Genomic DNA, 109,390 nt, shown 5'->3' with positions numbered 1-109,390 from the left:
ACGCTTTAGGAAATACTCTGATTTGGATTTCTCTAATTTTTTTTCCTAAAATTTGAGCTCGTGCTCTGTGATCATGGTTCTAAATTTAACTTGATCAGGAATTTGTTGATTTTTTTAAAAAATGCAATGAGCTTGATGATAGATTTCGAAATGATGACGTTCAGTGCTTGTTCTGTTGATTTATGAAAGATTCGCCGGCGATTATAGCGCAATGCTCGGCTCTGTTTGCTTGCAACAAACTTGCAGGATACCAACACATGCATTGAAACTCGGTTGGGACTTTATAGCAACTGAGATTGAGATTGCGTGCTTTCAGACTTTGATCTCTGTTTTTTGGAGTCTCTGACTTTGAATTGGACATTAAAAAAAAAAAAAAAACAAACAAACAAACAAACAAACAAAAAATGATCCATATAGGTTTTACTAGTTTGTGATGATTTTTTTTTGCTTCAGGATCTGAAATCTGAAAGTTATATACACCGATTAGATTTTAACACTTGAAGAATCACATTTGCTTGTATTTCAAAGATTGCTTCAATTCTTTTTCTAAATAGCTGATTCACAATTTTAAGGTGGTACGGAAGAAAAGGTCTCTGACTTTCTGCATTTCTGATGGCGAGAAAAGCCGCTCAGCACAGCCCGGAAAGGAGACTTCAGTAACTATAGCTTCTGCTTCTTCCTGCGTGTCCAATGACTCTACATCCAGCACCATTTCCAGCGCAGGAAGCCAAGGCATCGCCAGAATGGGTAAGCGGGAGAGAATGAAAGCGGTGACCGAGGTGTTGAAACCGAAGAAGAAGCCGCAGGGGTCGACTCACATTCGCCGCCGTGCAGAGGCTATCATTAACATCTTGTCTTATGGCACTGCTTCTGAAGTCAGGATCCGCCAGCTGCTGGGTGATAGCCCTGACACCAGCAAAGCCTTGAGAATGTGACTTCTCTATCTTTCTTTCACTTTTTGAGTTAATCAATAGTATTGAACCATGGAACGAAACGATTTTCGTTTTCTCCTTTTGAATTTTTTACTGATCAAGAAATTGGTCTTATCGTAGAGAGATACTTGCTTTATACCATAAGAAATTGCGACTTCTGACTGAATCAAATAAATGCAGGTTGCTGAAGTTACAACAGGTGACAAGATCTGGGGCAGGAGGACAAAAAGATCCCTATATTTACACGGTAATTACTATATTCAGCAATCATTTTTTACCATGACTCTCATAAACATGCAACTTACTTCTAGATTAAATATTACACACAACACACGCATATATGATTATTGTACTTGTTTAAACCCATCACACAAGATCTAATCTTTTTTGCGAGTTATTATAATAACGGGATTTACCTAGTACATACATTCGTATAGTGGTTGCAGGTCCCAATCACTTAAAAAAAAATTATATATATGTGTTTGCATTATTATTATTATTATTATTATTATTATTGCATGCATTTACATCTTGTATAATAAAGCTAATCTATCAAGGGCATCAACTCTTTAACGTTGGGGAGCAATGAAACTTAACTGGGTATTACTTAAAGCAATGGAAGGATTGATTAAGGAATGCACTGGCAGCACTGCATTGCGAATTGCATTAGTGTCCATCTTTCTCTATTTCCAGTTTGAAGTTTATCTGGACTAAAACGGAAAAATCCAAACTCTTATCCTTAGTCTTTCTCTTTTTGGGTGCAGATAGCATGAGAATTTAGGCTGCTCAAAGCACAGAAACCAATTCAGTGACCCATCAAGAAGAGGAATTTTTAATTACATAGACACGCATATAAATGTATAATCCCACTAGCTAATGTATAATGGGTGGATCAATTATTATTCTCTTCAAGTATTAAGATTTGAACATGTAGTCGTGTAATTGTAAATCTATCTGGTATGAATATGCTAGGATCAATGACTAAAATGTGTAGAATGGGGTGAGAAATTGCCAAAATGTGTGTTGATTTTTTTTTTTTTGACAAAAATATGCAAAACTCTATTACCAGTTGCGTTTTTGAAGGTATTTAATCCGTATTTTTTTTTTTCGTTAAATACTTAAAACGCAACTACCAGTTGCGTTTTTCGTATTGTCCCAGATGCGTTTTCATCTTACGTATTGAATACGTTAAAACACAATTGGGAGATGCGTTTCACGTATTATACTTGAAAATACGTAAAACGCAAGACCAAAATGTGTTGTGTTTATCGGCGTATTTCGCCGGAGAAATTTACAAAAAAACGCAAGACCGAATTGCGTTATTTGAATAAAATGTTAAAACGCTAAAACCACTTGCGTTTTATTGGCGGTTCCGGCGCCGGTAGTTCGTTTTGTGTACTGTTCATCGGCTATTTAAGTATACTTAAAAAGACAAATATTAATAGAATGTGGTGTTGCACAGTTGGTTCATCATGGTGATTGCGAAAAAAGTCCTTGCACAATTAATGCGACTTGCGTTTTGTGGTTCTCGCCGTCCTTCAAATTCGCCCGAGACGGCCGGTACAAAAAAAAGTCAAAAACGCAACTTAGTTTTGCGTTTTACGTATAATACGTAAAACGCAAAAGTAAGTTGCGTTTTGGGGGATACCGTATGCGTTGGAAAACGCAAGAGCGTAATGCGTTTTACGTATATGAATATGTAAACGCAACTACCTCTTGCGTTTTACAGAAATACACGAAAAAAAAAATATACACCAAAAACGCAACTCCCAAAGGAATTTTACATATTGTTGTCAAAAAAAAAAAAAAAAATACGACACATATTGGAAATTTGGGCTTGTTGACCGCACATTCTAGTCATTGATCCTCTAGCATTAGATTTGGAACCGGCTAAAGGTGACACAATAAAATATCCAGCAAACCATCTCTTGTCAAATGAAGACTAGAGCCATGAGGTGGCCATGAAGAAACCAACAAAGTTGTTAAATTTACTATCTGATCAAGAAGCCATAGATGATAAAACTAACCACTTTGATCATCTGGATCTGTAAAAAGAGCATGGCGAACGAACTCAAGCTCTTCTGTCAAAACATTCTCCTTGGGAGAATATCCTTTTACATTCTCCTTTAGCAAGCGAATCAGAAGAGCACTGTCAAAAGTCATTTGAACAAAAATTAGGATAAGAAATCCTTTTTGGGGAGAGGTTGACACATAAATATTTATTTAACAGCCTCCAGGAGAAAATTTTTTAAACAGCATCTAAGAATCAAACTGCTGCATTTTGATGGGATGCTAAATACGGATCTTGATGTATATAATGTTATCAGTATCAAATACATTGTGTTATTTGGGGAAGAGAATCGGATTGACTTTTGCCAAATTAACAAAAACGTCCCTTATTTAGACGGTCAACTAATCAGATAATAAATAGATTAAAATTGTTCTTGTGTCTATAAATTGACAACATTTTTTTTTATAAAAGATTAAAATTATCCATGCTATTATAAGCCTAGGATAAAAAAGAGAATTTAAAAAAATATGTAAAAATTTAATTGTTCAAATTTGTTTCTCGAGAAATATATTTTAAATTTTGTTGTGGCGTGCATTATAGTTAGCTAGACTTTGGCCCGTACAAAATTGGCCTATAGGTTAATTTTGGCTTATTTAATCACTATTAATTTTTTGATTTAGTTAAAATATCAATATAAGTGTTTGGTTAATTAGCTTTTTACAACTCCAAAATACTAAAAATTCAAAAAACTACTCCAAACAACTATTTCAATTAGCTTTTTTAGAAAAGAAATTATACCAAACAAATATCAGCTAACAACTAATTTATCAAACACTTTTCTACAACAGCTAATGTTATCAACAAGTTATACCATCTAATTAACACAATCAGCTAATAGCTAACAGCTATCAATAACAGCCATTTACCAAACATGGCCTTTATATTCTACTTTCCCCCTCGTGCTCCTAAAGTCATGCCCAAACGCGGCGTCTTGAATACTTCTAATTTCTAAATTAATAGGTGTATCCCATTCGAATGGGTCAGATTTTTAACTTGATAATTATAAAATTTTAAATTTATTTTCACTATAAACAATTTTGTTAGACTTCTCAGTTTGAGCAAGTTAACTATAAATAATCTAAGCTGATTAATTTTAATGTGATCTTTTGCCAGTTAGAGTCACAATGTGAGCTCTATCCATAATACATATGTTGCGATTGTGAGTTTTCTCTTAATTTTTTCTTTTAACTTCTAAATTAATTAAAATATGTATTAACGTTTAACGATTGGTACTTGGGCATAAGGATGTGCGTAGGACGGGTTCGGACGGCTCGAGTTCACAGATGGTCATCCTGAGCGGATATCGGATACACTATTTAAGCTCTTATCATTTTTTTTTTTTACTTAAAACCATGGATATACAGTTGATTTAATCCGCTGATATCCGTTAAAACCGTCGGATAATTCGATTTTGTTTCTTTAATTAAAATAACCAATTTGACATTTTTTAGAAGAAACATACAAACTTACAAACTAAAATATCATAAGCTATTACAAACTTACATTCATATAACTTAAGTACTTAACTACTTCAGTAGTTAGACACTTAACAGTCGAGACCTTGTGGTCTAATGGCATTAAATGATCAAAGTTGAATTCTTAGATGAGAGGTTAGGGGTTTGAGTCTTAGTAGAGGTGGTAAAAAGTTATATTCTAATAGAGTTATGTGCCAAGTCACAGAGGCATTTACCAAAACTTACTGGAGTTGATGTGTATAATTGCACTTTTTAAAAGTCCATGGGCCTAATTGATTTATCAATCATGTTCTGTGAACCATATTTTGTCTACTGTAAAATAATGTACATTCAGTATAAAAATAATGTACATTCAGTATAATAAAAATCTATTTTTTGTTATGGTCCACATAACATGGTCCACACAATAATTTTTCTTGATTCATCGTGTAATGTTTAGATGCCTATTTGACTATTTTTCATATATTTTATATCTAAATTTGTCACAAACGGCCAACACTAACAAATGGACCTAGTCATTAGTAATTTATAAAGGTAAATGTTACATACTCCAAAATTACTACTTCCTATTAGTTATTTATAAATTTATTATCATGAATTACTAATGAATTAAAAAAAAAAATCCCGATACTATCTTGTAAAAAATCATGATTGTTTTTAAAAAAATCATACTCATAAAAAATATTATGGTCAAACAACATAATTATAACTCTTTCGGATGGAGTTCAAACTCTAATGGGAGAAAGTATGTATGTGCTCAATCCATTAATTATTAGTGTGCTTATTTTTAAAAAAATTTTAGTGTTATTATAAATTAAATTTTTACATTTATAATCCCCTTCATTAGTACTTTATGTATATACATACTCTACTTTATGTATATAAATAATTTACTTTTAGTATATTAAAAATAAAAAAATATATTTTATTTATAGTTTACAAAAATTTATAGACCATAGTCTATAGCATAATGATGAGAAGTAATGATCCAAGGCCTTTTTATTTTTTATAGTCATAAACATATACACAGCCCCAAATTATATAAAAAAGTGGCCTAATTAATTATCCATGGACATTTCTTGTGCTAAGCCCAATTTATTATCCATCGGCCCACGTATAAATATCCAAAGCCTAACCTTTGTTCGGACTTCGGACAGGCAGACCACACTGTACGCTCTCATCTCTCTCTAAACTATCTAAAATCTCCTCCGATTCCTTCCCATTCCTTCCCTTCGCCGGCTTTAAATTTCAAAATCTCCGACGAATTAAATTTTGCTGTATCTTTGTGGTTTTCAGGCGAGTGCTTTCCGCTCCAATGATGACGAGGATGACTCATCTGATGATGATTTTTGTGATGATGAAGAGTTGCAATCAGCCATTGATGAGGCGGATCCTTTTGTTTTCTTTGTTGATTCTGTCAAAGGTATGCCTGCCTATTTCATCCTTTTGGGTTAATTAGTTTTTGCTATACTGTGTGATAAAATGTTTTGACCTTGTCCTTTGCTGAAAAACTAAAACCGCAGCAGGTTTCCTTTTATTTGGTTCAAGTACTATTAATAGGTATATGATTTCAAGTGTGCTCTTTAGTTTAAAAAGGATTTTCAAGTGTGCTCTTTAGTTTAAAAATGATTTTTCAAGTGTACTCTTTAGTTTAAAAATCATTTTCAAATGTGCTCTAGTTTAAAAATAATTTTCAATTGTGCTCTTTAGTTTAAAAATAATTTTCAAGTGTGCTCTTTAGTTTAAAAATGATTGTATATCCGTGATGCTGGTTTTTGTGAGGACAATATTGGTGCTGGTTGGATCGGCAGACAAGGGATAGCATTGGCTTTACATTCTGTGGCTGATGTGCTTGGAACCAAAGATCTTCCTGTTGTTATGACTATCCTAATATCACGAACGCTGGTAATCTTTTATTTTGTTGTTATATACAAGGTTTACATGTTTGCTATGGAGTTGGCATCTTAATGTGCTCCTTCCTGTTGAACGGGCTATGTATTATAATTACATGCTTTAAGCTTGTTCTTTATGCTTACCGCGCTCTCTCTCTCTTTGAAATACTATGAGAAATGTGGTTGATTCATTTAAGTTTATAGGTGTCAATATTCTTTTGTAGGCTTACTTCATTTACTTCATTTATTTTTTGCCCTAAAAAGAATCTCTTCATTTGTATACCAAATTTTCTAATATTTAATAATTATAGCAGAGAAATTCTTCCAAGAATTATTATATGTAAGGAACTAAGTATAATCTATTAATTATACATAAAGATTGTTTTTATTATTGCTGTTGTCGTTTTTGGAATCTGTTTCGCATTATTACAAGCATTGGTAACAAGTATTAAGAATGCAAGATTGTTGAGCTTTGATTGCATGGTTATGTGAATTTCCTTTATTATCTGCAGGGTCTTATAATTGGATCTGCTAAATTAAGAGAGAAAGCAGCTTTGGGCCGTGGTGGGTTAATTGAAGTGTCAAGTGAGCAAGCATTAAAGGAGTTTTTCATTCCAATCACAGGGTATGAGCTGTTACTATAGTTCTACACATTGCTAGTTTTGACCAGAGACTATTAAAAGGATTGCAACCAACAAAATAAGCTATACGTAGACATTACGTTGCCTATTTATGGTATGCAGTGAACTATGCCCTTTATTAGTGCATCAACTATAAAATAGTCCTCTAATTGTCTGAACTTTTGGCTCACCAGTGTAAGGCCATTCTAGATTGCTTGTTCATGAATTGTTATTTGGTGTAGGCTGTTGATCCGTATAATAGGGGACAACCGGACAGGTTCCCATGGCAAGTTAAAAGTGAAATTCTCTCAACTTTGAGCATCATAATACAGAAGAAGGGTGGGTTGGCCTCCCCAGCTTCAAACAACATTTGATAAGTGTTTCCAGGATAATACAAGGTTAGCTTTTAATTCTTATGGTTTTTTGGTTCTTTTTTAGACTCGTATATTTTGTTAGGTTCGGTACTACGATGTATATTCCTAGCTCATGCTATGCAAGTTGTTTGCAGGACTGTTCGATCAAGTGCTGCTCTTGCCCTTGGTAAACTAAGTGCACTCACAACTAGGCTTGATCCTTTGGTTTTGGTGATCTTTTATCTGCTTTACAGGTGGCATACTTCATCTTGTGTTTTTTTTTTCTTCTCTTTTCTTTGGTTTTAACCTTCATAATCTAATATTGTGGTGATATGGGCAGCAGTATTCAGATGTTGGAATTCATGATGCTATTTTGACTGCTTTGAAAGGAGTGATTAAACATGCTGGCAAAAGTGTGAGCTCTGCTTCTAGAACACGTCTAGTAACATAGTTTCTCTCATTAAAAATAAAAATACTAGGTGGTTCGTGGTTGTTTTTTTTTTTTTTTTTTTTTTTTTTTTTTTTTTTAAAGAAGAAAGGAAATACTTCAAAATAATATACTGTTCCAGACGGCGGGCAAAACAGAAAAGCTTCTCTTTTTCGCTAAATGCCAGACTGAATCAACCCAGTCTTTTCTCTTGGATCCAGTGGTTCTATCAAAATGGTAATTTCAAGCAGTGCCATTTGGGTGTTCTCTTGATTCATTTTTCTGGCGAATTGGTTGATGGTTTGGTTTGGGCTTGAAATGGGCAGATTTGATTCATTCTGCTTAAAAACTGGCAAGCATAGACTCGTTTGGCCAAGTATTACACCCCCCTCGTGGAATCCGAGAAGCACAAAGTCGAAAACATGTTCTTGCTATGATATCTTGATACATTTGTGTCATTAACGCTGACTTTTAACATTCGATCTGGTTCTGGAGGTTCAGCGGTTGGTCGTGAATAGAGACCCCAAATTCACCAACTTTGTGGAGCTGAGAGTGTTAGAACTTTTTTTTTTTTTCACAAATCGTTCTATTGCCTCATGTGAAACTTTTCATGCAATGATAAGATCTGTGCTGTGTTTTCTATTCCTTTCAAAGTTAAGAGGCCATTGATTCCTTAAACTGTACTGCCAAAGATGCTCTGATTGAATACTGACTCTGTTGATTGTGGTTAAGAGCGGAATGTGAAGGGGGAAATAGTTAATTGTTTCTCACCTGCTAGTTCTCTTCCACAGTTCTACTAACTAATCCAAGAAGGAGATGAGATAAAATATACTGTTAATCCCCGAGGGTGTCGTTTTGAAGACACTTTTACAGACTATGAGAGTGAATTCTTTGGTCCTGCGGGATTGTAATGGCGTGTAGTTGATGTTTTACTTGTCAGTTCCAAGCACACAAGATAATCTACAGGCAGCTGGGTTATTTTTCTCGCTCTGTGTTGATATGACGGACAACGAGTTGGCTTATTTGGAGTGCATCCACTTGTTTGTGGAGATACTGGATCACTTCTTTAGTAATGTCTGCGAGTTAGATTTGGTTTTTAACTTTCACAAGGTATGATTTGTCAGTCTTTCTCATTGTGAATCTCTGTATTTTATTTTACTTCTAGTGTATTTACCTTGTGTATGCTGCATTGTTTTCCTATGAAGGTATATCTAATCTTAGATGAATTCGTTCTCGCTGGGGAGCTCCAAGAAACAAGTAAGAAGGTGAGAGTAATCGCAAGAAGAAGGATTTTTCTCGCGCCTTATCCTTGTTCTGGTGAAATGTACTTTGCATAGATTTTGCAGAAAAAAATGGATGTTTGATTTCTTCTGGAACTGCAGGCTATCATAGAGAGGTTGAATGAATTGGAGAAGTTAGAGTAAAGATTGATGATCCATGATGGCCAACCTTCATCCATATTCCAAAGTATGCACCTTTTTCATTTGCTCCCCTTTGATCTTTCTGAACATTTAGGATTATGCCTGCTTCTGTTTGAGACTTTGAATCTCTAGAATTTCTTTCGATTTTACGCGTAAAGAAGATGGATTGAGTGTTCATGTCATAGGATTGAAGAAGACATTGTGATTGCTGGGTCATTTCCTCCCCCTATTCATGATTCAGTTTGCTTCTGAACTTTAGATAGAGAGTGCTTTCATGTGAGAGTGCTTTATATCCAGTGCCTTCAATGCTCATGCTTTGGGAGCTTTAGCAGAGGTTGCTGGACCTGGTCTTGATGCCCCCATTGGTACCATCCTTCCTGCTTTACTCACTGCAATGGGCTATACTGATATGGTAGGAGCCTAATTTTTATGCCATAATGCCATTTACTTGGTTTCGTCTTTCACATCATTTAAATTTGAGTCATTGCTTAAGTTGATTTGTGTTTTTTTTTCATTGCATAATTTGCATGTGTCATGCTTTCACCTTGAAAATATCGGAGGTTCAAAGTCTCGCCAAGAAAGCAGCAGAAACTGTTGTCACTGTAATTGAAGAGGAAGGTATCAAGTCTTCGCTGTCGGGGCTTCTCAAAGGAGTTGGAGATATTCAGGCATGATTTATTGTTTTGAATAATGATAATGTGACTTTCTTTTCTTTGTTTTGCATTTTTAGCTAACACTATTTGAGTTTTATTCTTTTCAGGATTCAGTCAGACAAAGTTCTGCATACTTTATTGGATATTTATTCAAAACCAGTGATCTATATCTTGTTGTTGAGGCTCCAAATGTGATATCCATCCTGATTATTTTACTAAGTGATTCAGATTCAGCTACCGTGAAGGTTATTTTGATTCATTGTATGACATTTATACAATGCACTTCAATGTACTAGTTTATCTTACCATGCTCTTTTACAGGTTGCTTGGGAAGCATTGTCTAGTGTGATAAGTTCAGTTCCTGAAGAAGTTCTTCCTTCATATATAAAGTTGGTTCGTGATGTATAGAAACATGCCGGGAGGACCAGTTCTAATACCTGGTTTTTGCCTCTGGAAAGCTCTTCAACCTGTGCTTCCTATTTTCCTCCAGGTATTCCTGCTTATCTTTTGTTTGTGAACTTAATGTTTACATTGAAAGAATCTCTTCATTTGTATACCAAATTTTCTAATATTTAATAATTATCGCAGAGAAATCCTTCCAAGAATTATTATATGTAAGAAACTAAGTATAATCTATTAATCATACATAAAGATTGTTTTTATTATTGCTGTTGTCGTTTTTGGAATCTGTTTCACATTATTACAAGCATTGGCCACAAGTATTAAGAATGCAACATTGTTGAGCTTTGATTGCATGGTTATGTGAATTTCCTTTATTATCTGTAGGGTCTTACAAGTGGATCTGCTGAATTAAGAAAGCAATCCGCTTTGGGCCTTGCAGATCTTAGCATATTCCATGAAGTTGATTGGAATCGAATTGTAGTGGATGAAGCAGACACCATAAAATCCTGGAGAACTATGAGTGCTAGGGCTGCATTCACATTGTCTGCACATTGCAGGTGGTGTCTCACTGGTACTCCACTTCAGGTATGTTTCCTCATCAAAGTCCCCATTTATCATATTTCCTAAAAAGATGAGGCTTTCATAGGACCGTCTCATTTGAGAATGTGATACTTTTTAGACTGTTCTCGAAATCTGGTTTATGTTAATGATGTCCTCACTAATTGCTGCAGAATAATTTGCCAGATCTTTACAGCCTTCTGTGTTTCTTGCATGTTGAGCCATGGTGCAATTGGGCATGGTATGTCTTATATATTACTATAACTGTATATATACATGCTAATAAGTTTAACTGAACTAGATTATTTAAATGTTTGCTATCTTTTAGGTGGAATAAGTTAATACAGAGACCTTATGAGAATGGTGATCAGAGAGCATTGAAACTGATCAAGGCAATTCTTAGGCCATTAATGCTTAGGAGAACAAAGGAAACGAAGGACAAGGAAGGGAGGTAGTTCATTGTCTCGTTTTCTTGAAAACTCAAAGTTTACTTGAGAGGCAAAGCCTTGAATTAGGCCAATTCTTATCCTGCCACCAACTTACATCCAAGTCATTGAGTGTGAACAGTCGGAAGCAGAGCGCGATTTCTATGATGCCCTCTACAAGAAATGTAAAGTAAGATTTGCAGCCCCAGCAAGTAACAGCATTTTCAAGGGTTCTTTCAGATTATTCAGACATGTGGTTCGAAATCTGATATGCATTTTTGGGACTGGGAACTAACAGTTTCTTGTCGATGAACCAGGTCCAGAAGCTGCAAAGGCAAGGAAGCTAAAGATGAGGTTGAGATGGATGGATTTCAAAGTGATGATGATGACGATGAGTCTGATAGAGAAATGGCAGATGATGATGAGGATGGAGATGAAGCTATGATCAGAGGATAAGCAGAAAGGTTAGTATGCATTTTTATGTCTTGCATTTCATTTGTGGACATTAATTTCTGAATCTAATACATGTTGAAAATCTCTATTTCAGATTTATGTTCGAGAACGAGCAGCCCCATTTATTTCAATGGCAGAAATGATGAGGAAGTTTGAATCTAGTACAAGTCAGATGTCAATTCCACACATGAATTGTTCCATGTCACATGTAAATACAAATAACTTGCTTAAAAGTTTTATTGTTTTTCTAGTACGTTTTCTTTAAAAATTTGAACTATTTTTCAGGATGGATTCTGCCCTTGATGTCATTGCCATCAATGACACCGGAGGTGTCAAGCAGGCCTCACACCTTCTCAAATATGACTCCACGCTTGGCATCTTCGACGCCGACGTCAATCCCGTCGGCGACAATGCCATCTCCGTCGACGGCAAGGTCATCAATATCCCGCAATCCCATCAACATCCCGGCAAGGTAATATTTAATCATATTTTATTATTTTAATTTCTATGCAGTGTTTTCTTCAATCCAGTTGACATTATATTTGAATATAATATTCTTTATATAACTGATCAGGTTGAAGTGAAGGCTATGTGGGAGGTTGACAGGTAAATCACCTTCTGTCAATAATGCTGTTGGTTTAATGAATCTGAACTTCTTTGTGGTGATCATGGTAATAATGGTAGTAATCTTAGATGTTTACTGTATACAACCATTGTCTGTTATTGAAAATATAGTCTACAAGTGTGAACATTCCTGTGGCTACTTAACAGTTAGGGAGCAAGTCTTAAATGTGTGGTCCTGCATACATACGTCATTGCATAGCATATAATATTTTAGGGCTGTTAACAAGTAGTAGAATGTTGATGTTCTTTTACTTTTGGGATGTAGGATTTTTGTCTCCAATTTTCGTGCATTCTTCTTTTTTGGTTTGCATTTGAAAATATAGTCATACGAGTGTGAACATTTGTTAAGTGTTTGCAGAGTAATACAAGGTTAAGGTTAGATTCTAATACTTATGGTTTTTCGGTTCATCTTGAGACTTGTTTATTATGTTTGGTTCGGTACTACGATGTATAATCCTATCTCATGCTATGCAAGTTGTTTGCAGGACTGTTCGATCTAGTGCTCTTGCCCTTGGTAAACTAAGTGCACTCACAACTAGGATTGATCCTTTGGTTGGTGATCTTTTATCTGCTTTGCAGGTGACGTACTTCATCTTATGTTTCTTTTTTTGTTTCTTTTCTTTGGTTTTAACTTTCAAAATCTAATATTGTGGTGATATGCGCAGCAGGCTTCAGATATTGGAATTGGTGAGGCTATTTTGACCGCTTTGAAAGGAGTGATCAAACATGCTGCCAAAAGTGTGAGCAGTGCTTCTAGAACACTTGTAGTTACATAGTTTCTCTCTATCATTCAAATAAAAAAAAAGTACTCTGTGTTTGTGGGCTTCTTTTCCTGTGAAATTACTTCTAAATTTGTTTCTTATTGACAGATTGTTGATGCTCTTTACTATAACCCTTCATTTACGCTGAGCATACTGCAAAAGCTTGGTGTTGCTACAGAGATCTTCAATCTTTGGTTCCATATGCTACAACAAACTAAAAAAAGTGGAGCTCGGGCTAATTCTAAAAGGTAGCAATATGTTGGTCTTGTAGTTCTTGTGGAGAGATGTAAAAGGCATAAGAAAAACAAAGCTAAGAGAAGTGGTGGTTTCTAATTCTTGCCATGTTGGTATTGCAGGGAGCATGAGAAGAAGGTTTGCTGCTTGGGCTTGACGTCATTGCTGAGTCTTCCTGCTGATCAAATGCATGCAGCTGCCTTTGAGGGCATTTTTTTAAGGCCATTCTTGACCTCCTTGTATGCAAGCAAGGAGCAACTTGCTGGTAAGTAACCATTTTATTTTATTTTTTTTATTCTATGTTTTTCCCATACTGGTTTTTCTATTTGTTTCATTTGCACTTTAGATGGTATATTCTGATTATTCTCTTAATGTTTGATATCATTTTCTACCTTCTATATCTTCAGAAGCTGCAAAGGGAGAGGAAGCTGAAGATGAGGCTGAGATGGATGGATTTCGAAGTGATGACGATGACGATGAGTCTGATAGAGAAATGGCAGATGATGACAAGGATGGAGATGAAGCTGACAGCCTAAAGCTCCAAAAGTTGGCAGCAAAGGTAACAGAATTAAGAGACAGATTGTATCATACCCATCTAAGCATCTTGTTCCTGCTTGTTTTCTGTTCATTTCCTTTGTGAAATTAACATCCATCTCTATATGCTGTAACTTTGTGGTTTTCAGGGTGGGTGGGTCTGTTATCTGAATTTCCTGCCTGTTCTTGATTATTTTGTGTCCTAAATTCTTTTCTGCCCATCTGTTTTTCCCCACATTTTTGGGTTCTTTTTCCTTTGTCATTTTTAAAATGATTTTCAGAGTTATTTTTTTTAACATTTACATTCTTGATATGATTTTTCTGAGGTTTGTTCAGTCTTATCTTTAATATTTTAACTCAGCATGGACATAAATTATAATTCTATGAGCAGTATACTATTGAGGAAAAGGTGATTGAAGAGCTTATAAGAATCTTGCACTTGATGCTTTGGTTATCCAGCAAGGAAGGCTGGCAGAGCAAAAGGTAAGGTTTCTCTCTTGGTTTTGCTATTTTTGATATATAGCTGTAATCCGTAATAACTAATTTGGATCCTTGGCTTGACTCAGTGCAGCTGTAAGGATGAGCTACTGCAGATGGTGAGATTTGGTGCTGAGATGGTTTTCAGTTCCAAGGATAGCACAATCACAGATGATGATATAGATAGGATCATTGCTGAAGGAGAAGAGGCTACAGCTGAACTTAATGTCAAGATGAAGAAGTTTACAGAAGATGCCCCCCCCCCCCCCCCCCCCCCCCCCCCCCCCCCCCCTCTAGGGTATTCTAGATCTCATTTTATGCAGCTGCTGATATTTTTGACTTTAATGATGAAAAGGTTAGTTGGTCTATGATCTTTTGTTTTTTTGAGGTTCTTTTTCTGATGCGGCCATTTCTGATATTTACTTGTTGCCGATGAAGAATGATAATAAGGTTGATTTTAAGAAGATTGAGCAAAAGCGCAAGTATGCTAATTGCCAGCTGACTAATAACATTATCTTTAAGAAGATTTCAAAATTTTCCTTCTTCCTCTTTTCGCCTTTCTCCTCATTTCATAATCTACTACTCTAACTCTATTTTTCTTTTCCTTTTCGTTCTAATATAACATTTATCAATTTCTTTCTTTTTATTCTATCCCCCCTTTCTCTCATCTTAATTTTCTTCTTCTCTTTCCCATCTTCCTTATTCGTTTCTCTCTTTCTTTCCTTCTTTTTCCTGCATGTTCTCCATCCTTTCTCACAAACCCACTCTAATTCCCATCCCTTCTCGTTTTTTCTTTGTTGACCTTCTCACTCTCTCTCAAGAACTGACTCACGACGGGGAAGCCAATTTGGTATGTTTTGCTCCATCTGCATAGTATTCTACTATTGTTTTGGGGGTTATGATTCTTATTACATTTTGCTAACTTCTCAGGGATCTGGTGACAAGCAGTCGGCTGCTCACGGTTCTATTTCTGCTGTAATATCAGTTCTCAAGGATCCTGTAAGAAGCTGTCCTCACTTCAAGGTTTGCTCCACTCTGTGAATATCAACTTCGTTTATACTATTTGGTTTGCCTCAATTAAGTTTCATTGACAAAGCCAACTTAGTTTCACTGACTTCTGAGATTATTTAACGGGAGCATGCACCCCTCAGCCACCAAAAATAACTTCTCAGTTAACAGCCCAACAAACCGATGCTAAGAAGCACCAGACAGCTAAAGAAAGTAGCAAGTATGATCAGGAACCCCTATGCATTGAAGTCAGCAACCCAATCACAAGTGATAAGCATTTAATCCAGCTAGTGCATGAAGGTAGATATCTTTCTTTTACTTCCCATATTTGTCTTGTTTTGTTCTATATCTCTTTATTTTCGTGAGCTGGAATCTGTGTAATATGTTTCTTATCAATTATTGATTCACAGGAATGCAAATATTAAAATTACATCTGAAGCTCCAAATTTTGCTCAAGAAAATCAAGCTATAAAGAGGCAAAAACTTGAAGAGGGGAAAGCTAGACAGGTGGGTCATTTATTGACTAAAATTTTTTACCTTATTAAGTGTATCATTTCTCACATATTTTTAATCTGATCTCCTCAATTTGTTCTCACTTTTGCTTGGATTCTTAGCATCAAACCCCAAGAAGGTAGATATCTTTCTTTTACTTCCCATAGTTGCATTGTTTTGTTCTATACCTCTTTATTTTGGTGAGTTGAAATCTGTGTAATATGTTTCATATCAATTATTGATTCACAGGAACGCAAATATTAAAATTACATCTGAAACTCCAAATTTTGCTCAAGAAAATCAAGCTATAAAGAGGCAAAAACTTGAAGAGGGGAAAGGTAGACAGGTGGGTCATTTATTGACTAAAATTTTTTACCTTGTTAGGTGTTCTATTTTCCACATATTTTTAATCTGATCTCCTCAATTTGTTCTAACTTTTGCTTAGATCCTTAGCATCGAACCCCAAACTTTGCTCCATAAAACAAGACCTGGGAAATCTACCAGCGACTTGTACACTTCAACTGCTAAAACACGTACAGAAGACAGAAAGGTTAATATGCACTTTTAAGTCTTGCATTTCATTTATGGACATTAATTTTCTGAATTTAATACATGGTGAAAATCTCTATTTCATATTTATGTTCGTGAACCAGCAGCCCCATTTATTTCAATGGCAGAAATGATGAAGAAGTTCGAATCTAGTACAAGGGAGATGTCAATGCCATGCATGAATTGTTCCAGGTCACATGTAACTTGCTTAAAAGTTTTATTATTTTTCTAGTATGTTTTCTTTAAAAATTTGAACTATTTTTCAGGATGGTATGGCTAGATCAGTGCAGAGGAAGCCTAAGATTGCACTGACAAGGCCTAAGGAACCTGAACTTGAAACAGCTCAACGTTACTGTCCAGTAAAACTTAAGAGCTCAGCTGTGAGTTGGAAGAAGAAATGATGGCAAAAATTCCCAAGTTCAAGGCTCGCCGTTTAAATTAGAAGGTGCCTCCACTTTAAGTGACCGCATTATTTTCCTGAGTTTATACATCTTGCCTTAGTTTAGGAGACTGCTTTATTATTCATGTGCCTCTTTGTTTACTCCATGTGTTAATTTCCCTTTTGTTGAAAGTGTTCTTTATTGCAGCTTGGAAACCTTTCCCTTCTCCCTCGGATCCATTTCAGCTTATCCCGATAATGGATGTTGCCGTCGATGGGAAGAAAACTCTGGCTGGTATTCACGGATTGACAGCGTGCGTTTTCTTTCTTATGTTTTATTTTGGTCTTTTTCTCCCTCCCTCTGCGTGCTTGTATATAATATGTTATAGAGTTTTTCCCTGCTAAAGTCTCCTATTTTCTTTTTAGCAGCTACGTTGACGTCTACTGAAAATCAATGCCAAGATATTCCATTCATATAATTCAACAGTGTTCTGCAATAGGTATTAATAATCTCATCCTTCCTTATCTTTCAATCTCTTATTCGTGTTGTTATTTTTATGCTTTCTACCCCTTTTCCTCATCTACACTCCCTTCTCATTTGTACGTGTTTATCTTTCTCATGGTGTGAGGTGTTATTCTTGCTTGCAGTGGAGTATTCTCCATCGATAATTGGAAGGGATGTTTCCATGGCATTTTCAGGGAATTCATTCTTTTCACACAAATGGTATAACCAGCCTGTCACAGTATGTGAAGCCACTATTACTAACTGATTTTTTTAAAATGCTTTTTATTGGAGAGATGGTTAATTTATTAATTTCAGCTTTGTGTTTGCCTTTGTGAATTTGTCTCTGTTCTTTTATGCTTTGATATAAATCTTGAATGCCTGTATATATAGGATTTCAATATTGGTCTGATTCTTAAATCTGTAATATGGGTGGAATTTGCATAATAAGCCTTAACTTTTTAGCCATGTATAAGGATTGTTGATAGGAAGAAGAGACTCCTGACGGGGAAGCCAATTTGGCTTGTTTTGCTCCATCTGCATTGTATTCTACTGTTGTTTTCGGGGTTATGATTCTGATTACATTTCGCTAATTTCTCAGGGATTTGGTGACAAGCAGTCAGCTGATTTAGATTTGATATTGTTCCTTTTCTTTCTTATGTTTAATTTTGATTTTTTTTCCCTTCACTCTGTGTGCTTGTATATAATATGTTATGGAGTTTTTCTCTGCTAAAGTCTCTTGTTTTCTTTGTAGCGGCTATGTTGACCAACGGCTACTGAAAATATCAATTGCAACCTTGGTGGTGGCTTCGTCTCTTCTCACTATGGATCTGGTATTTACTGCTTTAGATTTGAGAGTGTGCCTTTTCTTTCTTATGTTTAATTTTGATCTTTTTTTCCCTTCACTCTGTGCGCTTGTATATAATATGTTATGGAATTTTTCTCTACTTAAGTCTCCTGTTTACTTTGTAGTGGCTATGTTGACCAACGGCTACTGAAAATATCAGTTGCAACCTGGGTGGTGGTTTCGTCTCTTCTCTCTATGGATCTGGTATTCACTGATTGAGATTTGAGAGTGTGCCTTTTCTTTGTTATTGAGATTGTTATGGAGTTTTTCTCTACTAAAGTCTCCTGTTTTCCTAACTGATTTATTTGAAAAGCTTTTTAATGGAGAGACGGTTATTTTATTAATTTCAGCTTTGTGTTGTCTCTTCTGTTCTTTTATGCTTTGAAATAAATCTTGAATGCCTGTATATATAGGATTTCACAATTGGTCTGATTCTGAATTCTATAATATGGGCACCAATGCACTGGAATTTGCATAATAAGCCATAACTTTTGAGCCATGTTGTTGATAGGAAGAAGTTACTCCTGACGGGGAAGCCTAACGAACAGATGCTAATTGTTAAGAAACACCAGACAGCTAAACAATAGCAAGTATGATCTCAAACCCCTCTGCATTGAAGTCAAAATCTGAATCAAAAGTGAAAAGCATTAATCCAGCTAGTGCAAGAAGGTAGATATCTCTCTTTTAGTTTCCATATTTGTCTAGTTTTGTTCTATATCTCTTTATCTTTTGTGCTGGAATCTGTGTAATATGTTTCTTATCAATTATTGATTCACAGGAATACATATGAAAATTACATCTGAAATTTCAAATTCTGCTCAAGAAAATCAAGCTATAAAGAGGCAAAAACTTGAAGAGGGGAAAGCTAAACAGGTGAGTCATTTATTGACTAAAAATTTTTACCTTATTAAGTGTATCATTTTTCACATATTTTTATTATGATCTCCTCAATTTGTTCTCACTTTTTCTGATGTCTTTAACATCAAACCCCAAACTTTGCTCCATAAAACAAGACCTGGGAAATCTACCAGCAACTTGTACACTTCAACTGCTAAAACACGTACAGAAGACAGAAAGGTTAGTATGCATTTTTATGTCTTGCACATTTCATTTATGGACATTAATTTCTGAATCTAAAACGTGGTGAAAATTTTCTATTTCAGATTTGTGTTCGTGAACCAGCAGCCCCATTTATTTCAATGGCAGAAATGATAAAGAAGTTCAAATCTAGTACAAGGGAGATGTCAATGCCATGCTTGAATTGTTCCATGTCACATATAAATACAAATAACTTGCTTAAAAGTTCTATTAATTTTCTAGTACATTTTCTTTAAAAATTTAAACTATTTTTCAGGATGGTATGGCTGGAATCAGTGCAGAGGAATCCTAAGCTTACACTGACAAGGCCCAAGGAACCTGAACTAGAAACAGCTCAACGTTACCGTCCAGTAAAACTTAAGAGCTCAGCTGAGTTGGAATAAGAAATGATGGCAAAATTCCCCAAGTTTAAGGCTCGCCCTCTAAATAAGAAGGTACCTCCATTTTGAGCTATTTTCCTGAGTGTATACATATATTGCCTTAGTTTAAGAATCTGCTTTAGTATTCATGTGCTTTTTGTTTATTCCATGTCTTAATTTCACTTTTGTTTAGAGTGTTCTTTATTGCCGCTTCGAAACCTTTCCCTTCTCCCTCAGAACCTTTTCAGCTTATTCCATCTCTTATTCCGTCTTGTTATTTTTTTCTGCTTTTTATCCCTCATACTTCCCTTCTCATCTGTGCGTGTTTATCTTTCTCTTTTTTCCTTTTTTCTTCATTGTTTGTTTTATTCGTTGTCTTCTACTTCAAAATTTTCATTATTCCTCATTTCGCCTTTCTCCTCATTTCATAATCTACTACTCTAACTCTCTTTTTCTTCTCCTTTTCGTTCTAATATTTATCATGTTCTTTCTTTTTATTCTATCCCCCCTTTTTTTGTTCTTAATTTTCTTCTCTTTCCCATCTTCCTTAATCGTTTCTCTCTTTCTTTCCTTTTTTTTTTTTCCTTCATGTTCTCCATCCTTTCTTACTCTCACCCACTCTAATTCCCATCCCTTCTCGTTTTTTCTTTGTTGACCTTCTCCCTCTCTTTCTATCTTTGTCTATATATATATATATATATATATATATATATATATATATATATATATATATCCTTCTCCATCCTTTCCTAAAATAATTCTCATACTTCTTTTCCCTTCCTCTCATGTTCTCATAATTTTTATAATTCTCTCTTTCTATTATTATCCTCGTCACCTTTCTTTATCTTCTTTTAGGTCATTCCTTAATTGTTATCTATTCATCCTTTTCATCCCTATTTTTTCCTTCCACCTATCTTCCCATTCCATTTTTCTTTATCTACACTTTCTTCTTCTCATCTTTCTCTTTTTTATTATGCATTATTCTCTATGTCTTCCTTCTTTTTTCTTCTTTTCCTTATATTTTTTCTTCTTTTTGTTTTCCCCTTCTATTTTTACACCTTTTCCCCTTTTATATTAATTTTTATCCTCTCCTTCTTTCCCATTCTCCAAAGTCTCTTCGTCTTTTTATTAATCCTCCCTTTCCTTCTCTCCTTCCATCTCTTATTTGCCTTGTTATTTTTCAGCTTTCTACCTCTTGTCCAAATCTAAATTCCCTTATAGTTGTGCATGTTTATCTTTCTCATAGTGTGAGGTATTATTTTTCTCCATCTTGTCCCCGTATTCATTCTCTTTCTTCATTTGTCTTCATGTTCTTCATCCTTTCTTAAAATAATTCTCATACTTTTTTTCCCTTCATTACTCTTATAATAATTCTTTTTATTATTATTCTCATCCTCCTTTATCTTCTTTTTGTTCATTCTTTATTAATCTTCCCATCTTTTTCATCATTTCACCCCTATTTTTCTTCCTTCCACCTATCTTCCATTTCATTCTTCCATTTCATTCTTCTTTGTCTACTACTATTTTTTCTTCTTCTTTTTCTCTTTTTCACCTATCTTTCTCTCCATTTTGACACTCATTCTTCATTTTCCATATTCCTTCAACTTCTCTTTTTATGTCTTTTTCTTCCTATATTTCTTATTGCTCTTTCTCCTCGTTTTTTTTAACCTACTGCTGCTCTCTTTTTCTTCTCCTCCTTGTCCTTGTATTAATTTTCTTTCTTACTTCTTTATCTTCTTCCTTTTCTTCTTCTTCTTCTCTTTCTCATCTTCCTCTCATTTTCTTCTTTTTTTCCCTTCTTTTTCTTTCATGTTCTCCATCCTTTCCTAAAATAATTCTCATACTTCTTTTCCCTTCCTCTCATGTTCTCATAATTTTTGTAATTCTCTCTTTCTATTATTATCTCCGTCACCTTTCTTTATCTTCTTTTAGTTCATTCCTTAATTGTTATCTATTCATCCTTTTAATCCCTATTTTTATCTTCCACCTATCTTCCCATTTCATTTTTCTTTATCTACACTTTCTTCTTCTCATCTTTCTCTTTTTTATTAGGCATTATTCTCTATGTCTTCCTTGTTTTTTCTTCTTTTCCTTATATTTTTTCTTCTTTTTGTTTTCCCCTTCTATTTTTCCACCTTTTCTCCTTTTATCTTTAATTTTTATCCTCTCCTTTCCTTCCTATTCTCCAAAGTCTCTTCGTCTTTTTATTAATCTTCCCTTTCCTTCTCCTTCCATCTCTTATTTGTCTTGTTATTTTTCAGCTTTCTACCTCTTGTCCTCATCCAAATTCCCTTCTAGTTGTGCATGTTTATCTTTCTGGTGTGAGGTATTATTTTTCTCCATCTTGTCCCCGTGTTCATTCTTTATTAATCTTCCCATCTTTTTCATCATTTCACCCCTATTTTTCTTCCTTCCACCTATCTTCCATTTCATTCTTCTTTGTTTACTGCTTTTTTTTCTTCTCCTTTTTCTCTTTTTCACCTATCTTTCTCTCCATTTTGACACTCATTCTTCATTTTCCATATTCCTTCAACTTCTCTTTTTCTGTCTTTTTCTTCTTATTTTTCTTATTGCTCTTTCTCCTCGTTTTTTTAACCTACTGCTGCACTCTTTTTCTTCTCCTCCTTGTCCTTGTATTAATTTTCTTTTCTTACTTCTTTATCTTCTTCCTTTTCTTCTTCTTCTCTTTCTCATCTTCCTCTCATTTTCTTCTTTTTTCCCCTTCTTTTTCTTTCATGTTCTCCATCTTTACCTAAAATAATTCTCATACTTCTTTTCCCTTCCTCTCATGTTCTCATAATTTTTATAATTCTCTCTTTCTATTATTATCCTCGCCACCTTTCTCTATCTTCTTTTAGTTCATTCCTTAATTGTTATCTATTCATCCTTTTCATCCCTATTTTTTCCTTCCATCTATCTTCCCATTTCATTTTTCTTTATCTACACTTTCTTCTTCTCATCTTTCTCTTTTTTATTAGGCATTATTCTCTATGTCTTCCTTCTTTTTTCTTCTTTTTTCCTTATATTTTTTCTTCTTTTTGTTTTCCCTTCTATTTTTCCACCTTTTCCCCTTTTATCTTTAATTTTTATCCTCTTCTTCCCTTCTCATTCTCCAAAGTCTCTTCGTCTTTTTATTAATCTTTCCTTTCTTTCTCCTTCCATTTCTTATTTGTCTTGTTATTTTTCAGCTTTCTACCTCTTGTCCTCATCCAAATTCCCTTCTAGTTGTGCATGTTTATCTTTCTCATGGTGTGAGAGGGGTATTATTTTTCTCCATCTTGTCCCCGTATTCATTCTCTTTCTTCTTTTGTCTTCATGTTCTCCATCCTTTCTTAAAATAATTCTCATACTTTTTTCCCTACATTACTCTTATAATTCTTTTTATTATTATTCTCATCCTCCTTTATCTTCTTTTAGTTCATTCTTTATTAATCTTTTCATCTTTTTCATCATTTCACCCCTGTTTTTCTTTCGTCCACCTATCTTCCATTTCATTCTTCTTGTCTACTACTATTTTTTCTTCTCCTTTTTTCTCTTTTTCGTTCACATTATTGTATATCCTGACTCTTTCTTAATCTTCTCATCTTCTTCATCATTTCACCCCTATTTTTCTTCCTTCCACCTATCTTCCATTTCATTCTTCTTGTCTACTGCTATTTTTTCTTCTCCTTTTTCACTTTTTCGTTCACATTATTGTATATCCTGACTCTTTCTTAATCTTCTCATCTTCTTCATCATTTCACCCCTATTTTTCTTCCTTCCACCTATCTTCCATTTCATTCTTCTTTATCTACTACTATTTTTTCTTCTCCTTTTTTCTCTTTTTCGTTCACATTATTGTATATCCTAACTCTTTCGTATTTTCTTCCTATTTTTTCTTCTTTTCCTTTTCCCCTCTTATTATTCTATATATATTTGATCTTTGATTTTTTTCACCACTTTTCCTTCTCATTCTCCAAATTTTCTTAACTCAAATCATCTTCGTCTTTTTATTTCTCTTCCCCTTCCTTCTCCTTCCATCTCTTATTCCGTCCTGTTATTTTTTTGCTTTTATCTCTCATCTAACTTCTCTTCTCATTTGTGCGTGTTTATCTCTCTTTTCATTTTGACCCTCGTTTCTCTTTCTCTCATTTTTTTTTCTTTTTCTTCATCGTCTCACTTTTCATTATCTTTTACTTCAAAATTTTAATTATTCCTCTTTTCACCTCTCTACCCATTTCTCTTTTTCTTTTCCTTTTTGTTCTAATACATCATATTGTTTCTTTTTATTTTACCCTCCCTTTCTCTCTTCTTAATTTTTATCATCTCTTTTCCTTCTTATTGTCCAAACTCATTTTCTCACTCTCTCGTCTTTTTTTTTTTTCTCTTTCCTTCCTTTCTCCTTTTATCCTCATCCTTTTGCTTTCTCTCTCTTATCCTCATCCACCTTTTTATTTTTCTTCTCTTTATTCTTTTCATTAAAGTGTAATTTTTATCATTTTCTACGTTTTGACCCTTGTTCTTCATTTTTCATATTCCTTTATCTTCTCTTTTCTCCTTTTCTACTGCTACTCTTTTTTTCTTCTCTTTCTTGTTCTCATATTTATTCTCTTTTTTCTTATTATATCCCACCTTTCTCTTCTTCCTTTTCTTCTTATTCTCTTTCTCATCTCACTCACATTTTCTCTCTAATTTTCTTCATTTTTCCCTTCATTTAGTTCATTCCTTATTGTTATCTACTCATCCTTTTCATCATTTCACCCATATTTTTCCTTTTGCCTCCCATTTCATTCTTCTTTATTTCTTTATCATTCCTCTGGATGAGTGCTTTTTGATTCATGAATTTGGACTTCTCTGTGGTAGGTCATGGTAATAACGATAGTAATCTTCGATGTTTACTGTATACAACTATTGTCTGTTGTTTGAATTTCATTGCCTGCCTGTTCTTGATTATTTTGTGTCCTAAATTCTTTTCTGTCCATTTGGTTTTTCCCACATTTTTGGTTTTTTTTTTTAGTTTTTAATATGTTTTTTTGTGTGTTTTTAAGTGTTCTTTATAGTTTTTAAAAATGATTTTCACCGTTTTGAAGTGTTATTTTTAATTTTTAAAATATTTTTCAGTAATGAATTTGAATTAATGCTTTTGGTAGTAATCTTTGATGTTTAGTGTATACCAACCATTCTCTGTTATTGAAAATATAGTCTACGAGTGAACATTCTTGTGACTACTTACCAACTTAATGGTAGTAATCTTTGATTTTCAGTGGTTTGAAGTATTCTTTTTAGTTTTAAAATGCTTTTCAAGTCTTCTTTTTAGATTTAAAAATTATTTTCAAGTGTTCTTTAATTTTAAAAATGATTTTCATGTGTTCTTTAGTTTATAAAAATGATTATATAGTTTTCTCTTTTGTTTAAAAATGATTCTCAATTTTAAAAAAGGATACACCCGAATATGTGCCTAAAGTTGTTGACATTCTTGCTCAATTCTTTGGAGCATGTAATTTTTCTGTTTCATAACCTATGAATTATTGCTTGCCTAAAGTTGTTGACATTCTTGCTCAATTCCTTAGACTTTAGTTGAAAATGTGGAGCGCGATGCTGTACAGAAGGCTCTTATCATAGAGCTGAGAGCAGTTTGTAATATGTAAATCATTCCGTGAGGTGGTTGTGGAGCGGTGGCCAAACCTAGATTTGAGGTTTAGGAGGCGGGCTTGGGTAGGTTTTTAACATATGTAAAAGTCTTCTCCTTCAATAAATACCCAATCACCTTTTTGTGTTTTGGTGTCTGTTCTTTTGTCCAACTCGTGTCAGTGACCTGATAGATACAAGACATATTTAGTGTTTGGCCATTCGCAGAACTTTAATTTTGTGTACCACATTATTTATTTTCCCTCCATTGTAGGGGAAATCTGCATCTTATGTTCTCCACCCCCCCCCCCCACCCCCCCCCCCCCCCCACCCCCCAATCCAAAGCAAAGGAGAAAAATGGCGGCTGAGGTATTCAAGTTCTTAACTTTTTTCCTTTTTTTGCTTTCCTTTTCCCCTATCACCTATAATAGGTTAGATTCTAAAAACACAGCAGATGTGGGAGGGCCTTATACAGAAGACTAATGATGGAGGCTTGGATGTTATTGATACCTATGTGTTCTGCAACCTCCATGAACCTTCACCTGGCAATGTATTACCATAGTTTTCTTGCATATTTTTGTGCTTTTGTTAGTTCTTCATTTCCACCTTTGCCTGAACTAATGTGGTTTATTTTCTTCTTTTTTTTTTTTAGTCTGATTTTGTGTGAGAAATGATTTAGTTAAATTCATAAAGCTAATCCTGTGGGTTATGTGCAAGTTTATATGCAACAAACTGTTCTTTTTTTGTTCTTCTTTAGCCTAACTGATGGCTTTTCCAGAAATATTTGAAGTTTTATGAAAAATATCTTTTGGTCAAAATATGTGTGTTTGTGCATTGACTCCATTGAAATGTTCTGACAAAAGGCTATTCTTTGTTTTGACTTTTTAGAACAGATAAATAATTGCAACGGATTTTATTGCGATTATTTCACCCCAATCAAAATAACAAACCCACATTATGGACCGAGGCATGGAGTGGCTGGTAATTCCTCTATATACCGTTGAGTACTAATGTTTTCACATTTCTGGTATCTTAAGTGAAGTCACTTTCCTCGGAGGCCCAATTCACCATCGACCAGTTGAAGATTTGGCCTTTGAAGTTGCCCAATTCATCCAAAAAGGAGGTTCCTTTGTGAATTATTACATGGTCAGTGACATTTATTAAAGTTTGTCCATTTATTATCTCACTGACCTGTAATAGAATTAGCTCCCTAAAGATGTTAGGCACTGTGTTTGAGAAAATTGTGAATTAATCCTGAACGATAAATTTGGTACAACAATGAATTTTTCTCTGCTACTGTTCTTTACAGAATGAGGACCTTATTCCTGAAATTGCTAACATGTTCTGTTTTCCTTTCTCTCGATAGTATCATGGAGGAACCAATTTTGGAAGTACGGCGGGAGGCCCTTTCCTGACTACCAGCTATGATTATGATGCTCCTATTGATGAATACGGTAAGAGTACTGAGATAATTCCTCTAAGCTTATTTCTTTGAATGCTTGTTTCTATTTGTCACTTTCGATTTTCCATTTTAACTAATCACATTTTCTTCCTTGGTAAATAGGTTTTGCTTAGCCAGCCAAAGTTATGACCATTTGATGGAACTTCATAAGGCGATTAAGTTAAGTGAGAGAGCTTTAGTTAATGCAGATCCGACTGTTACGCCGTTTGAAAACTATGAACAGGTCATTTCTATTTCCAAGTGATTCCTGAGAAAGTGTTGGCTATATGGTAATATGCTTTTTGTCATCAAGTCACCATCTGCACCTACCACCACCACCCCCCCCCCCCCCCCCCCCGTTGCTGGAAAGATGGCACGATAAAATGTTAGCTCTATTTTTTTGCTTCAGCTGTCTATCAAAGAAAAGTTTCTGCTGGGGAACCCTCAGCCAAATTGGTCTGACTTTTGACTTGATAACCACAAGGTTACAAATTCAATTCTTAGCAGGAGCGGCCTGTATTGGCCTTCTTGGTTTGAGTTGGTTAGCTATGGTCAACTTAGACTGGTTTACCCTCAGGCAGTAGTTGCGTGTTTCCCTCGTCACTTTAAAAAAAAAATAAAGTTTCTGCTGATGTAGAGTTAACATGTGTTTTATTCACGTGTTCTAGGCACATGTATTTTATTCGATGTCTGGTGGCTGTGCGTCTTTTCTCGCAAATTTCCATTTGAATTCACCTGCCAGTCTGCCACAGTGACATTCAATCAGAGGCACTATGAACTGCCACCTTGGTCAATTTGTATTCTTTCAGATTGCAAAACTGCTGTCTTTAATTGTTGGCCTTTACTAGGGCTGCAAATGAGCCGAGCGGCTCGCGAGCGGTTAGCGAGCCGCTCGGTCAAAGCTCGGATCGCGCCCGGTCAATTCAAGCACGAGCCGGCTCGTTAGGCAAACGAGCCGAGCTCGAGCTCATATGTTATATGCTCGCGGCTCGTCGAGTTGGCTCGCGAGCCGAGCCATAATTAAATAAATAATATAATATAATATAATATAATATATTAATATATCAAACCCTAAAACAAAAATCCCTAAATTATTCAATTCTCTCGCAGTATAGCCTCTCCGCCGGTCCGCCCTCTCGCTTCTCGCTTCTCTCTAGAGTCGCCGACAAACTCGCCGGCTTCCTCTCGCAGCCACCGCCGGCGACGTTGCAGCTGAACCCAAGTCCACCGCTGCCGCTAGCTCTCAGCTCTCTGCCTCTCTGGACACCCTCAGGCGCGGCTCTCGTGACAGCTGCTTCCGGTTCCCTCTCGCAGCCTCCGACGACGGTCAGGTGACGCAGCAGCCAAGCACCACTCCGCCGCCTCCGACGACGGTCCGGCACTCCGGCAGCTCCTTCTACCACTGTAAGGTAATTAATTTTTTTTAAAAAAAAAAAAAAAATATGATATCTATGTTGCTGAGTTAGCTACAAGAGGCATCAAGAGACTGTTAGAGTGTAATGTGTTTGTGTTGAGTGTTGACTGGTTATTTTGGATTTGGAGTTTATGTATTGTGTTTCTGAGTTATCATTTTATTTTGAATTTGGACTTTAGGCATTGGTTATCTTTGTATGTACTAATCTGTTTGTGAGTTTTGTTGGAGTGTTTATGTAATGTGATTACTGATTACCTTTCTAATTAATCAAAATTAAAGCCTTCCTTGGTAGTGATGCAAAGCAAACAGATGACAGTGGGTTTTGTGTCAGATTCACCTCATCATCATTCTTGAGAGCTGACAAAAAGAAGCTAGTACTAGTATATATAGTAGTATGTTTCTGCTCTATTTTGTGCCTATTAGAGTATGTTTCTGTTTTGTGCCTATTTTGTGCCTATTAGAATATGTTTCTGCTCTATTTTGTGCCTATTAGAGTGCAATTAAGAAAACAGATGAAAGCCTTCCTAAAGTTATGTAGTAGTTTATGAATTTACCAATTTTCCTAAAGTTATGCACTACTTTAAACATGATTTAGAGCCTATGTTTAGAATAGATGTTAATTGTATGTACATTTTGAATTGTCTTTTGTTCACTCACATTCCTTTTATGTTTCATTAATCTTTAAATAGATGTTAATTGCAATTAAAATCCTAACTAAATTTCAAATTAATTAAACAAGTTATTGATTTTATTATTGTTTTCCATTAGTTAATGTCTACCGAGAATTTATCTATCCCGCAAAATCTACCTACTTCAATCAGTATGGTTGGTGAAAGTAATGAAGTGCGACAAACTGAAGGAATTGACTTAGATTTAGGTGATCATGATACACCCCAAAATGAAGATGTAGAACAACAATAAGATTTTCAAACAAACAAGAGGAAAAAAACCTCAAGTGTGTGGGTTGATTTTGAAGTGATCAATGTAGATGGAATAAAGAAGGTAAAGTGCAATCATTGTCATCATCACTTTGCATTGACTAAAACTGGAACGACAACTAGCTACAAGAGGCATCAAGAGAAATGTGTTAAGAGAAAGACAAACTTACAGGTAACTATTTAATTCTCATTAGCTTAAATGTTAGCTAGATGGAAATAAATTTATTGTAATTGACTAATTGTATTGGTTTTGCAGGTGGTTGATCAACAAACTAAGTTGAATTTTTTGCCTAGTGATGGAGTTTCATCTTCTCTTCCGCCATTACATCATGGGAAGTTTGACATGGGAGTAATGAGAGAGTCTGCGGCTCATTGGATCATGATGCATGAGCACCCATTTAACATTTTGGAAGAAGTAGGATTTAACATCATGATGAAACGAGGAATGCCAGAGTGGAGAAAGATTAGTAGAAGCACAAACAAATCAGACTGTTTGAAGGTTTATCAGCTTGAAAAGAAAAAGTTGAAGCACAATCTTGAATCCGTTAGCAAAGTAAGTTTGACAACGGATTGTTGGAAATCAAAAAACCAAAAGATTGAGTACATGGTTGTGACCGGCCATTGGATTGATTCTAGTTGGAAATTACAGAAGAGAGTTTTAAGCTTTATCAATATTCCACCACCGAGGGGAGGTCTGCAAATATGTGATGCTACTATATTTAGGTGCATGAATGATTGGGGAATTGAAAAGAAGGTTTTTACAATTATGGTTGATAATGCTACTAGTAATGATTCTGCAATTCGGTACATGAAGGATACACTTCAAAGATCAAGAAGTTTGGTATGTGGAGGTCGTTTATTTCATGTTCGATGTTGTGCACACATCTTGAACTTGTGTGTTCAAGATGGATTAGAAGAGATTCGACATGTCATTAGGGATGTTAGGGATAGTGTCGAATATGTGAATCGATCGGAGGCAAGGCGTATACAGTTTGCAGATTGTGTGCAGCAATTACAGTTGAAAGATAGAAAATTGATCCGTGATTGTAAAACAAGATGGAATTCGACTTTTGAGATGCTTAGTTGTGCACTCAAGTTTAAAGAAGCTTTTAAGATGTTAAATGATCGTGATCCATTTTTCGACAGTTGTCCATTAGAAGATGATTGGGTTAAAGTTACCAAGGTTTGCTCTATTTTAGAGGCTTTCTGGACAGCTACTCACATTATTTCAGGTTTGTTTCTTTTAACTTGTTTCTTCAAATTTGTTTTAGATTGTGACTTGTGAGTATCTGAATTCAAATTTGTTTCAGGTTGTGAGTACCCTACTTCAAATTTATTTCTTCAAGAAGTTCAGAAAATCAAAGCAGCCTTGGATAGTCATGCAAATGATGAGGATTCCTTCATTAAGGATTTGGTTGGGAAAATGAAAATGAAGTTTGATAAATATTGGGGTGAGTGTAATCTGTTGATGGCTATAGGTGCTGTTTTTGATCCAAGAAAGAAGATGCTTGCTGTTGAGTTTTGTTTTCCTAGACTGTATTCTGATATTGAAGCTAAGGAAAACATTTCAAAAATGAAAGAGATCATCAATACTCTTTATGAAGAGTATGTTGCTGAAGCAATGAACAAAGACATTTCTAAAAATTTAGGTTCTTCTACAACTTTTGGGAGCCAAGTAAGCCGTCAAAGTTCTACATACGATTGGGATGATTTTGATGATTATTGTGCTCAAGTTGAAACTTCAGAGCCTAAGAAATCAGAGTTAGCAGACTATCTTGAAAAAGGCCGTCTTAAGAAAAGTGAGATTGCTGCAGACTTTTCTTGTTTGGATTTGGTGGAAGATGAATAGAATGCACTATCCAATATTGGCAAGAATGGCAGCAGATATCTTAGCTATACCTGTTAGCACGGTGGCTTTAGAAGCAACGTTTAGTGCGGGGACACGAGTAATTGATTCTTATCGTGCATCATTGCTGCCGGAAACAGTACAAGCTTTACTCTGTGGGGGTGATTGGCTTCGACATATACACGGAGTTACCAAAAACAAAGTAAGTTAATTTTTAATTTATATCTTTTATGTTAAATGATGCATTGCCTTTTAAAAATATTTGTTTAATTACATGTTAATTTATCTTTTTTTTTTTTTTTTTCAGAAAGAGAAATCGTATCAAGAAATTTATCTTCCTGTATCCAACCCATGAAAGTAAGTTACACACTTTATCTTCTAGTATCCAACTCATGAGTAACATCTCAATTAAAATCTATATATTGATCATTTACAGCTTTTATATATTTAGTTTAGTGTGTTTAAGATCTAAAGATTTGCAGGTTATGTTAGAATGATTGTTCCTAATCTTTTTTGACGGGGCGTTGTTGCTGGAAAGAGTGAAGATTGAAAAGCATGGCGAGTGTGAAGTTGATGTTAAGTTCTTTAAGTTGTATTGAATTGATGTGAAGTTGATGTTAAGTTCTTTAACTTGTATTGAATTGATGTGAAGTTGTTTAATCTGTTTGTATTTTGTAATGTTGTTGTAGACTTCTACTTTAGCTTTGAAGCTGTAAACTTGTGTGGAGAGCTTTGTTTTGGACTTTGATTTTTTTTTTTTTTTAATGAATTCTGATTTAGCATGTATTAAATAGGTCAAATTGTGCTTGAATTCGAGCACAAGTTCGCGAACTCGAATCCAAGTCGAGCAGCTCGAGCTCGAGCTCGAACAAACGAGCAACTCGAGTTGCTCAACATTGTGACGAGCTCGAGCTCGAGCCCCATTTTCGAGCTCGAGCTCCCCTCTAACAAATCGAGCTCGAGCTACCCAAAGCTCGAGCTCGGCTCGGCTCGTTAGCAGCCCTAGCCTTTACTCACACATCTTAGGTCTTTTATGAGAACAATATCTATTTTCCCTCTATACAGTTGCTATACCTTCCATGTTTGTATCGGGATACTAACATTCTCATTGAAACTTCTAATATCTGATTTTCGTCTCAGAAATAAATGGTTCTGAGAAAGAATGAAGAAATAAACTTTACATATATTGAGTGCTTGTTGTATATGCATTTCACCATCTCGTGGCTCATTATTTTTGGTTTTAAAAATGATTTTTAAAGTATTTCTTTTATTTTTTTAAAATAATTTTCATATATTCTTTTTAGTTTTAAAATGATTTTCAAGCGTTCTTTTTAGTTTTAAAAATGATTTTCAAGTGTGCTCTCTAGTTTTAAAAATGGTTTTCAAGTGTGCTATCGTTTAAAAATGATTTTCAAGTATTCTTTTTGTTTTAAAAATGATTTTTAAGTGTTCTCTAGTTTAGCAAAGATTTTCAAGTATTTTTTTAAAATGATTTTCAAGTGTTCTCTTGTTTAAAAATGATTTTAAAGTGTGGTCTTTACTCTTTAGTATAAAAAAGATTTTGAAGTGTTCTTTAGTTTTAAAAATGATTTTCAATTTTAAAAAATGACACACCAGAATATGTGCCTAAAGTTGTTGATATTCTTGCTCAATTCCTTGGAGCAGGTAATTTTCTGTTTCATAACCTATGAATTATTGCTTGCCTAAAGATGATGTTCTTGCTCAATGTACATTAATACCTCTATTCTTGTTCACTTTGACTTGCTTTGCCTCTCAATGCAAGGGTTTGTCTAGAAAATTGTCCAAATGATGAAGAATGAAAGGCTGTTTCAGTCACGGGGTGATCCCATCATTCTCTCTCAGGTAAGGTTTCCATATTTAGCGTAATTTGATTGCTACCAAATTTACATTTCCGGGATTAATAGGATGGGATAAACATCATTCTCTCTCTGGTAAGGTTTCCATATTTAGAGTAATTTGGTTGCTACCAAATTTACATTCCCGGGATTTAATAGGATGGGATAAAATGATAAATGTCAAGAATTCTTTTAACAAACCCCTGTGGATTCTAGATTGAGCTAGGGAATGCAGAGAGAGATCTTGACAGAGCAAATTATGATGTTCTTTAACATATAGTTCAGTCATTATAAACAATTTGGAACCGTGTCCACCTTGCAAGGTGGACTCGGTTCCACAGCATAACGATTGTCTTGACAGAGATAAGATATTAAGCAATCGTTATATCCTACACCACGGCGTGCGTAGCACTGTGCGCCGCACGCCTCTCAAAACGACGTCGTTTTGGGATGCGCGGTAGGAAGTTGCTGTGATTATGTGTATTTGTTCACACAATTATGTGTATTTGTTCATACAGTTATGTGCATTTTTTATACAATTATGTACATTCTTTTTATACAATTATGTACATCCGAATCAGAAAATTTGTGTGTATTATGTTAAGAGTTGATGTGTATTATGTTAAAAGTTTATGTTTATTATGTATTATGTTAGATTATGTGTATTATCTTTTAAAAAGAGTATGTATATTTTGTTATATAATTATGTACATTCATGTATACAATTATGTGTATTCTAGTATAACATTATGTATATTTTTGAACAGCGCGGTTTTTTTAAAGGAAAAATTACTGCCATTCACTGGGGCGGGAAACTTCAAAAAAAAAAAAAAAAAAAAAAATTAAAACGACGTCGTTTTGCATCTGGGCGCACAGTGCAACGCGCGCCATGGTGTAGGATATAAATTGCCGATATTAAGGCAAGAAAAAATGTGTTTTGGGCCTTAGAAAAAAATATAAAATTGACCATGTCTTAACTTCTTAATTAAAAATGGTGTTTGGGCCTCAGAAAAAATTGATTCGTATCTTAACAACTTAATTACTCATTATATATATATATATATATATATATATATATATATATATATATATATATATCAATTTAATTAAATATTTCAAATAGATTAGATGAAATACAATGTTAATTAAATTTATAGTTTTTTGCTATATATTTTTAATATTGGGCTAAATTAATGTTGTACCACGCACGGATGCTATACTACGGTGGATATGCATTGGACGTGTTTCTTTTCATCTTTTTTTTTTTAAATAAAAAAATCATATTAAATATCATTAATTATTGATTGCTATGGTTATGCTATATTGTGATATATATGAGTAATAATAGCAATAGGAAAAACGTTACAGCCATGGCATGTTTCGGATTTGGCTCATGTTTCCTTGATGCCTTTGTCACCTTCTTTGCCGCAACATTCGTAAACTTTTTCACAGCCCAGTTGGTGGTATTCAGATATGTCGACGCGTCGCTACGACCCTTGGTTTCTGTTCTGGGTCATCTTTATCCTATCATTTTCTTTTTCTTTGTACTATGTTTACAGAAACCAGATGCACGCAGCTCTATACTAGCCCAAAGACTTGTGTCAACACCCCAGCAAATCCATTATTATTTACGTTTGTTTGTGTTTTTTAAGGTTATAGTTTCTCGATCTTGATTTCATGCTCAACATAAGCAATCGTTATATCGTGCACTAGGGCGCACAATAAATGATATCATTTTGGTGCATTGTCAAAAAAAATTCTTTGTTTCAAATACACAAACTCATAACAGAATACACAGAAACTCATATCTGAATACACATAATCTAACATGATACATAATACACAGAAACTCTTAACTGAATATACAGAAATTCTTAATTGAATATACAGAAATTCTTAACTAACTAAATATACAGAAACTCTTAACTGAATACATAAAAACTCATAACATAAACACAGAAACTTTTAACTGAATACACATAATGGAATTTGGGACGTTTGGACGGACGGAGTGACATTAACAATTGAAACACGCGCGTTTTGTGCATGGGCACATATTGCTATGTGCATCGTGATGCATGATATAAATTGCCCGACATAAGCTGTTAAGGCATAATCATGAGCGTGGCCATGGGTCTATTATGGAGAACAATTTGAATTGTTTGTGTAATAAATCTCAGGATTATTGGTTTTGTGATTGATTAGGTTGTTAGTGGATGCAAAATATTAAATACAGAAATGCGGTATGTTTTATTCCATGGAAATAAAATTGACATATTGAGTTGTAAGTTTATGGACTCCACTACACCTCACCATAGATGTACAAGGTAAGGGTGAACATTTTAATTCGGGTTATATTTGAAACTAGTCGAGTCAAATAGTTAGATTTTAATTTATTATTAAATAAAAATCAATTGGTTGTATATTTTATAAATTGAATGATTTCGGTTTAGATTTTTAATTACTTGTGTCAAAAAAGGGATTCACTAATAAATTTTTTCTTTTGTAGTTAGTAGAGAGTTGAGGTTGGAGTGTAAGGATAAGTTGAGTGAGAAATGGATAATTTCTTCTTCTTCATTGCTTACCCCTCTTGGATTGTGTGGCAAATTGATCAAGTTGGTGACTTGGACAACTGTTGTACAAGTAGGAAGCAGGAATAAATATTTATCAGGAATTTTACTTTTGAGTCAACTACAGCCAAGATGGTAGGGCAATTGATTTGATAAGTTCAACTGGTAATTGTCTATTGGTCTAGTTTACCACCTTGTATAATCTTTTGCCGGCTAAAATCTCAACTTCATATTATGCACACTTTCAAATAGCAACTGCAAACTTTCTCATAAATCAAAAGATATTTTTGCTTTCTTTCTTTCTTCTTTTTTTTTTTTTTTTTTTTTTTTTTTACTTCAAGTGTGTTCTTTTATCAAATCAATTATTATGGAACATGTTATTTACCTCATCCACCCCATATGTGATTTACCTCATCCACCGCCTAAGAAAACTGAGAGTTAAAGCAAAGTAGAGATCCATATGCATCGAGGTAATAGGATTAGGTTCAAGGCTTCCTCCCCACGGTTTTGACTACCAACTATTTTAATTGCAACATCTACAGTTGACCTCGTACTCTCCAAGATACCTGATTCTAGGATTAATCATCTATTCATTGATCCAAGAGTCTACCTTGTCCGGCAAGAATAAGCTGTGATTTGACTTCTCTAAGTACCTATAAATAGCCTAACCAAGCTGTCTGATAACACAAACAGAAAGAGTTGAAACAAGAAGGGCCAAAAATGGAGTCAAAAATGCATTTCGCAGAGAGACAGATGAAGAGCAACATGCAAAAGTTGTACTCATACGCATTCTTGGTAATGCTTGCATATTTCACAGTGAGGTTATGCGTACCAGGCCATCTATGGAAGATAGAGCAAATAATGAGAAATCAACTTCGGGATGCCTTTGTTACCTCGGCTGTTAAGTTTCTCAACTTCTTCGTTGCCAAATTAGTCGTGTTCAGATACGTTGCGCCCCTGCAACCAATGCTTTCTGTTAAGTCGTGGCTATTCTGGATCGTCTTCACTCTCTCGGTTTCTACTTTGTACTCTTGAGTTTTCATCTTGTTGAAAGCTTAAATGTCCCCTTCTGCTTTGCTTTCCCTGTAAATGAATCTTCAAGGCCAAAACATTAAACCCTTTGTATTATGAGCATTAAAAAGATGTATCCTTATCAAAACAAGAACGGATTGAGACATCCCGCATTTCAAGCATCCATGAATCCTTTAAAAGAAGCAAAAAATTGAAAATGCCGGATAAAATTTACCATATCTCAGCTGTATCAAGGAAAGAAGGTTCATCTGTAGTCACTGTTACATAAAAGTACACGAGAAAATAAGAAGGGCACTTTAAACTTATCGGAGCTTTAGACCATCAAGCCATTTGAGCGATGGCATTAGCTCAGACAGCAACAACTTTAACTTTTCATCAGAAAGAGCATTCCCCGCAATATCTAGTTGTATCAAATTCAGATGCTTAAAGACTAAGAATGCTTCCCAGTATAAAAAGGATTTTAAGTTCAACTAAGAGGAAAAAATCTTTTTTTAAGAAAATCAAAAAGAGCCTCTTTTTGAAGAAGCCAGAAACCTAGACAAACGAGCACATAACAACTAACAAGGAGTTCTCTTTTTCCACAGCCGAGGTGAACTCTAACATTCAACAACAAATCATGCCTAAGTGGTTAACAGAAACAAGAAAATCACCTGTCTTAGTAAGACAGAGCTGTATTCATCCTTATAGTACTGAATGTGTGGTGGATCCAATTCCATTAAATCATTGTAAAACTGAAGAACTTCTCCATAGTGGTTGCCCGCGTTTGAGTCATTATATGACATCAATTGCTCGCGTGCCATCAACAATCTTGCAAGTGTCAACTTTCCAATTTTACTGCAACAAAAGGAGAAATTCATAGAGAAGATTAATTAAATATTACAGCTTGATGAACATTCCAACTTGCATAAGTGCATAACAAATAAAGGCACAGGGCATACCAGTTCACTGATAACAATAACTCTCTACAGTGAGCTATCTCATTGTCGAGTGTCTGAATATTCCAATTCAAATTCCTTGCTTTGTCATCTATAGGCATTCTCATTTGATAGGATGAGTTAACTAAAACTGACTCTGAAGAAACAGTTTCATATGTGCAAAAGTTTTCCTCTTTCCAAGAAATTCGGATAATTGACCGAAATGTGTAGAGGGGCAAGGGAAATTCCAAAAATGTGTGTTGACTTTTTTTTTGACAAAAATATGCAAAACTCCTTTGGGACTTGCGTTTTTGGTTGTGTCCAGGCCTATTTTTTTTTTTCGTTATTTTCGTAAAACGCAAGAGCGAAATGCGTTTTGCGTATTGTATACGTAAAACGCATTTGGCTCTTGCGTTTTCATGTGACGTATGGAATACGTAAAAACGCATTTCGCTCTTGCGTTTTACGTTGTTAAGTGTTGAACTATGAAACTGTGTATATATCTCACTGTAAAAACTGTACAAGATAGAACCTATTTATACATAGGCTAAATACTACTAGGCCACATAATTCAAAACAGAAATGTAAGACTAAGAGCAACTCTCTCTAACAACCCTTATTCCTCTAACACTCCCCCTCAAGCTGGAGCATAGATGTCAATCATGCCCAGCTTGTTACAGATATACTCAATCCTGGCTCTACTAAGGCCTTTCGTAAGAACATTCGCCAGTTGCTCACCAGTTCGAACATGAACAGTAGAAAGTAGCCCTTGTTGAACCTTGTCCCGTACAAAGTGACAATCTACCTCAATATGTTTAGTGCGCTCATGAAACACAGGATTACTCGAAATGTGTATAGCGGTGTTGTCACACCATAAAGGAACTGGCTTACTCACCTCTACACCAATCTCCCTAAGAATATTACACAACCACGTCACCTCACATGCCACATGAGCCATTGCTCTATACTCAGACTCTGCACTAGAGCGAGCCACAACACCTTGCTTCTTACTTTTCCACGACACTAGGTTGCCACCAAGGAACACGCAATACCCTGTTGTCGACCTCCTGTCACTCGGTGACCCAGCCCAATCAGCGTCAGAGAAGGCCTCAACACACATATGCCCATGGATCTTCAAGAGGCTCCCCCTCACCGGCTACAAGCTTAACACTCTGGTCCATAGGAGTCTCGCAAGGCTTCGATCCTAAGAGCGCAGATTCTTCAAGTAGATCCAACACATATTTCCGTTGTGAAAGAAATATACCTTTCTTAGAACGAACAACCTCTATCCCAAGGAAGTACTTCAATACTCCCAGATCTTTTGTATGGAATTTCTTTTTAAGAAAAGACTTGAGCGCATCAATCCCCGTTGCATCACCACCTGTGATCACTATATCATCCACATAGACAATTAACAAAACGCTGCCACGGTTAGAATGCTTATAAAAAACAGTGTGATCATAAGCACTACGTTGCATGCCAAATTCAATAACGACAGTACTGAACCTCCCAAACCACGCTCTGGGAGACTGTTTTAACCCGTACAAGGACTTCTTCAACTTACAAACCTTCCCGTTCTCCCCCTGAGCAACAAACCCAGGCGGTTGCTCCATATACACTTCCTCTGCCAAATCACCATGTAGAAATGCATTCTTGACATCTAACTGATACAGCGGCCAACCATTAACAGCAGCTAGAGAAATAAAGACCCGCACAGACGTTAACTTCGCAACCGGAGAGAAAGTCTCCGTGTAATCAACTCCATAAGTCTGTGCATACCCTTTAGCCACCAACCGCGCTTTAAGCCGAGCAACCGACCCATCCGGGTTCGTCTTGACAACGTAAACCCACTTGCATCCAATTGGAGACTTCCCAGCGGGGAGATGGACAAGATCCCAAGTCTGATTCTCTTCAAGGGATGCCATTTCCTCTTCCATAGCAGATTTCCACCCATCATGAGACATAGCCTGACACAACGTTTTAGGGACAGACACAGAATCCAGTTTGGATATAAAGGTACGGGAAGACTCTGATAAATGGCCATAGAAAACATAGGAAGAAAGTGGATGACAACAACTACGTTTACCTTTTCGCACGGCAATTGGAAGATCAGTTGACGGAGGTTCTGGTCGGGGAGGAGCATCCACCTGTGCAACCGTTGGCGCAACTACATCCCGGGGCCGCCTTGAATACACTCGCATGGAAGCAGACTCCACTGTGGGTACAGGAATAGTGATAGTATAAGTAAGAAAATCCTCCTCTATCACCGGCGACCTACCCCCGAGAATGCTATCGGAGAACACAGTCTCCTCAAAAAAAGTGACATCAGCCGAAACCAGATACCTCCCCAAATCCGGGGAGTAACACCTATACCCTTTTTGAGTACGAGAATACCCCAGGAAGATGCACTTAAGGGATTTAGGATCAAGCTTCCCTTTTAGTGGACGGACATCCTGTACAAAACACGTACAGCCAAAAATCTTGGGAGTCAAGGAAAACAAAGGTTTGGAGGGATATATAACTGAGTACGGGTTTTGACCACGGAGTACCGACGAAGGCATCCTATTGATAAAGAAACAAGCAGTGTGAACAACATCCGCCCAAAACACTTTAGGCACTTTCATTTGGAATAAAAGGGCACGGGCGATTTCTAACAAATGACGGTTCTTTCTTTCTGCAACACCATTCTGTTGGGGGGTGTAAACACAAGAAGTTTGATGTATGATGCCATTTTGACTCATAAAACTCGAAAAGGATGTAAGAAGATATTCTTGAGCATTATCACTTCTCAAACATTGTATAGTCTTATTAAACTGAGTTTTTACTTCAGAACAAAAATTTTGGAAAATATCAAACAACTCACCCCTAGACTTCATGAGATACAACCAAGTACACCTAGAGAAGTCATCAACAAAGGTTACAAAATATCGGAAGCCACTTTTGGACGTAACCCGACACGGTCCCCAAACATCAGAATGAACTAATTCAAACAAAGAATCTACTCTATTATTCACCCGAGAAACATAAGGAATACGATGGTGTTTTGCAAACTCACATGACTCACATTGCAAAACCTTCAAAGGCTCTAAACCAGGACACATCTTCTTTAACGCTGGTAAAGATGGGTGACCAAACCGACAATGCAATTGAAAGGGGGAAACACTGCTCACCAAACCAGTAGACACGTCCCCGAGCGACGTAAAGTGCTCTAAGACATACAGACCGCCAACCTCCTTCCCCTTACCAATAATCCTCCTCGTCAAAAGATCCTGGAATAAACAATAGCCAGGAAAAAACATAACAGAACAATTTAGGTCACGAACTATTTGACTGACAGAGAGTAAATTGAACGGAAACTTTGGCAAGTATAAGACAGAATTAAGGGGTAACGAGGGAGTTGCAGTAGCACTACCTTTACCCAAAACAGTGGCTATAGATCCATCTGCTAGGGTAACGGTATGACCAGAATTAACGGGCACATACGTAGAAAAGATATTATAATTACCTGTCATATGCTCAGAAGCCCCTGAGTCAATGACCCACTGTCAAGACGCAGAAGAAACACAAGCAACTGAATTACCTGTTTGGACAAACGTTGCGGAGGAAGGCACTTGACTAGGTGGAAACTGCGTGGAAGAAGAAAGTTTCATCTGGTTGAATCTAGCCAACTCCTCATCTGTCATCACTACTGTGTGACCTTCTGACGTGGAAGCCGTATTAGCAGCCACTTGTTGTCTCGGCAGCTTAGGACACTGATTTCGAAAGTGTCCAGGATCCCCACAATTAAAACAAACTCGTGGACCTCCACGTCCTCCACGACCTCTCCAAGGACCCCCGCGTCCTCTGGAGCGGTTATTACCCCCTCCTCGAGAACCATAACTTTCACCGGTATTCCCCCCTTGGGTTACCATGGCACTCGGATCCATATTACCGTGTGACACAAAGGCATTTCTTTCCTGGAGCTCGTTTGAATCATTATTTCCCGATGCATTTTGTAGCATGGAGAATACTTGATCCAAAGATTCCAAGTCCTTATTTCCTAGCAGTTGAGACCTAAGGACATCATATTCTTTATCCAGGCCAGCAATCCAACTAAAAACAAGTAATTTGTCACGTTGTTTTTTCATTTCATCCACATCATTTGTTATTGGCATCGCAGCACACAAAGCAACACATACACTCTTAAAGTCATAGTAGTAATCTCTAAGCTCACGCCCCTTCTGACTAGATCGATATGCTTCGTGAGACAACTGGTATAACTTTCTCAAATTACTAGTTCCACTAAACTATTTGTTCACTAAATCCCATACTTCTTTAACAGTCTGACAATGTTGCATAGATAAAATAATTCTCCTATCAATGCAATTAATTACACGTGACATTAATGCTTTATCAGTATTTTTCCAGTCCCCAGCTGTAGCATCTGTAGGACACTCTTTTTCCAGATGATCACCCTTTCCCATACCATCTAAATTTACTTTAACCAAAAACCTCCACTTAGGAAAATTAGACCCATCTGGGGCCAAAACTATGTCGATTAATTTAGATGGCGTGGAAATCACTGTGATATTCCTTTCTTGTGCCATTTTTAATCTTCACCCAGCAAATTCAGAACAAAAAACCAACACAACTCTCTTCACACAGTACAGAAAAATACACTGGCGTACCTCTTTTAATAGACGAGCCAACCAGATCGGAACTTTCTTCAACACATCCCACCTCCCTGGAACCAGCACGGCGAGGCGAGACTGACGCACCAAAAATCGGCCGGAGACGTCGCCGGAAACCGCCTCACGCCGGCGCGTGGAGTCGGAGCAGTCCTGCGGCGGCGGCGCGTGAGAACGCGTGACACCTCCGACGGCGGCCGGACTTCTTGCAGTGGCGTCGCCCGTCGTTCCCAGACCTAGCCCAGACACTCACTCTCACTTCCCACGCTCTGATACCATGTTAAGTGTTGAACTATGAAACTGTGTATATATCTCACTGTAAAAACTGTACAAGATAGAACCTATTTATACATAGGCTAAATACTACTAGGCCACATAATTCAAAACAGAAATGTAAGACTAAGAGCAACTCTCTCTAACAACCCTTATTCCTCTAACATACGTATAATCCAAAAAAATACGTAAAACGCAACTCCGAAATGCGGACTATTTACCGGCGCTACTCCCGGAATTGTGTGAAAAACGCAAGACTGAATTACGTTTTTCGAATATGAAAAATGCAAGACTCCAAAAACGCATGTGCTAATTGCGTTTTTGTGCTTCTTCGCGATCGTCGGTACAAAAACTCCTTGCGTTTTTCGAATATGAAAAACGCAAGACTCCAAAAACGCATGTGCTAATTGCGTTTTTGTGCTTCTTCGCGATCGCCGGTACAAAAACTCCAAAAAACGCAAAAAACGCAACTTACTTTTGCGTTTTCGGTATAATACTTAAAACGCAAGAGTAAGTTGTGTTTTTGCCTATACCATATACCCTAGAAAACGCAAGAGCCAAATGCGTTTTACGTATACAATACGCAAAATGCATTTGGCTCTTGCGTTTTACGAAAATAACGAAAAAAAAATAGGCCGGGACACAACCAAAAATGCAAGTCCCAAATGAGTTTTGCATATTTTTGTCAAAAAAAAAAAAGTAGCCACACTTTTGGAATTTTCCTTCTTTGACCACACATTTCGGTCAATTATCCAATATGCTATGGGCAATATGGTTGGTACACTTCCTTTTCCATGTACTGTGGATTAACAAGTTGGAGCTCTATCTCTTAGAAGTTCTTGTTCTCAAAGTTCCCTTTGAACGACGGATAGACAGGGCGAGATCTCCTGAAACTGAAAATATCCTCGATCTTAACAAAATCAGGTTCAGCTGGCTCCTCTTTCTCTGATTTATACTCTGAGGAGTGTGAGCTTCCATAGACTCGCACGCTTAATGCCTTCCTCTTAGGGGAACTGATACTAACGTACTCGTCAAAGAACTTGATCAAGTCTGTTTTCGTCAATTGCTTTAGCGTTGCAACCTATTCTCACAAAAAGTAGATGGCAACAACTCACAGTTAGGAATCAATAATCATGTATAGACATCAAGTTTGAGTTTTTGGTTACCAGGATCTAAGAGAAGAGAAAATTTTGACAATTAGTAGTCAAGGAAGAAAGTTCTGCATGCCAATAAGAATATAGAGTCGTACCTCCTTTTGTACTCTATCAAATTTGTAAGTACCACTGTAAATTTCCCACCAGAAAAAATCAGTTTCCTCCCATATATTCTTAAACTTCTCAAGCTTCACATCAATAAGTGCATTGACTTTTTTCTGCATCATACACAATTACATCAAATGTTAGCCAGCACATAGTTTTATTCTGAAGAAGGAGAACTGTTGTATTATAGTGCATCAATCTATTGGCTTGGTTATTGCCATATTTCTTGTGTTTTCTTTTATTACTGAGAACTATCATCAAGTGCTCTTTCCAGGACTTCTCTCTCCTATTGTGACTTGTGAGTGTGTGCATTCCTTTGATGAGTATATATAGCCATTGGAATAAAGTATCAAGCTACACTAGAGTCTAGAGAGTATCAGTAAGCTGACCTTAAATTCCTCATCAGACATCTCAGACAGCTTGGTTTTGAACATGTCGAGAAATGCCCGAACTCGGGACTCCACATATTTAGGGTCCTGCCAATGCCATCACATCTCATTACAATATACCCCAAGTATTTGTCATGTTGTCATGTTGAAGGTAGGTGAATAAAAGAAATGTTACAAATTGTTCTTTGATCAACGACCTAATGTCTAAGTAGGAGTTCGGTTCTCCATAAATAAGGTCTTGGTTTGAACTTTGTAAATAGATGTAGGAAAATTTACTAAACTAGAGGAAATGGTAAAATGACAAATACCTTGATTGATGATTGAACAACAAATTGCAAACCACGAACACCAGAATCATACCTACAGTAAAGGAAGTTTAGCTTCATCTGAATTAAGTGGATGAAATTTCTGACAGATATACAACGAATTTCACTGAATGGGAAAGGTTTAACGGTCCAGGGAGAAAAAACAAGAACAGTGTCCACATACATCCGAGAAAGTGAAGTAATGTAACCAAGCTGTTCAACAGATCTCAGTTGGTCAAAGGCTGGTTGCTTTGCTACCAATTCAAAAAGTTGGAGTCTCACATTCAGCTCAAAATCATCAAGACCGACCTACATTTTAAACAAGATTTTTGTATTATAACCTTTGGGATACTCACCAACAAAGAATTTTCGGGCCTTACATTGTTTAATGGTAAAAGTATTTAAGTTTTTGAAGGTAATAGCTATACAGTAATACTGCAAGGAAATTCTCAAAATCAAAGCATTATTTTCCTCTTGACAGACAGGTTGGCGAGATCTGGACCCAGGCCAATCTGTAGTAATAGTTCATCAGTCACTATAGCACAGTTATATCATATTGAGTGTAGTAACTTAAAGTACAATACTACTGTAGAAGCCTGTATAGCATATATATTGTGCATGTTTGTATAAGTGAAATACTAATAAGAGAACGTAAATATTCGATTTCGACAGTTTATATTTATTTCCCCAATTAACTTAGTAAATATACCTGAATGTATTGGAAGAAGGCAGAATTTTCATCACTTGGATTTAGTCCCTCTGCAGCATACAAATATTGCATGCCCTGTCCAAGCTCAATGATTCTAGTTGTCAAATTCTCGGATGCAAATAAAGTCCGGGAGATAGGACGGGGACCCTTGTAAAATAAATCTTCAATGTGTTGGATCATAGACTCTGCTTCATTTGATTCGATGTTTCCTGAAAGGGAAATGATGAAAGAGTGAACCAATGTAGCCAAAAGCTTAAAAGCACCATATAGAAGTTCATAGTAATGGAAGAACCTGCTACATAGCATTCCAAAAAAGTTCTTGATAGCAGCAAAGGGTGAAATCTGGCAAGACTATCAACATCAAGAGAAGGAAGGACTTCGAGTTCATCATTCCAGGACCATCTTTGCTCTTGTAGTGCCAACGAGCAGTAGTACATTGCTTGCTCATATGGCTGTTGGCACTTGATGTTTTTGTATTTTCTGGTTATCAATTCCTGAAGGTAAAAAATTACAGAAAAACAAACTATATCATTCTGCAGTGCCTCGGTTTCTGTCTCCACCCTTTCTTTCGTTCAACCTGGCTTTCTTATTCAGCTTTTATTTATTTACTGATTTTATGTTGAATGGTTTTACTGTAACTCCCATCTGAACTTTCTTATTCTTTTCCCTGATTGCCACACAGCATTGATGACTCCCATGAGAACAAGGCTTCCCGTGAGAAGTGTGGACAAATGTTAGCTGTCGATCAAGTAGATCTAACGGTTTGGAAAATAAAGAAAAATGTGGCGGGGTCAATTTCATAAATATTACAAACTTTCACCTGCTTTTTTTCCCCTTTAATTTCTAGCCATTGATCATCCTAGATGGACAAATCATATTAGTCCACACTTCTCACGGGAAACCTAGTTCTCATTTGATCCCGATTTTATATATATAGGTAAAAAGCAATGACGACAATTTGATGTTACCTTTATAACAGAGAATCTGTCTGGTTTAACTTCAAAGTTCAGAAGTTTATCAATAACTTTCTCAAGCAAGATTGTCATCTTTTGATTGTACCCATAAACATACACCTGAAGGAAAGGAAAGTATAAGTTTTATTTCTAAATGTCTTTCCATTCATGAAGTATAGTTGCATTTATACGAACAAAGGTCATTTAGCACCATGACTAGTCTGAGAAACTGTTCAATAATTAAATGAGGAACGTTAATACATTTGACTCTATCATACATTATTCAAACTCCAAGAGAACATAATTCTGTCCAATACTTCTGTGAATGAAAAATGCTTGAAATTTCATTTGAATGCATCCCTAGCTATATATAAGTACAACTTTGGTTATAGGCATACAAGCATACTATTGCAGCATTGGCGACATATCATCTTAAACTACATCATATGAACAACATTTACAAATGCGTCTATTTTATACTAAATAACTCTTCCAATGTAAATTGATTGTTGAAAAATAAGGGATTATCATGTGAATACCTGGAAACCGTTAAAGTGGCTACTTATCGAGTAACCAAGACCAGCAATTTCCGCATAGTAGGCTGCAAAACACAGAATATAATGAACCTATTACTCTATAAGCATAAAAGTGTTTACACATTTCATAAAGTCAGAATGTAATGAACCTATTACTCTAAAATTATATACGGAGTATTACTTTTTCCATCACATAAAGTCATCATTTCAACCATTAAAAAAAAAAGCCAAGCTTATCACAATAACATGTTTGCCCTTTGATACTTGCCATATTCATTTAGGTGATCCATCACCAGGCGTACAAAAAGGCCGGTAAGAACAGTTGATTCTGGAGAAATTCTACAGTTGGGACATCTGAAGTCTAATATAATATATCCTTTTGGTTTAGAAAATGAGGTATCTGGCTTGTACCATAATCTCGAATGGGGAGATTTTCTCAATAGAATTGGAGTGCTCATCTGTTAGCATAGTCAAATATCAGAAATTAAAATAATATCTAGTAATAATAATGTTAGGTTTAAGTATAAAACGAGTATACAACTGATACCTTGTCTGGGATAGTCTTAAGAGAAAGATTATCGGGAATGAACAAATTGGGAACAGGAAGATGCAAATCTTCAAGAGGGGCATTTTTCATCCATTGCTGTAGAGTATCAAAAATACACTTAATGAACCATACATTTACATCTTTTACTTTGAACTTGTATCAGACAGCAAGCTACGAACCTCGATAGTGGAACCAGTTATTTTCTCTGTAGAATATGCAGTACCATACCAAGGCTCAGTGCAGTTCGTATGTCCCTCAAATTTTGGTGATTGCCAAAATATCCTGTTGGAAAGATTTTCCCATGAGAAAAATTCAACTCATCCTGTTTGATCTATGTGCCTTTGATGTTAGCACTTCCATGTATCATCATATATTTTATATTGACATGGCAAATGCTATGTCAACCTTAATATTTTCAATATTTTAAAAATTAAAATATCATAAAAGACAGGAGAAAAAAAGTAGTCAGCCATAGTGGATAACATTTTTTATTTATTTTTTGCTTGGGACCCCACCAAGCATGGGCCCTGGGCAAGGGTCCAACCTGCCCTTACCCAAGGCCGGCCCTAACTGTTTACCATATATAATATATAAACATAAATGTGCAATCTAACTATCAATTTAGACTTTTAGTTGAGACGGAGCACATTCTTCAATTCTGTAGAATTGACCATTACTGAAATATGCGAATAACTATATTTGTGATCACCAAATCACCAATAATATACTAAGGCAAAAGATCTGCAAGAGCACAAAATTTTACAAGCTACTCGTAGTACAAAACGATGTGCAGAGTCACTAAACTTACCTAACATTATACGGAGTGAGTTCATTGAGTACTGTTTCAATAATTTTTGGGTTGAACTTCGAAAGTAAAGATGATCCTACCAACCAATCTTTTGGAGGGTAATCCTATAAAATAAAAAAGACAGTATCAGTACAACTTGAATACTGGTACCCAAATTTAAGAATTAAGAGCATGTTAAAGGATAAGAAACTAGGAAAATAAATCGTGTTGCTCAAAGATTTTTATACCTGCATGTTTGATGCAATACGAACCACATAATCAATGGGTGGAATCTTGTCTTGATAATGGAAGTCAGTTTCACTCATAGCCGAGAGCTTCATAAACAATTATTGAAAATAGCTAAAGGTTAAAACATCAATAAATTTTACAAAACATGTGCTAAATGCTGTAAAGTTTCTAATAGAATACACAATCATTTCTGCAAAGATAGTATTGAAAGTTTGAAACAGAAAGCTATAGCTATCTATACATTCTATTCAGGTTGTCACATCTAACAAGTTATTAGAACTACGAAACTAAAAAGAAATTTTTTAAAAATGCATGCTTTAGAAAACTTTTCATCCATTGACATAAAATTGAGTGGATTAGAGATTATGGGCACACAGCAAAATGTTAATCAAGCTTGACTTTTAAGATACCTCCAACAGAAGACACAAGCCTTTTGCTTCTATGATATTAATATATTATGGGTAAAGATATGCAACAAACTCAGGTTTTGATTTTGTCGGTTTATAAATGTTATTGCACATTAATAAGTTGTTCATCTGAAAGAAGCACTTTTGTTAGTCCACCAAATAAAAGAGACATTTGACACATGCAATTCTATGTTTTATCTAAAGAGTAAAATGTCAATACTCTATCATGGCTTTATAAAATTAGTTATTTACTTTTCTATTGTATGCATTTATGCAATTCCATCCATGCGTGTTGAAACTCGTATGTTTAGTTCATACTTCATAAATTAATTAAACAAATAAAACCTTGCATGTCTGGTCATTATTATTGAAATTCAATAGTGTAAAAATAAAAATTAAAAAAAAAAAAAAAGGGAACTATTATGTACCTCCTCAAATATCCACTGGCAGGCACCCTTTTCTTGAAGAAGGCTAATATATTTGAAAAGCAGTCCCACAATTTCCTGAACATGGTCTGCAATGACATTCATAGAGAATGATAGATGGTGTCCAAAAGTAAAAACTTCCATAGACAATGATATGCCCAATTGAGAGTTTTAAAGATAAAAATGCAATATAAGTTGAACTTTGTTACATCCAATTTAGCTAAAACTTTAAAATATCTAAACCGTTCATGAACGGAGAAAGTCTAGAATTGAAGAAAATTTTCTTCAACCTTTCCATCCAAATCTTAGAAAAATGAAAAGGAGTAAGGACACTAACCATGACCAACATCAGTCAAATCAATATATACTTCAAAGAAAGAGAATAGGCGACTTCTTCCAGATTCAGAAGCCCATAAGCTTGTTGCCCAACCTGCAAGAATTATTTTTTTAAAAAGTGTAAATAAAATATAAAACCAATATAATTACAAGACGCATTTAATGAATCAAGAATTAGGATTACAACTTAAGCCATAAACCACACAGAAACAAGAGGATAAAGGACTATTATAAGTTATAACTTATAACTGAGCAGATGTTATTTATCTGATCTATGTGAATATTATGTTATATACTAATGTTGCTTTCATCACAAACTTGACTTTTAACTAAATATGTACTTAGCATGATTTGTTTATCATAAAATAGCTTAGAATATGATGAAGTCTAAATTTCAGGCCAATAAACTACCCTCTTAGCTAAGGATGGCCTACAAATTTGTCTAAGCTTGGTCATTATATAAATAGCTATATATAGGTGGTGATTGTATTCAAATGTTCTAGTTGTATACACATATGAATTAGCCTCAGGCAACTCATGATTGTTGGAATTTAAGCCACATCTAGAATCCTTGAAAACTATGCACTGCAAGGATAGTTTGGTTAGGATGGATAGGGCCGGTAGTCCTTTAATCTCACATTTGATTCAGTTTTCTGGCCCTTAGATCCCATGGGGCTAGAAGCATTATATTATATAAAGATAGAAAGGAGGGAAGATGATGTATATGAACATTTTAAACTAAGTTGAGAAATGAGAACCCACCTAACTTCTTCAAACTGTAAAACAAGGAACCTTCTCCTTCATGGCCAATCAAGTGACTTAAATAACTCAAAGGCCCTTCCTTGTAGTAAAGGAGCCCGGGAGTAACTGGCCAGATAATACTTAACTTGTGACCTTGTTTTATTGGGACTGCTTTCACAAGAATCTGAGTGAGGAAAACAAAAAAAACAAAAACAAAATATAGAGGTGGAAAGTAAAGTAAAAAATGCAATGAAAATTTTTAAGATTCAAAACATGCAATGTGAAAACACAAAAAGGGAGAGGAAAAAGAAAAGAAACAATGATAAAAGAAAATATATCTTATAAAACACAGCACAAAAATAAATCCCCACTTCTTGTTACAATTTGAGTACCTGTAGGTGCTCTGCTGTGCAAGGCTCACCAGGAACGTAAGTGTATCTTTTATTAGTATTTTCGATTTTCTGGAATACATCCTGTACCAGGCTTTGGATTTTATCAAGGCTATCTGAGATATCCACAACAAAAGAACAATATGATTGATGTTTAGGCAACAGGCAACTAGATATTTAAAAATGAAAGCACGACCCAATTACCTTTTGCATAAACAACCAGATGCATCAAGTTGGCTGAATAATTTTCTTTGTAGAATTTAAGAAGCTCCTCTCTTGTATCTATCCCTCTTTCCTTTGGCCGCACTTCCAAAGTATCCCAACTCCCTAACAAGAGTTGAATGATTATAATTTTAACAGATAGAAATTGCAAAACACGAAATAATAAGGCTGTTACACTGATACAGAATAAATTGCTTAAATTGCATGCCAAAACAAACCTGTCCCAAACTTGTGGTATGGATGGTCTTTTGAACTCAAATGTTTCTCAAGCTGCATAAAAAGTAATATATGAGGTGAAGTAGCTTTTTGTTTATGGTATTTATTTTTCCTATTTTTGAAAGAAAGAAATCACCCAAACAACTAAACATCAATCCTCAAGCAAGAGTATAGAACGAGGTTTTTTTAAAAGCATAAGATCAACCTTGAGGTATCCTTCACTTGAAAGTGGATACAATATTCTTAGGTACCTCCAATCTCTTTTAATAAGTTAGAAACTACTGTGAGATTTTAAATTTTAAAAAGATTAAAGCATGTGGTAAGTCCAGATAAAAATACCTGATAGATTCTGCGACCATCAGATATTAAGTTGTTTTGATTTTCTGTATAAGTAAGTTAGTTCCCCCAGGGAGCAAATAAAGAGAGACAGGTAACAATCAGCAATTATAAAATTTTACTAGATTAGAAGCCATCAAAAAGTAATAATCTGCTAACCCGAATCAACAGCTTTTATTTCCCTTGTGGTAGCATCTGCCGACATCAATGGTTTGATGAAAAACTGTGCAAATCTAGACAGCCAAAACTAAGATAATTAGGAAACTTTGCAAGAAAATATGAGAACCTAGAATAGCCTTAAAATCTTATTACCTATCTAAAGCCTCTTCAAAACCATCAATGTTAACATCAAAGTAAAAGTTGGTGTGCTCAGAAGATGTAAAAGCATTTGTTGAACCTCCATGCTGAAGCACAAGATATAAACGAAAGAAAAAAATCAGAAGGTAGAGAAGGAAATAGCCCTCCACATGGCAATTAAAAATAAAAATAAAAAAGCACTAGAGTTAATACGGAGACACATCATTTTGACAAGAAATTTTTAAAACTCAAAATATACCAATTAGTAGAAGTAAGAAGGCACGATGTAGGTGGGTGAAGAAAAACAGTATGTAATAGCCGAGAAACGGAAAGGACATAAAATAATTAGGTTTAGAGAACACATATGCAGTTATACACCCTAAACAAAGAACAGAAAATGACATAATTATCAGAAGTCAACTTGAAAAGAATAAACCATCATTACCAAGAACTAAAGGCAAATACCTCTGAAATGAAGTTCGAGTAACTATTCTCCAAGGGATACTTCTCGCTTGCAAAAAAGAGCATATGTTCTACAATCACACATATTTCATTTTTCATTATTTAGAATGTGCAAAGCTTCACTCAACAAATAGTTCCCCTCTCTTTATTACACACTGTGCTAGGGTGAACTTGAGGAAGATTCACATTTCTTCATCCTTCATACTCAAAGGCAACCAGAAGTTTCTTCATCACCAAGGAAATTAAGAAAATAAAACAATACTCACCAAGAAAATGAGCAAGGCCTTCAAGATCCTTGGGGTCACTAAAACTCCCCACAGACACATCCATTGAAGCAGCACACTGATTCAGCTCAAAAATGAAAATAAATAAATAAATAATTACTACAGCAGTTTATACCATACATATGTGCATTTCAGAACGATAGGAACTTCAAAATTTTAAGATTACAGTTTTTTTTTTTTTTTTGCAGGGAAGAATTTGCTGCAATGAAACACATTCAGACAGGATATAAAGTGCAGCGGAAACCTTATCAGTTTCAGGATCGCTAATGAGGAGAACTTCAAGAGAGTTGTCGAGCACAATTCTTCTGTACTCCCTCTTGTCAGAACGAGATTTCACTATCTCAACCGGCTCTCCCATGCTCCCCAACGCCATCTTTCTCACCTTCCAAACAACAATATGTCAATATAGCAACAAATATTATATACATGAGTCTGTGCAGAGAGCAAAAAGTAGTAGCAGGAGCTTACCTTGTTCAGAAATGGGGAAAAGATTGAGTGAAGAATGATTCAGAATTTGGAATTTGGAATTTGGAATTTGGAACAAATTTGGGAAGTAAAAGTCACATCAGTTTCTTCACAAGTCGACGCACGAAATTTTTTTTAAATAAAAATAAATTCATTTGATTGGCTTTGCCCGCGGAGTTCCACGTCGGACGGTCGGACAAGTCAAATACGGGTTTCTGTAGTGACGCTACACAACAAGTATATTTTTCTTCTTTTTTTTTTTTTGAACGAGAAAGAAGATTTCATTAATAGCTTAACAAACTCGAAATACAAGTATGTGGGATAACAGCTCACAATTCAGAGGCAAACGAAGAACCAGTTGCTCGAGCTAGGACATGAACCACACGATTCGCTGATCTCTTGACATGGTGAACTTTAACGTTCCCTATGTCACAAGTAATCGACAAACATTGCTTCACAAGCATGCCAACATAAGAATAATCTACCAAACAGGAATTGAAAGCATTACAGAAATTTAAGCAATCGGACTCTATAATGATATTATTCTGCCTTAATCCATTGAGCCATGTTAAGGCTTCATTGGCTGCTAAAACCTCTGCCAAAAACGAGTCTAGATTGCACTCAAGCCGGTCACACTTCGCTGCCACAAAACGACCGTCATGATCGCGAACAAGCTCCATAGCCTACATTAGTAGTGAAGCTATGTCCACATTGCACTGACAAGTATATGTTTTATAAAATAAATTTGGATAAAAGGATCTCTCTTATTCCATTCTCACGGCTAGTTTAGAAAATAAGAAAATGATTTTTGAAATTTTTTTTTTTTAAAAAAATGAGTTATTTTCCTAAAACATTTTTCTTTCCAATGTTTGGTGCACAATAAAAAATTATCTTTTAGTGTTTGGTTCTTTTTTCGTAAATGAATAGAAAAATAAGTAGAATTGTATACTTTAACATTTTAATGAGTGGATTTTCAAAAGTAAAATCCAATCGTCTCTGTAATATCTGCTCTAATTAATTCAGTGCATAAACCAGCTCTAATTAAAAGCATAATTCTCTGACGGAAACCTCTCTAGTTTCCGCATCCGTGCAAATACCAATGAGGAGAAATCTCCAACTATGGGTTTTCGTCCAAGAAGATGAAGAACAAAATGATGATCATTGGTTTGTTGGTGGAGGTGTGAAGCGTCAACGGGAAGGGAGAGCTTGAACCGAAGAATAATGGAAAATGACTTCCAAAAAACAAGAAAAAAAAAGTAAGTCATCTTCCAAGAAAAGGGATGCATTTTCCTTTGACCAAGAGCTTATTTTCAAATTTCAGTTAACTCCGATTTTTCGTCACTTACCAAACACTTTATGGATTTTCAAACACACCCTTCAAGTAAAATACCAACTAGACTTTCATTATCTATTCTCAATATTTACTTATACATTCAGAATCTTGACGTGAGCACTTTTATTGAAATTCACATGAAAATCAGTGTTTGCCACATCAAAGAGTAAAAATGAGGAAAATTGTGAGTACATATAGTATAACTTATTCCTAAATTATAAGAAAATATTTGATTCATTTCATTTTGTATCTGGTTCGGTTAATGATACTTAACTTTGTTTTTGGATAAACTTTGATCTTATGTAATATAGCAAACTTGGGTCCAACTTTTGTATAATTACCTACGAAGGTGAATCACACTAGGAATATTATGTGTGATAGACTCGACTAAAAAGGTATTGATAAATGAAAATAATCCAATTTGTGTCATTTTGATACATGAGTTATCCCATTTCGGAGCTACGAATTATTTTTAACCCAATTCTAATTGGACTCAAAGATGAAAACAGTTTGTACCTCACAAAGAATTGAAAGATAAAAAGATGGACAAAATATACTATTTTTTAAAATAAATTATGAGCTAAAAATATTATTTTTCCTAATTATATTGATATTTTACATTTATAAATCTCAATCAAATCTCATTACCACAAAAAAAAAAAAAATATATATATATATATATATATATATATATATATATACATATATATATATATATATATATATATATATATATATATATATATATATATAATTCTTTTATTTTTTTCGAATTCAATTAGACTATGTGACATGACTAAACAATTATACTCTGCTGCCTTTGTTTGACGCGAAACCCAAGAGATATTTTAGTTTATGACTTGTGTTTATGGAGTCAAGCATTCCTAATTAAAATATATTTATTTTCCTGTATTTCTTCTTTTTATTTTATTTTATTTTTTCTACGTGGAACAACTCAGAAAATAAATGTTAAACTTGTAAAGTTAATACTCCGTATTTAAAAGGGGATCCGGGATCATGAGCTGATGTATATAGTGACGTCATAATGAATAAAAAATAATTATTTACATGTTATTAAAGGAGTGAAAGAGACATAGAAAGATGCGAAAAAAAAAAAAAAAAATTAAGTGTAATACAGACCAGCAACCTGTGCATGGTATGCTGAAAGATTGAAACACATAAATTTCTTTTCAAAATTTAGTTGCAGAAACTCTAGGACTGAGCATGAGTATAATAAGTGTCAACAATACTGGAATGCATACCATATTCATTCAAGTATGCCATCAACAAACGGGTAAAAACATCTGTAAGAAGTTCTGACTCAGGAGAAGCTCCACTATAAGGACAATTGAAGTCTATTTTAACATATGCCTTTGGAGAAGAAAATGTTGCATCTGGCTTATACCACAACCTTGAATATGGTGACTTTCTCAATAAACTTGGAAGTTTTGTCTGTTGTGGAGGTCAATACATTAGAATTTTTTTTTTAGAACAATTAAAAACACACTAAATTATGTAGAGTTTTTCGCACTTTCTCTAAGACATGCTTCAGAGATAGATCAGTTGGAATGAAGACATTGGGGGCTGGAAGATGCAGATCTTCAACAGGGGCTTCATCCATCCATTTCTGAAAAAAAAAATGTCAATGTCTTAATTAAGGATTATTGATTGATGTTGGTCTAAACTCTAAACACCTAGACCACAGAGACAATTCAAAATCACTTATATGGTAGACAACTTGAAACAAACCTGAATCAGTGAACCATCGATTTTCTCCAAAGAATAAGCAGTTCCATACCAAGGCTCACTTGTATCAGTATGCCCCTGAAACATGGTTGATTCCCAGAAAATTCTGTTGAATTTAGAAATAATAGATGAATATAAAAGTTAAAGAAGGGAAACCATATAAAAGCATGTGTCACATACAAAGGGCAGAAGTATTAATAAGACTATTCTCCTCCAGCCCACATGCCAACTCAATCCCTTTTCTGTATTAAGAATACAGGAATGCACTGGCAGCACTGCACTGCGAATTGCATTAGTGCCCATCTTTCTCTATTTCCAGTTTGAAGTTTATCTGGACTAAAACGGAAAAATCCAAACTCTTATCCTTAGTACTTTCTCTTTTTGGGTGCAGATAGCATGAGAATATAGGCTGCTCAAAGCACAGAAACCAATTCAGTGACCCATCAAGAAGGGGAGTTTTTAATTACATAAACACGCATATAAATGTATAATCCCACTAGCTAATGTATAATGGGTGGATCAATTAGTATTCTCTTCTGGTATAAGAACAAGGTCTAGAAACTAGAAAGTACTTCAAGTATTAAGATTTTAACATATAGTTGTGTAATGGTGAATCTATCTGGTATGAATATGCTATGGGCAATATGGTTGGTACACTTCCTTTTCCCTGTACTGTGGATTAACAAGTTGGAGCGCTATCTCTTAGAAGTTCTTGTTCTCAAAGTTCCCTTTGAACGAAGGATAGACAGGGCGAGATCTCCTGAAACTGAAAATATCCTCGATCTTAACAAAATCAGGTTCAGCTGGCTCCTCTTTCTCTGATTTATACTCCGAGGAGTGTGAGCTTCCATAGACTCGCACGCTTAATGCCTTCCTCTTAGGGGAACTGATACTAACATACTCGTCAAAGAACTTGATCAAGTCTATTTTCGTCAGTTGCTTTAGCGCCGCAACCTATTCTCACAAAAAGTAGATGACAACATCTCACAGTTAGGAATCAATAATCATGTATAGACATCAAGTTTGAGTTTTTGGTTACCAGGATCTAAGAGAAGAGAAAATTTTAACTATCAGTAGTCAAGGAAGAAAGTTCTGCATGCCAATAAGAATATAGAATTGTACCTCCTTTGTTACTCTATCAAATTTGTAAGTACCATTGGAAATTTCCCACCAGAAAAAATCAGTTTCCTCCCATATATTCTTAAACTTCTCAAGCTTAACATCAATAAGTGCATTGACTTTTTTCTGCATCATAGACAATTACATCAAATGTTAGCCAGCACATAGTTTTATTCTGAAGAACGAGAACTGTTGTATTAGTGCATCAATCTATTGGCTTGATTATTGCCCTATTTCTTGTGTTTTCTTTTGTTACTGAGAACTACCATCTAGTGCTCTTTCCGGACTTCTCCCTCCTGTTGTGTCTCTGTGTGTGTATGTGTATTCCTTTGATGACTATAACCATTGGAATAAAGTATCAAGCTACACTAGAGTCTAGAGAGGATCAGTAAGCTGACCTTAAATTCCTCATCAGACATCTCAGACAGCTTGCTTTTGAACATGTCAAGAAATGCCCGAACTCGGGACTCCACATATTTAGGGTCCTGCCAATGCCATCACATCTCATTACAATATACCCCAAGTATTTGTCATGTTGTCATGTTGAAGGTAGGTGAATAAAAGAAATGTTACAAATTGTTCTTTGATCAACGACCTAATGTCTAAGTAGGAGTTCGGTTCTCCATAAATAAGGTCTTGGTTTGAACTTTGTAAATAGATGTAGGAAAATTTACTAAACTAGAGGAAATGGTAAAATGACAAATACCTTGATTGATGATTGAACAACAAATTGCAAACCACGAACACCAGAATCATACCTACAGTAAAGGAAGTTTAGCTTCATCTGAATTAAGTGGATGAAATTTCTGACAGATATACAACGAATTTCACTGAATGGGAAAGGTTTAACGGTCCAGGGAGAAAAAACAAGAACAGTGTCCACATACATCCGAGAAAGTGAAGTAATGTAACCAAGCTGTTCAACAGATCTCAGTTGGTCAAAGGCTGGTTGGTCTGCTATCGTTTCAAAAAGTAGGAGTCTCACATACAGCTCATAATCATCAAGACCGACCTACATTTTAAATAAGATTTTTGTATTATAACCTTTGGGATACTCGCCAACAAAGAATTTTCGGGCTTTACATTGTTAATGTTAAAAGTATTCAAGTTTTTGAAAGTAATAGCTAAATAGCTATACAGTAATACTGCAAGGAAATTCTCAAATCAAAGCATTATTTTCCTCTTGACAGAGAGGTTGGCGAGATCTGGACCCAGGCCAATCTGTAGTAATAGTTCATCAGTCACTATAGCACAGTTATATCATATTGAGTGTAGTAACTTAAAGCACAATACTACTGTAGAAGCCTGTATAGCGTATACATTGTGCATGTTTGTATAAGTGAAATACTAATAAGAGAACTTATATATTCGGTTTTGACAGTCTATATTTATTTCCCCGATTAACTTAGTAAATATACCTGAATATATTGGAGGAAGGCAGAATTTTCATCACTTGGATTTAGTCCCTCTGCAGCATACAAATATTGTATGCCCTGTCCAAGCTCAATGATTCTAGTTGTCAAATCCTCGGATGCAAATAAAGCCCGGGAGATAGGATGGGGACCCTTGTAAAATAAATCTTCAATGTGTTGGACCATAGACTCTGCTTCATTTGATTCGATGTTTCCTGAAAGGGATATGATGAAGGAGTAAACCAATGTAGCCAAAAGCTTAAAAGCACCGTAGAAAAGTTCATAGTAATGGAAGAACCTGCTACATAGCATTCCAAAAAAGTTCTTGATAGCAGCAAAGGGTAAAATCTAGCAAGACTATCAACATCAAGAGAAGGAAGGACTTCGAGAACATCTTCCCAGGACCAACTTTGCTCTTGTAGTGCCAACGAGCAGTAGTACATTGCTTGCTGATATGGCTGTTGGCACTTGACGTTTTTGTATTTTTTGGTTATCAATTCCTGAAGGTAAAAAATTACAGAAAAACAAACTGTATCATTCTGCAGTTCCTCGGTTTCTGTCTCCACCCTTTCTTTCGTTCAACCTGCCTTTCTTATTCAGCTTTTATTTATTTACTGATTTTATGTGGTGGTTTTACTGTAAATCCCATCTGAACTTTTTTGTTATTCTTTGCCCTGATTCCCACACAGCATTGATGACTCGCATGAGAACAAGGCTTCCCGTGAGAAGTGTGGACAAATGTTAGCTATCGATCTAGTAGATCTAACGGTTTGGAAAATAAAGAAAAATAAGGAAAAATATGGCAGGGTTAGTTTCATAAATATTACAAACTTTCACCCGCCCTCTTTTTCCCTTAATTTCTAGCCATTGATCATCCTAGATGGAGGATCATATTAGTCCACACTTCTCACGGGAAGCCTAGTTCTCATTTGATCCTGATTCTATATATATATATATATATATATATTGGTAAAAAGCAATGCCGACAATTTGATGTTACCTTTATAACAGAGAATCTGTCTGGTTTAACTTCAAAGTTCAGAAGTTCATCAATAACTTTCTCAAGCAAGATTGTCATCTTTTGACTGTACCCATAAACACGCACCTGAAGGAAAGGAAGGTATAAGTTTTATTTCTAAATGTCTTTCCATTCATGAAGTATATAGTTGCATGGCTAAGTTGCATTTATACGAACAAAGGTCATTTAGCACCATGACTAGTCTGAGAAACTGTTCAATAATTAAATAAGGAGGAAGCGTTAACACATTTGACTCTTATCATACATTATTCATACTCCAAGAGAACATAATTCTGTCGAAAACTTCTATGAATGAAAAATGCTTGAAATTTCATTTGAATGCATCCCTAGCTATATATAAGTACAACTTTGGTTATAGGCATACAAGCATACTATTGCAGCATTGCGACATATCATCTTAAACTAGATCATGTGAACAACATTTACAAATGTGTCTATTCTATATTAAATAACTCTTCCAATGTAAATTGATTGTTGAAAATAAGGGATTATCATGTGAATACCTTGAAACCGTTAAAGTGGCTACTTATCGAGTAACCAAGACCAGCAATATCCGCATAGTAGGCTGCAAAACACAGAATATAATGAACCTATTACTCTATTAGCATACAAGTGTTTACACTTTACACATTTCATAAAGTCAGAATGTAATGAACCTATTACTCTAAAATTATATACGGAGTATTACTTTTTCCATCACATAAAGTCATCATTTCAACCATTAAAAAAAAAAGCCAAGCTTATCACAATAACATGTTTGCCCTTTGATACTTGCCATATTCATTTAGGTGATCCATCACCAGGCGTACAAAAAGGCCGGTAAGAACAGTTGATTCTGGAGAAATTCTACAGTTGGGACATCTGAAGTCTAATATAATATATCCTTTTGGTGTAGAAAATAAGGTATCTGGCTTGTACCATAATCTCGAATGGGGAGATTTTCTCAATAGAATTGGAGTGCTCATCTGTTAGCATAGTCAAATATCAGAAATTAAAATAATATCAAGTAATAACAATGTTAGGTTTAAGTATAAAACGAGTATACAACTAATACCTTGTCTGGGATAGTCTTAAGAGAAAGATTATCAGGAATGAACAAATTGGGAACAGGAAGATGTAAATCTTCAAGAGGAGCATTTTTCATCCATTGCTGTAGAGTATCAAAATACACTAAATGAACCATACACTTACATCTTTTACTTTGAACTTGTATTAGACAGCAAGCTACGAACCTCGATAGTGGAACCAGTTATTTTCTCAGTAGAATATGCAGTACCATACCAAGGCTCAGTGCAGTTCGTATGTCCCTCAAATTTTGGTGATATCCAAAATATCCTGTTGGAAAGATTTTTCCATGAAAAAAATTCAACTCATCCTGTTTGATCTATGTGCCTTTGATGCACTTCCATGTCTCATTTTATATTTTATATTGAGTGGCAAATGCTATGTCAACCTCATTATTTTCAATATTTTAAAAATTAAAATTAAAATATCATAAAAGACGGGAGAAAAAAAAAAGTAGACAGCCATAGTGGATAACCTTTTTATTATTTAATTTTTTAAATATTAAAAATATTAAAGTTGGTCACAAGGTCATTGGGAGGTCATGAGTTCAATTCCCAGTGGGAGTAGTATTGACTCTTTGTGCTTTAGTAAGTTGAGAAAATAGTTTATGAACAGATACTAGATTGTAATAGAGTCATTACTCAAAAAAAAAGTTGGTCACAAGCACATGAACATAGTTATTGGTCTGGTATAACAATGTTATTTTTTTTTCTCTTTAATTCTAACAATTTTTAGGGTATAAGGACTAGATACTTTTCTAGCTAGATCAATTTCAAGTTTTACTAAAGTAATTTGAATACGATGACATATAATAGACACTTCTAGATTATATTGACTAAGATATTTATAAAAAAGTAAATTATCTTCTTTTTTTTTTTTTTTTTTTTCATTATAAGAGCTCAGAAAATAACACATTTTATAAAAATGTTAGAGAAATATGGTGTTAGTTGAGAGGATCTCTCTTAGCCTTAGTTTTAGGTATTTGAAACCTATGGTTAGGATTAGTTCTTGTCTAATATAAATAGCTCTATACTTCCTTGTACATTGACACACAGAACATATAGAAATATACAGTTGAGTTTATTGTTTAACATGGTATCAGAGCGAGATTGAGGTGACTGGGTAGTGGGTGTTGGTAAAAAAGAGGAGGCGACGCCGACGGGAGAGGCGGAGCGGCCACCGGAGTCCTCACGCGCCGCCACGTGCCGGCGCAGTCCTAGGGTTCTGACGCCACGCGCCGGTGCGTGGGCAGTTCTCCGGCGTCTTCACCGGTCGCGGCCGGTACCGTTGGGCTCGTCTCTGAACACCCAACGCGTCTGCAGTGGTGGTGTACTTCGGTGTTGCAAAGGGCTACTGCGTTTTGGACTGCTACGTGTTGGACTGCTGCGTTGTGGACTGCTACATTTTTGGACTGCTGCGTTTTCGGGTTGGTCTGTTTTGTTTATTATGGCTGAGGAGAGTGAGCAGAGGATGGAGGGCTGCGTCGAGTGGTTCAGTGAGGGGTTTGGGTTCATAACCCCCGATGACGGCAGCGAGGATTTGTTTGTTCACCAGTCTGGTGTCAGCCGAAAAAGAGAGACAACCAAGAGAGATGGTAGGGGAAGTCCACGAAGCTGGGTGGTCTGAGGTCCACGAAGCTGAGAAATAATTAGGCAGTAGTTTGCCGTAGTTTTCTTTTGTTTATCGTGTTCGTATTAATAAGTCTTGACCTTTGTATTTTGTTTATCATAGTTTGTCGCTCTAAATTAATTTGGTATGGGAGCAATTCTAGGGTCTGAGTTGAGTCAAGTGCAGCTTGTTCAGTGTGCGTAAACAGGGGTGCTGCAGGAGTGGGTAGCACAGGTGCCAGGAGTGGGGTGGACCTGGCATATGCTGCGGGGGAGGCCGACGGCTGAAGAATGATTCAGGGTGAATCAGTTTACGTGCATGCACCAGGGAAACGTTGTAGTGTTAGGCAGCCTTGATAAGGGTGCATGGTAAGAGGGACAGGTGCGTTGTGGTCTAGCAGTGCTAAGGGTTTGTGGAGTGAGAGGCAGGTACACTGTGGTGTTAGGCAGCGGTGATAAGGGTGTGGGGTGTGAGAGGCAGGTGCGACGCTGTGGTGATTGGCCTAGCTTTTGTTGGCTCCGTAGAAGCATTGTTGATGCGACAAGGTGCATTGTGGACTGGTTTGGCACAGCGTGGTTCGAAGGTTGTTCGAGTGGTTCAAGACTTGGGCTTATGAGTCTAGGTGTGAAGTCCTATGGTTCATGTGAAACATATGTAACAAGTTGGATGCTCCAACTTGAGGGGGAGTGTTAGAGAAATATGGTGTTAGTTGAGAGGATCTCCCTTAGTTTTAGGTATTTGAAATCTATGGCTAGGATTAGTTCTTGTCTAATATAAATAGCTCTATACTTCCTTGTACATTGACACACATAACATATAGAAATATACAGTTGAGTTTATTGTTTAACAATATAAGTATTAAATTACACAGCTATAAATAGATGAGTAATGTTAGGCATTCCTCTACTTTTCACTAAATCTCATCGCTGATTTGGAAAAATTTAAATCATTCTTTCCACCAATGAAAAATGCTTTGACTATTCAACATTTTTCTAGGAGGTGAAAGAGGTAAAAAAAAAATACGGGAAAAGAAACATTTTCCTAAATAGATGAAATTTATTAAAAGCGTAACTTGGGAGATTCAAATCCTAGACCTTTAATAATTAAGTTAATAACAATGCAATCTACCCACCAAACTATTTTGGCCCTGTTTGGTAAATGGCTGTTAGCTGATTGTGTTGATTAGAAGGTATAACTAGATGATAATATTAGTTGATTGTAGGAAGGTGTTTGGTAAATTGGTTGTTAGTTGTTAGCTGTTTGGTATAAATTTTTTCTCAAAAAGCTAATTAAAAAGGCTGTTTTGAGCAGCTTTTTGAATTTTAGCATTTTGGAGTTGATTTTTTAACCAAATCAAACAATTAATAATTGTCAAATAAGCCAAAATTGACTGATCGGCTAATATCTTACCAAACAGGGCCTTTATTTTAGTTAACAGAATATTATATTATATATGGGCTTGAGGTGGGCCTCCACCAAGCATAGGCCCTGGGCAAGGGCCTAACTTGTCCTTGCCTAAAGCCAGCTCTAATTGTTAACCATATAATATATAAATATAAATGTCCAATCTAATTATCAATTTAAGTTTTTACTGAAATATGCGAATAACTATATTTCTGATCACCAAATCACCAATAATAAAAGATCTGCAAGAGCACAAAATTTTACAAGCAAGTAAACGATGTGCAGAGTCACTAAACTTACCTGACATTATACGGAGTGAGTTCATTGAGTACTGTTTCAATAATTTTTGGGTTGAACTTCAAAAGTAAAGATGATTCTACCAACCAATCTTTTGGAGGGTAATCCTATAAAATAAAAAAGACAGTATCAGTACAACTTGAATACTAGTACCCAAATTTAAGAATTAAGAGCATCTTAAAGGATAAGAAACTAGGAATAAATCGTGTTGCTCAAAGATTTTTATACCTGCATGTTTGATGCAATATGAACCACATAATCAATGGGTTGACTATTGTCTTGATAATGGAAATCAGTTTCACTCATAGCCGAGAGCTGAGCATCATAAACCATTATTGAAAATAGCTAATGGTTAAAACATCAATAAATTTGACAAAATACGTGCAAAATGCTGTAAAGTTTCTAATAGAATACGCAATCATTTCTGCATAGATAGTATTGAAAGTTTGAAACAGAAAGCTATAGCTATCTATACATTCTATTCAGGTTGTCACATCTAACAAGTTATTAGAACTACAAAACTAAAAAGAAATTTTTTAAAAATGCATGCTTTAGAAAACTTTTCATCCATTGACATAAAATTGAGTAGATTAGAGATTATGGGCACACAGCAAAATGTTAATCAAGCTTGACTTTTAAGATACCTGCAACAGAAGACATAAGCCTTTTGCTTCTATGATATTATATATTATGGGTAAAGATATGCAACAAACTCAGGTTTTGATTTTGTCGGTTTATAAATGTTATTGTACATTAATAAGTTGTTCATCTGAAAGAAGCACTTTTGTTAGTCCACCAAATAAAAGAGACAGTTGACACATGCAATTCTATGTTTTATCTAAAGAGTAAAATTTCAATACTCTATCATGGCTTTATGAAATTAGTTATATACTTTTTTTATTGTATGCATTTATGCAATTCCATCCATGTGTGTTGTAACTCGTATGTTTAGTTCATACTTCAGAATTCATAAATTAATTAAACAAATAAAACCTTGCATGTCTGGTCATTATTATTGAAAATTAAAAAGGGGACTATTATGTACCTCCTCAAATATCCACTTGCAGGCACCCTTTTCGTGAAGAAGGCTAATATATTTGAAAAGCAGTCCCACAATTTCCTGAACATGGTCTGCAATGACATTCATAGAGAATGATAGATGGTGACCAAAAGTAAAAACTTCCATAGACAATGATATGCCCAATTTAACTAAAACTTTAAAATATCTAAACCGTTCATGAACAGAGAAAGTCTAGAATTGAAGAAAATTTTATTCAACCTTTTCATCCAAATCTGAGGAAAATGAAAAGGACACTAACCATTACCAACATCAGTCAATTTAATATATACTTCAAAGAAAGAGAATAGGCGACTTATTCCTGATTCAGAAGCCCATAAGCCTGTTGCCCAACCTGCAAGAATTATTTTTTTAAACGAGTAAATAAAATATAAAACCAATATAATTACAAGACGCATTTAATGACACAAGAATTAGGATTACAACTTAAGCCATAAACCACATAGAAACAAGAGGAAAAAGGACTATTATAACTTATAAGTTATAACTGAGCAGATGTTATTTATCTGATCTATGCGAATATCATGTTATATAATAATGTTGCTTTCATCGCAAACTTGACTTTTAACTATGTACTTAGCATGATTCGTTTATCATAAAATAGCTTAGAATACGATGAAGTCTAAATTTCAGGCCAATAAACTACCCTCTTAGCTAAAGATGGCCTACAAATTTGTCTAAGCTTGGTCATTATATAAATAGCTATATATAGGTGGCAATTGTATTCAAATGTTATAGTTGTATACACATATGAATTAGCCTCAGGCAACTCATGATTGTTGGAATTTAAGCCACATCTAGAACCCTTGAAAACTATGCACTGCAAGGATAGTTTGATTAGGATGACTAAGAAGAGATTAGGATGGATAGGGCCGGTAGTCCTTTAATCTCACATTTGATTCAGTTTTCTGGCCCTTAGATCCCATGGGGCTAGAAGCATTATACTATATAAAGATAGAAAGTAGTGAAAATGATATATATGAAATTATGAACATTTTAAACTAAGTTGAGAAATGAGAACCCACCTAACTTCTTCAAACAGTAAAACAAGGAACCTTCTCCTTCATGGGCAATCAAGTGACTTAAATAACTCAAAGGTCCTTCCTTGTAGTAAAGGAGCCCGGGAGTAACTGGCCAGTTAATACTTAACTTGTGACCTTGTTTTATTGGGACCGCTTTCACAAGAATCTGAGTAAGGGGGGAAAAAAAAAAAAAAAAAAAAAAAAAAAGCAAAAACAAAATATAGAGAAGGAAAGGAAAGTAAAGTAAAACATGCAATGAAAATTTTTAAAATTCAAAACATGCTATGTGAAAACACAAAAAGGGAGAGGAAAAAGAAAAGAAACAATGATAAAAGAAATTATATCTTATAAAACACAGCACACAAATAAATCCCCACTTCTTGTTACAATTTGAGTACCTGTAGGTGCTCTGCTGTGCAAGGCTCACCAGGAACGTAAGGGTAACTTTTATTAGTATTTTCGATTTTCTGGAATACATCCTGTACCAGGCTTTGGGTTTTATCAAGGCTATCTGAGATATCCACAACAAAAGAACAATATGATTGATGTTTAGGCAACAGGCAACTAGATATTTAAAAATGAAAGCACGACCCAGTTACCTTTTGCATAAACAACCAGATGCATCAAGTTGGCTGAATAATTTTCTTTGTAGAATTTAAGAAGCTCCTCTCTTGTATCTATCCCTCTTTCCTTTGGCCGCACTTCCAAAGTATCCCAGCTCCCTAACAAGAGTTGAATGATTATAATTTTAACAGATAGAAATTGCAAACACGAAATAATAAGGCTGTTATACTGATACAGAATAAATAGCTTAAATTGCATGCCAAAACAAACCTGTTCCAAACTTGTGGAATGGATGGTCTGTTGAACTCAAATGTTTATCAAGCTGCATAAAAAGTAATATATGAGGTGAAGTAGCTTTTTGTTTATGGTATTTACTTTTCCTATTTTTGAAAGAACAAATCACCCAAACAACTAAACATCAATCCTCAAGCAAGAGTATAGAACGAGGTTTTTTTAAAAGCATAAGATCAACCTTGAGGTATCCTTCACTTGAAAGTGGATACAATATTCTTAGGTACCTCCAATCTCTTTTAATAAGTTAGAAGCTACAGTGAGATTTTAAATTTTAAAAAGATTAAAGCACGTGGTAAGTCCAGATACCTGATAGATTCTGTGAACATCAGATAATAAGTTGTTTTGATTTTCTGTACAAATAAGTTAGTTCCCCCAGGGAGCAAATAAAGAGAGACAGGTAACAATCAGAAATTATAAAATTTTACTAGATTGCTTGCAAGCCATCAAAGAGTAATACTCTGCTAACCCGAATCAACAGCTTTTATTTCCCTCGAGGTAGCATCTGCCGACATCAATGGTTTGATGAAAATCTGTGCAAATCTAGACAGCCAAAACTAAGATAATTAGGAAACTTTGCAAGAAAGTATGAGAACCTAGAATAGCCTTAAAATCTTATTACCTATCTAAAGCCTCTTCAAAACCATCAACGTTAACATCAAAGTAAAAGTTGGTGTGGTCAGAAGATGTAAAAGCATTTGTTGAACCTCCATTCTGAAGCACAAGATACAAACCAAAGAAAAAAATCAGAAGGTAGAGAAGGAAATAGCCCTCCACATGGCAATTAAAAAAAAAAAAAAAAAAAAAAAAAAGAAAAAAAAAAAAGCACTACAGTTAATATGGAGACATATCATTTTAACAAGAAATTTTAAAAACTCAAAATATACCAATTAGTAGAAGTAAGAAGGCACGATGTAGGTGGGTGAAGAAAAACAGTATGTAATAGCCGAGAAACGGAAAGGACATAAAATAATTAGGTTTAGAGAACATATATGCAGTTATACACCCTAAACAAAGAACAGAAAATGACATAATTATCAGAAGTCAACTTGAAAAGAATAAACCATCATTACCAAGAACTAAAGGCAAATACCTCTGAAATGAAGTTCGAGTAACTATTCTCCAAGGGATACTTCTCGCTTGCAAAAAAGAGCATATGTTCTACAATCACACATATTTCATTTTTCATTATTTAGAATGTGCAAAGCTTCACTCAACAAATAGTTCCCCTCTCTTTATTACACACTGTGCTAGGGTGAACTTGAGGAAGATTCACATTTCTTCATCCTTCATACTCAAAGGCAACCAGAAGTTTCTTCATCACCAAGGAAATTAAGAAAATAAAATAATACTCACCAAGAAAATGGGCAAGGCCTTCAAGATCCTTGGGGTCACTAAAAAACCCCACAGACACATTCATTGAAGCAGCACACTGATTGAGCTCAAAAAGGAAAATAAATAATTAATTAATTAATTAATACTACAGCAGTTTATACCATACATATTTAAATAGAAACTTTGTTTCAGAATAAATACATATGCGCATTTCAGAACGATAGGAACTTCAAAAGTTTAAGATCACAGTTTTTTTTTTTTTTTTTTTTGCAGGGAAGAATTTGCAATCAAACACATTCAGACAGGATATAAACTGCAGCGGAAACCTTATCAGTTTCAGGATCGCTAATGAGGAGAACTTCAAGAGAGTTGTCGAGCACAATTCTTCTGTACTCCTTCTTGTCAGAACGAGCTTTCACTATCTCAACCGGCTCTCCCATGCTCCCCAACGCCATTTTTCTCACCTTCCAAACAACAATATAGCAACAAATATTAGATACATGAGTCTGTGTACTGTGTAGATAGCAAAAAGTAGAAGCAGGAGCTTACCTTGTTCAGCAATGGGGAAAAGATTGAGTGAAGAATGATTCAGAATTTGGAATTTGGAAAGTAAAAGTCATATCAGTTTCTTCATAAGTCGACGCACGAAAGAATTTTTAAATAAAAAGAAATTCATTTGATTAGCTTTGCCCCCAGAGTTCCACGTGGACGGTCGCACCAGACGCTACACGACAAGTATACTTTTTATAAAATAAATTTAGATAAAAGTGCCCCTCTTATTTTATTTTAAAGTAAATAGCACGTGGACTTTATTTATTTATTCTCAATATTTATTTTTACATTTAAAGTAAATAGCACGTGGACTTTATTTATTTATTCTCAATATTTATTTTTACATTTAAAATCTTGACGTGAATATTTTTATTGGAATTTACATGAAAAATATAATTTATCAGTTCTTATGAAGGAGTAAAAATGAGGAGAATTGGGTGTACTAGTAAAAATAGGAAAATTTGGAGTATATGTACTATAAGTTATTCCTAAATTATACAGAGTGACATTTTATTTTGTATCTAATTCAATTAATGATACTTAACTTTATTTTTGAATAAATTTTGATCCTGTGTAATGGAGTAAACTTGGGTCCGACTCTTGTGTAATAATGCCTATAAAGGTGAATCACATTAGGAATACCATGTGTGATAGACTTGATCAAAAAGATATTGGTAAATGACAATAATTAAATTTGTGATATTTTGATATGAGAGTTATTCCATTGTGAGGCTACAGAGTTTTTTCCCATTTTGGTCCCTTGACTATCGCTCATTCTCAATTTTGCATTTCGACTTTTAATTGCACCCAATGTGGTCCCTTGACTTTAAAAAATTACCCCAATTTGGTCCTCCGTTACCTTTTCCATCAACCAGGCGTTAAGTTCGGGGGTATTTTGGACTATTCACGCCCTTCCAAAGAAATTACAACTGCTCGATCTCCAGTCTTCATCGTCCTTCGTTCCTTTGTCTTCCGGTCACGAATTAACCCCAAATCAAACAATTTGTTTATTGTCTCTCTCTGAGTTCTCTGCACAATAACAACAACAATGAGTTCCTCGTCTTGCTTCCATATGTTTCACTCGATTTCGCCGTTTCCAGTTGCGAAACAGGTCAATGGGCCGCCGCCGCCGTAGAGTGCCGGAATTTCTGCCGATTTTTCGGTTTGTGATGAGGTGAAGCTAGGGAGGAGGAAATGGGGATAAATCTCTGATTCTTGAAGGGATTGCGGCGGTTTGATGACATGCAATCGTTCCACTCGATTTCGCCGTTTCCAATTGTGAAACAGGTTGATGGACCGCCGCTGTCGCTGTAGAGTGCTGGAATTTCTGGGGGTTTTTTCATTTTGTGAGGAGGTGAAGGGAGGAGGAGATGGGGTGAAATCTCCGATTCTTGAAGAGATTGCGGCGGTGGTGGGGGAGCGTGTGCTTTTTTGCAACACCGAGAATTTGAGAGACGATGAGAGCTACTTTGGGTCTAGTTAATATATAATCTTTCGCCTTTCAACCCTGCAACTCTGCCGTATGTCTGTCTCTCCACCGCCGATTATCCAATCTCCACTCAGCTCCACCGGCGACCGGCCTTAGTCTTCATTGTCTGGCGTCTGCTACTCTGCTCGCTAATCTTCAAGAGGAATAGCATTCCGTTTCCCTTCGGATTTTCTAACCCGCAAAGGCCCAAAGATCAGAGGTGAGACTTTCTGTCACTTTTCCGCCAATCTATGTTTTCTCCCTAACTCTTAGCTTCCTAATTTCATTTTATTTACAAAATACTAAATTTACAGTTGAAGAATGGAAGGCTTTTAGCCTTTGATTTGAATTGCGACAATTTGATTTGAATTGCGGCAATTTGATTTGAATAGGTGGTGTGTCTTTTTCTATCAAGAAATAGTTAGAGAGGCTAAACATTTGTAGAGGTTGTTTATCATATAAGCTGGGGATTTTTCGGTTTGCATTTGGACTTCTGATTTTTAATTTGGGGTTTGTTTTCTGAACGTAAAACAATAAGAACACGATGGAGGGACGAACAATAGTTGGTTTAGGCGCACAACAGGTGAATGGTCCAAATACCCCCCAACTTAACGCCTGGTTGATGGAAAAGGTAACGGAGGACCAAATTGGGGTAATTTTTTAAAGTCAAGGGACCACATTGGGTGCAATTAAAAGTCGAAATGCAAAATTGAGAATGAGCGATAGTCAAGGGACCAAAATGAGAAAAAACTCTGAGGCTACAAATTGTTTTTAACCCAATCATAACCAGAGTTGGAGATGGAAAAAGTTTATGGCCCTGTTTGGTAAAAAGTTGGCCTATAGGCCAATTTTGGCTTATTTGACCACTATTAATTATTTGATTTAGTTAAAATATCAATATAAATATTTAGTTAATTAGCTTTTTACAACTCCAAAAGGCTAAAATTGAAAAAGCTACTCCAAGCAACTTTTTCAATTAGCTTTTTGAGAAAAGAAATTATATCAAACAGCTAACAGCTAACAACTAATTTACCAAACACTTTTCTACAATCAGCTAATGTTATCAACTATTTATACCCTCTAATTAACACAATCAGCTAATAACTAACAGCTATCAGCTAACAACCTTTTACCAAACATGGCCTATACCTTACAAACAATTACGGAGTAAAAGATAAAGGAATAAGGGTCAAATAGGCCATCGAACTGCACCTAATAATGCAATTAGGCCATCGAACTTTAAAAAACAACAATTAGCTCCCTGAACTAACTAATTCTATTCAATTAGTCCAATTTGTAAGTTTTGGAGGTTGTTAGCAGGTCACCCCTAATTTATAATATTTTAAAAAAATTTATTATTTAAAATAATTATTTAAAATTAAAATTAAAATTAAAAAAAAAAAGATACCGTCTTTGCCGGAGACGAAGAAACCTTCTTCGTCTCCGGCCATGGAGACGGAGTTAATTTCTTCGTCTCTGGCCGGAGACGAAGAAGGTTCCTTTGTCTCCGGCTTCCTTCGTCTCCGGCCAGAGACGAAGAAGTTAACTCCGTCTCCGTGGCCGGAGACGAAGAAACTCTTCGTCTCCATGGCCGGAGACGAAGAGTCTCTTCGTCTCCGGCCATGGAGACGAAGAATATCTTCGTCTCCAGCCAGAGACGAAGAAGGTTTCTTCGTCTCCGTCTCCATGGTCGGAGACGAAGAAACCTTCTTCGTCTCCGGCATGTCGATCTGTTTTTTTTTTTTTTTTAATTATTAATATTAAATAATTATTTTAAATAATAATTAAAATTTTTTTTGAAAAGGGATAACCTGCTAACAACTTGGAAACCTACAAATTAGACTAATTGAATAGAATTCGTTAGTTCAGGGACCCAATTGTAGAATTCGTTAGTTCAGGGACCCAATTGTAGCTTTTTAAAGTTCGGTGGCCTAATTGCGTTATTGAGTGCAGTTCGATGGCCTATGTGACCCTTATTCCAAAGATAAAAAGATGAACGAAAAATGCTATTCCTTTATAATTATGAGCAAAAAATATTATTTTTCCTAATTATATTGATATTTTGTATTTATAAATCTCAATCTCGATCAAAGCTCATTAACACAACTATACTTGTGACTTGTCTGCTTTTGCTGACACGAAACCCACGACATATTTTAGTTTATGACTTGTGTTTATGGAGTCCAGCATTCCTAATTAAAATATATTTATTTTCCTGTATTTTTTTTTATATTTCTTTCTATGTGGAACAACCTCAGAAAATAAATATAGCCTGTAAAGTTAATGCTCCGTATTTAAAAGGGGATCCGGGATCATGAGCTGATGTATATAGTGACGTCACACTGAATAAAAAATAATTATCTACATGTTACTAAAGGAGTGAAAGAGACATAGAGAGATGTGAAAAAATATATATATTTAAGTGTAAAACTAAAAGTATATACTTGGGCACGTTAAAAAATTTTAAATCAATATTTGATTCTAACAAACATTCTTTTGTTCAAATCAATTGCACAACATCCCTCATCAATTCTTTTTAAATTTCAACCTTGCGTCCATACTCCTCGAAATTCAAAAACTTTGATTTCTCCCAGAAATCCAAAAACTTCGATTTCTCATACGGTGCTAGCCAGTGGAGTCTTAAAAGCAAATATTAACCGATCTCTAATCCGCATCAATTAGGGTATATATATTTTTGGGTAGAAGGAAAAGAAAAAGGAGTATGATAATCCACATTCATAGGCATTGGTGCATAAACAAGAAAGCTTTTGGAATATAGTACAAATATGTATTGCCCTGGTTGGTAACAAATAGTTGTGGCAAATGTATACCATCACTAATCCATTATTTTCTGAACTTCTATAAAATGAAGAGTTCAAAACAAAGGCTTTTTAACTCACACAATGCTGATCTGAGCCGCTGAGGCACTCTCACCTCCTACAGCTTCATAAAACCAAGGCCTCCTTTGAATGAACCGTAGAGCTCGTGAGATCGCCTGAAACTGAATATATCTTCTACCCGAACAACGTGTTGTTCAACCGGCTCATTTTGGTGTGCCTTGAACTCGGCAGAATGAGAGCTGCCATATACTTGGATGCTTAGTGACTTCTTCTGCGGGGCACCAGCTTTTATGTGTTCGTCAAAGAATTCAATCAGGTCTTTTTTAGTCAGCTTCTTGAGTGCTTCAACCTGTTAGACCATTACCGATTATAGGATTCAGATTATAGACTCCAAAACGTTACCGCCCCTCCAGAAAAATGAGGTTTCTTACCATAAAAAGTCTTAACAAATATGATTCTGATAGACAGATAAGTATATGAAATCTTCATACCTCATGTTCCCTCCTATCAAATTTTAGAGTCCCATCAAAAATTTCCCTCCAGTAAAATCGAGATTCTTCTCGTAAATTCTTGTGCTTCTCAAGCTTCATATCGATAAGTGCAGTGACATTGCTCTGTTCCATTACAAGATCACATTTAAGAGCAACAAAGCAGTGGAAAATCAAGAACTGTAAACATAGGAAAAGATAGTACTGTACTATGTAATATAGTATATGCGCTCAAAAGTTCTCCGAATATCTCTCGAATTTGAATATAGTATGAAATATCTACTGTTCTAATCAATATATGTTTAGTCAAAAGAAGATGTCTCCCAAATTTTGGGCTGATCCCGCTTCAGTGTTCTTAGTCCCAGCATTTGATGTTTATCTGCTTATTCTCAGACATAAGCTGTTCTTAATTTAACAGTGTGTAACGCAACTACGCAAGTAATAGGTCAAACGGTTGAGACTGAAGCGTGATGAATGAAACATGGGTAAATTGTTTTACTGAGCTCACCTTAAATTCATCATCTGCCATCTCATAAAGTTTACTCTCAAACATCTTCAAAAATTCCTCGACTCGTGAGTCAATATGTTTAGGGTCCTGCCAAGCACAACATAAAACGTGAAGACCAGTGCTTAACACTAGTGAAATGAAGAAAGGATAAAAATTACGCCAATACCTTAGCTGTAGATTGAATGATAAATTGCACTCCAAGAACACCGAAATCATTCCTAGAAATAGAGTTAGTTCCGTAAAAAAACAAACATCTGCTAGTGAAAATTCAGTTGGAAAGAAAACTACATACCGGGTCAGAAGCACAGTAATATAGCCAAGTTGCTCAACTGATCTAAGTTGATGAAAAGCTGGCTGCTTTGCCATCAGAGCAAAAAGCTGAAGTTTGACATTCAGCAAGAAATCATCTTGATGCACCTGCACAATGAAGCAATGATTGCTGTCAGAAATGAAGTCAAACTGACAACGCATGGGAAAATTCAAGGCACAAAGAACAGACCACAACCTGTTATAAATGAAAGATAAAAACTTCAAGAAGCTACTAGTATTAACCCTCGTACACAACTAAAATAGAAAAAATAAATTCAAAAAAAAAATCCATAAAAGATATTTGAACTCGCCTAGTCCATTCGGACACAGTGAAAAGCTGTGCCCAAGGATGCCCACAGTGTGAACACCACTCAAGAGACCAAATTGGTGTTCTCCTTGAACAATCCCCACTTCTCAACAGCATTTGAGATTGAGGTTAAACAGTCACTTTATGCAAAATAAATAAATTGACCATACATTTCCAACAAGACTAAAACATGGGTTATGTTTATTTTTTCGTTGTTCATTTTATTTGTTAGTACCTGTATATAATGATGGAGAGCAGAATTTTCATCACTTGGATTCAAGCCTTCTCTGGTGTAAATGTAATTTTTCCCTTTGTCAAGCCTAACCACTCTGTTAGTCAAATGTTGAGATGCAAACAATGCCTGAGACAAAGGCTTTGGCCCATTGTAGAAAATATCCTCGACAAGCTTTACCATTGACTCTGCTTCAGTTGGTTCAATATTTCCTGTGAAGAGTGAAAGGGTTGGTGATTTAACACAGAAACAGGACAAACGTGAAATCAAAGCATGAAATCCAAGAAATGTAACAACCTGCAACATAACATTCTAAGAAGGTCCTTGACAACATCAGAGGATAGAACTTCAAGAGATGATCAACTTCAATGTGAGGTAGAAGTTCGAGTGTATCATTCCAAGGCCATGTTTGGTCTTGCAGCATTAGAGAACAATAATACATAGCCTGTTGATATGGCTGCTGGAATTTTAAATTCTGCAATTCCTTTGTTACTAATTCCTACAAGAAGACAAAAGAAATCAACACCAGCAATAGATCCAGTCAGCAGCATTTTAATTGGAAGCATATTCAGAAAAATATTAAAATAGTTATCTCAGATAAACTAGAAATTAGAAATCATGGCTAGATTGCATAAAAGACTGATGGTAAGGTCCTATTTTGACTACAAGTCGAGATCAGCACATCATTAGCAACAGAAAATAGCGGATCCTCACCTTGATCACACAGAATCTATCAGGTTTTACTTCAAACTTTGCAATCTTTTCGACAACTGCTTCCAATAAGACCCTCAACTTGTGATTATATCCAAATACCGTTACCTAAAGGAAAGTGGAAGTGAACAGAAAATAAGACAATATAAATAAACAAAGATCCTAAATGCAAAATGGTAGTATCATATGATAAGGAAAAAAAGAAAAAGAGGTATTTGCATAACAAGGGATAGTTGGCATAGACTTTTTAACCATGTAGTAAGATAAATCTAAAAAATTATCAAAGGAACGTAAAGAAAAGGAAAAGAAGATGATACCTGAAAGCCACTACTTGTGTTGCTTATATTGTAATACAGACCAGCAACCTGTGCATGGTATGCTGAAAGATTGAAACACATAAATTTCTTTTTAAAATTTAGTTGCAGAAACTCTAAGACTGAGCACGAGTGTAATAAGTGTCAACAATACTGGAATACATACCATATTCATTCAAGTAGTCCATCAACAAACGGGTAAAAACATCTGTAAGAAGTTCTGACTCAGGAGAAGCTCCACTATAAGGACAATTGAAGTCTATTTTAACAAATGCCTTTGGAGAAGAAAATGTTGTATCTGGCTTATACCACAACCTTGAATATGGTGACTTTCTCAACAAAGTTGGAAGTTTTGTCTGTTGTGAAGGTCAATACATTAGAATTTTTTTTAAAACAATTAAAAACACACTAAATTATGTAGAGTTTTTCGCACTTTCTCTAAGACATGCTTCAGAGATAGATCAGTTGGAATGAAGACATTGGGGGCTGGAAGATGCAGATCTTCAACAGGGGCTTGATCCATCCATTTCTGGAAAATGAAAATGTCAATGTCTTAATTGAGGATTATTGATTGATGTTGGTCTAAACTCTAAACACCTAGACCACAGAGACAATTCAAAATCACTTATATGGTAGACAACTTGAAAGAAACCTGAATCAGTGAACCATCGATTTTCTCTAAAGAATATGCAGTTCCATACCAAGGCTCACTTGTATCAGTATGCCCCTGAAACATGGTTGACTCCCAGAAAATTCTGTTGAATTTAGAAATAATAGATGAATATAAAAGTTAAAGAAGGGAAACCATATAAAAGCATGTGTCACATAGAAAGGGCAGAAGTATTAATAAGACTATTCTCCTCCAGCTCACATGCCGCCTCACTCCCTTTTTTGTATTAAGAAAACAGGAATTATTTAAGTACATTGTTTGAGAAGCTCTTTACTAACCTCACATTCAGAGGAGTGAGTTCATTTAAGAATGACTGGATAATGCTTGCATTGAATTTTGATGGCAAAGATGATCCTACCAGCCAATCTTCAGGGGGATAGTGCTGAAAAGCAGCATCATGAAAATCATTAAAACTTTCATCTGTCTAACCAACTGTTAACACACAAATTAAGAAGAAAAGAGAACTCCACAACTGACCGCCCTACTTAATATGTAGAACAGTGAAGAACACTCTATTTCAACCATAAGTAGGCTTTCCAACATACTTTACTGCATTTACAGAAGTAGGATTAAACACAGAACCAAAACAGACTGTGAAAGCTACATCCTGCAACAGATTTCGATGAATTTTATCTTTCAAAACTCATTCAAATGTTGTTGTTTTTCCTTCACAAATTTGACACAGCCACAACATTCAGATTGTTCATTAATCATCTATAATTCATTTAATATTGAAGATACATCTGAACTGTGTAGCGAAAGCACTTTAAAGAATGGGAATTAGCATTAAGTGGCACATAACTCATCTCAGTAATGCAACATGATTGCATCCATTCTTCTAAAATCTCAGACACCAAAAGAATAATTTGAAAGAACCAAGGATAAAAATAAATAAATAAATATTTATAAGTAGGGAAAGTACTCTATCATTTCCATGGAACTAAACTCAAAAGAACCCCTTTCCATAGCCCAACAACCCTGAAAGAAAGGCATCCATAAACATCCCAAAAATATAACTAATCCATGTGCAATGAGCTTTCTGGACATTTTCCTCAAAAGGTCTAGTACAGCTTCAACCCAACCCATCAACCTCGAGGGGCAAAATGTGCATTCTGTTCACAGACACACATCATAAGAAACCTCTACAATGTTAGGATGCATATCCCAAATAAGTGACAAGGGGCTTTTTAGTATAGCACCCATAACATATCTCCATAAAGCTATTCCTTAGTCATTACATTTATGTTTTGTAATGCCAATAATCCACCTCCCCTTGCTGTTCAGCAGCAATATTTGGATATAGTGAAGGTGCACTTTCTAAAGTCTCAATAAAAAATAATTAATTATATCTATATAAACTAATATACTAAATTAATAAATAGTGTGTATGCATTATGCCAAACAGAATATTGGCATTGGTTTAAATACCTGCATATTCATCGCAACATTGACAACATAATCAATGGGCCGAGTCTTGTCTTGATAGTGAAAACCAGTTTCACAAATAGCTGAAAGCTTCATAGAATTTAAAATACAAATTATTAAAAAGAAAAAGATAAATAAGATTGTAATCTTTAAAAAAGATAACAGAATCAGCAATAGAAGGCAAAAAAACATCAAGTTCTTTAGCAGTTGACTTTGGTTGCTAATACGCAATACATATGTATCTGCTAAATTTGTGGGTATAAACTTCCATTTAATTATTCCTTTATCAGTATAACTGTATAAGACTATAAGTGCTGCAGAGCTGTCATGCAAATTACATTCTAGTATTCTCAGACATAAATGCAAGCAAAATTGGATGTACCTCATCAAATATCCACTTGCAGGGACCAGCTTGTTGCAGGAGGAGGATGAACTTGAATAGCAAACCCACAACGTCCTCAAAATGCTCTACAATATTTTTATACGGACACATCAATTTTCCAAATTTAAAACACAGTTCCTCATTGTCCTTCTGCAAAGGAAGAGACAAAATATTGGGTGTATATGACATCCACCCCACTTCCACCCAAAAAATCAACACACCCGCAGATGTGCTAACGCACACACAGACACACAAAAAGAAACTTTAAAATGGTGAGTATGGAAAAGTGGCAGAAAGCTTTCAGAAATAAACAAAAGGAAACAAGACCAATAGCCTCCATGTCCTAGTGCCTGAAAATAACCACAAAAAAAAAGGAAAGAAATAACTACCATGACCAGCCTCTGTCAAATCAATAACTACTCTAAAGAATGAAAACTCAAAAGTTGAGTCTGATTCACCAGCAGATAAACTTGTAGCCCAACCTGCAAGAATGTTAATAACCAAAACCTTTTGTAAATATAGAATTCCAAATATATATGCTCAAAGTTGAAAGAGTGACCTTTCAAACAAGATATGATAGATGAAGAAAATTGAAGTGGAAAAACCCACCCAATTTTTTCAAGATGTAAAACAAAGATCCCTCTCCTTCATGGCCAATCAAGTGACCTAGATATCTAGTAGGCCCTTCCATATAATGACGTATGCCTGGTGTTATAGGCCATATAACTCTTAACTTCTGCCCTTGCTTAATCGGAACAGTCTTGACAAGAATCTGAGGGAGAAAACAGTAAATTAAGTCATAAGGGTGCATATCCTACTATACATACAAAGATAGAGGGATGGTTATGACCTTAAGATTTATGCTCTTTTTTCATCCAAATTGTTTCTATATTGTGTTTTAATGATTGTACTTTTAATTTTTTGGATGCATATGCCCTTACCCCATTAATGTTCCAATTAAGTTTTTTTTTTTTTTTTAATCTGTTTGTTTAATGGTTGTACTTCAAATTAAAGAGATTAAAAAAAATTATTAAAAGAACCACAATATAAATTCAACAAATATATATATATGCAAGTTTTTGGTTTTGAGATTAACATATCCTACTAATTTCAAAACTAAAATAGATGTAAAAAAATTTCTATCAAGTCTTGTTAATCAAAGTATACTTAACTCTATAATTATGAATATATTATATTACATGTTTCCCACTAATTTCAAAACTAAATTTTCTATTAAATCTTATTATCAAAACCAAGCTAACCCTATTAAACACCTTTATCAAATTCTATTAGTACAAATAATTTTTTAAAAAATAAATGCTTTGGATTTTACAAATTAATTTTATCTATTTCTTATTATTTTCTTTAATATATCTCAATATAATCATCATTTTAATGTTGGACAAATACATTGGGCACTCATTTTCACGCAACGCACGTGCCGTTGCTAGTAATTAAATATATTTGATTCACATTAACTTTGAAAGCTTCTGTGGGTACATTGAACTGAACAAAAGCTAGGATTAAATAATAACTTAATCAAATATCATCATGGATATTGTTCATTGAGATTACTATTAACCCTTATATCAGGATAACTAACATCATTCATTGACATGTTTCTATGCAATAAGCCTTATACTGGCACTGCCAAGTGCCAACCAGGCAATCGTAGCATGTGTACATCATTGTGGGTGATGGGTGTTGAAAATAAAGAGTTAATTTTATCTATAGGGTTGTGTCTGTTTATGAATAGATGTCAGTTATGGGTAGTTACTTACAGTTATGTATTTGTGTATATATATGTACTGTGTTTCTATATTAGAAACAGAGAATACTAATATAATTTCAGTTTTATATTCATTTCCTAGTCTTGATTCTTCATATTGCTTCCGCCTAACTGGTGGGTGGTGTTATTCTCCACCCGCCAGGCCATTCCATCTCCCAAATTCAACATGGTATCAGAGCCACTTTCCTAGGGCATTTTCCTTACATTTTCCGGCATAAACAGTAGCCCTGAGACTGCCTCTTGAATTTCGACGTATCTATGGTGGTTTGCTTCAAAATCTACAACCACAGTCACTCTCGAAATCGCGCCGGCGACCTTCCCTCACGCGCTGGCACCTGAGCCCACCTCCGGCGTGATTTTCCGAAGAAATTCTCCAGAAACCTCTGTCCGTACCCCGCAACCCCATCTGCGTAGATTTGTCTGTGGTGTATTTTCCCTTGTGATGTATTCTCCGATGAAAATTCTAGATTGTTGTTTTGCCCTTGGACCTTTTGGTGAAAGTTTGAAGGCTTTTTGGGTTTGTTGCCAAACCTCTTTCCGGGGTGTTTTTGGTATAACCGTATTTGTTTCTTTATAATCGGTATACCATACTTAGTCCCTAGGGTTTTCATGTTTGGCACCTTGTTTATTTCCGGAAGCTTCTTTTGTTATTCAATTATCCTATAAGAGGTATAAACAACAATCATGTGGTTTTCTCGGTATTCATACAACAATCATGTGGGCTCTACTACCTCCCATTTGCTGCTCAGATTGGTTTGCTCTATCGTTCGTGATGAAGATTGTTGTTGGCAAATCCTAGAGTGCTTATGTTGTTGTGAGGGTGTTCGTGTCAGTTTGTGACAAGCTTCGTCCCTGGTGCCTTCATTCCCAAGGGTTGTTTATAGCATTGTTCCTCCGAAGCCATCCAGCACTGTTATTCTCTAGCTGCTTTTAATCTTCATTTGTAATTCTAAGTAAGGTAGAGTGTGTGCTTTAATCCAAGCTTGAAACTTCCAGATGTTCAAGCTTGAGGGGGAGTGTTGAAAATAAAGAGTTAGTTTTATCTATAGGGTTGTGTCTGTTTATGAATAGATATCAGTTATGGGTAGTTACTTACAATTATGTATTTGTGTATATATATGTACTGTGTTTCTGTATTAGAAACAGAGAATACTAATATAATTTCAATTTTATATTCATTTCCTAGTCTTGATTCTTCATATTGTTTCCGCCTAACTGGCGGGTGGTGTTATTCTCCACCCGCCAGGCCATTCCATCTCCCAAATTCAACAATGGGATTCTCCAGCTAATGTTTCCTAGGATAATGTAACACAGAAGATTGCATATAGATTTTCCTTAAAACAGTCAAAGGAGTCAATATCATCCTAAGCAAAGTTATTGATTACTGCTTCAGCCTACAGATTACAGATCTTGCTGAATAGTTGAGGGGCAGAATAAATTCTTTTATAAGTTTTACTTCTTTTCTTTTCATTTCATTTCTTTTTTTTTTTTGGGGTGATAAGTAGAATATTTGTTTTCTTTTTTGGTTTTACTTAATACTCTGCTAGCAATATTTATTAAAGTGTTTTATTGATTTTTCATGCATGGGTTGCAACCACTTGGTGCTTCACATTTAAATCCCTCTATTAGCAAAATTTAATAATGTAACTTGACAAAATAATACTCTTATTTTACATATGGATGTTTTATAGGTTTGGTGGGCGGGGTTTGTTCTACCCCAGGCCAGGTGCAATATCAACCATTCACTCATCTTGAGCCATACATCAATAGATGAGAAGTGGCCAGTTCCATTATTCCAGGCCTAGGAAAGAACAATCCAAGTATCTCATTAATAGTTTTGAGTGAGAATGATACAATTGTTGACTTCAGAAGCTTTATGCCAATTTATTGCCATATTGGCAAATAACTAAATAAATAAACATATAATACACACACACATTCAATCAGTTAAATTTGCAATGTGTTGCATTCTTAGCCTCATTTTGCTTATGTAGTATACCCAACTACCCAAGTACAAAAGACCAGACAGTTACACATCATACCTGCAGATGTTCTGGTGTGCAAGGCTGACCAGAAAATTGTGTACGACTTCGATCAATATTTCGGATTTCTTGGAATTTGCTCTGCACCGAGCTCTCAGATTTATCAAGGCTATCTGAAATATACACATTAAAGAAAGAGTTCAAAATATTTGGTAATGCAATATAGCAAATACTGTATGAGCAAATAATTACACATACCCTTTGAATATATGACTAAATGCATGAGGTTCGCCGAATAATTTTCGTCATAAAATTTGAGAAGTTCCTGTCTTGTATCTAGTCCTTTTGCTTTTGGCCTGACCTCCAATGTATCCCAACTTCCTGTGCATGATAAGAAGATGGAAGAAATTAACATTGCCAGATAGCACAAGCGACATACATACATATAGTGACTACCAAAGCAATTAAATATTCATATCACTCAATAAATATACTCCTCTAGTCCTATTAATTAGCCTACCTTTATTTTTTAAGGGCTGTCTAAGTAAACATTTATTAAGATTGCATTTCTAATTACCTCTATACATACACATCTATTTGAGGAAGGAATGTGTCCTAAAAAAGAAGCTAGTTTAACCCAAACTTATTATCTAGCAGGGTTTTTGCAAACAAGCACTCATTTTGATTTCCATAAGATCACCAGTTTCAAAAGTGAGATGCAAACAGAAAAGTTCTTAACCAATTGCTGGGAGTTTCACCTACAAATCCAGGCACAAACTACTAAAGTGCAAAGCTAATATCATTTCCAAAGTGAGGTTTCATCAATCAGATGCATATGGAAATAGAATAGAGAAAACAAAAAGCATATGGAAGACAACTGCATTCAACTATACAAGGTAGGAGATAACTTAACAGACTTCATTTCACATTTACACCAAAATTTTATGCAGGAGCTTCAAAATGGTAAAACAAATCCAATATGTGTATGTAAATATCACAAATAGCATTGGGAACCTGTGCTGAACTTATGGTACGGATGATCTTCTGCACTAAGATGTTTGTGAAGCTGCAAAGATTTTTTTCCAAAGAAGCATCAAATTAAGATTTCTTCGCCAGAATAACCAATAGGTCATTTCAAATTTGAAAAAAAAATAAAAATAAAAAAAAAAACCTGGTTCATTCTCCAACCATCAGAGAGTAGATTCTTTCGGTGTTCTGCAGTATGGACAATCAACAGTTAATTATCTGTAAATAGAAAGAAAAGATCATCTAGGTGGAAAACAACACCACTTAACCAGAATCAACAGCTTTAATTTCTCTCATAGTAGCATCCGGTGACATCAGTGGCTTGATGAAGAACTGTGCAAACCTGAAGAATAAACTTCATGAAAAACCCCAAAAGAAACTTCAAGAGGAAAAAATGTAGAACTGGGAGGGATGCTAAAGGAAACATAACATAAAATAAGTAGTTCGTGAAAAGCATAAGAGTTATACCTGTCCAAGGCTTCTTCAAAACAATCAGTGTTAACATCAAAGAAGTAGTTTGTGTGCTCAGAAGAAGTAAAAGCATTTGTACTGCCTCCATGCTAAACAATAACAGAAGTATATATAAGGAAGTTTTAAATACTTTATTTTTAAATTTTGGACTACATAATTTTAGAAAAACATTGAAGTGAAATAAAGAAAAAAACATTGACAGAACCAGAAAGCAACATCAGGATAGGAAAGAAAAACTAGAAAATTAAAGCTTTTTATGGAGCATGCTGGTAGCCAAAGGAATGAAGAACAGAGATGCGAAAGCAGATAAAAAAAAAATTTAAAGAATGGAATGCAAGTACCTCTGTGATATACTTTGAGTAACTATCTTCCTTGGGATACTTCTCACTTGCATAAAACAGCATATGCTCTACAGAAGCAAACACAAATCAAGAATGTTACATCTGGCTAACAACCACTACAACAACAGAAGGCAGCCCATGCCAGAGTGCCACTAAACCCTCCACTCATTTAGCTAATTAGCACACATAGGGGATAACTAAGTCTTGCCCTGATTCCTTGAAAACATCAAAGCCACCCACCCTCTCTCTCTTTTCCTTCATTTTTTGTATGTATCCTCTACATCTTCTTAAACCTCCTAGATGACATCAACACCTCCCAGTAACCCTTTAGGGCCCCACCTCTCCTCTGATTTTATTCTTTGCTTCCTCTGCCTCTACTTTGTTCACCTTCTGAGCATATTTTACATTCTTTTCTATTTTCCAAATTTCAATTTCTCTTCTTTTTCATTCTTCAAATTTCCAACGTTCCAATTTCTCCTCTTCATTCTCTTAAGGCTCTATTTGCTCAACTACCTGATAAACTAGCTGTAGTTGATAAGCTAGCAGTAGCTATTGGTAGTTATTAGAAGCTAGCTGGACGTTGATAAATGATAACTGAAATCTAGCAGACTGTATTGGAGGCGTTAGGTAATGAACTAACTTTTTCATGTAAAATGACTTTAAAGGGTATGTTTTTGTTTTTGTAATAAGATAAATTATACAATTTATATTTATTTTATATGAGAGAAAGAGTGTGTATGCGGTGGTAATAAAGGAAGAAAAAAAAAAAAAAAAAAGAGTTTCCATTTCTATAAAAGGGTAAGAGTAAAACCAAAATAAATTATTGGAAACTAGCTTATAAATTCTCAAATTTAGCCTATGAGAAGCTTCAACTACTCTAAAAGCCAAAGCTACCAAAAGTTTGTTGCCAAACACACTCTAAATATTTACTTGTCCATGTTAAAAGATAGAAATTTTTTCCTTTAAACTTGAACCATAATATTTAAATATTTGCTAATTTCTGACTGTAGTTTGCTGTATTTATGTATGAGAGTTGGAATGTATATCTTCTGGGTATGTTAAATTTAATTAGATGAAAGAATTCGGAAAAAATAAATAAATCCTCATTTCTTGGACACTACAAAATTTATACACATTCGTGCTATAGAGACATCATGTTTTAGTGTGCCTTGAACCTCTAACAAATTTTTACGGAGAAACTACTAAGAACACCTGTTAAATGTCTATATTATTCAAGTGCGTCAATAAAGGTGATGTATACTATTTATATGATGTAAGTACAATGGGCTTAAAGGTGAAATTTCATTGGCAAGGAAAATGAATAGTAAGCAATGCAACAAAGAATTACTTCATTCTGACTTCAGCCTATCGCCTATTAATCTTTTAACAGCAAATTTCTTCTCCCCCAAAGCTTTTCTGTTTTCTTTTTATTTTTCCCCCCTTTTCCCAATAGGTAGGTACAAGTGATGTTGCCCAAGGAAAATAAAAAATGTTTACAGCATGAAGCTGCAGTTATCTATAGCTTTCAGATTAAATCACTAGCTCAGCCATAACTGCATCCCATAGTAGTTAAAAACAGTGATTTAGTGAAGCAGCCATAGAATTATAGAAACAACCTCCCTAGTCCCCACACTGCAGCAAATGACAACATATGAAGACAAAAATCATGGTCAAAGTATGGGCATTATATACCTAGGAAATGGGCAAGGCCTTCAAGACCCTTTGGATCGCTAAAGGCACCAACCCCAACATCCATGGAAGCAGCACACTGCACAAAACGCAGGTTAAAGCATTGATTACGTTTCAATCGAAGTCTAGAGCATTAAAATTCAACGAAATGGGTTCCCCTAAAATACAATTAAAACGTAATTATTTCCGAAATTGAAACCTTATCAGTTTCAGGATCGCTGATGAGAAGGACCTCCAGAGAATTCGGAAGCACGATTCTTCTGTACTCCCGTTTGTCCGTTCGAGGCTTCGTTATCTCAACCACATCTTCCCTCTTTCCAACCGCCATTCTCTTCCTCCACTGCCGTCAACGCCTAATTGGATACTTTATATGTGTGTATTCTGTAATTCTATATGTATCTATAGAGAGAGAAATGAGGAAGAGGATGAATAGAGGACTGTGGTTCTTTCTTTCTTGGTATTGACTTGAGGATTGGGATTATTGTGTGAGTCTGTAAATTTTAGAGGAAGGTACGCGCGCATGGATGAGGAAGATTCTTTGCTGATTCTTGTGTAACAATTCTACCCTGTTTGGTTCACAAAAGATGAAATTTCCTAGTCTCCAACATTATAACCCAATATAATAGGAAGGAATAAATCATGATAACTTAGTTATTTATTAAATGAGACTCCGTGTTTAAAAGCTACAAGAAACTTAAATCATGTATTTTTATTTACAATCTACCACTTAAAAATCAACTATCTCAATTGGTTACAAGGAAACAACGATCCAATCGGGATCCAGTATCATCAGTGACAGTGTAGGAACAACCACTGTGCGCAGCAAACAAATGTCTAACTTATGTAGTGGTTACCATGATTTACATCCTCTTATATGCTATGTCGGTGGAGTGTAGAAGACCCTTGGAATTGAGAATTCTACCTTTTGAAAACAACTAAATTACTTATATTTTTGTTCATCTTTAGTATATTACAAAATTATTTTTACTACACTAAAATATTTTAATACATATTTATTTGTAATATAATATTCATCTATATTATGTTAATGATATTTATTTTATATGACCATAAATCTAAATTGTAATGTATATAAACATTAAATTGCATGTACATCATATATATTTCATTCATTTTGTAGTAAGTTAATAATTTTCATTTTATTTGTTCAAGAAAACAAAGTTTATTGCATATAAATATTACTATGTGCATCATAATTGTAGTGTACAGTGCATCATCCTTTTAGAATAAGTTCTACCTTATACATTGGCCCACAGTATATGAATTGGATATATACCTTATCAATAACTAAATGTGAAATGATAAGTAGGACACACAAGAACTCTAAGGGAGAAGCATTTTCATTTTTTAAACGCATTTTCACATAAAAACTCATTAAAATCTTTCCAAAACACTGTGAAGCTGTGTTTCTGAAAAAATTAAAAAAACATGGGTTCTTATAATCTTATGCAATTATAGTGCTTGTATACTTGCATCCCTCAAGGCCGCAAGTCTCCCTTCTGTTAATAAGATTATGAAATCAATATGAAGCAAAATGTGCTTACATTCTCTAATAAATACAAGAAATAAAAGTTGAACAAACCAAAAATGGTGGTATACAGTATTGCAGACTACCCTTTCCCAGATGAGTCCACAATGAAAGCTATAAAACCCATTAAGCCATGGATCTTCCACTTCACAGGTCTGCACCCTGGCATAATATTTTGCAGATGGAGATACAACCACACCATTATAACTTCCCTACCAATTAAGAGAGTTGTCTAAGTGGTATGAATGTGGTAATCATTTTCCCCTTGTGGTGATGCCAATGAGGCGGCTGGTGAAGAAATCGGCTATATGGGAAGCCAAAATCACCAGTACTCGCTGCATGAACAGGCTCCGTCCTGAAAACAGTGGAAGCGGCTTGAATCCCGGATGATTATTCTTCTCTGCACAATCTTTGAGATATATTTCATGGCGGTATGGCAGTCAACGCAAATCCTTAGATTCTTGAAGACCTTAATTGGTGTTCCGGGTGGAGTAGAAATAACGCCAAATGCAACCGCAAGCTTTTCGCTGTGATAGGATAGGTTCTGCTCTTTCTGCTCTTCTTCAACATCGTGTAGCACCATATCCGTGTCCGGGATATAGCCATCTTCTTTCATTTTCTTTGAAAGTTCAGCCAAGAACTCGTATATTTCTTTAGATCTTGGATGTGAATCATCACCAACTAAGAAAACGTGGACTTTCCTCTGGGCGTGAATCCAGCTCTTACCCGGTTTCTTTACCACTCCTCTATCATCCATGGCTTTTCTAATCTTCGCCACTTCATCCCATTTACCAGAGTTCGCATACATGTTTGCAAGGGTGACATAAGTAGCTGCATTATCAGGCTCTATTTCAAACAGTGCTTCAGCTGCTCGCCTTGCAACTTCAAGGTTTCCATGAATTCTGCAGCCACCAAGTAACGAAGACCATAGGAACTTATCGGGCTTCATTGGCATTTGATTTAAAAGGTCTTCGACCTCTTTAAATCTTCCTGAACGACTCAATAGATCAACCACACAAGCATAATGATCTTGAGTATGTGTTAATCCATGTTTTTCCTTTATCGAGTGGAAATACTCAAGCCCCTTATCAACTAGCCCGGCATGGGTGCATGCAGAAAGAACCCCAATAAAGGTAATGTGATCAGGCCGAATACCAGATTCTAGCAGCCGCTCAAAATACACAAGCGCCTCGAGGGGTTGACCATTTTGGGCAAAACCATTGATAAGTGAAGTCCAAGAAACTAAATCAGGTCTTGGAAGCTGCTTAAAAACATTATAAGCACTTTCAATATTTCCACATTTGGCATACATATGAACAAGGGCACTTGTAGCAAAAGCAAGAATATCATACCCATACCGCACCATGTAACCATGAATTTGTTTACCCAGACACTCGGTCGTTTGACATGCACAGGCATTCAAAAGCCCAGCAAATGTAAACTCATTTGGCATAACGCCCGAGTCCAACAAATTTGAGAACAACGAAAAGCCCTCCTCCCATCTCCCATCCTCAAAGTACCTATCAATCATTGCTGTCCAAGAAACCACGTCTTTATCCAATGTCCTATCAAAAATGTGCCTTGCTTCATCAACGCTCCCACATTTTCCATACATGTCAGACAATGCACTCCAAACAGCAGCATCTGTATCCAACCCCGTCCTCATAATATGGCAATGGATCTCCTTCCCCAACCATAAAGACTGAATTGAAGCTGAAGCCGCCAGAGCACTAGAAACTGTAAATTTATTAGACTTACAGCCCTCATATCTCTGCATCACTCCGTACAAGTTCAGTGCATCTTTAGGCTTGGCATGCCTAACATAACCTGAAATCATGGCCGTCCAAGAGAAGTTATCTCTCTCGGGCATTTCATCAAACAATTTCCTTGCATCCTCAATCAACCCAGCTTTCGCATAACCAGAAATCAAAATATTCCAAGAACACAAGTCCCTCTCACCCATTTCATCAAACACTTGACGGGCTTCCAAGGGTCTATCACATTTGCAGTAAAACTCAATAATTCGATTGGAGATGAAAACCCCGGGCGTAAAATTAGATCTTTTTAAGTGGGCGTGCACTTTCCTCCCCTCCTCAAGCGCTCGCTGCTCAATGCAGAGCTGGAAAAGTGCCGAGTATATGGCAGCAAAAGGGTAGCCGATTTCGTTTTCAAGTAGTCGAATGGCATCTTTTAAACGCCGTTGCTGGCAGAGTATATCAAAGGCTTCCTTGAATTTCTTCTCCCTGCACAAGCGGGTGATGAGCGAATCTTTGTTATCTGATTTAAAGAAAGCCTTTTGAGGGTATAGAGTCTGCTGATTCGATAAAGAAGAAAAATGCGAAGGGGAGCTTAGAGTCGTCTGCAAATGGGTGAAGCGTGAAGGATGATGGTGAAGACGATGATGCGGTGTTGAGTTGAATAGTGATCGGAGATGCAGAGCACGTTGTCTCATTGTAGATATTGCCACTTGCCAGAGAAGGAAGAGGCGCGCCTCATTCAATCCTCCAGCTTAAGTTCATTTTGGCGCCACCAATGAGACAATTTTTTTTTTTTTTTTTTTTTTTTTAGGGCTTGTTTGGTTCGCGGAAACGGAAAATATTTTAAGGGAAGTGGAATTGAAAATCCATGGAAAAACAATTACTAGAAATATAATTTCATTGTTTGGTTGATAGAAATAGAATTACTGAGAAAGTGAGAATACTAATTCATATTGTTTGGTTAGATTTAGAATTGTAACGAATAATAAGAGGAAATTTCAATTTTGGTCATATGACTATAAGGGTCTTGTTAATTTCAGCCCCTGACTTTCAAAAGTGTCTTAGTACCTTTAACTATGCAATTTTTGTCAATTTTGGTTATTCCGGCCAAATTGCCGGTCAAATTTCGCCGGAAAATTTTAATAGTTAAAATAATGAGGGTATTTTGGTCATTTCAAACCTCTTTTCTTCTTCTCCAGTGAGTCTATCCCTTTCTCTCCCGTTTCCGACGTTCTTTCTCCATGTACACCTTATCTTTAATATCATCAAGCCTCCTTTCCGAATCATCTTAGTTCATTGCATTCACTATAAACGGGAGAGGAAGGGATGGACTTGTCTGGGAAAAAGAAAAGAGACGTGAAATGACCAGAATACCCTCATTATTTTAACAATTAAAATTTTCCGGCGAAATTTGGCCGGCAATTTGACCGGAGGGACCAAAATTGACAAAAATTTCATCGTTAAGGTACTAAATTGACACTTTTAAAAGTCAAGAACTGAAATTAACAAGACCCCTATAGTCTTATGACCAAAATTGAAATTTTCTCTGAATAATAAGTATAAAAACTTATATGCTCCTACAAATTAATAAGAGTAATATAATTTAAAAAAAAAACAAATGTAAAATAGTCAAGTTATATCACTTTAAAATAATAAAATCAATAATCTTTAGAGGCAAAAATATTTGTTAAATGACTCCAACCAAGATCGTTTGATACGGTGAGAATTACATAGTAATCTTATTGATTCCTGATTTTTATTTGTGCATTAAAGTTAATTTTCGTCCTACATACAAAAATTTTGAAAATGATATAAACCATGATTTAAAGACTCTATGAAAAATAATTTTAATTTATTATTCCAACTTTGTTTAAAACATCTTTTCACACTTTTCATTCTCCAATTCTGTAAATAAATTTGAAAAAAATAGGGGAAATAATCACTATTTTTAAAAAAACTTGTGTAATATTTAAACTCAAACATGAACTCCATAGACTGAGAACATTGCCCTGTTACATCAGGTAATGCAGCAAGTAAATAACATGAGAAATGAAAGTTGGAAATCTTTGGGTCTACAGATTCTCTGTGTTTTTCTCCATTTTCTGGGCAACCCAATCATTATTTACGAACAGGGAACACTCTAACATCATCGATGACAGGGCCACAAATGTGGGCAAAATCGTTAAGGTTCGTGTGATAGAATGGGCTGTAGAAAGTGATCCTCGTCCGGGTCGAGGTTGCTCGGAAGTTAAGGCTGACAGTTTTGAACCATCCCTTTCCGGTGGAGACAAAGGCGGCTCTCACGGTTTCCCGGCCGGCGAAAGCTTGCACGGTCATGGATCCATGGCAGCCGTTGCTGGCGTCGCCGATGGTGAAGGTGAGGGTGTAGCGCCGGTTGGGGAGTGTTCTGATGATCTGGGCAATGGCGGTTTCTCTCCCTCCGACGAGTTCCACGGCGGCGCGGCCTCTGGGCACCAGGAAATGCTTGGAGTCTATGTACTTCACCGGCTTGAGGGACTCCACGATCCAGCCGGGGATGGGTGAGTATGGGTCTTGTCCCTTGGGGAGTACGAGGACTCCGGTTGAGAAGTTGTTGAATAGATGAGGTCCACTTTCAAATCCTCCATTTTTCACCAAATTCCCTGAATATCATATTAAAACTTGTAATAAATATTATGATTTCTACTATAAGTAACAAGTAACTATCATAGATTTAAACCGTCTCATAAATTAAGATTTATGGGACAATTTCACCCCAGCTAAGTGTGACTCTTCCAAATTTGGTCATCAATTATTGATATTTTCAATTTTGATTCCACTATAACTTTTAAATCACTGTCACATAGTCTTTCTAACATGATTTCTGGTTATTAATGACTAAAAATTTGAGTTAATTCCAGCAATGGTCCTCCGACTATATTGATTTTTCAAAATTAGTCCCTGACTTTTAATTTGGACACTTTACATCCTTTGACTTTCAATTTCTTTCCAATTGAGGTCCTTTCATCAGATTACGGTAAATTGGACTTTAAATGAAAGGGTAAAATAGTCATTTCATCTGCCTAATGTATAATTCTTCGTATTTCTTCTTTGTATACACGACTTCGGACATCAGATTTACTTAATTGCTTGATCCCTAATGGAATTTTGTTCTTCGAGTGGATTTAGGAATTAAGCAATTAAGTGGATCTGATGTCCGAAGTCGTGCATACAAGGGAGAAATACGAAGAATTATACATTAGACATATGAAATAATTACTTTATCCTTTTATTTAAAGTCTAATTTACCGTAATCTGACAAAAAGGACCTCAATTGAAAAAAAAATTGAAAGTCAAGAGACGTAAAGTGTCCAAATTAAAAGTCGATGACTAATTTTAGAAAACCAATATAGTCGGAGTCCATTGCTGAAAAACAAGTAACTTTCTTGAAAGGTAAAATTACCATTTCCAATCTCCACATAAGAAACTTGAGTTACCCACCTTTTGTGTACTTGAGGGGGAGCATTTCCTTGATGGCAACAGCATCAATGAGGGGTCCACAAGTGGGGTCCTCTTGCACACCAGGGTTATGAAACGTGAGCTTAACGAGTCCAGAAGGTGCTCTGAACGTCCATGCATAAGTGTCGCCGCCGTCGGCGCTATAAAGCGTCTGAATCGGAAGGTCACTTTTCTGGCCGCCGGCGCCGGGAATTGAAACGGAGAGGACTTCATCTTGCGCACAGGTCCTAGTTGCGCCAAAGGTGACGGAGTATATCGCCCCCGGCTTCACCTTCAAGTACTGGGAGATGGAGGCCTCATTGCCGAGCCGCACGGCGTGGGCCCCGCGAGGGATGGCGAAGTAGAACCCCCCTGGTTGGGGCCCACCGCTCACGTACTCTACTATGCCACTGATTTCCCACCTGGGTAGTGATCTCCTCCCTATGATCACTGTCTTGTTTAGGTTTGATCTCTTCGGCCCTTCCTCAAAGTTCCCATTTGCCACTAGCCCTGCCAAAAATGGAATAAGATAATTTTTCAGTGGTTATACAAAGTTTTCTAGCAATATCATATGCATGACACCAATATTAATGCTTATTCAAGAAAAGTAATGTATGTAACACATTGAACCACATGATGATGTTCCAAACACAACTAGAAAACACTTTATTTTGAGCAACTCCAGCCAAGTTGGTCAAGAAAAACAATGAAAGTCCGCACTGGCTTAGCTTAACGATTCAGTAGGCAGTATTCGGTAAAAAGACCAAGTTTCGAACCTCAACGGCGGCAGCAGTATGGGGATTATGTTCAAAGTGGGCAGATCTCTTGTCCGCACCGACATTTAGCCATGTCTGTTGAGCCATTGAGTTACCATGATTTTCATCATCCAAAATGCTCTATTAGGTTAGGGTGTAAGGGGGCCTTGGATTTTAAATAAGAAAATATAATGAACTAATTAAAATTTACATGCAGTAAATTTGATGGATTTTATTCATGCATGCATGCATGTCTAAAATGTCCCTAGCTAGCTATGATGTAAAGAGCAATGCAACATAGACTACAACAATAAAAGATTACCATCAAGAGGTGGAGGAGCAGCTGCAAAAGCAAAACTGCAGCATAAAGAGAAGATTAGTAGAAAAGAAAGAGACAGAAAAGAAGCCATTATATTTCTGATGAGGAGTTCAAGGATGAGAGACATGGACAGACAGGGTTTATAGCATATTTAAAGACTATAGTTTGAACTTTGAAAAGCCATATGCATAGTGCCACCAAATTAGCCGCAAGATATGTTCAGGTTGTCTCATTTATTTTTCTTATTCCAATTAAAAATTAGACATTTTGACCTAGAAATTAGGGTCCGTAGTTGAGCTAATCTAATTCTTTTCAATGCCCTTTCAGTCAAACATGTCTTACAAAGTATTCCTAGTGCGGTTAATATAATTATCTTGTGTGCTTTAATTTGCTGATTATTAATTACGTAGGTAGTAATGAGTTTACCCCGTGCACACCTTTAAGTAATGTTGCGATTTTTCTTGACACTAATAAAATTAACTTTTGGAGACACGAAAAGGGATAGTGATATAATTGATAATTATATTAAATTTTGATTAATTTAAAATTGAATTGATGTCGAACATTATTAAATCTTGATGGACGGTGATGATGCTTCTTGTGTCTCTAAAAGAATATGATAAGAAGGGTTCAACTCACATGGCTTCATCAGTACAAGGACGTACAATGCATATTATAGTCAACTTATCATGAGGCTAATTAAGTGCATTTCATTTAAACTTAACTTGTCATTACATTACCTCAAGTTAAAGACAGCACCCAATTAATGCACATGCAAATGCACGTGCTAGCGGTTGGATATATAGATATGATACAAAATCAAATATATTAAGCTTAATCAAGTATGCATTAAGGGCATCCCCACAATAGATGTTTGCTGATTTTTTTTTCCTGAACTTTTGACTTAATTAAATGAGAGAATAAATTGAATTATTAAGAGCAACTAGACCTTTTTTTAGGTCAAAAAATAAAATAAATCGAAAAAAAAAAACAAACAAATAAACAAAGAAAAGGAGAGTGGTCACTTGTGTCCAAGGGGCGCGATTGGTGTACGAAATGCTCACCAATAACTACGCTCCTTTATTTTTCTTTTTGGGGACTTTACAAAAAACTAGGGGTGTACGTGCAATTGGTTAATCATCCGGTTAACCAAACTATTTTAACAGAATTGTTTTAACTGAAACTTTTATAAGTTTAACCGTTAATCAAATCAAACTTTATATTACCGAATTAGAGAAAATTTCAATTTTGGTCATATGACTATAAGGGCATTGTTAATTTTAACACTTGACTTTTAAAAGTGTCAATTTAATACCTTGACTATGTAATTTTTGTCAATTTTGGTCACTTTGGCCAAATTGACGGTCAAATTTAGCCGAAAAAATTTAATCCAACATTTAGTCTAGAAAGGATCAAAAGACGATTTTGCCCCTCAGATTATATACTAAATGTTTGATTAAATTTTTCCGGCCAAATTTGACCGTCAATTCAGCCGGAGTGTCCAAAATTGACAAAAATTACATAGTCAAGGTACTAAATTGACACTTTTGAAAGTCAGGTGTTGAAATTAACAATGCCCCTATAGTCATGTGACCAAAATTGAAATTTTCTCTACCGAATTAATTGAATCAAAGTTTTTTTTGGTTAATTGATATGTTAACCGAAATTTTTAAACTAAAGTTTTAAATATTTAAAATAATACCTAAATAATAAATTAAATTAAAATACTACCTATAATAATAAATTCATAAATAAAAAAAAAATACAAACACAATATCATAACAACACCACAAACATAAAATACAAATTATAAAGTCCAAACATCCATATATATTTAAAATTTTGGGTAACCGTTCGGTTAATTCGGTTAACCAATAGTTTCGAACCGAATTAACCGTTAACCGAAATTTTAAAAATTATTTAATCATTAACCGAACTGAAGTTTTTCAGTTAAAGAACGGTTAACCGAAATTCTTCGGTTCGGTCGGTAACCGAACTTTCAGCAAAGTTTGCACACCCCTACAAAAATCTATATCACAACAAAAGTTTTTCTTTGATCTCTTATTTCCTTTTTCTACAAATTTTTTTCTTTGATCTCTTATTTCTTTTTTCTTGGCAAATTATTGTGTGGATCATGTTCAACACAATGTTGTGTGGATCATAACAAAAATTACATTTTTAATATACTAAAAGTACATTATTCGTGTACTGAATGTACATTATATACAAAATAATGTACTTTAATTTCAATACTTAAATAATGTACTTTCTCAGAATACAATGTACATTTTAATATATTAAAAATACATTATTTATATACTGAATTTACATTATTTGATATACATTTTAATATATTAAAATACATTATTTATATACTGAATTTACATTATTTGATATACATTTTAATATATTAAAATACATTATTTATATACTAAATTTACATTATTTAATTTGATAATATGATCCACACAATAATAATTGCTTTTTCTTCTACCTCATCAAAATGTGTGAAAAATTCCAAACAAAATCCTCCATTGTCGTGATTGCTTTAAAAAATAATAAGTATTTTTGTGAGTTTTTTTCAAGAAAAAAGCAACACTAGTGCAAGTTATGCACACTAGCAAGTAGCAAGTATTTCAGAGTGATTGCCCGAATTTTTTTCTTTTTGTCCTTTTCTTTCACTATCTGTTTTTAAGTAGGATTGGAATAACAGTAAGCCTATGTAGTTAGGGACTGAGATTAATATAGTGTTTTAACCCGACTAAAATTTGGATTACTATTATTACTATCTGTATATATGGTGATGGACTGATGGTGCGTGGTTTACGGCATCACTCAGCGAAATCTAAAAGAAATCATTCTTAATTTTGCAATACATTTATAGATTGGACTGTGCTCAACGAGTTTAAGCATCGGATCATACTGTAACTTTTCCAGGGGTTTCATTACAAGATTTCTCTCTTAATTAATCTATTTTCTGTAATCCTATATCGATATAGTGACTAATTCCTGAGTTGAATTGTAGGTCAGAAATTCTATGGAAAAGGAGAAGGCAAGCATGGAGGTAACGGATTTGAAGGCGTTTAGCGATCAATACTTCAAATCACTCCCGCCGGGAATCCGGTTCCGGCCAACGGACGGAGAACTGGTGGAGTACTTGAAGAAGAAGGTTTTGAAGGAGGCGATGCCTCTCCACCGGATTAAAACCTGCAATATTTACCTATACCATCCCAATGATATTTGCAGTAAGTCAATGTCTAGTAATTCTTATGCATGTATACATGAATATGTAAAATTGTAAAGTTAAAACCTAGAGTGTAGTTAAGTGGCAAGGACCTATCCATCAGGGTTTAATCCTTAACTTTAGGGTATAAATTAATCTTAAATGTTCAGACCAATTGTTCCACCTGCCTACAATTCAGTAAGAGGATTAATCACTGAATGTCGGACGGTGGAAACCCTAGTACACCAAAAAAAACTTTAAAATTAAATGACTAATCAATGGAATAATTTTGATGTATATGATATAGGGCCGGATGATGTGGCGAGGGAGAAGGAAAGGTATTTCTTCACCACGAGGATTAAGAAGTATCCGAACGGAGCAAGGCCGGACCGGAAAGCCGGCGATGGGTATTGGAAAGCCACCGGTAGGGATATGCCTATCTCATGCAATGGCCAGGTGGTCGGGTCCAAGAAGACATTGGTTTATTATGAAGGAAGGCATAAAGATACATTATCTCTCCGTAAAACAAACTGGATCATGCATGAATATACAATCAATCCGAATATCACCCCAGCCAAGGGTGCCAACAACAATAATAATAATATTGTAAGTTAAATCTATTCTCTTTATTAGCTTGTTTCAATAATCATATGCTTTTTTAGAAATCCCAGTCAAATTGGTCTATCATTTAGGATTACTGACCAATTCTGACCTGATTTGATTCTGTCAGTTATGAGTAATCTAGACTTATTGACCTGATTTGAGTCTGTCAGTTATGAATAATTTAGACTTATTAACCTGATTTGATCTGTGAGCTATGAGTAATCTAGATTAAAATTTATGGATGATGATCATATTTGCAGCTAGATGAGTGCGTTTTAGCCAAGATCTATGAAAAGACCACCGGTTCCAAGAAAACTGCTGGCCCTTCTTCTCCATCTCAAGATGATAGCCAACAGATTATTCTGGACGGTTCAGAGCAGCTACCACCTGAAGAACAAGATAATCCGATCTTGGAGCCAGAAAACACCCCCACGGCTGAGCAAGTAGCGGCGCCGCCGCCGCCGCAATATCCATATCACCAAAACCCCATGCCGGAAGCCACCGCCGCCGCACACCACGGTTATAATACCTACATGATGATCCCGGAACCAGAACCACTGCCACTGCCACCACCCGAAGCTCAAGATTACCCGATCTTGGAACCAATACAATCCCACATGGCACCGCAAGTTGCGGAGCTGCCGCCATTTCCACATCAAGAAAACCCCATGGACGAAGCTGCCGCCGCCGCCGCATTCTACAGCTGGGATGCCGGGAGCTATGGATTTGAAAGCCTGCAGACAGTTGACAATTGTTATGGTATTAACAGTGGAGCTTTTGGTGGTTTTGAAGAGGACAATAATGACTTCTGGGGTTCTCAAAACGGCGGCCTGGAAGATGTGGTAGCCATGTATGCAAGGCACAAACAAAACGAAAACGAGAAAAAAGAATGATGTCTAAATTTCCAGGGCTGCCGGGATAGATGCACTGTAATCTGATCTGTCCAAACAGATGTGGTATTTATTTAGTTTAGTTTAGTTAGTTAGTTAGTTTAGTTTAGTTTAGTTAGTTAGTTAGTTAAATTCGACGATGACACATTTATATTTTATACATTATATGTTCGATAGTTCTCAAACAAATAAACGAGTATCTTAACATGCATGTTATGTGTGTATGTATATGCTATTTTTGAGTAAATTCTGCAGGCGATCATTATTCGAGGGTGTCCACGGATTAATTAAGCCTCATCTTATAACTTTAACCAATAAAGAATCACAATGAGATAAATAAGCCTAAGGACTACACATGCTTGATCATCAACCTTGTATTATTCTTTCATCATGAGGTGACCTGAAAATGTTTTCAAAGTATATAGTAAAATAATTTTAAATAAATTTTAGACAATTGATCATTTAAAATGCAAGAAAATAAGTATTTTAGTGCAAAAATAATTAGGAAAAACAAACAGTTAAACAATAAGTATGTATGTCTTGTAGGATTTTATTGAGCGGGGAATATTTTAAAAGGTTTTATTGGTGTGGAACATTCAAGACCATTATAAACACTATTAAAATATTTTGTAAAATCAAATCTATTACACTGTATTAAGTGAATCTTGTCCATTTACTAATGAGATGGAAAATTATATATAGACATGTTACATATGTGTAGTTTAAGGATAAATTATATTAATTTAGAAACTATAAAAATGTTATATAAGTTATAATAATTTTTATTAGTTAATAAAATTATTCTTTTAATAGCTTATAAAAGTTATATTTAAGAAATTATTTTATTATTATAAAAATAAATTGAAATATGAATTTTAAAGATTTTGAAAAATGTACATCTTATTAAACTTTTTTTTTACAACAGTACTACCTGTATCTTGGCTAATATAAGAGTACACAACACATTGTTTTTGTTTATATATACTTGTTTCCTAGTGTTGACTTGGAAGTCTCTCCAATATTTACTTGTTTTCCCACCTGACATCTATTTATTTTTGGTGTAGTGGGTATATAAAAACCAATTTACAAAATATAATATACAAGCAAAACAATCCATTTAGTTAATTATTAAAAATTAGAAATATAAAATAATATTAAGTATACTATATTATATATTAAAAGAAAATATACGAATATATCCTATCAGTATATCCTATCAAATTTACTTCAATATGTTTGATGAGATTTTTTGTCAGGCAGATTGAAATTGTGATTTCTAGTTGAAAGATCGATCCTTTAACCGATCTTTCCTTTCTTGGTACTGATCTAGTGATCTAGTTATAGAAATAGGGAGCATTATGTCGTGCAGGGTGCACACGGTTGCAAAAACGACGTCGTTTTGACGTATGACTTTAAAAAAAAAAAAAAAAAAAAAGAGAATTGCATAGCTACACATCCATAACTTCATAACTATAAATCCAGAATTGCATAACTGCACATCCATAACTTCATAACTATACATCTAGAATTGCATAACCACACATCCATAACTTCATAACTATAAATCCAGAATTGCATAATTGCACATCCATAACTTCATAACTATACATCCAGAATTGCATAACTACACATCCGTAACTTCATAACTATAAATCCAGAATTGCATAACGTACTACACATCCGTAACTTCATAACTATACATTCAGAATTGCATAACTATACATCTATAACTTCATAACTATACATTCAGAATGTGAAATTATAACATTTTGAACATATGTTTACGTAACTAACGACAATCAAAAATAATTTTTTTATTTAAGTAAAACGACGCCGTTTTTACATTCATGTGCACCATGCATGGTGCACACGGATGCACATCATAATTTGCCCAGAAATAGAGGTTCAGAGGTCCATCTATAATAGGTGGGCTATAATTGTAAAAGACAAATCCAGCCCAATCTATTTGTAATTGTGGGTCATGTTCTATGAATCTTAAGATTTATTTTAACATAATGCAAAATATAAACACAATAGTTTTGGGTTAACTAGGCCCAAAGAAGTTTTTAAACCCTAAACACCAATTACAATCATTAAATCAATCTTTGAAATGGCAATTTGTATCATGGACCAGGTCCATATAGTATTATGGATCCTGAATTAAAATGACAAGGTACAAAATCTCATAACAAAAAAAAAAAAAAAAATACAACACAAGACACATATACATATTATATATTTACTTATTTTCAAATCTAATTTATGTACATAATTTGTGTTCATAAGCACAGAATTTCACAACACAAAATGCATAAATTCATAAAATAAGACCCAAATGCATAAATTCATAAAATAAGACACCATTACTAATTTATTTCAAGTACATAATTCATATTTACAGAATTTCATAGCACAAGACATAAAAACTCATATGTACTAGCTCCACAGTGCACTGTGTAGGGTCCATGATATAAGGATTGCTTTGAAATAACCTTTTGAAAATGCTTTGCTATTTCATTTTGTTAATTCATGACATATTTACATCTTCTCTAATTCAAAAGGAACCAACTTATGAACACATATAAAAGATTGTACCACTTCTCTCATTCAAAAGAATTGAATTTAAAAGTGTTAATATATTTTTACTACAAAATTAAGGTTAGAAAAAAACAGTAAAATGAATTATGAATTAAACAAGATGCCAAAGTTGATTATTAAATTTGTTGATACATTGAAATATAATATTAAAAGGCACTCCCGAAAAAGACTATTATCAATTAAGATTATTAAAGTGTCATTTTAGGTCTTTTTTTCACTGACTGATTAAACTCTTTATGTTTGTTTTGCGATAAAATTATATTTATAAGGTCTATATATTCTCAAATAATGATTGTGCATAAATTAAATAAGAGGGCAGAGTTAAATTGAAGCTAGAGAAATTTAGGCAAATAAATAAAAATTCTCTTGTAGGGATCTAAAGACATGAGAAAAATCCAAGGTATAGAAAGGCTAAGTAGCACCTAGAGATAGAAGAGTACGTAAAGAAAGATGATGGTAGAGTAGAAAAAAAAAAACAATTTAGGAGAGAGGAGCGGCGCCGGAGGAAGGGGGTGGGGGGGACCCTAGGTGTTGTAGATGGTGAAACACTGCATGATACAAACCTCATGATGCATGTCTACTAAAGAGACACCCCAATCACAATCAGTTTAGATTCCACAGTGAAAGTAGTAGTGTCCCATTTTCTTTATCACTCTTTTCTTCTTACTTTTCTAGCTTTTCCCATATTTGGCCATTCTTTATATATATATATATATATATATATATATATATATATATATAGAGGCGAGTTCAGGTGTAGCAGTGTCTTACGGTACGACGATTTCTTACGGTGCGGCAATACTAATAGTTCAACAAATATGCACCATCAACGTTAGGAAAATACACCACAAAAAAACAGAGTAAACAGAGCCCTGCATCACCAAACACACACCATTAGGTGTGAGTAAAAACACCATACACTGTTCAGAAATACACCTTTGGGGGGTGGTGAGTTATATGGTGTATTTTTTTTAAGTCTGTTGTGTATTCTGTGATGTTTTATTACATTTCATTGTAGTGTATTTTTCTAACACTGTTGGTGCATATTGTTAACACTGTTGGTGTATTCTGGAATTCCGCCGCACCGCCGCACGGGAAGACCCAGACGCATTTGAACTTTATATATATATATATATATATATATATATATATATATATATATAAATTGGGGTGAAATTCAGTCATTGATCTAGTTAAAATCAGCAGCTCAGAATGAATAAAACTTTAAAAAAAAAATACAATGACATTATGATTATTTTGCATAAGTTCAAAGTTTAAAACGTGTAAGTTAAAGCTGTGTTTAAGTTTATAGTTTAAGGTGTGTAAGTTTATAGTTTTGGTGCTTAAGTTTAAAGCTTAAATTGCATATAATCCCCTTCTTATGTTGAAACTCATTGCGTAACAATCGATTTTTTCTTATTATACCTACAATCGAAGGTCGTCTTCTTCCCCAAGCTCTGAAATCTCAAATTCTTCAACTATAGATATGTATTTGTAATTTGTAGAAGAGAAGGGAAGAGTGGAGAGTAGTAATGCACTGGTTTATCCATTTGGAAAAGGGTGAGGGAGGGAGGGGAGTTGGGAATGACATGTTGTTTTCTCGGTATTCCAATCTCTTCGTTCTCGAGTCTACTCTGTCAATGAGATCTACAAGTGGAGAACTTTCACCAACGAGTCCGGAGATAACGACCCAATCGAGTTGGTGGCCCCAACAATCCCCTCCTTATCGACGGTGGCCACTCCATTGTTATCTCCAAGCCCAATGGAACCACCAACGACTTCTTGACCTCCTCTATCAACCGTTGGCAAAATCGTGACCCTATTCGCATATCTATCGAAATATACTAACACTGATTTCACTACAACACTTACAAGTGGGAGATCAATTTGTGCACAACAACATTCTTGAAGACATTGGAGGATTTCTTCTCCAAACCAGCCGCATAGTAGGATTTCTTCGCTGATTTCATAAGTAATTTAGAGCTGTTGTCGATTTGGGGGAAGTATTTTGGCTAAGTCTATAAAAGGTGGAAACGAGAGAAACATGTTATATTGCATACAAGTTTTATTAAGGAATTTACTTCTTTTACTCCTGGAATTAACTCTGTCAACGCACCACTAACGTCGGGGACCAGACTCGCCACTTCACTCATAATCAATGGACTAAAAATTAATACGACAATAACACATAGACTAAGTCGTCACTATAGTTATAACTCAGGGACCAAACTCGCTATTTTTTCAATTTATAATTATAAATTGTATAATTCGGCGGAGTATATTAAATTATGTATATGAATTGAAAGCAAGAGAAACATAGGTCATTTTCAGCTGAATTTTTTTTTTAAAAAAAAAATAAATCTTTTTTAGATGTCAATCAATCAATAGTCTATAGTGGGCTCCCACTCCATCACCCTTTCACATGCCAATAGGTGGGAGAGGTTAGGAGAGAGAGAGAGGTGAAGTCATGTCCTTTCTCTCTCTCTCAATCCTTTGAATAAAGTTGTAGGAATGGATTAGAAGGTGGGATTTGTTCTTTCTTTAAGTTGTTCTTTTTTAAAGTTGTTGTTAGTACCTTAAAGACAACATTTTTTTGGTTGATCTAAAAGTGTGATGTAATTAGGTCTGGTCTAAAAATGTGGGAATCTGGAAATGAAACACACTTCCAAGTGGACATAAACAAGACTGTTGTACTTATGTAACAATCAAATTAATTAATACCCTAATAATATACTAGGGATATGATATGAATTTTTTTTTAATAGATAATTTATATACAACATTCCGTATTCTTATTAATTTGAGATTATTCTTTCAAAGACTGAACCCCAACCCTGACCCGACAGCATTTGGGAAGATGTAAATCATGGTAACTCAAATTCAAATTCAGCTCGAATATTATCCTTACCACTATGAGACTAATTTAAATTTAGTCTTTGTAGAGTTTTACTTTTACCCAGAGGAATATTTTAATCCAAAACTCTTTAATATGACTTTATATATATAAATGTAACAACTTTATTACGGTGTACAAATTAACCAAATAATAAAACTATACATGATAACTACAAATAACATTATGATATATTATATGGTACAATATAATAGCATAATGATTTTAAATAAAAATGAGATTAATAGGGAGAGATGATTATTATATTCTAGCTTGAAAAACATCATGATATTATAAAATTATATAATAAGATAACAAAATAACTGCAGTGATGATCAAGCCCAGTTTGTCCTTTCAAACACATAAATTAAATATGCTGCAAGTAATAATATTAGCACGACTTCTATTTATTACTATAATTTTCATTATACCACGATATGCGTCTGTCCTTGTTAAGTGTTGACTTCTGTGAATGAACATATATGGTCAAATTAAACAATTAATTTGATAATCATAAAATTTAAAATTTAACTCTCTGTAAGAATTACTTATTAGCTTGACTTTTTTATAAATAAAAAATATTCAATTTTTCTTACATATCTCTAATGTATTAAAAAAATAAAATAAATAAAAGAGGGAGAGACAGCGAGCATGGGCAGCTGAACTCAAGAATGCTGATCTTTTAAATGACAGAAGCAGCACTACCTGATCTAATTAGTCAAAAGCTCCGGCGTTCAACATTAATAAAGCTGAGCACACAATATATTATATTATTAACTTATAATCATATATAAAATCTCCATATTCTATGTATTTAATTAGTAGTACTTATAATAATAGCAATTAAAAATAAAAAAATATAAAAAAGAAGAAAGAAAGGTTGATGAAATGATTAAATCTTTTGATTATGATAAAGTGATGTAATGATAGCAATGCACAAAACGCACATTATATTGTGTTGAAGTATAGCGCTCATCCTCGCAAAAATCTCGCCTTAATCCATGTTACATGCAACACATTTTTAATATAAAGGTGTTGAATACGTTAAAGTGGGTGGGTTTGGCGTATAAAGTATTTTTGAATTGGTAGAATAAGGGTGAATGATTATTGATAATTTTTAAAAATAACTGTTTATAGTTCTAAAAATGATAGTTAAAAAGGTAGAATATGATTCAATAATTTTTGTATAAAAATATTACGAGTTTAATTTTTACTAACATTATGATCTTTTAGTCGAGCTGTATGTGTGATTTTTCGGGTTACTGATTTACTTAGTGTTGTGGGTTCCTCTAAACACCTAGAAATTGAGGTGGTAAAAAATTCTTAATTTTTAATCAATAAACACTTTTAACTGCTATAAAATTCCTTATCAGTATTATTGATCACCCGTTAAAGTGATTGATAATACGGACTACTTTTGCCAGTAATTGAAAAATTTTCAACGCTAATTTTCTATTCATTAGCCGTCAGCATTTTTAACCATCGATGAGTAATTGACAAATTTTGTTTTGTTCATATTAATTATTTATCTATGAATTAATCGAATAAATATCACTAGATGCTATAAAGTCTAAATACAGCAAATTAAACCCAATACAAATAGCTTTGTGCTTTTTTATTTTAAAAAGGTAAGAAATGAGGTGATGATTACATTAAAAGTTATGATGAAACAATAGATAAAAGAAGATTTAAAAGTAGGTGCAGACAGGGAATAATCTGAAATTATGCCTCTTTCTTTTGATTTTATATATATATATATATATATATATATATATATATATATATATATATATATATATATATATATATATGTTTATTTATTTATTTATATTGATTGTGGAGTTAGAATATCCTCATACACTTTTGTTTGCCATTCATTTCATCATTAGAAACAGAAGTAAAGGGCATATTTTGATGTTGTCTTTGCCTTTATAACCAAAAGGCAAGATGATTTTGGAAGAGGAGGGAATGTGATCATAATTACTTTATGTATTTATCTTTTCTTTTACGTTTGCACTACTAATAATACTAAGAGCAACAATAATGTTAGTATAACTCAATTTGGAATATTTTGCCAGTTTTTTTTCATACCACGATGAGAGGGGTGGGGGAGGGAGAGTTAGAAAATTATATTGAAAAGTTGAGTAGTCGTTACGCTCAGCTCGCTGGGTACACGATATGCTTCCTTAATAATTTTTTTTCCCTAACAAAAAACTCAATGTTAACATAATAACTCTATCTTTAATTCCTCTCTCATCTCTCCTCAAACTCTAAAGATGAAAAAAAAAAAAAAACCTAAAAAAAACTCTTAAAAAAAAAAAAAGAAGCTAAATGGATGCGTGCTCTAATAATCTTAGCTTCTTCAATTCTTCTTTTTTCTTTCTTTAATATATATCCCTTTTAGTACATTCATCAAAGAGTTTTTTGAAAGTTACTGGCTCTATTACATTGTAGTATCTGTTCATATACTTTCTCAACTTACTGAAACACAAAGAACAAATAACGCCTCCACTGAGTTAATTGTCTTCATATTGTTGTAATGCATATTTCATATTGCGTGCAAAGGAAAAGGTTGAGTGGTATGAGAAGATAATAGTGAAGTTTAAGTACACATCTCTGTTTGACTAGTCAAAAAATAAAAATAATCACTTTATAAATAAACTGTTAGTCGTCACATCAAACATGATTAAAGTTGATGTAAAATTATATTTAAAAAAAAATTATTTTTTCTAATATATACACAAATAACATGAATACTAGCACGTATCACTATATCAGTGACTATCTATCAACTAAACTAGTTACGTACATGACACGTACAAATACTTACTAGCTAGCATGATGAATACTTATTAGAAATGAAGAAATTAAAGTTTAAATGCATGGAGGTGAGGACTTAGCTAGGTTTTCATATTTCCCAATCCTATATAGAGTAGGAATCATTATTAAAGAGGTAGAGGGGTTTGGCCATTACCATGACATAGACATGTTATGGTCCTACTTGTCTAAGTGATGCTACATCCTTTTGCCCATAACTATATGCATGCGACAACCTTTGGTCATTCCTCATTAGGTGTGTTGTGGCTCCATACATACACCTCATGAAAAATAATTCATTTCATCTTACTATACCTCTCTCATCATCATCTCTTTTAGTGTTTGGCTTGTTTAGGTTGGAGGGACATGTTCACAACCTCTTCAATCATCCACAAAGTAACAACCTTGATCCTACCCTCTATACTATCTTTATACATTGCATTGAATATTATAATTTAAAGTTATATATATCTATATTTCAAAATGACTGTACAGTATCTTAGCTCGTCAGTATATTATAAGAAAATCATAGGTTGATTCTCATCATAAAGAAGTTAATTAGTGTGCTGATGACTATATAGTGTTGTCAATTTATTATCAAGAGAAGTCTGAAAATACAAATTTTTAAGAATTATATTCCTCGAACAACATTAGACTACAATTGATGACAAATTATGTGAGTGCGATATGATCACCCCTTAAAAATTTGGTGAGTTGAATATTGAGCTTGTATGGTGTGCATGAAAATAAAATCAAAATAGACCATTCTTTTAGTGGACTTGTAGGGTTAGGATAACCTGACAAGGAAATTAAAGAACAATTAGAAGACAAAATGTGCTTTTCCAAGTGTTTTTTAAAATCTTTATTTTTATTTCTTCACTATGGGAAAAAAGAAAATAAAAAGGACAGTGACATATAGGTCATGCTTGGCAAGTGGTAACATGATCAGTTTATTACTCAATTTTAACTTATTTGATCGTTATTCGTTATTTAACTTAGTTAATTAAATATTCCGTAACTAATATGAGTGTTCAATTAATTACCTTTTTGATCAATTTTTTGAGAAAGTCGATCATTTTGAATGTAATTATCTATCAGGTACTAATTTATCAAATATTTTTCTGCGATCAATTAGTCAAATTTACTAACTCAATTAACTAATACGGAGTAACTATTTACTAAACACTAATGTGACAACCATAGCATAGGGTAAAAGGTGTTGTACAGTACAACCCAGCGGAGCAGGCCAACTGCTGCAGTTAGGGAACAAATGAACAATCTACTTCACCAATTATTGCAAATTCCTATGAGCTGTCAACTGCTATTGCTGGGACAGTGGGACTGCTCTCTCAATTTAACATTCTACTCCTATATATTTTTTTTTTTTTTTTAAACACTATATTTATTTCTCTGTCTTCACTTTTTCCCCATTAAAATAAATAAATATATGGTCCGAGTGGCCAAGCAAATTATCATAATTTTTACATTAAAAAAATTAAGAAATTAATTTTTATCAACATTTTTTCAATGAACTATTACATATGAGTAACGTTTATCTCATACATATCATTATATTGAAATTTACTTTTTATAATTTTAGAATATGGAATAACTTTCTAATAAATCATATTTTCTATCAAATACAATAATATATAATATAATTTAATATATTAAGTTAATACAATCTATATGTTTGTATTCAATATGATCGGCACTCAATATATACCGCTGGATAGTAATTGCAGATTTTTAATAGTTATAATAAAAAAAAGCTTTTGATTGTACAATTTGTTTTTTTTTTTAAATAATAAATAATCTCACCTGAGGTGGTCCAATAATTTACTTTAGCTTGAATGAGATGATATATTAGATTCAACGCCCAAAAAAAAAAAAAAAAGAAGAAGAAGAGAAAGAAGATAAAATAATGGTAGCTTATGTGGAGAATCTTGTTAATTAAATAAAATAATGGTAGCTATGTGAACAATAATATTGTTTATCATGCACTAAAATATACTGCTTTCTCACCTCGTATTACGACAACAACCTTTTTCACTATAATAATAATAATAATAATAATAATAATAATAATAATAATAATAATAATAATAATAATAATAATAATATTATTATTATTATTATTATTTTTTTTTGAAACTGAACGAACGAAAAGCATTATTATTATTATTATTATTATTATTATTATTATTATTATTATTATTATTATTATTATTATTATTATTATTATTATTATTATTATTATTATTATTATTATTATCTTCTTCTTCTTCTTAATAGGCTACATATATAGAAAATAATATATTTCACTATTTGAGGTGAAAGAAAATGTTAATCACAACTATTTTAGTAGAAAATTTTTAAGGTGTCTGAAAAAGTGCTGAAGAAATCTGTCCATGACTTGATATCGGTAGAATGCTAAAGATAGATAGAAAAGGTTGGAGAGAATTGTTGAAATACCGATATCTCTTGTGCATGATACAATTAAAAAATGAATAAGAGAAGTTGTGAGTTTATATCAGCCTATCAAGTATCAAACTAAAGTCTCCTAAAAAACTTTTAACTAATATTCAATATAAGACACATTGATACTTAACAACACAATAGACTTTCTCATATATATATATATATATATATATATATATATATATATATATATATATATATATATATATATATATATATATTGTTCTCTTTTTTTTTTTTTTTGTTTTTTTTTTCAAATAATATAACTAATGGTTTGTGTCATTAATATGAGAATGAGTAATACTACGTGTATACTTAGTTTTTATTCCTCAGTTACACGGCATGCTTTAATTCATCTAAACAAAAAGCGTATCACAATTTTTAGTATTATGCCTATTTTATGAATCAAATTATGATACATGATAAAAATTTATTGAATATTAAGAGAATATATTAGTTTATATGTATCAAATGCAAAGGTCGTGTATTGTCTTGTCGGACGATGTGAAAGATGTTAATTACAACTATTTTTGTACTGTCTTGTTTAATGCCATTGACAAGTTAAAAAATAAAAGAGTGAAAATAGTGTAGTGCATGATTGAATGTATTGTGCAGAAGATGTGAAGATGCAAACTTCAACAAAATTGGTGTTCAATCTATTAATGTTGGCTACAGTTATATAATAGATATTTCAATTTAGTATCAGAGTCAACCTCATTCTACGTTATTTGATAAAAAATATAATCGTGAAAGGATGTGATCGAATCAACTGAATCAGCCTCACATGCAATAA

At 34.8% G+C, this 109,390-nt stretch overlaps 9 protein-coding genes across 15 annotated transcripts; 3 read left to right on the top strand and 6 right to left on the bottom strand.

Moving 5' to 3' along the window:
• The first annotated feature begins 9,155 nt into the window (after positions 1 to 9,155).
• LOC109181428 (putative SWI/SNF-related matrix-associated actin-dependent regulator of chromatin subfamily A member 3-like 3) lies at positions 9,156 to 11,295 on the top strand. Of its 2 annotated transcripts, XR_002054193.1 has the most exons (6): positions 9,156 to 9,237; positions 9,524 to 9,603; positions 9,752 to 9,859; positions 9,952 to 10,089; positions 10,166 to 10,334; positions 10,433 to 10,557. XR_002054193.1 is itself a non-coding variant. In XM_019331194.1 (5 exons), the coding sequence occupies exons 2-5, from the start codon at positions 10,245 to 10,247 to the stop codon at positions 11,257 to 11,259; spliced, it is 486 nt and encodes a 161-aa protein (XP_019186739.1). In that variant the 5' UTR covers positions 9,953 to 10,089; positions 10,166 to 10,244; the 3' UTR covers positions 11,260 to 11,295. The 2 variants fall into 2 exon arrangements, 1 of the variants encoding a protein (XP_019186739.1); XM_019331194.1 differs by lacking the exons at positions 9,156 to 9,237; positions 9,524 to 9,603; positions 9,752 to 9,859; positions 10,433 to 10,557 and adding exons at positions 10,631 to 10,831; positions 10,978 to 11,045; positions 11,133 to 11,295 and having other exon boundaries at positions 9,953 to 10,089.
• A 3,698-nt stretch (positions 11,296 to 14,993) lies between these two features.
• Positions 14,994 to 31,521, top strand: LOC109181424 (zinc finger BED domain-containing protein RICESLEEPER 2-like). 5 transcript variants are annotated; one of them, XM_019331186.1, is made up of 27 exons: positions 14,994 to 15,162; positions 15,243 to 15,335; positions 15,418 to 15,620; positions 15,731 to 15,827; positions 15,935 to 15,951; positions 16,062 to 16,158; positions 16,258 to 16,362; positions 16,469 to 16,560; positions 16,628 to 16,806; positions 16,934 to 17,054; positions 17,170 to 17,240; positions 17,389 to 17,464; positions 17,997 to 18,075; positions 18,215 to 18,293; positions 18,601 to 18,758; positions 18,868 to 18,962; positions 19,103 to 19,166; positions 19,253 to 19,621; positions 26,047 to 26,299; positions 26,520 to 26,607; positions 26,718 to 26,838; positions 27,705 to 28,003; positions 28,777 to 29,118; positions 29,203 to 30,178; positions 30,257 to 30,994; positions 31,100 to 31,149; positions 31,275 to 31,521. In XM_019331186.1, exons 24-25 carry the CDS (start codon positions 29,290 to 29,292, stop codon positions 30,793 to 30,795), a joined length of 1,428 nt encoding a protein of 475 aa, XP_019186731.1. In that variant the 5' UTR covers positions 14,994 to 15,162; positions 15,243 to 15,335; positions 15,418 to 15,620; positions 15,731 to 15,827; positions 15,935 to 15,951; positions 16,062 to 16,158; positions 16,258 to 16,362; positions 16,469 to 16,560; positions 16,628 to 16,806; positions 16,934 to 17,054; positions 17,170 to 17,240; positions 17,389 to 17,464; positions 17,997 to 18,075; positions 18,215 to 18,293; positions 18,601 to 18,758; positions 18,868 to 18,962; positions 19,103 to 19,166; positions 19,253 to 19,621; positions 26,047 to 26,299; positions 26,520 to 26,607; positions 26,718 to 26,838; positions 27,705 to 28,003; positions 28,777 to 29,118; positions 29,203 to 29,289; the 3' UTR covers positions 30,796 to 30,994; positions 31,100 to 31,149; positions 31,275 to 31,521. The 5 variants fall into 5 exon arrangements, with proteins under 5 accessions (XP_019186731.1, XP_019186732.1, XP_019186730.1 ...); XM_019331187.1 differs by having other exon boundaries at positions 15,243 to 15,620; positions 16,490 to 16,553; XM_019331185.1 differs by having other exon boundaries at positions 15,243 to 15,620; positions 16,469 to 16,553.
• An 11,337-nt stretch (positions 31,522 to 42,858) lies between these two features.
• On the bottom strand, positions 42,859 to 52,529 carry LOC109181421 (insulin-degrading enzyme-like 1, peroxisomal). Of its 2 annotated transcripts, XM_019331180.1 has the most exons (27): positions 52,422 to 52,529; positions 52,198 to 52,335; positions 51,936 to 52,011; positions 51,673 to 51,740; positions 51,223 to 51,314; positions 51,070 to 51,143; positions 50,914 to 50,957; positions 50,577 to 50,628; positions 50,341 to 50,463; positions 50,140 to 50,252; positions 49,769 to 49,931; positions 49,008 to 49,100; positions 48,674 to 48,759; positions 47,838 to 47,924; positions 47,611 to 47,714; positions 46,982 to 47,084; positions 46,803 to 46,898; positions 46,524 to 46,713; positions 46,259 to 46,320; positions 45,735 to 45,839; positions 45,059 to 45,260; positions 44,767 to 44,975; positions 44,242 to 44,366; positions 44,061 to 44,112; positions 43,753 to 43,839; positions 43,354 to 43,476; positions 42,859 to 43,185 (listed from the first exon to the last, which is right to left on the bottom strand). In XM_019331180.1, the coding sequence occupies exons 2-27, from the start codon at positions 52,324 to 52,326 to the stop codon at positions 42,934 to 42,936; spliced, it is 2,910 nt and encodes a 969-aa protein (XP_019186725.1). In that variant the 5' UTR covers positions 52,327 to 52,335; positions 52,422 to 52,529; the 3' UTR covers positions 42,859 to 42,933. The 2 variants fall into 2 exon arrangements, with proteins under 2 accessions (XP_019186725.1, XP_019186726.1); XM_019331181.1 differs by lacking the exon at positions 51,673 to 51,740 and having other exon boundaries at positions 52,422 to 52,527.
• A 2,345-nt stretch (positions 52,530 to 54,874) lies between these two features.
• Positions 54,875 to 55,838, bottom strand: LOC109181127 (insulin-degrading enzyme-like 1, peroxisomal). The gene is made up of 5 exons (XM_019330882.1): positions 55,678 to 55,838; positions 55,501 to 55,575; positions 55,283 to 55,378; positions 55,014 to 55,203; positions 54,875 to 54,912 (listed from the first exon to the last, which is right to left on the bottom strand). The coding sequence occupies exons 1-5, from the start codon at positions 55,798 to 55,800 to the stop codon at positions 54,875 to 54,877; spliced, it is 522 nt and encodes a 173-aa protein (XP_019186427.1). The 5' UTR covers positions 55,801 to 55,838.
• A 139-nt stretch (positions 55,839 to 55,977) lies between these two features.
• LOC109181420 (insulin-degrading enzyme-like 1, peroxisomal) lies at positions 55,978 to 68,365 on the bottom strand. The gene is made up of 27 exons (XM_019331179.1): positions 68,281 to 68,365; positions 68,058 to 68,195; positions 67,753 to 67,828; positions 67,490 to 67,557; positions 67,019 to 67,110; positions 66,866 to 66,939; positions 66,706 to 66,749; positions 66,376 to 66,427; positions 66,141 to 66,263; positions 65,940 to 66,052; positions 65,545 to 65,707; positions 64,761 to 64,853; positions 64,487 to 64,572; positions 63,670 to 63,756; positions 63,445 to 63,548; positions 60,300 to 60,402; positions 60,122 to 60,217; positions 59,843 to 60,032; positions 59,571 to 59,632; positions 59,029 to 59,133; positions 58,327 to 58,528; positions 58,035 to 58,243; positions 57,504 to 57,628; positions 57,323 to 57,374; positions 57,015 to 57,101; positions 56,620 to 56,742; positions 55,978 to 56,451 (listed from the first exon to the last, which is right to left on the bottom strand). The coding sequence occupies exons 2-27, from the start codon at positions 68,184 to 68,186 to the stop codon at positions 56,200 to 56,202; spliced, it is 2,910 nt and encodes a 969-aa protein (XP_019186724.1). The 5' UTR covers positions 68,187 to 68,195; positions 68,281 to 68,365; the 3' UTR covers positions 55,978 to 56,199.
• Positions 68,366 to 72,472: 4,107 nt separating this feature from the next.
• Positions 72,473 to 85,777, bottom strand: LOC109181820 (insulin-degrading enzyme-like 1, peroxisomal). Its single transcript, XM_019331739.1, has 26 exons — positions 85,435 to 85,777; positions 85,239 to 85,314; positions 83,547 to 83,614; positions 83,203 to 83,294; positions 83,004 to 83,077; positions 82,880 to 82,923; positions 82,723 to 82,774; positions 81,967 to 82,089; positions 81,769 to 81,881; positions 78,547 to 78,709; positions 78,327 to 78,419; positions 77,938 to 78,023; positions 77,559 to 77,645; positions 76,409 to 76,512; positions 76,113 to 76,215; positions 75,894 to 75,989; positions 75,627 to 75,816; positions 75,464 to 75,525; positions 75,150 to 75,254; positions 74,733 to 74,934; positions 74,439 to 74,647; positions 73,880 to 74,004; positions 73,754 to 73,805; positions 73,588 to 73,674; positions 73,083 to 73,205; positions 72,473 to 72,940 (listed from the first exon to the last, which is right to left on the bottom strand). Exons 1-26 carry the CDS (start codon positions 85,561 to 85,563, stop codon positions 72,689 to 72,691), a joined length of 2,910 nt encoding a protein of 969 aa, XP_019187284.1. The 5' UTR covers positions 85,564 to 85,777; the 3' UTR covers positions 72,473 to 72,688.
• Positions 85,778 to 86,753: 976 nt separating this feature from the next.
• Positions 86,754 to 89,309, bottom strand: LOC109181822 (pentatricopeptide repeat-containing protein At4g37170-like). The gene has a single exon (XM_019331741.1). It carries the CDS (start codon positions 89,234 to 89,236, stop codon positions 87,107 to 87,109), a length of 2,130 nt encoding a protein of 709 aa, XP_019187286.1. The 5' UTR covers positions 89,237 to 89,309; the 3' UTR covers positions 86,754 to 87,106.
• A 1,159-nt stretch (positions 89,310 to 90,468) lies between these two features.
• Positions 90,469 to 93,219, bottom strand: LOC109181126. The gene is made up of 3 exons (XM_019330881.1): positions 93,096 to 93,219; positions 92,022 to 92,528; positions 90,469 to 91,183 (listed from the first exon to the last, which is right to left on the bottom strand). The coding sequence occupies exons 1-3, from the start codon at positions 93,217 to 93,219 to the stop codon at positions 90,660 to 90,662; spliced, it is 1,155 nt and encodes a 384-aa protein (XP_019186426.1). The 3' UTR covers positions 90,469 to 90,659.
• Positions 93,220 to 96,129: 2,910 nt separating this feature from the next.
• On the top strand, positions 96,130 to 97,811 carry LOC109181125. Its single transcript, XM_019330880.1, has 3 exons — positions 96,130 to 96,337; positions 96,623 to 96,771; positions 97,179 to 97,811. The coding sequence occupies exons 1-3, from the start codon at positions 96,130 to 96,132 to the stop codon at positions 97,809 to 97,811; spliced, it is 990 nt and encodes a 329-aa protein (XP_019186425.1).
• Positions 97,812 to 109,390: the final 11,579 nt, after the last annotated feature.

The sequence above is a fragment of the Ipomoea nil genome, unplaced genomic scaffold, assembly GCF_001879475.1.
Source record: "Ipomoea nil cultivar Tokyo-kokei standard unplaced genomic scaffold, Asagao_1.1 scaffold1043, whole genome shotgun sequence".
NCBI lineage: Eukaryota > Viridiplantae > Streptophyta > Magnoliopsida > Solanales > Convolvulaceae > Ipomoea > Ipomoea nil.
This window is presented reverse-complemented; position numbering and strand designations above follow the sequence as displayed.

Coding starts and splice junctions, on each gene's coding strand:
- LOC109181822 (XM_019331741.1), bottom strand. CDS start 89,236: ATGAGACAACGTGCTCTGCATCTCCGATCACTATTCAACTCAACACCG.
- LOC109181428 (XM_019331194.1), top strand. CDS start 10,245: ATGTATAGAAACATGCCGGGAGGACCAGTTCTAATACCTGGTTTTTGC. Junction 10,335..10,630: donor TGCTTCCTATTTTCCTCCAG/GTATTCCTGCTT, acceptor TATTATCTGTAG/GGTCTTACAAGTGGATCTGC. Junction 10,832..10,977: donor TCACTGGTACTCCACTTCAG/GTATGTTTCCTC, acceptor TAATTGCTGCAG/AATAATTTGCCAGATCTTTA.
- LOC109181127 (XM_019330882.1), bottom strand. CDS start 55,800: ATGGGCACTAATGCAATTCGCAGTGCAGTGCTGCCAGTGCATTCCTGT. Junction 55,576..55,677: donor TATTAATACTTCTGCCCTTT/GTATGTGACACA, acceptor ACCATGTTTCAG/GGGCATACTGATACAAGTGA. Junction 55,204..55,282: donor TGAAGCATGTCTTAGAGAAA/GTGCGAAAAACT, acceptor CCTCCACAACAG/ACAAAACTTCCAAGTTTATT.
- LOC109181421 (XM_019331180.1), bottom strand. CDS start 52,326: ATGGCGTTGGGGAGCATGGGAGAGCCGGTTGAGATAGTGAAATCTCGT. Junction 51,315..51,672: donor ACTCGAACTTCATTTCAGAG/GTATTTGCCTTT, acceptor CTTGTGCTTCAG/CATGGAGGTTCAACAAATGC. Junction 44,976..45,058: donor TTTGGAATGCTATGTAGCAG/GTTCTTCCATTA, acceptor TTTCCCTTTCAG/GAAACATCGAATCAAATGAA.
- LOC109181820 (XM_019331739.1), bottom strand. CDS start 85,563: ATGGCGGTTGGAAAGAGGGAAGATGTGGTTGAGATAACGAAGCCTCGA. Junction 81,882..81,966: donor TTTAGTCATATATTCAAAGG/GTATGTGTAATT, acceptor TGTATATTTCAG/ATAGCCTTGATAAATCTGAG. Junction 72,941..73,082: donor TTGATAGGAGGGAACATGAG/GTATGAAGATTT, acceptor ATGGTCTAACAG/GTTGAAGCACTCAAGAAGCT.
- LOC109181420 (XM_019331179.1), bottom strand. CDS start 68,186: ATGGCGTTGGGGAGCATGGGAGAGCCGGTTGAGATAGTGAAAGCTCGT. Junction 63,757..64,486: donor GCAAGTGGATATTTGAGGAG/GTACATAATAGT, acceptor TATGATGCTCAG/CTCTCGGCTATGAGTGAAAC. Junction 58,244..58,326: donor TTTGGAATGCTATGTAGCAG/GTTCTTCCATTA, acceptor TATCCCTTTCAG/GAAACATCGAATCAAATGAA.
- LOC109181126 (XM_019330881.1), bottom strand. CDS start 93,219: ATGTCTCTCATCCTTGAACTCCTCATCAGAAATATAATGGCTTCTTTT. Junction 92,529..93,095: donor TGCTCCTCCACCTCTTGATG/GTAATCTTTTAT, acceptor CATTTTTGGCAG/GGCTAGTGGCAAATGGGAAC. Junction 91,184..92,021: donor CCCCCTCAAGTACACAAAAG/GTGGGTAACTCA, acceptor TATGATATTCAG/GGAATTTGGTGAAAAATGGA.
- LOC109181125 (XM_019330880.1), top strand. CDS start 96,130: ATGGAAAAGGAGAAGGCAAGCATGGAGGTAACGGATTTGAAGGCGTTT. Junction 96,338..96,622: donor CCATCCCAATGATATTTGCA/GTAAGTCAATGT, acceptor TATATGATATAG/GGCCGGATGATGTGGCGAGG. Junction 96,772..97,178: donor CTATCTCATGCAATGGCCAG/GTGGTCGGGTCC, acceptor TCATATTTGCAG/CTAGATGAGTGCGTTTTAGC.
- LOC109181424 (XM_019331186.1), top strand. CDS start 29,290: ATGGGAGTAATGAGAGAGTCTGCGGCTCATTGGATCATGATGCATGAG. Junction 30,179..30,256: donor AGCTACTCACATTATTTCAG/GTTTGTTTCTTT, acceptor AATTTGTTTCAG/GTTGTGAGTACCCTACTTCA.